This window comes from Strongylocentrotus purpuratus, unplaced genomic scaffold, assembly GCF_000002235.5.
Source record: "Strongylocentrotus purpuratus isolate Spur 01 unplaced genomic scaffold, Spur_5.0 spur5_scaffold_8, whole genome shotgun sequence".
Taxonomy (NCBI): Eukaryota; Metazoa; Echinodermata; class Echinoidea; order Camarodonta; family Strongylocentrotidae; genus Strongylocentrotus; species Strongylocentrotus purpuratus.
The window spans coordinates 27,693,536-27,837,714 of record NW_022145614.1 but is presented as its reverse complement, the minus strand read 5'-3'; the positions used below and the strand labels follow the sequence as shown (position 1 = coordinate 27,837,714).

Here is a 144,179-nt window from a genome sequence, read left to right as displayed (position 1 = left end):
GTAACACCGGGAAAGGTTCAAACGTTACAATCTAGATGGTTTGGAAAATCTATAGATATGACCCAAAATTGAGTTTTGTCTTTTACATGTTCCAGCGAAGGAAGTACCTGCAATAACTTGTAGACTAGCCGAAAATCCAAGGGTATTGATACATCTCTCTTTCTGCGATAACTTTATCCGAACTATATCAGTAAAAAATAATACATAGTAAAATAATAAAAAAGTTAATGAAACAAAATAAATCAATATATATAGGGCCAGAGGTGGATTAAATTTCCAATGAATAATCATTGTTTTTCTCTTGCAAACAGAACTTGGCCGGGATCTTTGGAGTGGCACCAACCTCTGTAGATGGAACGAACATTCTGGATGCTATCTCAGTAAAATTGGAGGAGATGAAATCTCTCACCTCTCAACTCAGATCCTCGCTACTTGTTGAGAAAGATCAGAACAGCAAAGCTCATGAAACCTTACAGGTACAAAGTTTTCTAAAGAGATCAATAATATCATTTTTGATAATATCTAATAATGAAACGTAACAATATGCAAATTATATGCAATTCGATCACCCTTGAGAGTGAATGATAATGTTTATAAAACCTTTTTAAAGATAATATACTCTCCTTTATGCAATTATACACCTGGTAGGAATTTATTCCTTGAAACGCAGCGCGCGTAACAGCTGCACTGCTAAAGCCAGGGTAATTATGCTGCATTATTGTAGAGCGCTTAGAGACTTCTGACAAAGTAAGTGTTAGGCGCTATATAAGCACTGTAATTATTATTATTATAAGGTGAACAATTTTATTCATTCATATTTTCATTAATTATTCATCTACTCATTTATGTGATTTTTTTTTTGGTATAGGGCGTGGCAAGTTTCATGGGTGTAGAAACATCTGGTTGTGGGTCTACCATTGTTGGCGGTATGAGGGACAGATGGACGGAGAACAGAAGAGAGGTCAATGAACTTCAAAGAGCCTTGATGGAAGAGAGAGAGAAGACCAAGCAGGCTCAAGAAGCTCTCATGGTAATTTTGATGCTAAAAATCGAGAAGCAAACGAAAAGATACAGCCAAAATAATAAGAAAAAGAAAAGAAACAAAGAAAAAGAAAAAGAGCGACTTAGAAAAATATTAACTTTGGTTTATATTGAGTTACTAATGAAGTATAACGAATGGCAAACAGTATATTGATACAAAAAGTAAAGTCAGCATCTCCCCCTCCCTCTATCTTTTAAAAAAAATCTCTCTGTCTCTCTCTCTTTCTCTCTGTTTTCTTGTCTCCGTACCCTTCTTTTTGTCTTGTAGAGTAGAGAGGAAGGGGAATAACCTTTGATTGTCAATAATAAAATAAACGCCCCTATTCAGTCTTGTTGTTTTTCCACACCACCCTTATTTTTTACAGGATCATCTATCCCGTCCTGGTCCAGTGCTTGCCTCAGTAGCCACTCAGACCGATGGCCACCAAGCCCAATCGGAAGGCCAACTTTGTCACAAGTCAGTCCAAACAGATCGGTAGGGGAATATGTTTTATATCATCGAATGTACAAAGTCGTAATTTCATCATTTAAAAGGTGAATAAGCTTATGATTTTAATTTTTCTGGTCTCTTTGTCAAATAAAAATGTAGACTCCATTTTGCCAAAAAGAGAGAAATGGTTAAAACAAAAACTTTGCAGGCTGTCCATATTTGCATGTGGTGTCTGCCCTTTTTCGGTCAAAATTGTGATTCAGTTAGAGTACTCTTGATTGAGATAAAAGGAGTGATTATTATACTGTTATTTTCTTCTAAATTTTCATTTCAAACAGAGATCCCTTGATCTTCGGTAAGGCCGAGCAGGAGCTACAGCAGATCAAAGAACACCTTTCTCTGAGCATCTCCTACCGAAGCCATAGCTTCACTTTATCTGCATCTCGCGATCTCATCCATCTTGGTCCTCGCTGCAGAAGCCTGAAGACACTTAGGGCAGGGGATGCCTTCAGACCACCAAGTAGGACATCTCTGCTCCGAGGTGTTTCTGCAATCGCCAGTACGATCAGCTGTTTGGAGCCACCATGTAACAGCAGCATGATGGTCTCCAAGATGTCCGACCTCACCCCTTGGGCCGAGACGAGGTGCAGCATTGAACTTGGAAGAGGTGTCGCAGGAACTGTCTTCCTCTTCCGTCACGCAGTCTCGAAGATCCCCGTCGCTGCCAAGCTCGTGGAATACCCAGGAGAGTGCTTCAGGAACGAGGTCAGGATTCATCAAGCAATCAGTGGCCTTCCATGGTTTCCTACTTTCTATGGAAGTTTTGACATCGAAGGTGACCAGGCAGTTTTGGCCATGGAGTTCATTGGGAGTGAGTCTGAGGATCGTAGCTACACCATCACCGACTGTCTCGAGAAGTCCATGTTAAAGACAGGACCGGATCTCACCAGAGATGAGTGGTTTGATGTCCTCAATGATGTTGCAGAAGGACTGAAAGCGCTCCATTCCAATGGATTCCTGTGTAATGATCTCAAAGAAGACAACGTACTGGTTGTCGAGGAGTCTGGACGCTGGCGAGCCAAGATCATCGATCTGGGATGGGCTTCTGAAATCGCCGCTCCTTTTGTAATGCCTCTGGATGAAGAGCAAATTGATTTTTACCGTAGCGGCCAAGGGTGTGGCCATATTGCTCCTGAATGCGTGTTGGACGCCAGTCCCTGCTCAACATCCAGCGATGTCTACTCCTTAGGTAGATTTCTAGCGATCGTTGGTCACGCCATGAGGTATGATGATTTCGAGTGTTTTGGTACGCAAATCTACCTGACTGATGAAGGCCAGAGGCCAACTGTGCAAGAAATCATCGACCAGCTTTACAATATGCAGCTGGTAGAAGGAGGTGAAGATGACCCCGAGTCATCCTCTTGTTAGTTTAATTCATCGGAAGGGGAATGGGGGAAGGGCAAAACCATATATAGCAAATACTGTAGCATATTTAACTTGAATGTAGAACTTATAGAACTGCAAAAGGAGGAGAAGGACTAGTGGATAAGACGATTAAGATGGAAAGTTTGATAACATCAATGAAGACTGTTTCGGAGCAGAGAAGATGTTGGAGGGAAAGGAGGAGATGAAGGTGGAGGAGGATGAGTTGACAATGGCGCAGGCCGAAGAAAAGCTGCAGGCCGAGGATTGACAGATCAGTAGAAAGAACAACAGTGGGGTGATTTAAATCGGGGCAAACCGATACAACTGTAATTGTTAACGTATATACTACTGCTGATTTTCCATGAACAATCTGCTTTAGAAAGTAGTCACTGTGTAATGTATTGCACCATTATATAACTAAGGTTTCTGGGCAATAGACACAGAGTTATTCGATCTTGTAGAGCGCATTTCATGACCAAAGCAAATTCCAATGCGTTTCACATTAATATTACATAATCTGGATAATGGTAACATTTCAATCCTAAAATGTCAAATCTGAACTACGAATTGAATCGACAAGTGTATGATTGTTATTTGATATCAAGGTGGAACAAGTATAATCACCCATGAACAAAAATGCTACAGAATTTGGGCCAATGCCATATGAGCAAAGGTTGGATTATATAGAATCCACTCTCATATACTTCCGTGTATTTTTCAGTATCAACATAATATCTCTACGAAAACTTGAAAGAAGAAAATATTATTTATTGAAAAATACCGAAATATATGCTTCTTAGACATGTACATAATATTTTGTGATGCACTCCACAAGTGCATTTGAATACGCATTTTGATAGAAACAAAAATTGAAAACATAAAGAATTTATTATGCTGTAAATATTGTACATATTATAATTACCTATATTTAATCAGCGCTTGTTACTGTTTGTTTTTATTCTTACATTTAAAAAGTGAAAGCAATATGCGGTAACAGAGAAGGAAAGGAGAGAGAGAGATGGTGGTTATTTTTTTTACCTGACTGCTAAGATTGTAAGTAAGCAACCAGACGGTCGACGGCTTTAGGTCCTCTCCGAGGGATCTGGTAATGAGGATTAATGCCTTACCAAATACCACTAGCGCATCGACTTGGTTTCGAACCCGGGTCACCGGATTACGAGACCACTGCTCTACCGACTGAGATATCGCGCCTCCTCAGGGAGAGAGAGAGAGAGAAAGAGAGAGAGAGAGAGAAGAGAAGAGAGAGAAAAGAGAGAGAGAGAGGGGGGGGGGCGGGGTGAGCTGTTTTATGATTGTTTTATTTTATAGAAATTAGGCGCTTACATGATACGTGACACCTTAACAGCGACCTGAAACCAATGCGGTTACATAAAAACTGACCAAACTTAAACACATTCAAGATTACATTTTAGTACAAAATCTGTTTCACTTTTGATTAACAATAGTAATACCTCGAGTAGCTTTGAAGAGACATAAAGTCAGTGACCAAAGAATATAAAAAGGAGGATAATTTATGTTTATATTTGAATGATGAATATCTCGTCTGGTCGATTGTTTCTCCATCACACTAGGTTTCAAAAGGGAAGTCACAAGATTAATCAATAATTTGTAATCAATGGTGTTTACCCTTCAAGTTTCGTTGGAAAACAAATACATTTCTTATCGAGTTTCGATAGAGCTAATAATATTAAACTCCCTGTCTATCAAAAATATATCTGTTTCGATCATGCCAGTCTTGATTCATAAAGTAAACATGTAATTTTTGTAATTGAATTGATAATTGTAAGTGATAAACGGTGAAAGCTCAATATTTTCCATGTCTTTCCTTTTTTTTTCTCTCTCTCTCTCTCTCTCTCTCTCTCTCTCTCTCTCTCTCTCTCTCTCTCTCCCTCTCCTGCCCCCCCTTTCTCTCTCTCTTATCTAAGTGTATAGATATAATGATGTAATATGCGCTATATAAGAATTGAACAATATTAGTCTAGTAATTAGTAGTACACGCCCCCTCCCCCGGGCCTCCCCCTCTTGAAAAAAGGTCTTGATTTCTTTGATGTTTGATGATCATTAAAAATCACATTATTCAGCTGAAATCACCCCTCTCTCCCTTTCTCTCTTTCTCTCCCTATCTCTCTCTCTCTCTCTCCCCCTCTCTCTCTCTCTTCTATATCAAAATTATCGTATTTTGTGTGATTCAGTTCATATCCCGACGCAGGAAGAGAGGGGTAAAGAGAGAGAGAGAGAGAGAGAGAGAGAGAAAAAGAGAGAGAGAGAGAATGGGAGTGAGAATGAGAGTGGGAGCACAAATGAGAGAAATAGACAGAGAGGGAGAGGGAGAGAGAGAGAGAGAGAGAGAAAAAAAAAATTATTGAAAAGAAGAAAGAAATCAAGGAAGTGGAACTTACGGATGTAAATGTAAACAAACTCGCGTGATACGATTTTCAGCCTGAAAGACACAAGACACATGAAACTATCAATATTCTCTTTTTCTTGCCACTACTTCCTCAAAAGCTATTTTTGCATAAGTCACGAAGTTAACTCACGTCTGTAACCATTTGGTATTCTATTCATGGTTCGGAGCGGAGTCGGATCCAACATGTTCAGTGGAAGTTCAATGTCTCCCATTTTGGCGGGATTTCTCGTCGTGTGCTGCGTTTTGGGGTCGTCTGCTAATCGGAATGTGTACCGCAAGGTCGGGCCTTACAAGTGGAAGCTGAACGGGTGGAACAAGGAGCCGGGGTTCAAAGCTAGAATTTCGCAGAAAGGCCTCGACTTTTGTGAGTTTTTACCTAAAATATTTCTCAACATTTTGATATAATCCCCCCCCCCCCAATATTTTACTAGTCTATAATCAAGCGACTTTTTTCAAATAGTTGATTGACACGTTTCGTATTTGATTCACCGATTATAATTATTTTATTTATTGAAAAAAATGTATTGTTTGCTTGATTTATTGCGTGATAGAGGAATTAAGAAGGAAAAGAGCGAGAGAAAGAAAGAGAAGGGGACAGAGACAGACAGACAGATAGACAGAACAGGATGCAATGTGCATGTAGAACATGTTTTTTATGCATGTTTATAAGAAAGAGGGAAGGAGAAAACAGTAACAGGAACTGAATCCTACATTTTCTCTCCATTCTCTCATGCATGTGGTTTGAACTTTGGAACCCTTTGTATTTACGATTCAAAGAACAAACATCACAGGTTATATAATTATGAAACCAGAAAAGAGCCTACATGGACCAATAGGATTAACTAGTTGGATTTATATCTTTGTCTAGACTTATCAATACGTGCCTGCTTCTAAGCTGATCCAAAAACAACCTTTATTAAGGGCGGATCCAGGTCTTTTCAAGGGGTGGGGGGGGGGGTGAAAAGTACGAAATTGCAAGCGCGAGGCGCAAAGCCTATACGGCGTAAGGTCCGGTACTCACTTCAATAGGGCTCGGAAAATTCTGAACCTTAAGATGTTTTATGTACATTCTGAGGCATATCTGAACAGTGAGTAAACTGATCATTTATGTGAATATTTTTTTGGGAGAAAGGGGAGGGGTGACGTGCGCCCCCACCCTCCCGCTGAATACGCCCCTGTTCATTAGAATTGCACTTCTCAATGAAATTAGAACTTAGAAGTGATATGCATTGATTAAATTTACTATATCTTCATTTTCCTTCTAATAACAAAAAAAAAGAGGAAAATGAATGCATATTTCTATTTCTTATACATACATACATACATACAATTGTCTTTTATATAGCGCAACATCCAACGAATTGCTCGAAGCGCTTTACAGAAATAATGACATAGTAAACACAAGATAGTACATGTATAAAAGAGTAATTATAATAACAAACAAAAATATTAGAATTACAATTTACTTATTGAAGAGGTACGTTTTTAGTTTTTTCTTGCACCATGTGAGAGGGGGGGGGGGGGGGGGACCTGGGAGGCCTGCATTCATGTCTCGGTGTTTCAAAATAATGCAGGCTACGGGTCTAAACTTAATCCGAGATATATATTCAATGCAAAACAGATTTATTGTGCAATTGCTTCAAACAACATGATTACTCTACATTTTCTGATTTTGGCTTTCTGTTCCTGCCTGTGATTGACTAAACTCCAATGGGTGCAAGACGAAATGCTTTAGTATGTCTGTACTCGTTGTTATTATTCGATTTTGTAGTACCAATCATCTCTCTTACGTAATTTGGGACAAATGTTCAGAGTTTGACAATAGGCCCAATGTTGCATGAGTCAAACGTCTGCAGGATTTATTGTTTTGCGCAATACGTGCGGGTTTTTCTGTGTGGGAATCCCCTCTCTTATTTTCTTTTGTTTGACTTCCTCGGGGGCATATCCCTTATGAATAGAATGTTTGAATAGTTTGTGGGGATCCTTTCAGACATAAAAACAGCAACAATAGATATCATAAAACTGATATTCCATAGATTACATCAATACACATATAGAATACAATAGCAGCATGTGTGTCGAATAGAATGCTTTTTGTTTGAAGAGTGTCTGTATCAGGGAGTTGGATTCCAACTCTCTGTCTATAAACATCGCTTAGGATACGGCACATTATGTACAAAATGAGCCTAAGATATCCACAGTTCGACCCACTGTGTGCATTCTAGGTGCTTTATGAATAAATTTTGTTTGATCTCTTGGAAAGAATACGCATATCTGTGTATGTACCGTCGGTGCATTAATGGATATTGAGTACATAACTTTAATGATCATGTTTTCGTCTCAGTGGGTATTGCAACTTCGGTATACGAAATATGATCGTTATTTCCCTATCCGCAAATACTAACTACGAATTGGCTTATTGGAATTCTTCCAAATATATAACAGGGGAAAAGATATCATAAAACTGATATCAAAAAATCTTTCAATAGATTTCATTATTTTTAAAACATTTTTTACCCCATAAAAAAGGTATAAACATGTATATACTGTCTTGTATTCAGTCGCATGCATATTGATTATTACTGTTGCTTGATAATTCTATGTGTCTTTTAAGTATACGGCATCCTTTTGTTTGTTTATTGGGGTGCTTTTCTTGCAAGTTGTATTTACATTTCACTAGATTTTACTTCTCTAACTGCAGCATTTGTGTCAATCGATCCTACCTACGGTCAAGTTTTGAGAATCTTTTCTAGCGGGAGGGGGAAATCGCAGCTCCCCCACCCCTCCCGTAACGCCGCCCCTGTTACTATAATAAAGGTGACCTTTAACCTTTCATTCATTACAGTGAGAGATGTCGGGATTCAGATGCTACAAAAACAGATTCAGCAGCTCACTATTCCTGACATCCACGGCAGTGCTGACATTGGTATCGGTGACGTCAAATATGACGTCACGAAGTAAGCAAATCAACCATTTTTACCTTGTTTTCGTAGTTTGCATTTACCACGTTTAGGTTTTGGTACCAATGCTCTTTGGTATCCTATGCATCAGTAGGCCCATGATGAATGAGAATAAGCCATTTTGGTAATTTAATCAAATTGAATGCATGCATACGTCTTTGTGAAGTGCCTCAATACGAATTAACTCATGCACCTGCTTTGAATGAGTGTATCTCAATATTAAAGATATTGACCAGTTTTGGAAACGCCCGCCTCTCAACAAATGGAATGGAAGCTCTTATTACCAATCATGTGAAAGAATATGTTTTGACTAATACGTAATTATACAGATTATGCCGGCGGGAAACCGCCTACTAATTGATAAATTTGGTGACCCGGCATTGATAGATATCGCGAATGCACTTCAACATTGAACATTTGGGCATATATTTCTGCTTTTTTGAGAATTTAGGTTAAAGTATTGCCATCTAAACCTCTGGGGGCAATATTTTAACAATATTGAATGGATATTTTGCACCCAAAACTATTGAACCGCAATTTTACCACTATGGGTCTAAATCTTAAAGGATGCAAAGCACATAATAGTTGGTCTTAGGTCAGATAAACATGGCTTGCATTATCTTACAACACGTAAAAAGTATGCACTTTGCATTCTGACTATTTAAATACTTTAAAATACAGGTGAAATTGAATTTAAAAAAACGAGGCACTTTACAAGAGCGTATGCATTCAATTAGGTTACATTACGAAAGTGCAATATTCATAGGCCTACAACATCGCTATTCCTTTCAATGAGCAATATAACTTGAATGTAGCAAGGACGCCGCGGACTCTACGATCTGGCTACGATTTGACTACGATTCGATTTCAGAAGAACATGAGACCTAAATTTCTCTGGAGAAGGAAAAGGTAAATCGGCTCAGAACCGTTGTGACGTCAGACCATTCGTGCGATTATCTACGATTTGAAGCCGATTCGACTTTTATTCTGACTAGAAAGCTTAAATTCAATAATATTCTGGCTGTTGATACTCTTATTGTCATTCAGAAACTAAAACGGGAATATTATGTTTGTTGGTTTGATTTCCATATAACACGAGCGCGTCCATTTCGAAAAAAAAATCAACTCAACGGCAATTTCAATACCCTATTGTATGTCCCATAGAAATCGTGTTTGGACTACGTAATACATCATTGCAATATTGTTCGCATATTTCGATAGGTGACTCACAAGGCTATTGAAATTGCCTTTAGATGATAATTCCAAAGTAGTTGCTTGCGATCATGTTTTATCTAATGTAATAGAACTTCTTCGAAAATCAGAACGCATGTGGATCGTGTAGTGTGTGCTGTATGGGCATACGTTGGATGAGCGGGAGAGAAGGAGGGGGAGGAGTGAGTGTGTGTGTGTGTGTGTGGGGGGGGGGACCTATACATGCACATCAGCAATAGGTCACATTTTACTGGGGGGGGGGGGCATCGTCTGACAAAATTCAGACAATTTATCCAAAAGATATCCCAGGAGTCTTCAAATTTTCAAAATTGCCAACATCATATGAGCGGGAGATCCCTCGATCGACATTTTCATTTTTTTCTCTCTACAATTATAGTCTATGTAAATATTTAAATGTTTTGTTTTTATAATGTGTTATTATGTTTGTATTTCCAAGGAGTTATCCTTGGTATTTCATACTTAATGATAAAAAATAAAACCAAACCAAGCCAAACCATGATCAAGGATGAAAACTGGTCGTAATTCTTGATCTTGTTTTGTTTTCAGTATTCGCATAACGACGTTCTCCATCCCGACCGCTTCACTGACTCCCGACCCGGCAGCTGGGGGCCTGACTCTCAAGACGAGTGGGATAAACCTCAAGGTGCATGGGGACTGGCACTACAAAATAGGTGGCTTGTGAGTGTGGTATATATTTCAATATTTATGGACTTGTGATACATTACATACAATGTATACCCCCCCCCCCTTGTTCTTTTTAGTTGTTAATGATTCCGCCTTCTCACATTTTCCATCCATTTATGGATAAGTGAGAGCTATACATGGATGAATTGTGGTATAGTGGTTCATTCACATGACTCTCAAACCAAGGGTTGAGGGTTCGAATCCGAGCCTGGCACTCGCGTCTTTTGGCAAAATTTAAACAACATTTGCCACTCTCCATCCGGGTGTTATATGGGTACCAGGCACGATTTATTCCTTGAAATGCTGCCAGAGCTATAAAGCCAGGGTAATACTATCCAAACTTCGTTGGAAGCGCATAGGGGCGTTGTATCACACTGTGATTATGTGCTATACAAGAACGGTTTATACAGTAGGCTTGCGGGTGCACCATGTGAGAGAGAGGGAGGATTGAGGAGTCTGAAAAGGACTCTCGGTAATCTTTCTTGAGGGTTTGTTAGTCCTGAAAAGGACTGTTGGTATAGTCTTGAAAAAGACTTTGTTTATCTTTCTTAGCTTATAGATCTAAGGAGAACTATAGCACTTGGAGAGGATGGTTTGCGGGAGTGGCTCGACGTTTCAAGCAGGTTGACTATCCGTCGTCAGGAGTGGAAAATAGCTGGCGTGCGTGAGCTTAAGTTACCGGGGTGCGGACGTCGGGGAAAAATACATGACCGTGTGGGCTTGAGTCATCGGGGAGTGGATATGGATGATCTGCTAGTCCGTCTGGCTGTCCGTCTGGACTGGAGTCTCCGGGTTGCGGACGTCGAGAGTTTCGAATCCATTTTTTCCCCGACGTCCGCACCCCGGTTACTTAAGCTGCACGCACGCCAGTTATTATTTTTATCATTATTTCTTTCATTTTCATTATCATCATTAGTAGTAGTAGTAGTAATATGATTAGTAGTAGTATTATTAATAATAATATTACTATCATCATCGTTATTTTCATCAGCATTATTGTCATCAGCATTATCATAATCATGAATACATTAAAAAAAATGTATTATTATTTTCATCATCAGTACAGCTTATATCGAAAGAATAGTAAAGATACAGAAACTAATATCGATACATTATTATGGACCTTTACAGCAAAGGGTGAATTTTTCAATCTGGTTCCTTTTCTCTTCTCCCAAATCTTAGTATCCCAATATCTGACTCTGGGAACTTTGACGCGAGTGCCTCGTCTATCTCCCTCGCTGTGACGCTGAGGATAGGTGAGTCCTTACCAATATGAAAACTTTTAAAAGCATTTTTTAAAAACATAAACAGCTTACTTTTATGTGAAAAAATCACAGATTTCAAAGGAAATCAGGCCGTTCATTTTGAGACGGCGATCTGAGCGAGAGCATTACAATGAAAACTTTGAGGTACTTTATTACGGAACATTTTGGATTTAAATGCAAATTCAATCAACTTGGAAAAGTAGCTTGATTAATTATTGTCCAAACGGTCTGAAATAAAAGGGCCGTGATTTTTCTCTATCAATAAAATTGTATATTTACTGCAGAGTTGTACAATATTTTAAGAGGTAGAACTAGAGCTGGTCCTGCCTCGACAAAATTTTCTGTCACCATATCCTTTTTCATTTCATCTCTCTCTCTCTCTCTCTCTCTTTCTCTCTACTTTCCTTACCCCCTAACTCCTTTCCCTTCTCTTCCTCTTCCTTCTCTCTCTCTCTCTCTCTTCGTACACTCTCCTTTTCTCTCCTCCTCCTCCTCTCTCTTTGTTTCCCCTCTTTCTCTCCCGCCCTCTTCCTTCCTCCCTCATAGATCGATCGATCCCTCATCCCCCGTCCCTCCATCCCTTCCGCCCTCCCACTCTCTTTCTCTATCTCTCTTCTTGCTCAAATTCACCACTATTTACTTCTTGCCATTGCAGGAGTTGATGCCACTGGTCGACCTAACATCTCGTCCAAGGCTTTGGACTGTTCCTTCAACATCGGCGGTCTTGATGTTGATCTACACGGTGGAGCAAGGTATGGGCGGCGTTATGGAGGGAGGTGGGGGAAGGGGCGGCGTTATGGAGGGTGGTGGGGGAAGGGGCGGCGTTATGGAGGGAGGTGGGGGAAGGGGCGGCGTTATGGAGGGAGGTGGGGGAAGGGGCGGCGTTATGGAGGGAGGTGGTGGAAGGGGCGGCGTTATGGAGGGAGGTGGGGAAGGGACGGCGTTATGGAGGGAGGTGGGGGGAGGGCGTTATAGAGGGAGGTGGGGAAGGGGTGGTCGATTTCAAACATGCTCTCTCTCCAAAAAAACATAATACGCCTCAGAAAAATATGAGAATCTCTTCTTAAGTCGGGGGGGGGGGGAGCGCTTGTCTAATTGATTGGCTGATGCAAAAATCTTCGCGAAGCAAAATGAACTCATAATGCTCCCACTCTCTTTGCCCCCCCCCCCTTACAATACATATCACCTCTTCCCATCATATGAATATTTTCTCCTCCGTATATCAGACGCGTATGAAGGATGAGCCAACAATGATAATACAGTACGTCTCAGAAAAAACGAAACCGAGAATTAGTTTTCACTGGCTGCCTGCCGTTGCAACAGACAGAGTTGACAATTGCATCAAGTCTTTCGTCTTCTTTGTGCATGGCTGATCATTAACGAAACGGAGTTAAGTCTTTTGTCAACTCTGTTTGTTGCTACGGTAGGCAGCCAGTGAAAACGAATTCGTTTTTAAAATCAAATTATGGAAATGCAAGCATTACTTGAATCTAACAGAACTTTGTTATTCATGGCTCATTTTTCCTGATTGAGGTGTCATACGAAAGGGCGGAAAATGAACTATCTAGAAATGTGATTTTCTCTTTGAAATTCAGATACTGCCCACCAAATGACTTTTTGGTTTCCTCTCTTCAAATTGTGTTTAATCACTCATGCATGATATATGCATCATAATGAGTATCACAGGAAAGAGGAGGATCTAAGCTTTACAAATATGTGTCAAATATTACTTATAAATGTGACTAAGTTATGATGAAACATCGCCAATTCTCGGTTTTGTTTTTTTCTGGGACGCACTGTATAAATGCATATTATAATTTCAAATAACATTTACTTTGTACATTCATATTATTACAGCTGGCTATACAACCTGTTTGACGACAAAATAGGAGACGCCATCAAAGATTCTCTCAATGGCCAGGTATAGACATCTTTATATCTAAACTCCAGAGAGTGAAAAGGTGGATTGGGGATGCCCATAAAATTAAAGGAAGTGGAAAGAATATGGAGGGGTAGAAAAATTGTAGAATTGTAAGAGATAAAAAATCAACGAGAAAAAAGAAGGAATCCACAATATGACATTAAAGCATTTAAAGCCAGGTTAAATCGTATGGTGTGTAACTGGAAGCTACTGGGTTGCAGCAGCACGCTCTGTTTTCTATTCATCGGTTAATATGTACACTTGACTTGACAGCAATAAATATTTACTTTTTAATGTTTTGTGGTTGCCGCTATATACATTCTTTTAAAAGAATGGTAGGATCGACCTATACCAAAACTGTTCTCCGCAATATTTTTGTTTAATTATCAGAAGAGTTTTCAGTTCTGCCTTATTTTACCAAGCATGCGATATACTGGGAATGGCACCTTCTATTTTCACCATTCCCGCCAAGTTCGTGAATATAAAAACAGCTAGTAGGTCAGAAGCCTGTCCCGAAATAGTCACCCCCATTTTATCCAACAGATTTTACCCTCAAAGACTATCTCACTATTTTTTTTGAGGGGTCAAATTTTACGAATCGAATAAGTTGACTATTTCGGGATAGGCTAAGACTATGATGGGGTTTGTAACACCATCGGTTATTTGGGATATCGTACAAAACGGTGTTAAATGGTTATCCAACTCGGATATTATTTGGTTGCTTACTCAGATCTGTGATACAGTTATCGATGAAGTCAATGGCAGTTTGGAAGACGAACTAAAGGACTTGCAAGGTAGGATTTTACTAGGTCCAGACAACCACTTCCAAACTGTCCTTCCCAGCTAGACCATTACTCATCTTTGATGCATTTTTTTTTATTAATTCATTCAAAATGGTACTACATGTATTTTAAAAAGAAGAACCATGCGTCGCAAATATTGTTGAATCAAAATGGTAAAAATAAACAAGAAACAAACTTACACGTTTAGAAGATAACTTGCATGAGTGATGGTTGAAAATAATATTAAACAGGGTACCATGATGTAATGTAGAAACGAAAGAAAAATGCATTGCGAAGAAAAAGTTCTTAACACAATAACATTATATTTCCACAATACTACAAAAAGGAACAGACAGAAACTAATATTGTAATGAGGGGGAGTGGGGGTTAATTAGAAGGGGAAAGTTTAATACTCTGATGGACAACTCATTGATGTATAATTATGTTTACAAATGTATTATAGAGAAGAACAAGCTAAACATGAGATTTATTTAAAAAATGATTTAATGAACTGATGAAATTCATAAAGGTTTAGATAGAAATGTATTAGTTTTGAAAGGTAATTGATAGTTTGGTGTTAACAAATATCATAATAAATTTTGTTCTTACTCTTTATCTATATGGTAGTGATTGCCCCGGTAGGAGATGTCGTCGAAATTGACTATTCCTTGGTAGAGAGTCCTTCCTTCAATGGTTCCATCAACACTGCTCACAAGGTATGCTCATTCATATGCCGGTTACGCACGAGGCGTTAGTTTCCTGACGTACGATTGCGTCAGTGACTTGTGCGGCCATTGACGTAAGCGCTAGATGAGAGTCATATCGTATATAAAGTGAATACAACAACAACACCAACAACCAGGGGCGGCGATCCCGGGGGGACGGGGGGACACGTCCCCCCTCAATTTTTTTAGGGGGGATCGTCCCCCCCCCCCTGGAAATTTGAAAAAGTGCAAAACAAATTATATAGCATATACCGAATAATGACTGCAACACACTTTTAGGCTCTGGAAGGCCCAAGAGTGCAGCGTTTAGACTAATAAAATTGCAAAAAAAATCTCGCTCGGCCATAGCTCCCTCGCATAACATCCTCGTAAAAAAAATTCGCATTTCGTCCCCCTCGGTCATTAACAGAAATCGCCGCCCCTGCCAACAACTCCCAAACATCGCGTCGCATTGCTGGCGTATGCACTGTATGCGCTGGATTGCATAGCGTAAGCGTTGGAGAACCGCTATCTGTATGCCAGACTGTAACTGATCGCTCTGCTAGCCGGTCATCGAGTTTTTATGATATTACATAGTGATTCATTCAATGATGAAAACACCCTGGTCTGATCTTGTTCCTCATTATTTTTGTTTTTGTTGATGTTTCCAGGGTGAGGTGTACCCGATAGGAAACACGACCGAATGTCCACTGCCGGTTCCACAGATTCCACCCGACTCGGATATTTCTCGAATGGTGTTCATCTGGATAACCGAATATCTGCCCAACTCAGCCGGTTACGCGCTTCAGAACGTCGGTTTCCTACAGTACAACGTGACCCCTGAAAATGTGAGTGAACTCTATGGCTTGTTTATCTTGACTATTGACGTCATCATATATACCATTATGACGTGTGAATCGCATTTTTGGGTTATTTCCCTTTCCTCATCGTCATCATGTTTCCATCCCGTTACCCCTTCTCTTTTCCTCCCTCCCTCCTCACTCGTTCCCCCTCCCTGCTTCGCCGCCTCTCTTCCTCCCTCCCCTTTCTCTCCATCTATAAAGCTCTCCCTCTTCCTTCATCTCTCTCTCACTCTCTCTTTCCGGAGTGTTGGCTCAGTCAGTAGAGCGTCCGCCTCACAACCAGGAGGTCGTGGGTTCGAACCCCGGCCGCGTCATACCAAAAGACGTTAAAAGATGGGAGTTGCTGTTACCTTGTTTGGCGTTCAACAATAAGGGATAGAGCAACGTCGATCTGGCGCTGCTCAGTAGCTGCCGGGCTCACGATCAATTGGGCAAAAAGAATTTCCGTTTCGGTTTAATAAAATTTGGAGTGGACTATTAGGCTATTATTATTATAATTATTATATTCTCTCTCTCTCTCTCTCTCTCTCCCTCTTTCTATATCTTTATCTCTCCATCTTCCTCCGCCTACCCCCCCCCCCCCGCCCTAATCACTCTCTCTTTCTCATATACACATTTTGTTACAGCCTTTAACCCCTCTTCTTCTATAGTACTTTTCTGCGCACCAATCTCCTGAATCCCTGTTACAAATAGGGCAACAACAATAATTAAACCATGGAACTTGTGGGACTTTACTTCATTTAGGCCTAGATGTAGGATGGCTTTCATTTCACTTTTTAAAACTTTGTTTTTCTTATCGTCATCCAGGTCCCTGCTGAAGAGAAGAATTACTTGAACACATCCAACTTTGCCTTGGACCTCCTCATCCCACAGGTATGAAGCTATACACAGGGGCGTTTCCATGGGAGGGGAGGGTGGGGACTTTTTAATCTGATTATTCTGGGGGCGTCTCCATAGTGCATTTAATTTTTATCGATTTTTTTTTTCTCGCTAAATAATGATTCCAAGATCCATTGATGTGACATGACCTTAGATAGACAGTCGAAGAAAATGTGGACATCATTTATTGGGTGAGAGGGGGTCGGGGAGAGAGGCGGAAAGGGGAAGGGGGTCAGGGAGGTGAAAATCGGAAAGGGAGAAGGAAGAGGAAGGGAGAAAGAGAGGAAGGTAACGAGGCCATACCAAATGAGGGGGCTAGCGACGGAGAGTTGAGTTCAAAAGAAGAAGTAGAAGAAGAAGAATAATGAAGAAGAAGAAGAAGGAGGAGGAGGAGGAGAAGGAGAAGAAAAAGTAGAAAAAAGAAGAAGTAGAAGAAAAGGTAGAAAAAGAAGAAGAGTACAGAAGAAGAAGAATAAAGAGAAGAGGAGACAAAGAGAGAGGGGAGGGAGGGAGAGAGAGAGAGAGAGAGAGAGAGAGAGGGGGAGGGAGAGAGGGGGAGAAAGAGAGAAAGGGGGAACAAAACTAACCCATCATCATCTCTTCTGTAATGGTTGTTGAGTTGAAGATGTATAGGCTTTGACAGACCCTACCAAAGTTTAAAGATATATCACCGCTGCCGTATCATCGTTCGTTGTTTTGTTTTGTTTTCGTTTTTGTTTCGATTTTAGATCAACAAGATGTACCCGAACATGGCAATGCAGATCAATGTGAACAGCACTAAGGCTCCCGTTGTCAAAGTAGCGTCTACCGGGGTTCAGGCCGTCTTGGTCGGGGACTTCATCCCGTACGCAATCTTACCCAACAAGACCCTGGCCTACCTGTTCACACTCAGCGTGGTAATTTTTGTCTGATATGATTTTCTTCTTCTAAACATAATCGTTTCACATTCTCTAAAATGTAAAGCACTGGAAGTCCATGCTAAAAGTATAGTGGAATATACTAACAAAACAGGAATTCAACCACTACTTTTGGAATGGCATCTACAGTAATGTATAGTGAATTAAACGCTAGACTAAAGGAAGTGACTCCTGAAAGATAGGTTTCTACCACCCTGCATTACAAAGGAAAATATGTTGCCTTACAAAGTAAAAAATTAAACCCTCATATGACTGGGTAAAGATTTATATACATGTATTACATTCAGAAATATCAAAGTCGAGTATAATATTGGCGGTTTGGCCAGAGACTTGAAGGGTATTGGTCGCAGGAGGCTGAAGGGGGGGGGGGGTGCAGGCAGAGGCGCAGTGCACTATTCCAATCTTTGCTACCTATATAGAGTTTTGTCATTGTGTGGTAATATTTTTCTTAAATCAGAATATTTTTTCCATCATGTGTTATGTCATTGTTATGAATTGCGACCTTCAACGAAGCACATTTTCATTCCTGTTTTACCTCTCCTATGTTTCCTGCAGACCATATCGGCCAAGGTGTCTGTGAACTTCACCGGGAACAACATAACATGGAACATATCGTCATTCAGGTAACAGAGTCATCCTAGTAGACAAATAGCCCATGAGACCGACCAACAAAGAGAATATAATTTTTTTGTTTTAAAGAGAAAAGAATTCCAAGAGGTCGCACGCGATACCACACATAATCGCCAAAATGAGGAAAAGGGGGAGCTACAGAAAAAAAAATGTGTATGCTTATGTATGTAAATATATTTAAATATATAACATATAAGTGATGTAAATATTATTACACCCCCCCCCCCTCCTTCCGGAAGGGGTTCCACCCCATATTTATCAATTTCTGTATACGCCACTGTAATGTAATAGAAACCCAATTCATCATGGTTATAGATTTTCCCCAAAGGCAGGCGCTTTATAACCAGAATGATGATAACTAAGAAATGTACATTATTTACATTTATTTTTACAGCACCACCATGAAAGCAGTCCACTCAGCAGTGGGACCATTTTTTGTAAGTACAATATTATGATACTTCGTCATGATATTCATTCATATCATGTTTTTCATTTGTGTTATATACTTTTCATTTAAACTATTGTGTACATTTACTTTGAGATAATTGATGTGAACATGCTTTATAATAAAGGAATTACAAATTTGATTTTCAACAAACATACTCAAAATCCTACCATTGAACTACAGTAAAGTTATTGATATACATTGAGCGTGAAGGTGAGGCACCTTCACGCTCAATGTATATCAATAACTTTACTTTAGTTCAATGGTAGGATTTTGAGTATGTTTGTTGAAAATCAAATTTGTAATTCCCTAATTATAATGCATGTTCACATCAATTATCTCGAGGTAAAACATTTTAAGAAAATGTTTGTAATTTTAAATATTACTTAACTAAGTAATATTTAAAATTACAAACATTTTCTTAAAATGTTTTTTTCTTTTCAATAATTCATATTGCCTTTCAGACATCTGCCCTTCAGCTTGCAGTCAACACAGCAATCAAAGTTGACCTGATCCCCGATCTTAACAGTGAGTAGCACTTTTAATTTTTTTGTGCTGGTTTGGTTGGTTGTTATGTTTGTTTACCTGACTGCTGAGAAAACATGTGTTTGCTTGTAAGTAAGCAAGCATGGGGACCAGCGGCTTTTAGTCCTTTTCCAAGGGACTAGGTAATGAGGATTGATGCCTTTCCAAAGGGCACCTGCGCATTGACTTTGCTTCGAACCCGGAACCTCCCGGTTACAAGACCACTGCTCTACCATTGAGCCATCATGCCTCATTTGTGATAACTGTGGTCTTTTCTCGAGTGATTGTATAGATGAAATTTAATAACGAGTACATTTGTGGCGCATTTTATGATATAATACTCAGATAATACGGAGAAATTGTTAATGGAATATTTATGTGCAATTCCTATACTATTAGAAATGGATATACCTTTAAAATGCTACGCTGAATGATGCCAAACATCAACAGTGATCAAAGGAATTTCTCATAATTAAATGAACATGTCATACGATGATAGCGCACGATTTTGCGTAAATAAACCAGACGCCTGTTTCTCATAATTTTCTGTACCATCTCTCTCTCCTACATATTTTATTTTTCGTTTTCCATGTTCCCCACTTCCCTCCCCTCATCCCCTCTCTTTCTCTCTGATCTATCTCCAATGCCTCTCATCAGCAACTTATAACTGTAATACCTCATAATTGTTGTGTATACAAGATTTTAATACTCTGCACCAAAGTTGTCGCCGAATGCAAGACAATTAGGTGCTCAGATAACAGGGGTAATACTTTAAGCCGTTCATTTTTTTTACTTTAAAAGTGCCCCTTTTACACTTTTGAATGTGCCCCGCCGACGGTGCTAGAGCGATGGAATGGGTGCAGTATTGGTGCCCTACTCACTGGAACGCGATCTCAAAGACTTATTGAATAGACCCCATTGAATATCCTACAGAAATAATGTTCTGATGATGTCATTGAAATTTTGGCACATATCGACAGGCGGTGGACATGCCACAGGCGATTGAAAGTTTTTACTGAAGTTGATTTTTCGAAAGTCTTTGCGCTCGATTCATGGTGCGTCTGGTACATGTTTATGATACTGAGTTCAACCTTTCATCTCTTATCGGATAAAACACAATTATAATGAATATTCATTTCGATTTCATTCATTATCTTCATCTTTAGAGCTTGGTGCTGTGGGAGCTCCCCTGCCGCAGCTTGATGGTTTTAACTTCACCAAGCCTGTCGTCTCCCTGGGAGAGGTAAGAAATAACCATCCGTGGGACACGAAAAATATGAATAGGGCAGTTGCGTATCCAGCGTCAGGGGTGTATCCACAAGACAGGGGTGTATCCAGTATAGTTTAAAGCTGACGTACCCCCATCCCCTCAAGTTTAACGCCCCTCCCGAAAAAAAGTGCACGAAGTTTGCCGCCCGAGTGGTATTCCGATTTACAGGAGTGAAAATTCACTCTTTCAGGATTCATGTTTAAAATATGTAACTTTTTGTTTAAAATAAATATTTGCATGAGGTATAACTTTACTTTGGCGTGGAATTCAAGCTCAAAATAGAAAACGCCACTCTCAATAAATTAATTCAAACCACAACATTCGAGTGGATTTCACTATGATTTGGAATCGATATCAGCATGAGGGGGTAGGGGTCACCATACTTAGGTCAGCGAATGGGGGAGGGGTGAAAGGAGGTCGTATCGTCTTTCTTTGTTGTTTTTATATACCTATTTTATTATCATTATTATCCTTACCATTATTATTTTATTTAATTTAATTTTTTCTTTTTCAATTTTTCATTTTATCCCCGATTTTTTTTTTAGAATGGGGGGGGGGGGGGGGGGGGGGTTACAAAACAAAACTCTCTGCTACTGGGTTTATTTCAAATCATGACAGAATAACCTCTTTTTATTACAACAATATATTTTTTTATTCCCTAAATACTACTTTAAATACCACGTATCCCATGAATTCCTCATAAATTAATTGCACTGGTTATTTGCAGGGAGGTATCCCTGTTATTTGTCACGTGAACTATCAAAAACATATTAATAAAATACATAAACCAAATTCCTCTGACTTAATTTATTTACAAGCTTATATGGAGCATTGAATTTTATTCAAAACTTTTACAGATACACAATGTAACTTTTTTTTTAAACAATCTTATAGATCTTCATTTTAATATGCGGAATTCACTTACGATCATTTACTCATCAACGTTTTAGTTTGTGTAAACCTTTCAAAATCTTTTGATTTCATTTTGGTATTTTACAGGGATTTTTGAAGATCGGGACGGACCTGACCTATACACCATGACGCTCCAGTCAGTATCCCGACCTGTGCAACTTGCATCTAAAAGTCGTACATGTATAGTGTACTTATGGCTTCTGGTAACAGGCGGGTTAAACACGGCAAACGAGAGTCGATTGACGAATGAAGCTTTACATCAAAGAACAGAACATTCAATCCTCACAATTATCACACATTTAATCACCTTCTAAGTAGTGCATTTAGTTCCTATTTCAAGAACATTGCTTTAAACTAGAAGTCGACGACGCAGATTCATTCTCACTCGAAGGCTAATTAATAATGATATTAATAATAATAATAATAGTTCGTCCTTATATAGCGCATTTCAGGACCACAGGCCCTCTCAATGCGCTTTACAGATCTATATTATTTATACATATTATTAAACTTTATTATGTCTTTCAAGTTTGAATTCTCAAACTCCTTTTGTCTTTTTTCTCTTTGATTATTGAACCGAATACATGTAAATGCATTTAAACAACTTCTTCATTTTATCATGTTTGATCGTACCATTTTATCTTGTTGGCTCTGATTTGTTTGAATTTTGAGATTAAACGCATATTATTGGCATTGTCAAAAAAACAAAAAAAAAAGCAAAACTGATCAAAACTTTGACTTTCAAACTACGAGCAGGATGTAGTATATTGTGTATCGTTATGTTTATAATTAAAAAGATATTGACACAGAAGAGAGTGTTTTGTTCATTGTTTGGTGTTTGGACTATGAAAAGGTGCGTCAGAGAAGTGAGATCATGTACAGAATAACTTATTATACAGTGTAACTGCTATGATCAGTTTTTAACTAAATCTTTAAGAGACCAACTCAATTAAGCGACTCTATTTTAATAATAATAGATTAATGTTCATTCATATCACATGTATGTATACATGTAGTTCAGCTACTTACATATCGGGTAGACCTATACACCTTTACTTTACCTGGGTGGAGAGTGGTAAATGTAGATAATTGTCTTTCCGAAGGACATTATTATTTTGTTTAATAAATAAAAGATGCTAAGGTTCATCTTAAAGATAAACTTGAGTTCTGGTAAAAAAAAAAAAAAAAATGAATTCTTACAGAATCTAACGAAACTTACACTGAATGTTCAAGATTACAAATAAATGTCATGTGCCAAACAATTTTGGAAGAAAATGTATACTGGCTGAGTAATGAGCATATTAAGGAAATCAGGGTAGTACTAGCCCCGACACCATGTGTGTTGTCCCATATAAATCTATCTGTGTAAGTAATTGTTACTTTACCAAGACTGTGCCAAATTTATGATGATTTTGATGACTCTAGAACCTTGCATTACACACCATTACTTACATGCTATATGATCAACTTTTCTGATTCATTCCACACCTTTTCTTTCACAGTGCAATCGCATTACCAGTACTCAAGTTCATCTTAAACAAAGCACACTTGGACGCCCTCAAGTTTTAGCGATTCAAAAACCTTCAAGATAGCCGTCGTGAGCGAAATAAATACACAATCTGCCCTTGGGACAATTGTGTACAACAAATGGTTGTCTTGGGAACCCCGTCTATCTTTCGGATAGGGTCCGTAGCTAAATCATTGTTGTGTATTGTAATAATAATAATAATAATAGTTCAGTTCTTGTATGGCGCATAAAACGTCATGAAATAACATCTCTATGCGCTTCCAAAAAGTTTTGAAAATCATTACCCTAGCTTTAGCTCCGGCAGCCGTTATCAGCGCACAGTGCATTTCAAGGAATAATCCTACCAGGTACCCATTTACCTCACCTGGGTTGAGTGTGGCAAATGTACATCAATGTCTTGCCAAATGACATTAATGCCGCGGCGGGACTCGAACCGCGGGCCTTGTGATCGACAGTCCGGTGACGTATCCACTCGACCACAACACCCCTGAAAGCCGAGCTTTTAGGCCCGAATTCACAAAGGAGGTTTGTCGACAAACCTACTAATGTGCTTCATTATTATGACGCGTTTCGACGCGTTTTTTCAAACCTTGGTCTGTAAAAAAGCGTCGAAACGCGTCATATGACGCACATAAACATAGGTTTGTCGACAAACCTCCTTTGTAAATTCGGGCCCTTGTGTTTATATAGCCTTGGTTGTGGGCTGTACAATGAAGAAAGTGAACCAAAATAGTACTCACTATTGGAAATTTATATAAAATGTAGAGTATTAGGAATCAATATTATAATCGTCGGTACAACATAATTATATTTCATGCAATCTTTCGGTGGAGTTCTTCTGCTGTGATGTTGAGGGCGCTTTCTGTTGTGATATATAACGTGATGTGATCTTGTTTATTGAGGTGTATCGTGGTGGCGCCCCCAACTATCGTGACACTACACATCCATGAGCGAGAGTAGAGTCACTGCACAGAACTACTTTTGGTTATAGACATTTGAACGGAACCGTGCAAGTAAATATGCAATGTTATTGAAATGGTACATAATGATAGGCTTATATTCCTAGTAGGCCTAATAGTACATGACAACTGGCCAGACGAGATCTCCACTTATTCGCATCGAAGGCACTTCTCCTACTGACTTCGACGCAGCGGCGAATAAGATCAACAACTTCTTCGTGAACATTGCAAACGACATTCCTAGATTGGACCCTTCTAGTTTGCCGTCATATCTACCGGCTGACCAACCACTTCCCCTTGTTCAACCATGGGAAGTTTATAGCGAGTTGAAAGCCATTAAACAACGGAAAGCTCCTGGACCAGACGGCATTTCGGCCAGACTTATCAAGAAATTCGCTTATGAGCTTTGCTGTCCGCTTACTGATATTCTAAACGCATCTTTTAGTCAGTCCATTGTACCAGAGTGTTGGAAGAGAGCGCATGTTGTTCCCATTCCCAAGACATCTCAAGCGTCTATCGATAACCTCAGACCAGTATCTTTGACTGATCATTTTGCCAAGATAGCCGAAAAGTTCATTGCTAAGTGGACTTTCAGCGACATGGAGAACACCATAGACCCAGCACAATTCGGGAACATGAGGGCTATATCTACCTCTCACTACTTGATTAATCTCCTACAAATGATTCACAGCAACGCTGACAAGCCCAAAATCATTACAACAATGGTGACAACGGACTTCAGTAAAGCGTTCGACAGGATAGACCACAATATAGCTGTCCTCAAACTGCTCCAGATGAACGTCCGTCCGAGTGCTGTAGCATGGATAGCGAACTTTCTCACCAAACGACAGCAGAGCGTGAAATATCGAACGACGCTCTCTGATTGGCTGGAAGTTTCTGCAGGGGCTCCACAAGGGACTAGACTCGGTCCCATTATCTTCCTGGCTATCATCAACGAGGCATGCCGGAGGTCACCGTCGTCTTACTGGAAATATGTGGACGACCTAACAATGCTAGAATGCAGGAAATCCCCATCGCCATCGAATATCCAGTCTACAAGAATGGACTGTAGACAACAACATGAAACTGAACCACAAAAAGTGTTCTGAGATGACAGTAACTTTCATGCGTGAACCACCCCCACCGCCTGTCATCCAAATTGATGGACATGACATTAGTCAAGTAGATTGTGTCAAATTACTAGGGGTTTTCATCCAAAAAGATCTAAAATGGACTTCTCATGTCAATGCAATTGTTAAGAAGGCAAACATGAGGCTGCATATGCTGAGAGTTCTCACTAAATTTCGATTGCCCTTAGATGATCTAGTGCTCATTTACTGTTCATACATAAGGCCAGTGTTGGAATATTGTGCGCCCGTTTGGAACTCCGGCTTGTCTGCCAAACAAAATGAACAAATAGAGAGAATTCAAAAGCGAGCGTGCCGCCTCATGTTAGGGCCACATTTTGTCTCGTATCAAAACGCTCTTCAACTGTGTAAGGTGTCCTCTTTAAGTGACCGCAGAGAATGTCTGTGCCTCAAATTTGCAAAGAAGCTGCTCGAGCCTGGGTCAAAGTTTAGTCATTGGCTGCCCCAAACACGTGGGGACTCCCATTCTCGAAATCTGAGAAATAAAAGCAAGCTCACTGAAATGTCATGCAAAACGACACGGTATAGAAACAGTCCGTTGCCATATCTAGTCAGATTGTTAAACGCTCATAGTACTGAATAATTACCAGTTTTACCTTCGACGAACACATTCATTGTTCTCTACTACTTTCACTCTCTCAATATCCCTATTTTCTCCTCTCTGTCAGTGCTGTGCTGCGGAGCGGGGAGACCCTCTTCATGGCTTCCAACTGTTCTCTAGCTCTCTGTCTTGTTACTCTCACTCTTTGTCCCCCCCCCCCCCAGGCGCGGATCCAGGATTTCTTAGGGGGGGGGGGCCCAAATTTGAAATTTTGCGAGCCAAATATTGGTACGTAATGGTGACCAACAGTGACATGATGCGGGGGGGGGGGGTAGGTGCAGGGAGGGGCGAATTTCCCCCTCCCTCCTCCGCGAAACGCGGAAGCTTTGACGTTTCATTTAATTATTAGAAAAAGGAGACGGTTCGTTGTACCGTTCTCAAAAATAAATCTCGTTTGAATTTAGTTTTTCCTCTCTCGCGCGAAGCGCGACATTTTTTAGGATTTATTAAATTACTAGAGAAAGAAGACGATTCGTTGTAGAGTTCTCGACTCTAAATTCTCGTCTGAATTCAGGTTCCCCCCCCCCCTACCGCGCGAAGCGCGGAAGCTTTTAAGTTTTCTTAAATCATTAGAGAAAAAAGACGATTCGTTGTACCGTTTTAGAAAATAATCCTCGTCTGAATTTAGATTCTCCCCCCCCCTCCCGCGCGAAGCGCGGAAGCTTTTACGTTTCATTAAATCATTATAGAAACAAGACGATTCGTTGTACAGTTCTCGACTCTTAATCCTCGTCATAATTTAGTTTACCCCCTTCCCCTCCTGCGCGAAGCGTGGAAGCTTTTAAGTTTCCTTAAATCATCATAAAAAAAAGACGATTCGTTGTACCGTTTTAGAAAATAATCCTCGTCTGAATTTAGATTCTCCCCCCCCCCCTCTCGCGCGAAGCGCGGAAGCTTTTACGTTTCATTAAATCATTATAGAAACAAGACGATTCGTTGTACAGTTCTCGACTCTTAATCCTCGTCATAATTTAGTTTACCCCCTTCCCCTCCTGCGCGAAGCGTGGAAGCTTTTAAGTTTCCTTAAATCATCATTAAAAAAAGACGATTCGTTGTACCGTTTTAGAAAATAATCCTCCTCTGAATTTAGATTCTCCCCCCCCCCCCCCCTCCCGCGCGAAGCGCGGAAGCTTTTACGTTTCATTAAATCATGAGTGAAACAAAACGATTCGTTGTACAGTTCTCGAAAATAATTCTCGTCTGAATTTAGTTTTCCCCTCTCGCGCGAAGCGCGAAAAATTTTAGGATTTATTAAATTATTAGAGAAAGAAGTCGATTCGTTGTAGAGTTCTCGACTCTAAATTCTCGTCTGAATTCAGGTTCCCCCCTTTTAAGTTTCCTTAAATCATTAGAGAAAAAAGACGATTCGTTGTACCGTTTTCGAAAATAATCCTCGTCTGAATTTAGATTCTGCCCCCTCCCGCGCGAAGCGCGGAAGCTTTTACGTTTCATTAAATCATTAGAGAAACAAAACGATTCGTCGTACAGTTCTCGACTCTTAATCCTCCTCTGAATTCAGGTTCCCCCCTCCCGTGCAAAGCGCGGAAGCTTTTAATTTTCATTAAATCATTAGAGAAAGAAGACGATTCGTTGTACCGCTCTCGAAAATAATCCTTGTCGGAATTAAGTCCCCCCCCCCCCCCCTCCATCCCGCACGAAGTGCGGAAGCTGTTACGTTTTATTAAATCATAAAAGATTGGTATTACCGTTCTCGCCTCTGAATCCTTGTCTGAATTCAGGTTCCCCCTCCCGCGCAATGCGCGGAAGCTTCACGTTTCATAAGATTATGAGAGAAAGAAGACGATTCGCTGTACCGTTCTCGATTGTTAATCCTTGTCTGGGGCGGCGGCGAAGCCGGCCCCGGAAGCTCAGAGGTTTTAGGCGTTTAATTAAGGTCATATGAGCATATTTTTTATTGTATACCTTATTATTTCGTGACACTGGCAGGTAACTATTTGGCGTTGGGTCCAAGGGGCGGAGCCCCCCAAAATCAGGGGTTTTAGGCATTAAATTACCGTCAGATGAGCATCTAAGGGCCCGTCGTAGGGCCTTTGGTGGGATCCAGGGGGCAGAGCCCACGGAAGCTTGGGGGTTTTAGGCATTTAATCACGGTCAGATGAGCATATTTTGATGCCTCATTATTTGTTAACACTGGCAGTTAACTATTCCTATCTTTCGTGCTCTCATTCTATTTTATTTCTCTTTAATACAATTTTTCAAAAAAAGTGTGGGGGGGGGGGGGAGAGCTCGGGGCTCCCGATCCCCGCCGTACCTCGGGCCCTGACATGTAGGAATCTCAAGAATCATATTTCTTGCCTGGCTGCAAATTTAGGAATTTGTCATTTTCCAACAAACACATACAAACGTATAATTTACTAAAAAGTGAGGAAAAATCTCGGAAATGATGTAATTTTAGCATTATTTATAATCCACCGTTATGGAATTAGAAATAAACCACGTTTGAATTTGATTTCCACTTAGCCCCCCCCCCCCTATCAGTACGCCAGTATCTCCTCTTTTCCTTTCCCTTTCCTTCCTTCTCTCTTATTTGTTATATGGGGGGGGGGGGGGGGGGGGGTCAACAGCCTGGGAGGCAAAGCCCTTACGGCCCCCGATCTCCTTCTTCCCCCTTTTCTTTTCTTCTTCCTCTTCTTTCTTTCCCTTTCTCTCCTCTTTCCCTTTCGCTTTTTTTCCTTTTTTCTCTTTTTTTTTTTTTTTTTTTTTTTTTTTTGCGGGGGGGGGGGGGGCCAAGGCCCGCTCGGCCCCCCCCTGGATCCGCGCCTGCCCCCCCTCCCTCTCTTTCTCTCTCTCTCCTCTCTCTCTATCCCCTCTCTCTCTCTCTCTCTCTCTCTTCTCTCTCTCTATCTCTCTTTCTCTCCCTATCTCTCCCTATCTCTCTCCCACCCTCACCCTCTCTCTCCCTTTTCTCACTCTCCTTCTTTCTCTCTTTCTCTATCTCTCTCTCTCTCTATTTCTCTGATATAACTTCCTTAATAAAAGGATGACATGTGAATGCTTTTTTGAATAATGTTATAGAATTTTACTTTTTTTTAACTAAATCAGATTTAATTGTACAAAATCCTGTTTGACTTTTTAACGATTGCCAAGATGATACACATTATATCGAATATTACAATGGCAACCTTTTACCCATGTTTGCATGCGAAACTTATCTTATCATATTTTTATGCAATATTCTACATGTACCTTTTACTAAATTGGCCCAAATACAAAATGTTCTGCATTTTACCTACAATGTATAATTTGTATAATCTGTTTAAATCATTGGAGCATCTATTTGACTTTATAATTCCTGGATTTGATTTCTGTTGTTGTCCCTGTTATTGAAGAAAACACCACAACTATACCTTACCCATCTGGCTATGCATTTTCCAACCAAAACATTTAATTCTTTTGAATATCAAAAATGTATTGCTATTCATGTATTGTATAAGTTTAATATATCATCTTATTGCAAATATGGTAATACAATTCGAATTTCTGTATATGTACCAAGCAATTTGCCAAGGTCGTTGGAAACCAAAAACAAAAGAATTCCAATTTTACTACCATGCATAATGTTTTACGTGTAATTTTACTTTGTCACTGATGTATACCTTGTAAAAGAAACTGTAATTCGGCTCTCGGGCCGCGAATGTTTTTTAATGAAATAAACCATTTTAAATAAATAAAAAAAATAAAAATATTCACAAATTAAGTTCACAGTATAAGTTTACTACATATTATACAGGTAATTATAAGCACAATATGCATCTTTGTGGTGTAACTTATGACAAAGATGAGATGCTAGTAAATTAATCCAAGTACATGTAACGATCGAGGAGATGATGTAAATATATAAGCCAGTTCAATATACATATATTTTTTTGTTGGCATATCTACAAACCATTGTACGAATCAATACGTGGTTTACCGATATTAAACGTAAGAGGGCTACATGCTATTGTATATATATACATATATCGGGGGGACATTTGTCATATGGTTATCCTGTAATTTATTTGTTTATTTATTAAGTTTTATTTCAGAAAGGTAGTTCCATTCAAGCCAAAAAATAAATATAATGGCCTGCTTTCCAAGGAAGCCCTACATGATACAGGTACATACAATAACATCACATTTAATACATAACAACACAAATTTAACACAGAACTACTTAATAGTATAATAATTATTTAATAAATGGATGCTCTAAACGAATACATTACAAAATTATTTACAAAATTATCTTAAATAACAACAATAACCAGTGCCTACAGCCCATTTATTCATTATATTTATTTTAAAAAATCTAGCACAAAAACATATGAATACTAGATTTGGGGGAGAAAAAAACAATTAAATATTAAGAAGAAGAAGAAGAAGAAGGGAAAACAAATAATAGGAGATTAAACTAACCCCCCCCCCCTCCCAATGAACAAAATCAATAAGGCAGCTAAAACTTAACAACATTTTAAAGAGTGTGGGATAAAGATCGGCAACATATTTGAAATAAAGGCAATGAACTACTTGATTAAATATTTAAAGGGAGTTTGTTGAAAAGATATGGACCTTGGTTTATAAAACTGTGTTTACGGTATTCGGTAAATACCTGGGGAACAATTAATTTACTAATACTTTTCTTTAACAAAAAAAAATCTGAAACAAAAACAAATGAATACGTTGTATCAATGTCGATCTTGGTATTGGTCGACACCCCGGTCGACACCATGTTGAAAATATACAAATATACACTCTCTCGAGGCTCTGGTGAAAACTATTGGCAAAATGTGACCTGCAACAGTGCTATTTTTGATCATGTGACACACTTTTAACCTATCAATGAACAAGAATATATGAATGACGTATATTATCTACTGTAGATAATATACATCATTCATATATTCTCGTTCATTGATTGGTTAAAAGTGTGTCACAAACATATTAATGAAATGAATGCAGAGTAATTCAGGATCTATATAATGAACAATATTTTACAATGTAACATTATATTGTTGATTATGTAGATCCTGAATTACTCTGCATTCATTTCATTTATATTTTTCATTATTTCATTCATTCAGTATATATGAATAATTTTTTCCTTTCGTTTTTCCAATGGAAACGTCAAAAGGAAATTTGCCTTGTGCACACGATCTCATTATATAGACATTTCTAAAACGTTTACTATCCATAAAGAAATGATCATACCTGAACAAGGTTTTAGGCATAAATCACAGGAAGACGAACCGACAACCCCCACCCCGGTCTGGACATGACCGACAAAAAAGGCAATACAAATTTTTCTAGTTGTTAAGTGGCTGCCCATAATAACTTTCAGTCATCTCAGCTTACCTGCACTCCTGTATAAATTTATCCATTTCCTGGTATTTTCGTAATATTATTTCCTTTCAAATTTTCATGTGATTTCGTATCTGAATCTTGTTGTCTTTCATTGTGTCGTTTATCCACAGAGTAATTCCATAAAAAAGGGACCCACTTTGTGACATTTTTGGTGGCCCACCTACATAAGGAAACCACACATATTTGTGGCTTTGAGTAAAGACTTAAATAGTTGAGTGAGATTGTAACGTGATTTCCAAGCATAATATTGCACCCTCATACCTAGAATCACTTAACAATCTCAATCCACTATAGTTAAGCCTTTACTTCGAGCCACCAAACACCAAACATAAAAGTGGGTCCCTAGTTTATGAAATTACCCATATTATTGTTATTAACAAATTGATTTGATTTGATTCATCGACATGATTAGATTATAGCACCAAGCCTTAAATTTATAAGCTGTAAATGGAAGGTACTTCACGCTAACACAAATATTTCGCAAAATAAAGTATACCCATATGCCGACGATCTTTTTTATATAATTCGTACGAACAAAAACATTTAACATGTTATTGTTATTCTGCCGGTGAGGGAGACAGTGAGCGTAGGCGTATGCATGTGTGTATTTGGGGTGTGTGTGTGTGCGTGTGTGTATATATGTGTGTTTGTGTGATAGAGAGTTCCAGAGAGAAAGGGCAAACACAGAAAAAGGGGGTAGAGAGAGAGAGAGAGAGAGTGAGTGTGTGTGTGTGTGTGTGTGCGTGTGTGTGTGCGTGCGTGTGTGTGCGTGTGTGTATGTGTGTGTGTGGGGGGGGGGGAGGGGGTGAGGTAAACTCCATAAACAGCTGCCACCTTCTTCTCTTTTTTTTTCCTGCACCTAGATCGATGCACAATTTAATTATTTTGTACTTACAAAAAATAAAACAAAAGATATGTCGAATCATATAAGATAAATGACCTTTCTTTCTTTTTTAATATAAAACGATTTAATTCTACTTGCGTAGTATCCTGATATTCATCATTGTCAAATGTTTTCTAAACCAAGATAGATATTTCTGACTCCATAATTATTAAGAACTCCTTGATTGTATTGAAGTAAATGCAAGTATCACTTCAATGTATAGTGAGCGATATCTGTGATAAAGTGCTCCGCGATAATTTGCTGCACTGGCCGAATTCCTAACTTTAGCTCTGAACCAAACACTAAAAATAACCCTAACCCTTACCCTAAACCTAGCCTAAAACCCCAAAGCATGCCTAATTGTTACCCTATACCTTTGATGAATGAAATTCCGGAGAATTTGTCGCCCGAGCTAGGGCCGTAGCCAGAGTTTGATGTTGGGGGGGGGGGGGGGGGGCGGCACATACATGTAATTGATCGACGTCCTGGGGAGGGGTCTAAAAGTTTAACCGGTGTTGTAAATTGGGGGAGGCACGTGCCCCCCCCCCCCCCCCCGTGGTTACGTGCCTGGTCCGAGCAAATGTCAGTACACAGAAAGACACTATGAACGTGACTGACAAAGGGACAAAATATACAGTTTCTCAGGTAGACAAAGGGACATCCCTCACTGCTATTATGTAAAAATGTGTAGAACAGGTGAATATGCATGTGGCACCTGTTCTACACATTTTTACATAATAGCAGTGGAGGGATGTTCTTTTGTCTACCTGAGGAACTGTATATTTTGTCCGCTTTCTTTGTCAGTCACGTTCATAGTGAGAAGACGTTGAAGGTTAGACGTGTGTAAATTAAATACATTAGAATGTTGAAGTGAAACAATATTATGGGAAACGCCTCTATAGAGTGTAAATATAAATGCCTAATAATAAACTCAAGTTAGGTTCGGTTCTGTTTAAATCTTATCAAGATCTATTATTTTCTCGAAAGCTTTGATGGAGATAAATTAGAAAACACATGGTCATATTTGCTCGTTTGCAGCTTTCGATTCGATTATTGCCAATGACGCAGTTTGTTTTTGTTCAAGAGGAACCGCTCTTATTCTGCCCACTCACCCCCTCTCTGTCTGTCTCTCTCTCTCTGCTCTCTTTTTTCTCTCCCTCTCTCTCTCTCACTCTCTCTCTCTCTCTCTCTCTCTCACACACACACACACACACACACACACACTTTCTCTCTCTATATCTCTCTTTCTCTTTGAATTTTTTTCTCTCTCTATCTTTGATTTTATATGTGCCCCTTGCCACCATCTATTATAGCTACAACTGTCGTAATTGCTAACTTTGAGCACTATATATAATTATTATTATTAAGCGCTACGACAAAATCATGGCGTAAAATCCATAACTGTTAGGAGAAAACTTTATCAATATGGAATACCTTCGATGAATTAAATTTGTGTTTGTATTTGTGGTCATTAGCAAAATGTTGCTTTCCTGTTGACAAAGATTTCCTTTACCCCCCCCCCCCCCTCCCATCATGAATGAAGTTTCTAGCGACGCCCCTGTCAGTTATGTTGATCAGTGATTAAAATGATTTTATAAACGAATCTAATGTCTTTCTATTTACACAAACCATGATGATTAATATCTCAGTTGCGACACCTGATTATATTAAAAGTCGAGTGCAGATTTCTTCCTTCCTCATTCGGCGCTAGAAGCAGAGAGAGCTAGAAGGGCGATTTTTCTCCAGCGCAGTTTACAAACAGATTTTCGTTCGAAATGGCGACGCTGAAAAAAATAAGTTCCCAGATTCTGGTGGGCTTTCTGGTCGGATGCGCCCTGCTCCAACTGACGCGAGGCTTCACCGTGGGGGACTATCCTAAGTGGAAGCTGGCTGGCTGGAACAAACTACCAGGCTTCAAGGCGAGGATCACTCAAAAGGGTCTTGACTTCTGTGAGTATATACAGAGAAACTGAGTTTTGTTTGAGTCAATTCAGGGTTTTTTTTTTATTGATTTCATGTGTGTAGTTGTTTTACCGGGGTCAATTATAAGTTTGTTGGATATTTTGATGAGTAGAGAGATTAAATGTAAATTTGTCTTATCCTGTTTGGGAGAAAATTATAGTATGATTTTAATAGTTTGTCAATTTCTTTGTTTTATTCATTCATGAGGTCCCAAACGTAAAAGAAAATCAAATCCTCTAATATAACAACGTTACGACTTATCATCATCACTATCATCATCATACTGTTACAAACATCGGCGGTCATATGGCTCTCCATTTCTGTCTATTATCTGCTATTCTTAAAAAGCTGGTAGGCAAATTGCTGATTTCTTTTTCGGTTGCCCATTATTTTGTCCAGGCTGTTCAAAGAATGTCAGGCGGTGCCTTCCATTGCTTCTCTTTCCAGCAATCCTGCCCGTTGATATCGTTTTTATCTAGATGATCCTTTCCGTATTAATTATGTGACTAAGAAATTGCATTGTCTCTTTCTTGTTCTACTGAACACTTCTTCATTTGTTATCCTTCTGTCCATGATATAGTCATACTCTTTCTCAAGAACCAGGTCTCAGTGGCATCTAATATTCTACCAAGCTGTTTGTTTATTGGCCAACACTCACACCCACAGAAAAGCACTGACCAGACATGATTTTGAGACACGAATTTTGGTTTTCATAGTAAAGTTCCTATTTTTCATTACGGATTTCATCTTGTTAAATGTATCCCTTTCGACTACTAAACCTATAATAATCTAAATATTAGTGAACCGATTGAGTTCAAACATTCATGTCTATCTCTCAACTCAAGAATTCAAATCTGTTTAACTTTCAAATATCACGATATGACCTTAAAGGTGCTATGTCCCATTTGTAAGCCAAAAAAATGGAAAGATTAAATTCCAACGGCATTTGAAAGACAATACTAATTTAGAACTTCCCTCAAAACGAAAGGGCTTGAAAATGTTTTTTAGTGGGAAAATGACGACCATTAGTTGTCGAATAGACTTAAGTGGTTGCAAACACCTAAATAATAGTCTGAGGTTTGTCTGTTTTGTCTGCAAACCTCCTTTGTGAATTCAGGCCTTAAACTTGTTGATGCTTAAAAGCGTTATGACCTAAAAATGTTACAATTGAAGAACCTTTTGAGACCTTAAACTTCTAACGAATCCTGAATGATTCTGACCCTGATTAATGTTTCTGTATTCGATATTCTTACAGTCAGAGATATCGGCATGGAGACGATTCAAAAACACATCCGAGAAATGCATATTCCTAGTCAGCACGGCTCAGCTGGTCCCATCGACTACGACGCAACAAAGTAAGCTTTAAAAAAAACTTTTTGGTCAGTACATTCAACTGATTCAGTTAAACCTTGAAAAAAAAATGGATTCTAAGATCATGTTTAACGAAGGAAAACGTAAATTATACAAATTTATTAAGCCCGACCCTGGACTCTATTAAAGATCATGACTGTTTAACGAAGAAAAACTTAGACCTCGATCTACTGACTTCCTTTGTTAAAATTTAATGGCAAAATTTCACTTAAATTGTATAATACATGTGAAAGAGGATGTCATTTAACACACATTTATGCAGGTATTTCAAACAGATATGTTTGAAGTCGAATATTGATGAAAGAATACAAAATTTAGGTTTTCTGCGTACAATGACATCCTTTTCCACATTATGGTACAATTAAGTGAAATTTTGCCATAAAATTTTTGGCGAAATTTGGGCTCCCAACACTTTAGAGGGTTTTAAACCGAGCGGCGGGCTTGAATTTTAGTAGAATGCGCGGGTCGTTATGACTGAAATTCATTTTCTACATTTTAACATGAGCTTTAGGTCAAAGAGACTAGTAGCCTAGTTTTTCACAATTACCTTAACACATGAGAAAAAATATTGGGTAAAAGAGCAAAAGCTCAAATTGACTCCATTTGCTTCATACAAGATGTGAAGACGTATCTGAAGAAATCGTAAAAATAATTTCCTTTTTTTAAATACTGTGTTTTAGACAGTAATGGGTTGTTTATAAAAGAGTTGCTGAAAACCAATTTCCCGAAAATCACACCTCACTGTGGCTGTAGAAAACGCATTTAAACAGTGCAATGCACGGAGTCGGGACTAGTCCCTTCATTTCCTCACTTCTGTTGTTCTTCTTTCTCAGTCAGACATTATACATTTTCTTCAACAACAAAGAAAGAAAAGTGTTTGCCAAATCAATATACTCATGATCATGAATTATCAATACAAGATTAGTTTGATTCTGGGAGAATGCCATGTTCCCTCGTCACACTCTAGAACTCGATACTTCCTTTAAAAGAAGAGGAAACAAGCAGCTTCAGAGAAATCAAGGTAAACTTTGAAACTTATAAAGAGCATGCATGCTTGCATGGTATCGACTTTGCTTAAGGGGCAATCCAACCTTCTTTAATAACGAATTCATTCATTGTGTATGAAAGCAGGAACATAAGAGAAACAGAATGGCGAGAGTTTGAATGAACTGGACCATTAAGAAGAAGGTTGTGTGAGTGTTTGAAATGTGCATCATTAACTCTATGCGAGTCTCAAATTTGCAAATTCGTCAGTAAAGAGTGATGTAGTCGTTGATATTCGCTATACCGTTTGTCGTGTATTTAAACAAAATCCTTTTCCCGTTTTTCTACAGAGCGCCTTATTTACTCAAAACATTGTGTGGATAGATAGGTCCTCTCAAATGAAAAGAACCTCCTGTCTGAGTAATACATTTTGATGAATTGAAATTTGATGTGTTGGAACACATGAGAAATTTGTTATAGTGATATTATCGATTCAGCCAATTGAAATTCTCATAGTTACGCAGAGTTATGACAACTTTAAAAAATGAGTTACTTTCTTATCGCTTATTGTTTCTTTGGTTTCGGTCAAACTGTTATTAGTCAGCTGATCTGATTATTTTGCTCTCTTTTAAATTACTTGGAGGTATTATGTGCAGCCAACATTAAATTATGTAGAACTTTGCAGGAAGTATATGTATGAACATGTCACGTATGTCCTATCTGTGAAGTTTAATCGTTAGCAGTGCCCTAATATTCAAATTATGCAAGAAAACCTGTTTACTTTCTAGAATTCACTGTCAGTGACTGACTGACTTTTTTGTTGTTGGTAATAACATACATAAAATGAGCTGTAAAGGGTACATGAGCATTTTATTTGCCTACATCAATAACCCAATTCTTGTAATGGCCAACGTTAAACTGATTGAATCTTTGCGCAGCACAAAACGTACGACCATTCTGTACAAGGGTCTGAATATCAGACTATTACTTTAGTGATTGCAATCACCAAAGTCGATTCGACAACTAATGGTCGTTATTTTGCCACTTAATGACATTTTCAAGCCCTTTCGTTTTGAGGGATATTCTAAATTAGTTTTATCTATCAAAAGCCGTGGGAATTTAACCATTTCATTTTTGGCTTGCAAAACATTTTACATTTTAAGTACCTTTAAGTTTTGATTTTCCTTTAAGTGGATGCCTTTTGTCTCAGCTGGCAACAAGGATGTGGGCATCATCAAAGAGGGTTGTTTCATTTCCTCGTATCAGCTGGAAATAAAAAGTACGACAATTGAAAGGGAAAGGAAAAGGGAGAGAAGAGAGCCATAGCGGTTCTAAAGAGAGCTCGGGGAAATAAAAATATCCTAGCCTGCCCCCACCCCTCTCAATATTTGTTCTTGAATTTAATCGATCCACATGTAGACAATTACAACAGAACCCCCAAGCCTCCTCCAAGCCAACCCCCCCCCCCCCCCCCCCAAAAAAAAAGAAGGGCTTGATCATTAATGACAAACGTCGATGGGAAACATAACCGAGCTATCACTTCCCTGTAGCTGTTTCCAATGTTGCTTGATGATGGCAAAATAGTAGTGTAGAAGAGACCGCGTACCCCCCCCCCCCCCATTGTTTAATTGTATATGAGAAGATCCCCCCCCCCCTGGAAATTGGAAATTGATAGAGAGAGAGAGAGAGAGAGAGAGAGAAAGAGAGAGAGAGAGAGAGAGAGAGAGAGAAAGAGAAGGGGGAGTGAAAGAGAAAGTTCTGGGAAAGAAACATGAAAAAAGAAGATGATGCAACCGGTACCAATCATGGTTGAGCTCAAGCTTCACCAATGACCGCACGGTTAATGTTTAAGTTATTAGGTTACCCTTCACTTTTGTATCATGTTTTTAATTTCATTTTGTATCTTCACTTCCCTAAGACACTTTAATGTTTATGCAGAGGCTAACAGGAAATGAAAAAAGTTCATTGATGTACTATTACTTCGCAGATGTACGATGAGGAACTTAAGGTGCTTAGTTTTTGTTGTAGAATATAATAAGTATAATTGTGTCTTTTCCTGATGTAAGTATATAAAGGTTAATTGATAAATGTCAGGTTTTATATAGTACAATAAATAAAATAGTAAAATAGTAAAATAAAACAAGGAAATAAACTTTGAATATTATCGATAACATCTAGAGCTCTTTCTCTGTTTGTAGAATATAGAAAGTAGAAAGTATAATTGCATCTTTTCTCGATGTATATGATATATGTAAGTATATAAAGGTTAATTGAAAAAATTAATGTCAGTCTTTGTGCAGTAATCGCTAAAATGAAACAAGGAAATAAACTTTAATATTTAATATATTATCGATAACATCTAGAGCTCTTAGTTTGGAATCGGTTTAGAATCCCATGGCTATATGGAATAGATCGGATAGATTACTGCTAATATTGATCTTGATGAGTAGTCTTGTGCCCCAACTATCCAGATTACGATGTTTATTTTCATGTTTTAGTGAGCAGTTTATATTTTATTTAATTGAATAAATACCATATTTTTATGGATGCTTCCTCCCCAGGTGTGTGTGGCGATGGAGCATCTCATTCACCTGCTATCATCCTTTGTTCTACAATCATATAGACCGATTTACTAACATATTCAAATATATGGATGTTTATTTCCTGGGGACCTAGTGACGAGTTATCCATTAACCTGTTATTAAAGAATAAACTACTGTATAGTTGGAATCCAGTTTGCATACATTACTTGTTGCTATGTCGGGCAAGCTTTCAGGTTGTCAAGAACAACAGTTTGTTTAAAATGTATCAATAAAATGTAAATGTTTTAGTAAACCGGTCTATTGCCAGAACGCAAATTGCATGATTAAGTTGGTGCTCTACTGGGGTGAAGGTTTGGCATAAATAAAAATGATTTGTCAACTACTATAATGTTAGTATTTTTAAATAAATGAGTAACAATTGTTCCTTTGTTATATATTTTTCACAAGATAAAGATTTTACCTTATCAGCTTTAATTTTCCCCCATTGAAAAGTAATGGTTTTGTTATTAAAATAAAAAGTCTTTCCAATGAAAGCTTGATGCATACTACATGTACAAGCTCGCCTAGTTCGTCACATCATCAAGAAAATGGCTGCCTTGGCCGATGTCATGCTATAAGAGGCATTACATCATGCCAAGAATATCTTCATTTATATATATTGTACATCAAATGGCAGGAATAAGTTTCATTTTTCAGAATACCTACACTCATTCTTTGGGGTGAGGTTTCTTTACCGACTCTAAAGCTTGCCAGACATAGCAACAGCTACTGTATGCTAAGTTGATTCCATCAGTGCATAGCGCAACTGCAATACTAAGCAGGCGAAGGAAATACAAATGTAGTATCGACGATTTCTTGGAAGATTCACTTTAGAATACCCCACCAATAGGGTTAATGTACATAAACGTCAAAGACCTAGGTTTAGGGTTAGGGTTAGAGTTAGGGTTAGGATTAGGTTAAGTGTTATTTAAAAAGCTTAATACTCAAAGATTTAGCTTCATTGGTGAAGTTTTTGGTACCCTACGAACGTTTTGTCAATTTTAGTGGTGGGTATTCTAAAGTTGTTCTTTGGAAATACTTTAGTAAACATGTCTATTATTTTATGTGTGTAGTATCAGGATCGTCTCCTTTGGGCTACCGGCCTCCGTCGACCCTAACATCCCGTCCAAGGATGGCCTGGCGCTTCATGTGAGAAAGGGTTCGTTCTCCCTACATGGGGATCTCAGATACAAGTTTGTGTAAGTATGTACATACAGCGGCGTAGACACGGGGGTACGACCCCAATCACATATGCCCCCTAAAATATTTGTTTTAATAATGTTCTTCCGTTATGTTGAAATTGATTTGATGTCAAGTATATTTTTTTCATTAAATGTAGTTCTGAATATATATGTTACTATCTTCTGTGCATTAGTCATATGATTTTTAGCTACACGTAAATGCGGCTCTACATGATACAGATTAGTGTTTGAGACGACGTTTCAGTTTCTAGATGGCTTTCAGCTGTCGATAAAGAAGATTAGAAAATGGACGCTTGGTAATCAATTGCACATTAACCCTGTCTTTCCGACGGATAGGTATGCCGTGTATAAAATCATTTACATCTCCGGTGTAGGGTGATAAAAAAAAATTATGGAAAAATAATCTGTTGAGATAATTCAAGGAAGAAAAAAAAACCTTTAAAAAAAATATTGAGAAAAAAAAAAAAAAAAAAAAAATTACCCAAATAAGCATTTTTCGAGGAAAAAAAAAATTAGAAAAAATAAAATTTACTCAAAAAAGTATTTTTCGGGAAAAAAAGAGATAGTGGAAAAATAAATTTCAAGGGGAAAAAAATTCATTAAAAAAAAATTGAAAAAACAATGACCCTCTGTAATGGTGTAATGTGTGTAATAAGCGAGTTCACGGTTGCAGTCTGAGCATGAGCAGATAAAGGTCATTGCAGAACAAATTTTGAAATACACGGAGGCGATATTCTCACCTGTGTATCATGAAGTGCACTGAATGTGCATGAATGCATAATGTTACATAACTTTCATGAGCACGTATCCAGACTGGATACGTGCTCATGAAAGTTATGTAACATTATGCATTCATGCACATTCAGTGCACTTCATGATACACAGGTGGAAGTATTCTTTGAAAAGAGGAAACAAATGCTATTTATATAGCCCCTCCATCGCTGTAGGAGTGATTATTTCAAAATGTACAAAGTGGGACCTCTTCATGTTTTGAAGATCTGTGGATATTTGTGGGTCATTGCAGTAATGTGCTAACCGTGAACTGGTCTATTGGTGACATACAGTCCTCAAGAGGGCGACATGCATTGATTAAAAATATATTCATTTCACCGGCCGGTAAAATATAACCAACCAGGAAAATATAACAATTTGGATCCTCGCAATTGATATCATGTGACGAGCTCTGGACCAATCACATCTCGGTATCTGTCTAAGCTATTGATAGATATTCTATATAATGTTTCTCCTTTGCGCCATAAAATATTGTATCGCTAATGCATTAGTGCAGCCAAATGAGGTAGGTAGGTAGGGACGGAGGGAGGGAGGGAGGGAGGGGGTGGGGTGGAATACCCCCTTAGATAATGATTCTTCAGAATGATAAAATCGGTCATTCAACATTCTTCAAGCATATTTGGCAATATATTGGCAAAAACTAGGCAATATTTTGTTACATATTGTCGGTACATGCTACACCCTCCCCTGCCTTAGTTAGTTCTTTAACCCTAATAGGGCCGGGGACACAATGCCCCCCCCCCCCCCCCCCCGTCGAATTTCTGCCGCTGCATCAAAACCCCTGAACCTTTGGCGCTGACATTTCATGAGTTATTTTCCTCATGTCTTCCGCACATTGCGATACCAAATTTGTTATGGGCTGACCTATGGTGCGGGTGTTAGGTGACAAAATATCATCACATGTCAATCAAAATATGTAATTTTCATAAATGTGCGTGTGTAAGTATATTGCAGTTATATGATCTTTAATCACAATAACTATCTTTAATTCTTAGGTTGACTCATCATGGACACTTCGATGCCAAACTTGCAGATATCTCGCTCGATGCTAACATACGAATCGGTATGCAGTTCTATCCGGAGTTCTATATTCTAATTCTCAAACTCGCAGAAGAAGAAAATAATTTTGCTTTAATATCACAAAAGGCAATGCTATATTCTTAGTACTACATCATTGTGTTCTATGTAGAGGTAGCGTGGTCTAGTGGATATGTTTTCGGACTGTAAATCATATGGTTTGCAGATCGAGTCCAGCCGCGGGGCTAGTGTCCTTGGGCAAGATATTAATCTACATTTGCCACTCTCCACTCAGGTGTTCAATGGGTATGTGGGAAGACGGGTGTTTGATCGTCTTATCATGGTAGTTCAGCTAAAGCTAAGGTAATAATATGATTATGGTATTCATAATGATAAGGCTACTCTGGGTAAACAAGACATATCATTATCATTATAACTATTTTAAGGCTGAGTATCCTTGAATAGCGTATTTGCAATGACGCCTCGTGTGCACCGGGTCCGACACTACTCGCATTATTTTCTCCCCCCCCCCCCCCCAGGAGTGGACTCTACCGGCAGACCTACAGCAAGTGCTGAAAGCTGTTATTTCCATGTCGGATATGTTCATGTCGATCTTCATGGCACGGCTCGGTACGTATTAACTTAGCTCTTTTTTTTTCATCCTCGGACAAATACAACGTGAAAAATCACTCCGGGCGACTAAACTACCCCAGACAATTGTTCCCTCGGGCAAAAACCGCTGTAACATTCCCCGAACAACTGCCTCTTAGCAAACGGAACGATTCACTTTTTTGTGTAATAAGGGCTTTACCCCAAAATGCTTAAATTGCAAGTCAATGTTGGTATGGGGACGATACGAACCAGAGGGTAAAGTTGTGACCCCCCCCCCCTCCTCAGCACACACACAGTCATTTGCATTGCGAGATTTTAATCTCGTTGTCGAATAATCAGACATTTTAAAGACCTTTTGAGGGGTGATTTTCTTTGACAATTCTTGGCAAATTTACATCAGAAATGAGCGAAATCCCTCTATTATAGCCTATTATATTTCCCTCTTGTTACGAATCTAGTTATTATTAATGATTATACATAATATTCACGATGATTATGAAAATGTATGCGCACGGGCAAATGAGTTAGTTACATGGAAGACTTTAATAAAGCACCGGTCATGGATAAAAGTAAGCTAATTTTCGTGATTATTAAGGACTTTTAGATTGAGTTGACGAGAACGGCGTGAATTACGTCCACTGATCATGCGTGTCTATGGCAAGACGTTTTAACATTTATTCCTATTTCTTGATATCAAGAATTACCATTGCTTTATAACAGAAAATCATTTCAAGAAATAAGAATAAATGTTAAAACGGCTTGCCATGGACACGCATGATCAGTGGACCAGGATTTTTTTAGGGGTGGGGGCCCAAATTTGAAATCAATTTGAAATTTAGTGTGCTGAAATATGAAAATCGTGCCGGCCGAAAATTCTCTCAGTTGGGGGGGGGGGGGTGGTAGTGAGCATTTTTTTTTTGGCTCTCGAAAATTTGAAAAATTGCACCCCCCCCCCCTTGAGCGCCATTCTCCAAAAAAAGGTAAAATTAACGTTAAAAAATGTAAAAATACACATTTTTTCCCAGGGGGGGGGGGGGACCTGGGCCACCCGCCCCCCCCCCCCCTGTATCCGCCACTGCAGTGGACGTTCACGCCGTTCTTGACCACTCAATCTAAAAGTTTCTTATGATTTAGTGTCTGGTGAGAATACGATGCTGAAAAAGTATTCTAACATGATGGTCTTTATTGCAATCGTTTCAGGATGTTTGAGGATAAGGTCGCCGATAAGTTGAAACAGACCTTGAATCAACAGGTAAATTCGGAGCCAGCGTCATTTTTTCTCTCTCTTGGGGTGGGGGGGGGGGCAGAGGGTACGATCGTTGAACACAAATATGAAAAATCAGGAACAAAGGGGAAAAAAATGTAAAGAGAAGTATTAAATCGAGAGAGGTCTCACGAAAGGGGGAAGGGCATGGGTAAACAAAAATCAGTCATAACAAATTGAGAGGGGGGAGGCGGGGGGAGGGTCTAAATTTAAACTTTCCAATGGGGGGGGGGGGCAAGAGAAACTAATGACGACACTTCTCTTAAAAGGTGATCATGAATATTCAGTTGCATTTACTAGTAGCAAATGAATGCTTTACAATGAGAGCCCTTCTTGCATGTCTACTTTTAAATAAAAATTAAATTTACATAATACAGAATAATACAGAATCTGTGATTTTCATTTACAAATGTTTTTTAAGAGCATTTCCATCATTTTGTCGAAACCACTATAATTGTTTCTTTTTACATATAGAGTAAGATTACTGTGTTTATTGATGTTAATACACCAGTTTACAGTTGTATCAGTGCGCATGAGCAGACAGTTGACCTCGGGTCATTGGCCCCGGAACAGGGCCAATTTGGCCCTGTTCCGGGGCCAATAACCTCTGACCTCTGGTATTTATGCGTAAATTAAGATTGCGCCCATGCAAATGATGATATGCGCGCACAACGCAGCGCGCAGGCAGTGATATCATCATAATTTGCATGGGCGCAATCTTAATTTACGCATAAATACATGACCTCTAGGTCATTGGCTTTGTTTAATCGCCAATTAAAATGGCGCACACAACTGTAAACTGGGGGGTGTTTCACAAAGATCCTAAGTAGAACTTAACACTAAGTTGGACTTAAAAATTATGGACAGCCATTGGAGTCTTGAAATTAAATGTATTCAAAAGCAGATATTTAAGTATTTTAGACTTTTTATAAATTCCACATCCAGAACATGAAATCTCCTTGAGGATAGAAAATATGAATGATTTGAATCAACATTTTATGCCTTTCAAAATAACTTTTACAAAATATTTTCAAAGATGCTAATGGCTTTCCATAATTTTTAAGTCCAACTTAGAGATAAGTTCAACTTAAGATCTTTGTGAAACACCCCCCTGGTGTATTATATTCCTTTCTAATTCAGGTCTGCAGCAGTGTTAACAAAGCTATCAATCAGGATCTGGAGAACAAATTGAGAGCGCTAAACGGTAAAACAGTTATGTCAGCTAAAGCATGTGTAGACAAATTGTTGGGCTTACTAAATGATTAAACTCTCATCGAAAAATAATTCATAGGACTGTATATTGGACTACTTTACAATTTAATCCGTATTTTACGAAAGGGGAACTTATAGACCTTACACTAACTTCCTGATTTTGAACTGAAGCCTATATAAACCCTGCGTCGATTTTAAATTTAGTAAAATACGGGCTTCTTATAAAGGACAGCATTTCAATAATTTTCAAATACTGTAATTATATTTCTAGCTTATTAATGAGATGTCTAAGTAATTGTTTGTAAGCTTTGTATAAGGCATTTGTTGAATAACCGATGGATCGAAACAAACGAGAAATCCAGTTCTAGCAGATCAATAGATGAGGTTGAAACACGATAATTCCTGCGAAATCTACTCCAATTTCTCTAAATGAATAGTAATTATGCATGTTTGACACTGACAATATTATTTGAAACTTTCAAAATTCTGACTCACTACAAGGCAAAGAAGAATTTCACGGCAGCAAATATTATTATCATTTTTTTATTAGGAAATTATGATGCAACATTGCTCAATATACATGATCTTTTCTCATCATGCAGGGTGCATGTATGTAGATTCCCTTTGAATAGAATGTAAGGTGCACTTGCTATACATGCAGGGGTCTATTACGATCATGAAAAGTTGTCATTTTTTCTCTGACAGTGACCATTCCCTACAAAGACATGTTCAAGTTTGACTACTCTCTCGTCCAAAGTCCATCTTTCAATGGCTCTGTCGATACTGCTCACAAGGTATGCCTTTTCAGAGGCGGATCTAGCTTTTTGCTAAGGGGGGGGGGGGGGGGGGGGGGTAAGGGGGGGGGAGGGGGGGTTGACGAAATTTGAAAATCGCGCCGACCAATATTTCGCTCGGTGGGGGGGGGGGGGGGTAGAAAGCAGTAAAAAAACAAAAAAAACTTATGTTTTACTTTTTGTAATACTTTTTTGTTGCCAGCCCGAGGGGAGGGGGTGTTAAACCCCCTAACCCCCTCCTAGATCCGCCCCTGCTGTTTTTAATGTTTTAAATCATAAATAGCCCTTTCAGGATATGGTTTATCTTTAGGGCTATAAATTGATCACATTAAATTCTCCAAATTGACAACAATCATATATTTTTTTTAATTGCTACATTGTTCTAATAAAATTTAATATTTCTGAAAACACCAAAAAATGTGTACGTTATCAAAAATTTTAAACAGTGGACAATTTTGATCGAAAAATAATGATTTTTAACCTGTCAACGAGTCGCCTACATCTCCACAATTGGGACCACCGTGTTTACCACTTTAAATGACTTTGGCCTTTTGCTCCTTAATCCAGTTCCTAATCCCAGGAGACCGTTGATTATAATCCTAGGTCTGAGCAATATTTGTCTTAAATATCTTGTCAGGGCGAAGTGTACCCGATTGGGAGTAAGGCCGAATGCCCGATACCAATACCCGGGATACCACAAGACTCGGATCGGACTTCGAAGATGCTGTTCTTGTGGGTAACCGACTACCTGCCCAACTCTGCCGGTTACGTCTTACAGGAAACCGGACATCTGCAGCATACTGTGACTCCCGAAAACGTGAGATAATACAATACTTAATTAACTTTTCAAAGTAAACTTCATTATCGAATCTGACAAGTCACTATTTCTGTTTCAATTTCACTCTTCAAAAATATGTCGTTTCTCCCGGCTTACAAAAAACAGAAGTATGTACAAATTTAATTTGATTTAACAATTTAACAAACAAAGTAAACATTGAAATATCTGTATTCGTTTTCATGGTAAATGTTCGATTTTATTTAAAACAGAGAATACGCTTTCACAGGCCTATGGGCCATAATACTCGCTACAAAATAGATATAAAATAGACGGTGAAGAAAGAAGAGAAATTGGTTTTTCAAAGTCAGTTAAAAAAGGCCACATTATTTGCAACAATAGGTGTGCTTATTGCATTATTTACACAATGCAGTATTACTGATTAGTTAGACTCACATAATAATGATACCATTCAATTTACGCGTTATAGTGATCATTTTGTTGGTATTGTTGTTGTTTATTCTTTGAAGGTGCCACCAGAATATAACAAATACCTCAACACCTCAAGCATGGCCCTAAAGATGCTCATCCCGCAGGTAAAAAATGCACCATTCCTTCAGCGGGAATGTAAATTGTGATCCCAATACGATGTTCCACAGTTTATCACAGTGTTTTGATTAGTATTAACACATTTATACTGTACAGTATGTTAAACATAGTCACTGCGGTTACGCTGTGGTGAACCAGACACAAGTGTACAACATAATGCATGCTGTGGTTACACTGCAATGTTTCCACGGTACATTACACTGTTTCGAATAGTGTGAACAAAGTCACTGTCACAGCATGAACACAATCACTACCATATTTTGTAAATGAAGAAAGTTAATGTTGTGACCTCCCTGAGATGTTTCCACATTGTTTCACCATGTTGAGCATAGTGCGACGACAAGGTGAACAAATTCATTGTCACACTATAGGCAGTGTGAACAAAGTCATTTCCATGTACACTATAGGCAGTGTGAACAAAGTCATTTTCATTTACACTATGGGCAGTGTGAACGAAGTAATTTTCACACTATGGGCAGTGTAAACAAAGTCATTTTCATGTACACTATGGGCAGTGTGAACAAAGTCATTTTCATGTACACTATAGGCAGTGTGAACGAAGTCATTTTCATGTACACTATGGGCAGTGTGAACAAAGTAATTATCATGTACACTATGGGCAGTGTGAACGAAGTCATCGTCACACTATGGGCAGTGTGAACAAAGTCATTGTCATGTACAATATGGGCAGTGTGAACAAAGTCATTGTCACACTATGGGCAGTGTGAACAAAGTCATTGTCATGTACACTATGGGCAGTGTGAACAAAGTCATTGTCATGTACACTATGGGCAGTGTGAACAAAGTCATTGTCATGTACACTATGGGCAGTGTGAACAAAGTTACTGCCACGTTATGTACAGTGTGAATACAGCCACCGTGTGAATACAGAGATATATTGAAATATGAATCAAATGCCCCTATCTCTCACACGGCTTAGCATATTGTGGAGACAGTTTGTAGAAATTCATTGTCACCGAGGAGTTCGAACACTGCACTGTCACACTTTAAACTGTTCCAAATCGTCTTTGTGGTGGTACTCCGTTTTTTTTTCTTTCGTTTTTAAAATATATTTTGACCGTGTTCACATTGTAACTTAAAGTGTGAAAATAGTGTTAACACAGTCTGATCTGGTCATATGTTGATCACATTATGAATATGTTGTTATACCACTGTGAATATGGGATACAAGTTGTCTTCACAATATCAACACAGTGATAAAACTATGAATCCATTTAAAGATGTGTGAATACTGACAGTAAATAAACTGTAAAGGCAGTAATTTACACACTGCTTTCATGCACACATTTACATTGTCAATCTGATCAATGACATTGTTGGGGGGGGGGGGGTGGTATTATCATGTTTAAACAAAAAAAATCATTAAAGACCTCCTGCAAATTCATTAATATTTCCTTTTATCTTTACACCTCTACGATCACAAATATCCAAAGTATTAGCCTTCACATCAAAGAGTATTCACTCGATAATTCTGTTTTGTCCCTTTTTAAACACCGAAACTTTCAGATCAACAAGATGTACCCGAACATGGCGATGTGGATTAGTCTGAACAGCACCAAGGCTCCCGCGGTCAAGATCGCTCCGGGCTGCATCCAAGCCGTCTTGACTGCCGACTGCTCCCCATACGCAGTTCAGCAGAACAAGACCAAGACCTTCCTGTTCACACTCGGCGTGGTATGTACTTTTTAGTTGGTAACAAAAGTGACAGGAATCAACGCATTGCATTATTTACGGTAACCGATTTATTAGAATTATGGGATTTATAATTTAGTTTCATTTAACATCAAGATAACCTTTTTTGTTACTTTCTAATATTTTGTGCTTTCTTGCGCAGCCATACCTATAGGTAATATATATAGTTGATATTAGAAAACAAAATATCGGAGAGAAAGAGAGAGAGAGAGAGACAGAGACCAGGAAAGAGTTTGTGTTAGAGAGTGATAGATATTTGAAAGTATTTGTCTTAGGCCTTCACCTCAAAATATGATTTAAAAAACATGTAGTTTCTTTCTGGTATGGTTGTGAGTTTTAGAAATATATAAGGATCTATTGAATTTGTGGTCCCAAAGATTTATCCAGGGACTTTATGGCATGTCTCTGATTTATCTATCGATATTAATTAACAGACCATTACTGTGGAATTGACTGTCGGGACGAAGGGCAACAACATCACGTGGGTCGTGTCCTCTTTCAGGTAATTCCATTAAAACTGAGATCATATTAAGTGCATCAAATATAAAAGTGTTGATGCGATCTGAACACCCCTTTCAGAAATGGAGAATTTATTCAGTTGTTGGTATATCGTTTATGAATATGATGAGCCCTTATTATCCTCATTTTTGTGTATGCATTTTTATCCTAAGTTGATAGTCTTGTTTTGAGGGTCCTTTCCTGTTTCATTATTTGTATAGCCTTGATCATGATTAAAATATTTGGACTAAGTCTCAATATATTGAATTAATTTTATTTGAATAGAATCATTTACTTAGTATCTTTCTCTTGTATGTAATTTGACAGCCCCTACCCCAAAATTTGATGAGAGATGCATACGTGGGTTCAAATTAAATACTTTGATTCGATTCCAAATCGATTAAAATGTGTTTTTTTCTTAAATCTATGCGAAAACTTGAACTTGGTTACTCTGTAATATGTGTAGAGGTGTAAAAGTATGGCATTGTGATTTAATTTCATAGCAAACCACTTATCGAGTCCAGGGGGAAACAACGGGTGATGGCTTTTAATTTAGTGGAGAATTAAATCGTAGAATTAAAAAATTAATAATTCTAACGGAAATCTTAGAAGAGCTGTCGTCATTTTCTTTCGCACATAGAACCACTTTGAAGGAGGGTCACTCTGAAGTGGGACCTATTCCGGTGAGTTGACCATTACATTGAATTTAATTTCACTTATTAACCATATATACATGTAAAAGCAAAACATACAATAGAAAACAGAATACATACAAAATACAAAGCAAATATGGACCACAAAGAAGCAAATTGCTTATAAATAGGGCCCCCACAAAAAGAAAATTAAATTAAATATAATTCAGTCACCATACCCACACATGCACACAGTCACACACACATACACACATACCTACATGAATACTGTCGTTACAAACTTTTAAATAGGAATTTTCGACAAAGCTTTTAAAAAAGGATAAAGTTGAACTTAATTTTTATAGAAGTGGGTAATTGGTTCCACTTCTTCAAGCCTACAACATTTAATGAATTACTTTGGGTTGATGAAAATGGTCTTTTTGATGAGTGGCATGTGAATGGATTTTTGAATTTTGAATAAACATATTATATATTTCACATGAAAAATGTTATGTCTTACAGAGTACATAAAAATTAGAGTATTGAATGTATTCAAATCGTATGAAGGCAATGTTTGCATCTGTTTAAAGAGTGGTATACTTCGACTTTGCATTTGCATTCATAAATTCATGCTGATCACTGTTATCACTCTTTATTCAGTCTCTTTAAAGATAAGTAATGGTAAAAGGGACAGTAATAAGTCCATACAAAAATGTTGTCACAATATTGCGATGCTCGCGATCGCAACTACTTTCGAAAAATCATCCTAAGGCAATTCCATAGGGCTTTCACGAAAGGGCGCAAGACGTGAACGTGATACGTGATACGTGACTGTTCGTTGCAAGCCATTCCATAGCATTGTGCGTCACCTATTGAAAGGTGCGAGCATGGCAATGACGTATTATGTAATCCGAACATGATCTTTACGGGACCTAACATACATTTATTCTTTCTTCTTTGTCTCGCAGGTCTCTAGCATTCAGCAAAAAGTCGACATGGCGATCAAGTTGTTCATACTCCCAAAGATAAATCGTAAGATCTACTTGCCAGTATTTTCATGATATAACAACCCAGTATGCTCTGTTTCAGAGTGGTTTCTCCCGTTATTTTGTAACATTCTGAAAGAATTTCAGCGTAGCGTATGTATACGAAGGATGCGAATAAGCTAAATTATCAACTTTCATGTGTTATACTTTCAAATATAATTTTTATAAATCAATCTATCTATAAACGTACCCTTCAACCAGCACATAGCAATATGTGATATAATTAATATACTGGATTAATAGTACTAATACTGGGCCTAGTGATTACGACCCGGTGACCCGGGTTCGAAACCAAGGCGATGCGATAGTGCCCTTTGGTAAGGCATAAATCCTCATTACCAGGTCCCTCGGAGAGGAACTAAAGTCGTCGGCCGTCTGGTTGCTTACTTACAAGCATTTATGCTTTCTTAACAGTCAGGTAAAATTACCAAATTAAAATTATCAACAACAAATTATCAAAAAAGTTATGGTTCTTCTTTGTACTTACTTATTAACTCTAACTGTTTTTGTTTGGTTTTTTATGTGCACTTTTTGCTTACTGATTATAACACGGACGTAAAGATCTATAAAAAAAAATCAACCTAAGAAATGCCAATATCCCTGCGGTCACCCTTTGAAATATATGAACATTACACAAAGTGAAAAGAGGGAGTTTTTAGTACATATTTTGCCCGCCCCCCCCCCCCGACTCAGGGTGGGAATGACCGCATGCGTGTTGCCAAACACTTACTGTCCGGTAAAGGGGTACTTTTCGTGCGACAAAGTCCGGCCCGAGAATTGTAAAAAAAAGGGGTGTATTTGACTTTTCACCCGGAGATTTCTTTAAAAAGGGGGTGTTTTTCCTTTTTTTCTCTTATCTCTTTGGACTCCTGAGAAGTTATTCCGAATCTAGGGGGGTACATTGAGCATTTTCCTGATTTAGGGGGTCTCCAAGGCAGGAAAAGCCCGCGAAAGGGGGGTCCGGAAATGTTGGCAGTCCTCAGATAGGGGTGCTTTCAAAAAGAGGGAACGAGCATATGCGTACCCTTAATAACACTGAGTGGGGGGGGGGGGGGGCCGGGATATTTTGTTAGAAAATAAACACATTATGATTTTAATCATGCCGTTGTTTTTGATTAACAGGAATGGGCGTGGCTGGAGTTCCTCTGCCCAAAATGGATGGGTTTGAGATGACAAATACATCCATCACACCAGGACTGGTAATACTAAATGTTTTTTCTTTTAATTTAATATTTTTATATATCATTTCTTAAGGTTCAAGTATTTTAACTTGTTTGTATTAGGTCACAATGTGTTTTTTTTTGTGTGTGTTGGCTCTTATTAATGATTGATATATTTAACAACTAAATTAATGTGCAACTTTAGATTTATTTCTCTACTTAGTAATGAATGAAGCAACTTCCGATATCTAGGCATTTTTAATAAATGGCCCAAATATCTGACATCCCACCCACATACTGTTTTACCGAGAGGGCCTAAATATGTTCAAATTATGATAATCTAAGAAAAAAAGTCTGAATACCTCCCGGGAAACGATTTTTTGTTTTGTTTGGGGGGGGGGGGGGTGTTCGTATGCCCTATACCCCCCCCCCCCCCTCCTGGTATCTGAAACTGATTGTCAATGCTTACATTTACTATAACACACTGTACATTGTATAGGGCTGTTGCTTATCTTGGAGCTAGGAGTTCGGTTTCTATATAATTATCACGTAAACTGAAATTAAACTCACTACATTACTTCAACACAGAACTGAATAATTAATATTACAAATGAACATAAAGTTAAAGACCAATCCTTTTATTTACTTTTCTGGTCTTATACAGGGATTCCTGAAGATTGGAACCGATCTCGTTCACACGCACCAATCGGCCAATGCCGCCTAACGACTTTGTTGGTCCGTCTTGCTGGTCATAATAGTATAGGTCTTTACATTCACGATATGTGGCTTCTACCACGGACCTACTATATACATGCTTCTATCGAGCTAGGATATGTTGTTGTTGTTGGTAGTGGTGCTTTAATATGTCGATTGTCCATCGATTATTGGATGATTTTCGCCAGAGAATAACTTAAGGGTGTGGTCCATGCATGTAAATATAAAATATATCCTATAACACTTTCAATTTCACAAAGGACGTGTCGAGCTGTAAAGTTCACTACTTATATCATCACTTTCACACTATGGCCTAGGCCTACTACCGGAAAAGCATATCTACAATAAGAATTCGAGTTTCACTTATAATTATGTACTAATTTTTCTTAAAGAAATACATGTATTAGGTTAGTATTTTCACATGCTTGATAAAATGTTATCATCATTGGTATGCTCAAGATGTAGTGTAAAATCTGAACAAAGTAGATCAGTCGTATTAAAATAATGCTGTTTTTGAAGCTGTGACTGCAATGTAAATATTTCGCCATAGGCAGTGGTAACTACAATGGAAATTAAATTGCGTTAACATGGTCAAACAATGAATGTGGCTATAATTGCAGTAACATATTTTCATTGATAATGAGTAATAATAGTGTTGTAAAAGTACTTAATAACATATGACCATTTTTTTGTCATTTTCAAACAAGCTTGAGAATTTAGTAAATTTTAGTTTATTTTTTATGAGTATGAATACAAAATACAATGGGAGGAAACTCAGGAAAGTACTCGATTGTTAAACTTTGAATAGACAAATATATGTTACAACAATATTAAGCCCTACATCACTGAAGGCGATCCTTTCCTTCTCATTTAGTTTTAAAAATGTTTTATTAAGCGGGTGTATAGGACCTATATTAGAAACTTTCAATCGACTATTGTTGGTGAAAAGGGTGAAATTGAAATTTTAAATATAATTGCTCTTAAAGTATGCCTATATTTTGTCAAGATAATGAAATTTGAATAAAATGCTCCTTATGGCTCTGCCAAAAGCAAAACTCACTTTAATTTTGATTTTTAGTTTTACTTTAAAGACAGAATACGGAAAGCAAAACACAAATGTAACAATAAGGAATAAGATGATGAGGGGGGGGGGGGTTGCAGAGAATGGGAGAGAGGCAGATATCAATAGGCAGACAAATATGGGATGGTGGAGCGAGGAAGAGAGAGAGAGAGCTCCGAGGAAGAGAGAGAGAGAGAGAGAGAGAGAGAGAGAGAGAGAGAGATTTATTTAACAAAAATTGGAGCAGAGCTTCATTAATGCTCCGCGATAATTTTCTGCACTAACCGAATTCCTAACTTCATCCCTGAACCCAACACTAAACCTAACCCTTACCCTAAACATAACCTAAAGCCCAATAGCATCCCTCAGACGCATACGCAGGGTGGGTGGGGGGGTTAACCCCCTCATTTTTTTTAATGTGTGTAGTTTGAAGGGAAAAAAATTCCTCTTACCCCCCCCCCCCACCCCCCCGCTTATTCAACGGCTGGCTGAGTAGTTGCGATTTTGGGGGGACCCAAAAAACAGTGTTCTTTACCCCCCCCCCCTCCCCGCTTATTCAGCGGCTGGCTGAGTCGTTGCGAAATTTTCGGCCCGATTTAAAAATGTTAACCCCCCCCCCCCCCCCTTGAAAAAAAATCCTGAGTACGCTACTGGCATCCCTAATCATCACCCTATACCTTTAACGAATGTAAGTACACAGAAAGAAGACGTCTTAATAAAGGTTAGACGTGTGTATATTAAATAAACTTTGAATTTGAAGTGAAAAAACATTATGGGCAACGCCTCTATAAAGCGTAAATATGAAAAACTAATAATAAACTCAAGTTAGGTTCGGTTCAGTTTAAATCTTATCAAGATCTATTATGTTCTCGAAAGCTTTGATGGAGATAAATTAGAAAACATTTTGACATATTTGCTTGTTTCAGCTTTCGATTCAATAATTGCCAATGACGCAGTTGGTGTTTGTCCAGGAGGAACCGCTCTTATTCTGCACAATCATTCACCTCTCTCTTTCTTTCTCTATCTCTGCTCTCTTTCTCTCTCCCTCTCTCTCACTCTCTCTCTCTCTGTCTCTCTCTCTCTCTCTTACACACACACACACACACACACACTTTCTCTCAATGTATCTCAGTATCTCTCTTTCTCTTTGAATTTTGTTCTCTCTCTATCTTTGATTTTATATGTGCCCCTTGCCACCATCTATTATAGCTACAACTGTCGTAATTGCTAACTTTGAGCACTATATATAATTATTATTATGAAGCGCTACGACAAAATCATGGCGTAAAATCCATAACTGTTGGGGGAAAACTTTATCAATATGTAATATCTTCGATCTTCGATGAATTAAATTTGTGTTTGTATTTGTGGTCATTAGCAAAATGTTGCTTTCCTGTTGACAAAAATGGTCTTTACCCCCCCCACCCCCCCCCCCCCCCCCCCCCCCCCCCATCGTGAATGAAGTTTCTAGCGACGCCCCTGTCAGTTATGTTGATCAATGATTAACATGAATTACAAACGAATCTAATGTCTTTCTACTTACACAAACCATGATAATTAATGTATCTCAGTTGCGACACTTGATTATATTAAAAGTCGAGTGCAGATCTTTTCCTTCCTCATTCGGCGCTAGAAGCAAGGAGAGCTAGAAGGGCGATTTTCTTCCAGCGCAGTTTACAAACAAATTTTCGTTCGAAATGGCGACGCTGAAGAAAATAAGTTCCCATATTTTGGTGGGCCTTGTGGTCGGATGCGCCCTGCTCCAACTGACACAAGGTTTCACGATCGGGGACTACCCTAAGTGGAAGCTGGCTGGCTGGAACAAACTACCAGGCTTCAAGGCGAGGATCACTCAAAAGGGTCTGGACTTCTGTGAGTATAATACCAAGAAACTGAGTTTTGTTTGAGTCAATTCAGGCTTTTTATGTATTTCATTATGTAATAGTTTGACCGGGGTCAATTTTAAGTTTGTTGGAGATTTTGGTGAGTACAGAGATTAAATGTGTTTGTCTTCATCACCTTGAAGCAGCACTTACACTGGAAGAAGAAGAAGAAGAAGGAGAAGACGAAGAAGAAGAAGAAGAAGAAGAAGAAGAAGAAGAAGAAGAAGAAGAAGAAGAAGAACACTCATACCCGTAGAGATGCACTGACCAGGCATTTGACTTTGAGACACGAAATTTGGATTTCATAGTAAAGTTCCTATTTTTCATTACGGATTTCATCTTGTTAAATGTATCCCTTTCGACTACTGAACCTATAATGATCTAAATATTAGTGAACCGATTGAGTTCAAACATTCATGTCTATCTCTCACCTCAAGAATTCAAATCTGTTTAACTTTCAAATATCCCGATATGACCTTAAAGGTACTTTGTCCCATTTGCAAGCCAAAAAGGAAAAGATTAAATTCCAACGGCATTTGAAAGACAATACTAATTTAGAACTTCCCTCAAAACGAAAGGGCTTGAAAATGTTTTTTAGTGGGAAAATGACGACCATTAGTTGTCGAATAGACGTGGTTGCAATCCCCTAAGTAATAGTCTGAGGTTTGTCTACAACCTCCTTTGTTAATTCGGGCCATAAAAACTTGTTGATGCTTAAAAGCGTTATAACCTAAAAATGTTACAATTGAAGAACCTTTTGAGACCTTAACCCTATTTAGCCCGGGCTATTTTGAAACTGCATAGCCCAGGGGGGGGGGGGGGCTTCTAAGGCCCCCCGCCCTATGATCTCGGCCGTGAAACGCCCGATCGCCGCGAAAATTTGCATACATGTCAAGTGAAGTGTATAGAATACTATGGTAATTTCAGTTTTTTGAAAAATTCACTCATTTGCATATTTATGGTAATTTATGCAAATATCATACAATTCACATTTTTGCCCATAAATCAGACATTATTCATATTTAAGCATTCTTTCTCACTACATACATTTGTTAGACCATTTGGAATAATAATACAACGCAACAAATTGAAAAACCAGGGTTATTTCTTATGTTATCTATTGTTTTGATAACTTCTTATGTATTTCTTCGTTTGTTTAACTCATGTATTTTATTGTTTTTGTTGTTTTATTTCATTTCCAACTATAATTCAACTATTTTGACCCCAAAATAAACACCTCAACTATAAAAAAAGACCAAATAACCAATGCTTTATCTCTTTATTTGAAAAATGAGATTTCCATATGTTTTGTACACAAATCACAAAAATGAGCGATTTTCGGGCTGACATGCAAAGACAAAAGGATACGTGACTTTGTAATGGTAGGTCCGATTTTCGAAAAATTTCTTTCAAAAGATGCGCAAGACTCGAAAGAAAAAAGTCACAAAATTTCAGTGCAAGATTTTCTTGCGTTAAAAAATTATCGCGAAAAATGTCGAGGGGGAGGGCTTCTAAAGCCCCCCCCCCCCCCGGGCTAAATAGGGTTAAACTACTATCGAATCCTGAGTGATTCTGACCCTGATTAATGTTTCTGTTTTCAATTTTCTTACAGTCAGAGATATCGGCATGGAGACGATTCAGAAACACATCCGAGAAATGCATATTCCTAGTCAGCACGGCTCAGCTGGTCCCATCGACTACGCCGCAACAAAGTAAGCTTTTTAGAAGAACAAAATTGGTCAGTACATTCCACTTTCTAATTCAGTTAAACCTGAAAAAAAAAATGGATTCTATGATCATGTTTAACGAAGGAAAACTTATATTCTACAAATTCATTAAGTCCGACCCTGCCTGGACTCTTTTAAAGATCATTTATTTATTTATTCCGTTTTATTTAAACAGGGTATAGCCCCGTCATGACTGTTTAACAAGGAAAACTTAGACCTCGATCTACTGCCTTCCTTTGTTAAACCCGCTTAAGGCCCCTCTAAAGTGTTGGGAGCCCAACAAAATTTGATGGCAAAATTTCACTTAAGTTGTATCATACATGTACTACTAGTACTACTAGTACTACTAGTAACCTAGTTTTTCACAATTACCTGAACACATGAGAAAAAAATATTGGGTAAAAGAGCAAAAACTCAACTGCACAGTGAAATTGACTCCATTTGCTTCATGGAAGATGTGAGGACGTATCTGAAGAAATTGTAATAAAACATAAGCTTAAAATAATTTCCTTTTTTTTTAAATACTGTTTTTTAGACAGTAATGGGTTGTTTATAAAAGAGTTGCTGGAAACCAATTCCCCGAAAATCACTCTACACTGTGGCTGTAGAAAACGCATTTAAACGGTGCAATGCACGGAGTCGGGACTATTCCCTTTATTTCCTCATTTTTGTTGTTCTTCTTTCTCAGTCAGACATTATACATTTTCTTCAACAACAAAGAAAGAAAAGGCGTTTGCCTAATTATTTTACTCACTATTATGAACAATCAATGCAATGTTAGTGCGTCACACTCTAGAACTTGATACTTCCTTTGAAAGATGAGGAAACAAGCAACTTCAGAGAAATCAAGGTAAAGTTAGTAACTTCTAAAGAGCATGCATGCTTGCATGGTATCGTCTTTGCTTAAAGGCCAACCCAACTTTCTTTAATAACGAGTTCATTCATTGTGTATGAAAAGCAGCGAAATAAGAGAAACAGAATGGCGAGAGTTTGAATAAACTGGACCATAAGAAGAAGGTTGTATGAGTGTTTGAAATATGCGTCATTATATCTATAAGAGTTGTTGGAACACATGAGAAATTTGTCACATTGACATTACCGATTCAGCCAATTGAAATTCTCATAGTTACGCAGAGTTATGACAACTTTAAAAAATGAGTTACTTTCTTATCGCTTATTGTTTCCTTGGTTTCGGTCAAACTGTTATTAGTCAGCTGATCTGATCATTTTGCTTTCTTTTTAGATTATTTCTTTAAGTGGATGCCTTTTGTCTCAGCTGTCAAGACTGTGGGCATGATCAAAGAGGGTTGTTTCATTTCCTCGTATCAGCTGGAAATAAAGAGTATGACAATTGAAAGGGAAAGAAAAGTGGAAGGGGAAGAGAGCCATAGTGGTTCTAGAGGGGGATCGGGTCTCAAGCACCCCTACGTCCAAAAAATAGAAAATATCGAAGTCCAAGTTAATAATAATAATAACGTGCTAGAACCAAGTCTGGAAGAGAGAAAGAGAAAGAAATCCCCACTGCAATTACAATTTATTTGGACGAATAATTGAAATTTGATTTCTTTAAGGACTTTTAAAGTGAGTCGTTTTCGAATTGGATAAAGCGATGTAGTGTACTTAGTACGTCTTCTTCTTGGGTGTCAGTTCCAAAGTGGAGGAAATACCAAATAATGTATAGTGGAGCTTGGTCATTAATGACAAATGTAGATGGGGGAAACACAATCAAGCTATCACTTCCCTGTTGCTGTTTCTACTGCTACAATGAAACCAAGTTTGCTTGATGATTGAAAAATAGTGGCGTAGAAAAAAAGGCGTGCCCCCACCCCAATCATTGTTTAATTGTAAGGCGAAAAAAATATCCTAGAAAAGGAGAGAGAGAGAGAGAGAGAGAGAGAGAGAGGTGAGGGAGGAGGAGGAGGAGGGGAGAGAGAGAGAGAGGGAGGGGGGAGAGAAAAGGGGGAGAGAGAGAGAGAGAGAGAGAGGGGGGGAGGGAGGGGGAGAGAGAAAAGGGGGGGGGGGGGGGGGAGAGAGGCTGAGAAAGCAACCGATGTCAATCATGGTTGAGCCCAAACTTTACCGATGACCGCACGGTTAATGTTAAACTTAGGTAACCCGACACATGCTCCGCCGACGATTACTCCGCCGACATTTACTCCGCAAAACGCGACAATTGCTCCGCGACATTTGCTCCGCGACATTTGCTCCGACGTCAAATGCTCCGCCGACAGTTGCTCCGCCGACAGTTGCTCCGCCGACAGTTGCTCCGCCGACAATTGCTCCGCCGACAGATGCTCCGCCGACAATTGCTCCGCCGACAATTGCTCCGCCGACAATTGCTCCGCCGTCAATTGCTCCGCAAAACGCGACAACTGCTCCGCCGACATTTGCTCCGCCGACATTTGCTCCGCCTGAAGCGACACTTGCTCCGCCTGAAGCGACACTTGCTCCGCCGACATTTGCTCCGCCGACAATTGCTCCGCCTGAAGCGACAACTGCTCCGCCGACATTTGCTTCGCCGTCAATTGCTCCGCAAAACGCGACAACTGCTCCGCCGACATTTGCTCCGCCGACATTTGCTCCGCCGACAATTGCTCCGCCGTCAATTGCTCCGCCTGAAGCGACAATTGCTCCGGTGACAATTGCTCCGCCCAAAAAGTGTCCCATAAACTACAAATGCTACTAGTACTACGACAAATGCTTCGCCGACAATATTTTTTTTACACGGGTTATTTTCGTTTCTTTTTTTTTCTTCTTCATTTTCTGAATGCATTTCATGAAATAATGTAGATGAAATGAAATGAATGAATGTTGATGAAGTGGGAGGAAAAAGGAGTTACCTAAAAGTCATTTCGAATATACTGAAATAATTTTCCATCTATCACTGTACGTCCCATATAATGTACACTAAACACTCATTACATGTCGTGGGAAGTTTTTAAAAAAAAAGTAGAGCAGCAAGCCACATTCCCCAATACGCGCATACCTCCTAGTTAATTTCAAACAGCTCATCAATATGTAAGACCTGAAATAACCTCAATCCAAGCAAGCACATGCATCTTACTACAATGTACTAGTTCATCATGGAAGTTCTAGAAAACAACAGGGGAGGGATCAAAATAAGCTTTGAAGGGCACTTATACGCAGAGAAGAGAACCCATTCAGACGGGAAAATTAGATGGTAGCCTTTCTGCTTATTCCCATTTATACAAATCATTCTGTTGCAGTTTGATGTTAGTTCTTCATAATAAGCCAATTGCTCTTCTTCCGGTGGCTCCGTGAGTCCCTTAAAGTCAGTGAAAACAAAGTACTCGAATGAGACGGGGTGTTTTACACACTAATATTATAGTAAAGCTACATACACTTAACTGAAGGAAAGAAACCTATAGAAAACGGACTGGATATTATTGAAAATACTATTCTAAACAAGAATGTACTACATTACGTTTCAATTTCACGAGAGAAATAGAACTCGAGAGGGGGAGAAGAGAAGAAGTGATGAAATTGAAAAAAGACTAATAGCATGAGAGGAAAGAAAAGAGCCAAGAAGACAAGAAAAGGGTGTAAAAAGGGAAAGGAGGAGCAAGAGAGAAAGAGAGAGAGATAGCCTTGAGCTTTGGATCAGCTAATGAGTAATACATGAAACAGATTTTGAGCGGAGTAATTATCTTTCGCCGGAGAACTTGCATAAGGAGCTATAACTTGATTTTCTCTTTTTAATCAAACATGGGGAATAGCAAAAAACGGCTGAGCATTTATTGCACTAATTACCAGAGGAGCATTCATATCTTCCAAGAGGCCGCACATTTGGATCGGAGAGCAATTTTATTGTTGGCGGAGCATTGTCTTTTAAGGGGTACTTTTGGGGAGGAGCAACAATTGTCGTAGTAGCCTTTGTATTTTACGGGGCAATTTTTGAGCGGAGCAAGTGTCGGCGGAGCAATTGTCGGCGGAGCAATTGTCGGCGGAGCAAATGTCACCGGAGCAATTGTCGCTTCAGGCGGAGCAATTGTCGGCGGAGCAATTGTCGGCGGAGCAAATGTCACCGGAGCAATTGTCGCTTCAGGCGGAGCAATTGTCGGCGGAGCAAATGTCACCGGAGCAATTGTCGCTTCAGGCGGAGCAATTGTCGGCGGAGCAAATGTCGGCGGAGCAAATGTCGGCGGAGCAAGTGTCGCTTCAGGCGGAGCAAATGTCGGCGGAGCAAATGTCGGCGGAGCAATTGTCGCGTTTTGCGGAGCAATTGTCGGCGGAGCAATTGTCGGCGGAGCATCTGTCGGCGGAGCAATTGTCGGCGGAGCAATTGTCGGCGGAGCAACTGTCGGCGGAGCAATTGTCGGCGGAGCAACTGTCGGCGGAGCACCTGTCGGCGGAGCATTTGACGTCGGAGCAAATGTCGCGGAGCAAATGTCGCGGAGCAATTGTCGCGTTTTGCGGAGCAAATGTCGGCGGAGCAATCGTCGGCGGAGCATGTGTCATGGAACCTAAACTTAAGGTGACCCTTCATTTTTTTATCTTATTTTAAATTTCATTTTGTATCTTCACTTCCCTAAGACATTTTGATGTTGATGCATAGGCCAACAGGATATGAACAAGTTCATTGATGTGGTATTACTTCACAGATGTACGATGAGGAACTTAAGATGCTTTCTCTTTTTGTAGAATATAGAAAGTAGAAAGTATAATTGCATCTTTTCCCGATGTATATGATACATGTAAGTATAGAAAGGTTAATTGATAAAATTAATGTCAGTCTTTGTGTAGTAATCGCTAAAATGAAACAAGGAAATAAACTTAAAATATTATCGATAACATCTAGAGCTCTTAGTTTGCAATCAGTTTAGAATCTCATGGCTGTATAGAATAGATCGTATAGATTACTGCTGATATTGATGTTGATGAGTTTTATTGTGCCCCAACTATCCAGACTACGATGTTTGTTTTCATTCACTGAGCAGTTTATATTAAATTTATTTTAAACAATGTCATATAGCCCGTTGTAGACCTGTATCTTTACATCATGCATACTTCTTGGACAAAATTTGTTCATAACTAAAGGAGACCTCATCCCAAGAAAAACTGTTATTATTCTGAGAGATATATTATATTCTTGCCCAATAATCTACAAGATTCCCCGACAAAGTGTATGAGCGAGATAAAAAGCAAGAAGAACGTACAGTTTCTCAGCGCGACATATCAAGTAATGTATTTAAAATAATTTTATGGATGCCTCCTTCCGAGGTGTCACTATGAATATGACTAACAAAGAAAGCGGACAAAATATACAGTTCCTCAGGTAGACAAAGGGACATCCCTTCCCTGCTTTTATGTAAAAAGGTGAATATGCATGTGACACCTGTTCTACACATTTGTACATAATAGCAGTGAAGGGATGTTCCTTTGTCTACCTGAGGAACTGTATATTTTGTCCGCTTTCTTTGTCAGTGATGTTCATAGTGTGTACTGTGGTGATGGCGCATTTCATTCACCTGCATTTATCCTTTGTTCTACAATAGACTGGTTTACTAACACATTCAAATATATAGATGTTTCTTTCCTGGGGGCCTAGTGACGAGTTATCCATTAACCTGTTATTAATGAATGAACTACTGTATAGTTGGAATCCAGTTTGCATACATTACTTGTTGCTATGTCGGGCAAGCTTTCAGGTTGTCAAGAACAACATTTTGTTTAAGCTACAGTCCCATATACGTCCCGGACCGTCCCGGACCATCCCGGACCCCATCCGGGGTGATCCGGGATTCGGTCCGTGTTGACACCGTGTTGGCACCGGGGTGGTCCTGGATGGTCCTGGATGGTCCTGGATGGTCCTGGATGGTCCTGGATGGTCCTGGGCGGTCCGGGAGTCGACCCCGGATGTTTTTGACGGTCAAAAACTGCCGGGGTGGTCCGGGACGGTCCGGGACAATAGTTTGATCCGGGGTGATCCGTGTAGCCACCGTGCTGGGTCCGGGGTCATCCGTAGTGGCGCCGGGGCGGTCCGTGTTGATCCGTGGCAGTCCGGGAGTGAGTTATTGACCGCCCAGGACCATCCAGGACCATCCAGGACCACCCCGGTGCCAACACGGTGTCAACACGGATCGAATCCCGGATCACCCCGGATGGGGTCCGGGATGGTCCGGGACGGTCCGGGACGTATATGGGACTGTAGCTTAAAAGCATCACACTTTTTTGAACAAAACATCCCGGACCATCCCGGATCACCCCAGACCATGGTCTGGGATGGCCGAAAAGTCGCTCAGTGGGGGGGGGGGGGGGGGGGGGGGGGGGGGGGGGGGTAAGCGGACACTTTTTTTTTTTTGGGGGGGTCTCAAAATTTCAAAATTTGACATTTTTTTACGTATGGGGGGGGGGGGGTAAGGTCACCTTATTTAGGTTAGCCGTGGGTATAATTTTTTTTTTTTTTTTTTTTTAATAAAAAAAAAAAAAAAAAAAAAAAGCCAAAGGGGGGGGGGGGGGGTTTTAGGTTTTTTTAGGGGGGTTTACATACATTAAAATACCAAAGGGGGGGGGGTTTGAACCCCCAAAACACCCCCCTGCGTACGCCCCTGTTCCTCTGTTATGTATTCTTTATATAGATTTTACCTTATCAGCTATAATTTTCCCCATTGAAAAGTAAAGGTTTTGCTATTGAAATAAAAAGTCTTTCCAATTAAAGCTTGATGTATACTACATGTACAAGTTTGCCTAGTTCGTCACATCATCAAGAAATGGCTGGGCCCATGTCATGATTTCAGAGGCATTACATCATGCCAAGAATATCTTCATTTATATATCTCTTGTACACTGTCGTAAGAAGTATTGTACATCAAAGGGCAGGAATAGGTTTCATTTTTCAAAATACCTACACTCATTCTTTGGGGTGAGGTTTCTTTAACGACTCTAAAATTTGCCAGAGCCTTGTTAGACATAGCAACAACTACTGTATGCAGAGTGGATTCCATCAGTGCATAGAACAACTGTAATACAAAGCAGGTGAAGGAAATACAAATGTAGAAACGAAGATTTCTTGTAAGAATCATGCATATTTGAAAATACATTAGTAAACATTTTTATTCTCCTATGTGTGTAGTATCAGGATCGTCTCCTTTGGGCTACCTGCCTCCATCAATCCTAACACCCCGTCCAGTGATGGCATGTCGCTTCATGTGAGAAAGGGTTCGTTCTTCCTGCGTGGGGATCTCAGTTACGACTTTGTGTAAGTATGTACATCCAGGGGCGTAGCCACGGGGGTACGACCCCAATCATATATGCTCCCTAAAATATTTGTTTTAATAATGTTCTTCCGTTGTATTAGAATTGATTTGATATCGAAGGCTACAATGGACAACGACAGAGAGAGTGGAAGTGAGAGAGTGACAGAGAGAAGGAATCAGCGTGAAAGAGATTTGATAGAAAGAAGACAACAAGAACATTTTTTTTTTGTAATCATTTTCTTTTAATATTTCATTTTCTTTTATGATACCCCAACAAATTACTACACCCCTTTTTTACTCAACCCTTTTTTTACTCAACCCCCATCAACAAAAAAATCGCCCTCTTTTAGAATGATCGGCTTAAGAGCTAAATAACGCAATTTCGTGGGGGGGGGGGGGGGGTACAAAAGGAACTCTTACCCATCAGTCATATGATATTTAGCTACACGTACGTGCGGCTCTCCATGATACAAATTAGTGTTGAGACGTTGTTTCAGTTTCTAGATGGCTCTCAGTTGTCGATAAAGAAGAATAGAAAGTGGCCGCTTGGTAATCAATTGCACAATTAACCCTGTCATTCGCACGGATAGGTATGCCGTGTATAAAATCATTTACATCTCCGGTGTTAAGGGTGATAGTTTGACTGTAAGATCGAAAGCCTTTTTAACAAGCCCACTCGAAACGATGATTAAATACAATCACGCTGTGAATATATTAGTACTTTTATAACCCCAATGATCATTATAATACGCCATAAAATATTGTATCGCGCCATAAAAATATTGCATCGCTAATTCATTAGTGCAGCCCACGGAGGGTAGGGAAGGGGGGGGGGGTGGAATACCCCTTAAGATCATGATTATTCAGAATGATAAAATCGACTCATTCAACATTCTTCAAGCATATTTGGCAATCTATTGGCAAAAAATTAGGCAATAATTTTCTGTTACCCTACCCTGCCATAATCGGTTCCTTAAGTTTAGGAAAATGACCAGGAGGAATTGATGCAGAAGAAAAAAGAGGTAGTTTGTAGTCATCGCCGCTCGCAGCCGTCGTTGTCGTTGTAGCAAGTTTATCATAGTACTAGCATGAGTGGTGGTAGTAGTAGTAGTAGTAGTAGTAGTAGTAGTAGTAGTATAGTAGTATAAGTAGTAGTAGTAGTAGTAGTAGTAGTAGTAGTAGTAGCAGTAGTAGTAGTAGTAGTAGTAGTAGTAGTAGAAGTAGTAACAGCAGCAGCAGTAGAAACAGTAATGGTATTAATAGTTATTGAAGCCTAGTTGTAAAACTGGAATAGTCACGGAATAACATTAAATAATTATCTTAAATTCTTAGGTTTACTCATCATGGAGACTTCGATGCCAAACTTGCAGATATCTCCCTCGATGCTACCATACGAATCGGTAAGCAGTTCTATTCTCATTCTCAAACTCGCAGAAGGAGAAAATAATGTTGCTTTAATATCACAAAAGGCAATGACATATTTGTGTACTAACTTCTACATGTATGTAGAGCTGTCGTGGTCTAGTGAATACGTCCTTTGGCAATACATTAATCTACGATTGCCACTCTCCACCCATGTGTTCAATGGGTACCGGTAGAAAGAAAGTCCTCGGTTGCTTGAGCTCAGCTAATAAAAGCTGAGATAATAATACTGATTGCAGTGCCTCCAGGGAGAACAGTATTGATACTGATGCTACTCTGGTTAAACAACACATATCATTATTATTATTACTATTTTATGGCTGAATGTCCTTGAATAGCGTATTTGCAATAACGCCTCGTGTGCACTGGGTCCGACACTACTCGCATTATTTTCTCCCCCCCCCCCCCCAGGAGTGGACTCTACCGGCAGACCTACGGCAAGTGCTGAATACTGTTATTTCTATGTCGGATATGTCCATGTCAATCTTGACGCGGGCATGGCTTGGTACGTATTAACTTAGCTTCTTTTTTTGTAAATCCTCGGACAACTACCACGTGAATAATCAGTCCGGACGACTAAACTTCCCAGATAATTTTTTCCCTAGGACAATAACCGCTGTAACATTCCCGGGAAAACTTTTTGTGTAATAAGGGCTTGATACCCAAACATGCTTAAGTTGCAAGTCAATGTTACAAAAAAATTTAAAAAAAATAAAAAAAATGTTGGGTCGGGATGGGGGCCGATATTAACCGGAGGGTTTACTTGTGAGCCACCCCCCCCCACACACACACACACACACACACACATTTGCATCGCGATTTTTTAATCTCGTTGTCGAATAATCAGACATTTTAAAGACCTATAGAGGGGTGTACTTTTGGAAAAATCATGGCAAATTTATACAGGGGCGGATCCACGTAGCGATTATTCCGGCCCGGCCCCCCCCCCCTAGCCCCCCAAACGGTAAAAAAATAGGATAATAACGTAAAGTTAACCTTTATAAAACAAAAAACAAAAGCGCCCCCCCCCCCCCCCCCGCTTTTCGCCGGCCGGCTGAGTCGGCACTAAATTTTGTATTAAGATTTGGCTACCCCACCCCCGCCCTTGACGCCGGTGGCTGAGTCGCAACTAATATTTTCTCACGGATTGGGCCCCCCCCCCTCTTCCCGCCAGCTGGATCCGCCACTGAATTTATATCAGAAATGTGGTTCACACCCCCCTCCTACTTTCAAAAGTTTGACCGAAATCCCTCTATAAGCCTATCATATTTCCTCTTGTTACGAATCAAGTTATTATTATTGATTATACATATTCACGTTGGTTATGGATATGTATACGCACGGGCATTAAAGGAGTGGGTGAATGGGAAACTTTAATAAAGCACCGGTCATGGATAAAACTAAGCTAACTTTCGTGATTATTATTGTAGTTATTTTAGTTTCTCTTATGAGATGATGTCGGGTGAGAGTGTGCTGTTGAATCTTCTCGATATAGTATTCTAACAATATGATCGTTATGGTAATCGTTTCAGGATGTTTGAGGATAAGGTCGCCGATCAGTTGAAACAGACCTTGAATCAACAGGTAAATTCAGGGCCGGCGTCATTTTTTCTCTCTCTCTTGGGGAGGGGGGGGGGGGGGGTAGAGTGTACGAAAGTTGCACACAAATATGAAAATCAGGAAGAAAAGAAGACTATTAAATCGAGAGAGGTCTCACAAGGGAGGGAATTGCAGGTAGTAAACAAAAATCAGTCATATCAAATTGAGAGGGGGGGGGGGCTTAATTTAAACTTCCTTGTGGGAGGGGGGAGATAAATCATGACGAACCTGCTCTTAAAAGGTGAGTTTATGATTGAAAAATGTGTTCATGAATATTCAGCTGCATTTAGCAAATGAATGCTTTACAATGAGGGCCCTTCTTGCATGTCTACTTTTAAATAAAAATTAAATTTACATGATACAGAATAATACAGAATCTGTGATTTTCATTAACAAATGTTTTTTAAGAGCGTTTCCATCATATTGTCGACATCACTATAATTTTTTCTTTCTACCTAGAGTAAGATTAATGTGGTTATTTATATTAATTATATTTCTTTTTATCAGGTCTGCAGCAGTGTTAACAAAGCTATCAATCAGGATCTGGAGAACAAATTGAGAGCGCTAAAGGGTAAAACAGTTATATCAGCTAAAGCATGTATAGACAAATATTTGGGCTTACTAAATGATTAAACTCTCATCGAAAAATAATTCATAGGACTGTATATTGGACCACTTTACAATTTAATCCGTCTTTTACGAAAGGGGAACTTATAGACCTTACACTAACTTCCTGATTTTGAACTGAAGCCTATATAGACCCTGCGTCGATTTTAAATTTTAGTAAAATACGGGCTTCTTATATAGGACAGCATTTCAATAATTTTCAAATACTGTAATTATATTTCTAGCTTATCAATGAGATGGCTAAGTAATTGTTTGTAAGCTTTGTATAAGGCATTTGTTGAATAACTGATGGATCTAAACAAACGAGAAATCTAGTTCTAGCAGATCAATAGATGAGGTTGAAACATGATGATACCTGCGAAATCTACAACAATTTCTCTAAATGAATTGTAATTATGTTTGACACTGACAATATTATCTGAAACTTTCACAATTCTGACTGAAGTCACTGAACACAAGGCAAAGATGAATCTCTCTGCAGCAAATATTATTATGATTTTCTGTCTGGAAATCATGATGTAACATTGCTCAATATCCATGATCTTTTCTCATCATGCAGTGTACATATAGATTCCCTTTGCATAAATTTGAGATGCGCTTGCTGTTCATAATGTAGGCGTTTCCTTATTACGGTCCTGAAAAGTTTTCTTCTTTTTTTCTCTAACAGTGACTATGCCCTACAAAGACATGTTCAAGTTTGACTACTCTCTCGTCCAAAGTCCATCTTTCAATGGCTCTGTCGACACCGCTCACAAGGTATGGGCCTTTAAATATCTTTAGGGCTATATCATAGAGCTATTATTAATATATATATCTATGGGCTATATTGATCACATTTGGTTCTCCAGATTGGCAACAATCATATTCTTATACAGTAGGCTTGCGGGCGCACCATATGTGAGAGAGAGAGGATTGAGGAGTCCTGACAAAAGGACCCTCGGTAATCTTTCTTGAGGATGTGTAGTCCTGAAAAGGACTGTTTGTGTAGTTACTCCTGACGACGGATAGTCAACCTGTTCGACACTTCGAGTCACTCCCTCCACTCATCCTCTCCAAGCGCTATAGTTCTCCTTAGGACTATAAGCCAAGAAAGATAACCAACAGTCTTTTTCAAGACTACACAAACAGTCCTTTTCAGGACTACACATCCTCAAGAAAGATTACCGAGAGTCCTTTTTCAGGACTCCTCAATCCCCTCTCTCTCTTTCTCTCTCTCTCTCTCTCTCTAACACATACATGGTGCACCCGCAAGCCTACCGTATATCTACATCACCATGCAAGCCGACACTTACAAGCACCACCCAATCATATAATTATTTCATTGATACATTGTTCTAATAACATGTATTATATCCTGCATCAAAAATTTGTTGGCTTTTGATTGGTTGAGAGCTTGTCACATGACCAAAAATATTTGAGCTATTTTTAGAAAGTACTATATGAGAGTACTATTTTGGTTTACTATTTGGGAGTTGGAAAAAAAAAAGTGAATTTTTTTTTTAATTGAATCAATTTTTTTTCTTCAAATCTTAATTTAATGAAAACAAAATATTTTAAATCTTTTTAGATCAAAATTGACATTTTTTTGTTCTAATTTTTTTTTTTTTTTTTTTTTTACAATAAATTTTTGATGCAGGATATAAAACAAATATACCATGCCTTCTATTCGAGGTACTGGTTAAACTATGGGCCTCGGTGACTCCAAAAGTACCATTTGCTTCGGGGCTGCGCCCCTCAGCAAATAGTACTATTGGAGTCACCTCTTGCGCATAGTTTTAACCAGAACCTCTCAAGGCAGTGTATATTTGTATAATATCTCTGAAAACGGTAAACATGTGTACGTTATCAAAGAGTTCAAACAGTGGAAATTTTTGATCGAAAAATAATGATTTTTAACCTGTCAACGAGTCGCCTACATCTCCACAATATGGACGACCGTGTTTACCACTTTAAATGACTTTGGTTGGCTCCTTATTCCTAATCCCAGGAGACCGTTGATTATATTCCTAGGTCTGAGCAATATTTTTCTTAAATATCTTGTCAGGGCGAAGTGTATCCGATTGGGAGTAAGGCCGAATGCCCGATACCAATACCCGGGATACCACAAGACTCGGATCGGACTTCGAAGATGCTGTTCTTGTGGGTAACCGACTACCTGCCCAACTCTGCCGGTTACGTCTTACAGGAAACCGGACATCTGCAGCATACTGTGACTCCCGAAAACGTGAGATAATACAATACTTAATTAACTTTTTTTAAAGTAAACTTCATTATCGAATTTGACAAGTAACTATTTCTTTGTCAATCTCTCTCTTTAAAAATATGCCATTTCTCTCTACTTACAAATACCAGAAGTATGTAAACATTTAATTTGATTTAACAATTTAACAACAAACATTGAAATATCTGTATTCATTTTCATGTAAATCTTCTATTTTTTTAAAGAAAATACGCTTTCTTACGCCTATGCGTCATAATAATCGCTACAAAATAGATGTAAAGTATAAACGGTGAAGAGAGCAGAGCATTTGGTTTTTCAAAGTCAGTTCAATAAGGTCACTTTATTTGCAATAATAGGTGTGATTATTCTATTATTTACAGTGCAGTAATACTGATTAGGTAGACTCACATAATTATGTATTCATTCAATTCACGCGTTCTATTGATTCTTGTGTCGTTATTGTTGTTGTTTATTCTTTGAAGGTGCCACCAGAACAGAAGAAATACCTCAACACCTCAAGCATGGCTATAAAGATGCTCATCCCGCAGGTAAAAACGCACCATTCCTTTAACAGGAATGTAAATTGTGATCCTAATACGATGATCCACATTTTATCACAGTGTTTTGATTAGTATAAACAGATTTATACTGTACAGTATGGAAAACACAGTCACTGCGGCTACACTGTGGTATACCAAACACAAATGTACAACGTAATGCGTGCTGTGGTTACAATGCAATGTTTCCATGGTACATTACACTGTTTCGAATAGTGTGAACAAAGTCACTGTCACAGCATGAACACAGTCACTACCACACTTTGTAAACGAAGAAAATTAAATGTTGTGACCTCCCTGAGATGTTTCCACTGGGTATCACTATGTTGAGCATAGTGCGACGACAGTTTGAACAAAATTCATTGTTACACTATTGGGAGTGTGAACAAAGTAATTTTTATGTACACTATGGGCAGTGTAAACAAAGTCATTGCCATGTACACTATGGGCAGTATAAACAAAGTTATTGTTACAATATGGACAATGTGAACAAAGTCATTGTCACAATATGGGCAGTGTGAACAAATTCATTGTCATGTACACTATGGGCAGTGTGAACAAAGTTATTGTTACAATATGGACAATGTGAACAAAGTCATTGTCACAATATGGGCAGTGTGAACAAATTCATTGTCATGTACACGCTGGGCAGTGTGAACAAATTCATTGTCATGTACTATGGGCAGTGTGAACAAATTCATTGTCATGTACACTATGGGCAGTGTGAACAAAGTCATTGTCACAATATGGGCAGTGTGAACAAAGTTATTGTTACAATATGGACAGTGTGGACAAATTCATTGTCATGTACACTATGGGCAGTGTGAACAAAGTTATTGTCATGTACACTTTGGGCAGTGTGAACAAAGTTATTGTTACAATATGGGCAGTGTAAACAAAGTCATTGCCATGTACACTTTGGGCAGTGTGAACAAAGTTATTGTTACAATATGGACAGTGTGAACAAATTCATTGTCATGTACACTATGGGCAGTGTGAACAAAGTTATTGTCATGTACACGCTGGGCAGTGTGAACAAATTCATTGTCATGTACTATGGGCAGTGTGAACAAATTCATTGTCATGTACACTATGGGCAGTGTGAACAAAGTCATTGTCACAATATGGGCAGTGTGAACAAAGTCATTGTCACAATATGGGCAGTGTGAACAAAGTCATTGTCACAATATGGGCAGTGTGAACAAAGTCATTGTCACAATATGGGCAGTGTGAACAAAGTCATTGTCACAATATGGGCAGTGTGAACAAAGTTATTGTCACAATATGGGCAATGTGAACAAAGTAATCGTCACACTATGGGCAGTGTGAAATAAATTAATTGTCATGTATACTATGGGCAGTGTAAACTAGTCATTGTCACACTATGTCACTGTGGGCACTGTAAACAAAGTCATTGTCATGTATACTATTGGCAGTGTGAACAAAGTTACTGCCACGTTATGTACAGTGTGAATACAGCCACCGTGTAAATACAGAGATATATTGAAATATGAATCAAATGCACTTTTGGTCCCCTATTTCTCACACGACTTAGCATATTGTGGAAACAGTTTGTGGAAAGTCAATGTCACCGAGGAGTTTGAACACAGCACTGTCACACTTCTAAACTGTTCCAAATCGTCTTTGTGGTGGTACTCCGTTTTTTTTGTTTTTTCGTTTAAAAAAATATATTTTGACCGTGTTCACATTGTAACTTAAGGTGTAAAAATAGTGTTAACACAGTCTGACCATATGTTGATCACATTATGACTAAGCTGTCATACCACTGTGAATATGGGATACAAGTTGTCTTCACAATATCAACACAGTGATAAAACTATAAATCCATTTTAAGATGTGATGTGCACACAATACTTTTTGTGTCCTTGGTATATATCACACTGTCTCACAAAGTGTGAATACAGTAAACAAACTGTAAAGGCAGCAATTTACACACTGCTTTCAGGCACACATTTACATTGTCAATCTGTCAATTGTCAATCTGTTTTGTCCTTTTTTAAACGAGGAAACTTTCAGATCGGCAAGCTGTACCCGAACATGGCGATGTGGATTAGTCTGAACAGCACAAAGACTCCCTCGGTCAAGATCACTCCGAACGGCATCCAAGCCGTCTTGACCGCCGATTGCTCCCCATACGCAGTACAGCCGAACATGACCAAGACCTTCCTGTTTACACTCGGCGTGGTATGTTATTTTAGTTGGTAACAAAAGTGACAGGAATTATTAGGCACTGTATGATTTAGGATAATCGGTTTATTAGAATTATGAGATTTATAATTCAGTTTCATTTAAAATCAAGATAACATTTCATGTTACTTTCTAATATTTTTAGCTTTCTTACGTGATATTAGAAAACAAAATATCGGAGAGAAAGAGAGAGAGAGAGAGAGAGAGAGAGAGAAACCAAGAAAGAGTTTATGTGAGAGAGTGATAGATATTTGAAAGTATTTGTCTTAGGCCTACACCTCAAAATATGATTAAAAAACATGTAGTTTCTTTCTGGTATGGTTCTGAGTTTTAAAAAATATATAAAGATCTATTGAATTTGTGGTCCCAAAGATTTATCCAGGGACTTTATGGCATGTCTCTGATTTATCTTTCGATATTAATTAACAGACCATTACTGTGGACTTGACTGTCGGGACGAAGGGCAACAACATGATACATCACGTGGGTCGTGTCCTCTTTCAGGTAATTTCCATTAAAACTGAGATTAATTATTTGCATCAAATATAAAAGAGTTGATGTGATCTGAACACCCCTTTCAGAAATGGAGAATTTATTCAGTTGTTGGTATTTCGTTTATGAATATGATGAGCCCTTATTATCCTCATTTTTGTGTATGCATTTTTATCCTGAGTTTAAATAGTCTTATTTTGAGGTTCCTTTCCTGTTTCATTATTTGTATAGCCTTGATCTTGATTAAAATATTTGGACCAAGTGTCAATATATTGATTTAGTTTTATTTCAATTAAATCAATTATCTTTCTCTTGTCAGTACATTTTTCAGCCCCCGCTCCCCGAAATTCGATGAGAGATGTATATGTGGGTTCAAATTAAATACTTTATTTAGATTCCAAACCGAGTAAACCTGTCTAAAATATAGATCTTCAAATCTCACGAAAACTCGAACTTAGTTACTGTGTAATATGTGTAGAGGTGTATAAGTATAGCATTGTGATTTTATCTCATTGCAAACCACTCAGCGATCGAGTCCAGGAGGAAACAACGAGTGGTGACTTTTAATTTAGTGGAGAAATAAATTGTAGAATTTAAAAATGAATCTTTCTAACGGAAATCTTAGAATAGCTGTCATCATTTTCTTTCGCACATAGAACCACTTTGAAGGAGGGGCGCTCTGAAGTGGGACCTATTAAGGTGAGTTGACCATTCATAAATTCATGCTGATCATGATATCGCTCTTTACTCTCTTAAAAGATAAGTTATGGTGAAAAGGACAGTAATAAGTACCTAATTTTTTTTGTCCCAAGTGCGATGTACGCGATGGCAACTACTTTCGATAAATCAACCTATAGTAAGGCAATTCTGCGTCAATTCTGCGTCACCTGCGTCGCCTTGTGCGTCACTTATAGAGTGGTGAAGTGTGACGTCATCAAAAATCTATTTTTAGAATTTCTCAATTTGTTCTTCATTTTCCAAAAGAGCATCAAAAATAATGTCTGAATGTCGAAAACCAATTGAATATGTTAAGTATTGGCTGAGATATGACCATCTGAATAAATAGATGTCCTAAGGGAACTCAGTGTTATAGTGCTCTGGTTCATAACATTAGGAACCATAGCACTATATAAACACTGAGTTCCCATAGGACATCTATTTATTCAGATGGTCATACCTCAGCCAATACTTAACATATTCAATTGATGGACATTATTTTTGATGCTCTTTTGGAAAATGAAGAAAAAAAATTGAGAAATTCTAAAAATAGATTTGTATGATGTCACAGCTTCGGTACTCTATTGAAAGGTGTGAACTTGACAATGGCGTATTATGTAATCCGAACATTATTTTCACGGGACATAACATACATTTATTCTTTCTTCTTTGTTTTGCAGATCTCTAGCATTCAGAAAAAAGTCGACATGGCGATCAAGTTGTTCATACTCCCAAAGATAAATCGTAAGACCTACTTACCAGTATTTTCAGGATCTAACAACCCAGTATGATTTGTTTCAGAGTGGTTTCTCCCGTCATTTTGTAACATTTTGAAAGAATTTCAGCGTAGCGTTTGCGAAGGATGGAAATAAGCTAAAGTATCAGCTTTCATGTGTTATACTGTCAAATATATCAATCAATCAATCAACTGATTAATTTATCTATAAAATATCCTTCATCCTAGCACAAATAGCAATATGTGATATTAATAAGTAATATAAGTAACATACCGGAATTAATGAATAGTAGGCCTAGTGATTACTATATGGTTCTTCTTTGTACTTATTAATTCTAAAGGTGTATTTGTATTACCACTGTTTACTTACTGGTAATAACACGAACGTATAAAGCCCTAAACAAAAATCAACCTAAGAAATTGCAATATCCCTGTTGGCACCCTTTGAAATATTATTATGTGAACATGACACTTGTGATGACGTGACCATGATCAACCAAATAATGGAGGGAACTTTTTAGTACATCATTTTTTGTAGAGAATGAGCGTAATGATTTTAATCATGCCGTTGTTTTTGGTTAACAGGAATGGGCGTGGCTGGAGTTCCTCTGCCCAAAATGGATGGGTTTGAGATGGCAAATACATCCATCACACCGGGATTGGTAAGACTAAATGTGTTTTTTTATTTAATTTAATATTTGTATATATCTTTTTTAGGTTCAAGTCTTTAAAAAAAATTGGTATTAGGTCATAATGTTTTTTGTTGTTGTGTTGTCTCTTATTAATGGTTGATATATTCAACTAAATTGATGTGCAACTTTAGATTTAATTCTCTTCTTATTAATGAATGAAGCAACTTCCGATATCTAGGCATTATTAATAAATGCCCCAAATAGCTGACATCCCACCCGCATTCTAATTTATCGAGAGGACTTAGGTATTTTTAAATTATGATAATGTAGGAAAAAAGGTCTGAATGCCTTTAGGGAAACGATTTTTTTGGTTATATTTTGGTTGTGGGGGGGGGGGGGGGGTCCGTATGCCCTATGCCCCCCCCCCCGCCCACCTCCCTGCTAGGATCTGAAACCTGCTGTCAATGCTTACATTACATTGCAAGGACTGTTGTTTATCTTGGAGCTAGGAGTTAGGTTTCTATAATATTCACGTAAACTGAAATTAAACTCATCACATTACTACAACACGGAGCTGAATACTAAATAGAATGAACATAAAATTAAAGACCAATCCTTTTATTTTCTTGTTTGGGTCTTACAGGGATTCCTGAAGATTGGAACTGATCTCGTTCACACGCACCAATCGGCCAATGCCGCCTAACGACTTTGTTGGTCTGTCTCGCTGGCCATATGTATACATGTAGGCCTTTAAATTCACGTTACGTGGCTTCTATCGTGGACTTACTACACGATTCTATAAATTAAGCTAGGATACGTTGTTGTTGTTGGTAGTGGTGGTGGTTTAATGGCGATTGTCTGTCAATGATTTTCGCCAGAGAATAACTTAAGGGTGTGGTCCATGCATGTAAATATAAAAGATATCCTATAACATTTTCAATTTCACGAAGGGTTTCTCGAGCTGTAAAAGTCACGACTTATGTATCATCACTTTCACATTATGGCATAAGTAGGCCTAATACCGGAAAATGCATATTTACAATAAGAATTCGATTTTCACTTATATGTACCAATTTTCCTGCTAGAAATACATGTATTGGGTCAGTTTTTTGTATACTTAATAAACTTTATAATCATTCGTATGTTTAATAAACTATATAATCATTCGTATGCTTAATAAACTTTATAATCATTCATATGCTTAATAAACTATATAATCATTCGTATGCTTAATAAACCATATAATCATTCGTATGCTTAATAAAAAAAAAAATTCGTATGCTCAAGATATAGTGTAAAATCCGAATAAATTCAATGCTGTTCTTGAAGCTGCGATTGCAATGTAAATATTTCGCCATAATACAGTGACAGCACATTGTGGAAAGAACGTCGTATATTACCATCTAATGGAAATGAAATTGCGAAAGAGTTCAAAGAATGAATGTGACTACACTTGCACAACATATTTTCATTGATAATGAGCAATGATTGCAGAGCCCTCAGGGAGAACAGTATGAATACTGATGAGGCTACCCTGGGTAAACAAGACATATTATTATTATTATTATTATTATTATTATTATTATTATTATTATTATTATTATTATTATTATTATTATTATTATTAATAACAGTGTTGTTTACGTACTTCATATAGTTCGCTTCTGCATGACAATTATTTTGTCGATAAAAAAAAAACTTCCTGCATTGAAAAGCTTAAGAGTTTAGCCACTTTTATTTTTATTTTTGATGAGTATGAATACAAAATATATATGGAGGAAAGTATCCAATTGTTAACGTTGATTCGACTAAAAAAATAGCCCTATTTAATTTAAGGCGATTTTTTTGCTCTATAATTATGTTGATAAAAATGTGTTTTATTATTTTAAAGCTGGTGTATATATTCATTTGATTCATTTTGATTTCCAATCATAAAATAAAACAATACAACAGTTTTCAATAATTTATTGAAAACTATCAATCTGAATCTCGTGGAAAAAGTTAAGATTGAAATTTTAGATTACTGTATGTCCATATTTTGTTAAGATAATCACATTTGAATAAAATGCTCCTTATGGCTGTGCCAAAAGCAAACATCACTATAATTGTTATTTTTATTTTTATTTTAGAGACTGAATTGATAGAGGGGAAAGTAAAACACAAATGAAACAATAAGGAACAAGGTGATGGGGGGGGGGGGGGCATATAATGGGAGAGAGGTAGACAGCAATAGCAAGAAAAAGTTGGGAAGGCAGAGATAGAGAGAGCTAGAGAGAGAGAGAGGTTGGTTTATAACAAAACATTGCAGCAGAGCTTCTTTCAAAGAAAAAAATAACAAATATGTCCATTATATGGGCATACAGACACTAAACAAAACACACTGTATAATACAATAGTTTGCTCGTTTTTTTTTACCATCAAATTTAATTTCTTATATCTTTACCTGCTTAACAACAAGTAATATTTATGGTATTTCACAAAATATAGAATATAAAATAGTGTAACATTTTACAGCTTTTCAGTTTACGGTTCACCCGAACTAAAAAAAATAAAGTGTAAAATTCCCATTGAAAAGGGACAAGTAGTGAACACATTTTCATAATGGCAGATATGATGTTGTTTTAGATTTAACAACATTCAATTGTGCATATTTACGATAAATCTATTGTCATAAATTGTTCTTCTCCTCTACGCTGCATTATTTTTTGCACAATTTTGTGGAGATTCTTGGCAGGGTGTCCGCACAAATCATTGGCTATCTTTGTGCGGATACACGCTTAAAACTTTCAAGTGTTGCATCCAGCAGGTTGGAAGAGTGAATCCACTATTTGCAAATTATGCAATCACCACTTGGCCCTTTTCAATTTGAATTACAATACAACCCTTTAGTTTTTGGAGTCTTGGATGTACAATTCCAAAGATTATCTTTTGATTTGATATTACCTTTGAAAACGTACAAAAATTCAAAGATTATACCCTGCAACTACATGCTATTGTATCTGAAATGTTTTTTGTCTCTGCATCTGCTGTATCAATACTAACAAACATATTTACTGGTTACTACATGTACTTAGTTTGTTATATTGAACCCCTAAAACGGTAATAATCAAATCAAATGAAAAGCAGACTTTGGTTTAAAGTTCAAATATGAAGGACTGAAAAATTGTGTTAAAATCAACAAGAGTTTTTGAATGACCTCTGGCCATTTCATTTTTCGAAAATAAAAGATAAGAAGTCAGGGTAGTGGACTTGTACATGGCTACGATGTATTAAAGCTTATCTGCCATAGTTTACAGGAGGGATTAGACCGCCCTACAAGGTCACTGGACAGGTGGTTATCTCATCAACTCAGCTCTCAGTTAACATAAGAAAAAGAGGATCATGGGGGACCGATGGTCACCGATTAGGCATTGTTTGTTATATAGAGGGCGCAAGTAGCTACAAGTAGTGCAGTGGGCCTTTAATCAAAAGCTTTTAAAAAGTCAGTTTCGTGCCTGATATGTCAGGTTTCTTTCAGAAGACTCTACGATTGATGATCACAAAAGCAGTGTTATTTATACCTCAACTTTAGAAAGAGGGAAACTGTTGTGCGCTTCATTGCAGTGGCCGAGTATTCTTGGTACAACTTTACAGCACAAAGAAGAAAACCATATTGGTTTTCCTTCCTCTAGAAGAGATTAAAATAATTCATGCTGATAATACAAATCAATTTCTTGCACGTAATTCATCCCATAGTTATTGTCCGCACATGTTTATGACTACCTGTACATGTAGTTTATTATGGTTCACAAGCACACAGTAAACATACGTCTTCAATGTAAATTAAACAATCTTCTACTGTATCTTTTTCATTAACTATTTTCATTAACAATGAATGGCAAAATCCCTGAAATCATGTAATAGATATGACAATTGCTGAGTGCCTGGCAGAAGGGTTCGTACAACATTTAAAGTCATGCTTTTTAAATGTTTAGCCTTTTCTTCCATTTCTCCTATTTATTTCACCATTCACTAGATAATTACAAAATGTAAACATTCTGTCCAAATTTGTGTTCACTCCCCTTTTGCCAGACACACAGCATACTGTCTCGATAAACCCTGTAATGCATCGAAATCAAACCATTAATTATCCTTTGCCCTCATAATATATCACTTGTCCATAGCCAGAAAGGCATTAACACACACCAAAGTCTAGTATAACAAACACTAAATGCCCTTCTGGCTCCCAGCTGTATATCCTATGTACATAGACATGCAGAATAGAGCGATGGATTATACAAAATTTTGAAAATCATCGACCTTCATTTTGTGCTCAACGACTCTACGGAACTTTCTTTGACGTTAGCTTTTCCTTCATCAATGTCTTCCTGAAATGATACCTAGTTGAAAACTAATGTCATTTCATTAAAAGATATACATGTATTATTGATTGCTTAATAGTCAATCCATACTGTCAACGTTATTTCGTAAGTGAAATTTCAGTGCTTCTGTCTACCAGTAGGCTTTGCCTGGAAAGGAAAGTAACAAGTAAGCAGGGCTTAGCATCAACAATTCTGTCAAAGAATACATGGTATTGACCATTAAACTACACTTGTTAAACATATATTTGTTAAGAAAATGATGTCAGAAATTATGAATTTGTTCCTTGGTGCCTGTTACATACCAATTTTTATCTAAACCAACAAACCAAGAAACAAAACCTCAACTGATAAATGTATGTGATAGAATATGCACATGATACATGTACATGTAAATACACATGACCTTACCAACATGCACACATCAGACTTTAAATTCTTGCAATGTTCCTCTCATTCCTCTCCTCCAGAGTTCCAGAGATGCATTTAAACTTCCGTTGAGTATCCTCCTCCTCCTCGGCTTAAGGGGAATTCAGACTAAATTCCTAGTCCAAAAGAAACAGTTCACCTATGAGAGTCCATCACAATCACCCCTAAATCCTCACTGATTGTCACTTCCATCTCTGCCGTTATTGCATAGGAAACTGTTCACATGACTAGACTTCTTTTGGCTAGCTTTTCTTCGCAGTATCGCTTTCAATAACCAGCTTCGGTTCCGTGTACAGTTGGCTAATGGTGGCCTGTAAGAACAAGTGATATATACAGCTATGAGCCAAAACATCAGATACTTCATAATCATCTTACTGTATTACTACCACTCCTACTACTCCTACTACTCCTACTACTACTACTACTACTACTACTCACCACCACTACCACCCACCACCACCACCACCACCACCACCACCACCACCACCACTACTACTACTACTACATGTATTATTACTACTATTACTATTACTATCGTTACTACTACTACTACTATTACTACTAAAGCTACTACTAAGTAGTAGTACTACTAAAGCTACTACTACTACTATCACCAGTTCACCACCATGACTGCTACTACATGTACTACAACTACTACTTCTACTACTCCTACTGTTGATGCTGCTATACTATTTGTCCAACAGGTTGCAAAAATTTGAGGCAGTTCAGAAAACTAAGCAACAATACATTAATAATCATGCTGGCTACGCGACTACAAGCTTGAGAAGGTACGTGCCTACCGGTAGATAAAAAATAATGATGTAAATTTGTTTCATACCTGTCTTCTGATTATGGGCAAATTATCCTGTGCCTTCTTGATGTATCCCTCGATAAGCTCTGGATTTGTTTCTGATTTGTTTTCTCGAAAAGCATCTTGTATTCTCCTCACCGCATACATCCTGATGAGAAAAAAAAATTGAACAAATATTACACAACTGTTGTTACATCTGCCTAGCTGTCAGATCTTTTGTGGTTTTCAAAACTTTCCACTTTGTTTTGTATAATAATTAATATAAAATGAAAGAAAGACATTTATTTCCAAAAAGAAGAAGACCAAAGTAACTGCATTCACACTTTCAATCTTTTCATCATTAAACACTAGCCTAAACAAACAAATTTCTTACTACTACTACTACTACTACTACTACTACTACTACTACTACTACTTCTTTTTCTTCTTCTTCTTCTTCTTCTTCTTCTTCTTCTTCTTCTTCTTCTTCTCCTTCTCCTCCTCCTTCTTCTTCTTCTTCGTCGTCTCTAGACTGCAGCTGCACTGTCTACTTCTGACGTATGTCTTATGCTTCTCTATTTTCTTATCCACATCCTGACATGGCGTAGTATCCTCCATATAATTTGCTTCTTTCCCATCCTCCTTATTCATTCAACATTAAAACATAAGCCACAACAATCACTTCCACCACCAGAATATTTTAATGACCTCAACTAAAGGCTCAAAGCATGAGAAACACAAATCATTGCTTTAGATACGTCGTTTCGAGTAGATGGGACTGAACAAAATCAAAGGCAACATAGCTCGTAATGAATGCATGAATTTCAATCTAACCTGTAATTATATCCAGTAAACTTCTGAGCTTCCCGTAGCATCTCCCTGTACAAACTTAACATCTTCATCCTGTGAACTTGAGCAGCCGCCATTTATTCGAAAAGATGATTCCACTGGAGGTTTCACGGTGTGGAAGCCTCATGCATTACACAAGAAAAATAAATTACGCAATGCGTATACGAATTAGAAAATAATTCGATTGCTTAGTGTGACAACTGTGCACTTATTTTGTGTGATATTATATGCGTCGGACTTTCATTAGTGGCATTTTAGTGCATTTTAATATTTCAGATTGTATTCGATTTTGTATAGAGGCAGAACTGGGGAGAGATAAGGACCTGCATTCGGCAGTGCCATGTCTAGAATTTGGCTTTATAAAAACAGGGCAAATCCCACAAGTAATGATTTGTTAGAGTATTTCCAAAATTAGTCACGGTTGGCTGTATATAGCCTGATTTCCTAACCTGCTGGAAATGTGGCTGCATTTTTTTTGTGGGGGGGGGGGGGGGGTGGAAATTTGTCAGGAATAATTTATTTTTTTCTTAAATAAAAAAATTACTGTCTGAATTGTCCCTCCTTCGAATGCGCCGTATATAGTATCACCTCCTTAATTAATTAGCATATCTTTTTTTTTTGATACTTTATCATTGTGGTGGTTCTGGTCAGAAGTCGTGGTCATATCGATATTGAGGGTTGCATATGGAATAGACTATAACAAAAAATAAATTTAAAAAAGGGCAGCGCGGTCAGGAGAAATTCCCCCCCCCCCTCTCTCTCTCTCTCTCTCACTACTTCGATCTTCTTCTCTAAATCTTTCTTTCTTTTCAGTTCCTTTTTGTTGCATGGTCCTTCTAAATTCCGATGTTATTTCTTTCTTCTTTTTTCATTTATTCCTCATTCCATTCCCACTATTGTGTTTGTGTGTGGGGAGGGGGGGGGGGGGGTAGGTGGAGATGTGGAACCGTCGGGATGCAGTCCGCGTAATAAAGCCCCCCCCCCCCCCCCCCCCCCCCCCCCCCCCCAATTGCAAGCCCGGCCCCTTCAACAGATCATGAATACGTATGATATATGATTATCACAAAATCATGCCAGAAGGAAATAACAACGAACTGTAATGTGATGAAAATATCATTTAGTATCATCAGGGATACGTGAGTTTATTATCCTTGGTATCATTATCAGAGTCTATACCCTATACTTCGATGGCCCGATCGACCATTTTGCATTTTGAGGTTTGCAGCGGAGGAAATCTGACACCAATTGTCACTCTTGTATAGATGCTGTGTAAACAAAAATTTAGCACAATAACCATGGCGGACTTCAATCCGTTCTTCGAAGACGAGGTCGGGGGAATTGAGGACAGCATCGTTGCCGCAGTCGAAGAAGAAAAACCAAGACCGACCTCCAAATCTGAAGATTCCCCTAAAACAGTAGGGCCCAAAGAAGAACTGAGTTACGACTCCATTGCGGTGAAATTATTGAAAGACAACCTCTGGCTCTCGGCGTTGGAATTGCATACGGAGCTCACTGAAAATGGTCGGCAACTGCCCCGCCTCCGGGATTACTTCTCCAACCCGGGGAACTTTGAGAAACAGTCGACAGACGCCCGCGGTGGGTCGCCGCAAGTCGGAAATTTGTGTGAGTCAGTGTTGGGATAAATTCCAGGAAGTATATTGTTGTGATATTGATCACATTTAGGAAACTTAAATCTGATAGAATTAAAGAGTTGTAATGTAAACTAATGATATTAGATTATGATCATGATTATGATGATCAAAATTTGAAGTTCATGACCAGATGACATGAAAATGATGAAGTCTTTTTCATGTTTTTTTTTTAGTAGGTTCTAGATTCTAGGTCTATTTAAAATTATGTTGTTTATCAAGTATTTTTATGAGACTACTGTATGTTAACTGTAAGAATTACAGAAATGTTTAATTTAAGGCAACTTCATGCCCATGAAATCTTTGCAAATTGAGAAGTTTTTGGCTCAATTTGGCTCCACCGGCCACCTTGACTAGACCGAATTTTCCGTCTCTTTCGTTCGTTAGCCTCTTATTGGGGTAGGGTCGGCCGGCTCTCTCTTTAGAGACGGAAACCGTCTATACACATTCCCTTGATAACGCCACGGCCATTTCAGGTCGTAGCGTTTTGCCCCCAAAATCCCCCAAAATGTCATTTTACCTCGTGTAGAGTCTATATCCAAATGTAAATTAGGCCTAGGCTATAATACATCGTTTCCACTTACTAACTTGATTATGAAGGAAAAACTGTGCGCCATCTACACATTCGTAATGGCGTTATCACAGTTTTTCCTTCATAATCATTTTGCCTTCGGCGTAGACTAGAAGGGATGAGATTGATTTAGATGACTCCGGCAGCGAAAGTTTAACACGGCTTGCAAGATTTTCAACATGGATGTCAATTTTGACCCATAATTTCCTTAAAAGGGACCATTAAACGGATTATTTCAATCAAGTTAGTAAGTGGAACCGATGTATTATAGCCTAAGTCTAATTTAAAGTTGGATATACACGAGGTAAAATGACATTTTGGGGGATTTTGGGGGCAAAACGCCACAACCTGAAATGGCCTTGGCATTATCAAGGGAATGTGTATAGACGGTTTCCGTCTCTAAAGAGAGAGCCGGCTGACCCTACCCCAATAAGAGGCTAACGAACGAAAGAGACGGAAAATTCGGTCTAACCTTGACGTGCTTGGAGTAGAGATACCTACTAAAACATACCGGAAATCGACTAAATCGTCATCAATTGTTCAAATAATGGTCATGATTTAAAAGTCGTTATGTTTCTTACATGTACCTGTTTCATGTTAATTTTCTTATCTTTTTTTGACTATTTTTCCTAAAAACAAAGACTTATTATATACACTTTCTCACGGGATTCACGGCAAACTGCTGCACAATACAATTGCATACCATACGTACAGACGGTGGGGTGCGGGCGCGCATGTGTTGAGTTAGCGACCGTATTCTTAACAGTTAACACACATGCACGCCTGCATCCCACCGTCGATATGGTATGCAATTGTATACAATTGTAACGACTTTTTAATCATGACCATTTATTTTAACAATTAATGAAGATTTAGTCAATTTTTGGTATGTTTTAGTAGGGTATCTCCACGCCGGAGTTCCGGGTCAAAGTCTGGATAGACTTCTGTACTAGCGGCTAGCGCCCTCATTTTTATTGAATTTATTGGGATGTTCTGTCAATTTGTGCACTAGTAGAATATATAACTTCATTATGTACTAGCTGTAGATGAGAAGATAAGGCAAAGTTTACAATTTATAGAGGTTGGGAAGAAGAGCAGGTACAGAGGAATTCCAAGGGGGTATCATTGGCTCTGTAGTGCAAGGAGCCAAGGACTGGACCTGAAGAAAGATCTTTTAAAAGAACTTCAAAAGATTTGATGTCTACTTATGTCTATCTAGGATGGCTGCGGACATCTCCGCCATGTATCCCCCCTCCCCCCACGTCAGTTGTTTCCTTCAATTTTTAAGTTCTGTTCCTCTTGTTATGTAATGGTTAGTCAAATTTCAATGTACCAGTATTTTGTTTAAAAATAATTATTTTATGTAATTTTTTTAAAAAATATGAATATGTGAAATAAAATCTGTCATGATCAGTAAATCTATGAAATTCTTTTTATCCACAGACCGAACATCGAGCGAGACGACCTTTGATTCCCTGGACCTAGCCCGCTATTCAGATGATGGCAACAACCAGGTAGATGAGAGATTGACAGTGCTGGAGTTTGAGCTGCGGAAGGCCAGGGAAACCATCAAATCACTCAGGGCTAACCTCACTGAAGCTGCAGGTTAGTTGGTGCCGTTGTACCAATAGCCCAAATTCACAAAGGAGGTTTAAATTTAACCCATGGTTTAAAGATCTTCATTTACATAACCCATGGTCTAAAATTAGCGCAAAATAAGTGCAACACAGTTAGAGGTCTAATATTTGATGCGCTCAAGGCAAGGTATGCTTAATTTGCGCTAATTTTAAACAATGGGTTATGTTAAAGATAAACTTGAGTTCTGGTAAAAAAAGAAAATGAATTCTCACAGAATCTAACGAAACTTACACTGAATGTTCAAGATTACAAATAAATGTCATGTGCCAAACAATTTTGGAAGAAAATGTATACTGGCTGAGTAATGAGCATAGAAAGATAAGGAAATCAGGGTAGTACTAGCCCCGACACCATGTGTGTTGTCCCATATACATCTATCTGTGTAAGTGATTGTTACTTTACCAAGACTCTGCCAAATTTATGATGATTTTGATGACTCTAGAACCTTGCAGTACACACCATTACTTACGTGCTATATGATCAACTTTTCTGATCCATTCCACACCTTTTTTTTCACAATGCAATCGCATTACCAGTACTCAAGTTTATCTTTAATAAGGGTTTAAGCCAGGGGTTAAATTTAAACCTCCTTTTTGAATTCAGGCTATAGGGTCTACTTGTTTTTTGGACCTCGCTCTACAGCAGCGTGTATTATGTACATGTACCATGACTGTTAAACCAGTGGGAAAAAAAATTCCTGAAAGGAACAATAAATGGCAATTCAATTAAATCACAAGGGATGGTTGGAGTAGACTATTTAAAGCTGCCATTTGGCTATTTCTGCAGTGTTTTCCATACAACATATGAGTTTTTTCCACATATTCCATCCAAAAATGAAGAATCTCTTGAAATGACAACTGAATAATGGTGCTTTCTGCTATTATTACTATTAGCAATAATCATATAATGATATTTTCATTCAGGAATGTATAGATAATCACCCTTTTGCAGTATGAAAGAAACCTTTGAACACATGTAAATTTAATACACATGTTGTACACACTTTCTACAGTATATCGTCAGATATTAGTAGTATCACAATTTTTAACGACAGTTGTCTTTATGGAAAACGTCTTTAAGCATAAAAAATGATTCTACGCTTATGTTTTGCATCATGTTTATACTCTTCCTAATTTGGTATTAGTTTGTTGTTGTTATCGGGTGAGTTTCAATGCGACGTCATTCAAATTAGAAATGTAAATGTATACATGTACCTTCACTATACTAAAGTGTAGTGTTTTGGTCTGAATAGAATAATCTTTAACATTGCTAGCTATTTGCCTACTACATGTACATTGTTTGTTCCATACATTGGCAATTATGGCTCTCTAACCTCTATATCAGGTTATTTCTAATGTGTTTGCATTTTATTTTTTACCAATCTGCATATTGAACGGATCCATTTTATCTACGTACATGTATGCTATCTCCCTCTGCATCTATTTCCCTTTACTCCCACCCCCCCCCCAAAAAAAAGAGACCAGGAGTAAAAAATCGTACATTCTATTGATAAATTGATTAATTTCAGTGTATACACTGTACATGTATGCCATCATATTTGAGATGGTTGCATGAAGGTGTTACAAAGGTCCAGTTTCATAAAACGTGTTGCCTTGTTACCAACTTAACAATACCAACAAATAGCAGTAACCGTTAAAGCTACTGAATTGATTTCATTTGATTGGCTGAGAGCAAAATTCTCATAAATTTCTAGCATATGTTATTGTGTCCAGATCTGATAACTCCTTGGATCCATTTGACATGCATTTTGATAGGAGTCATAAACCCCATATACTTTTATCTCAGCCACGTGTGAAAGTTCATTATAATCACAGTCGTCATTCATCCGATTGAAAGGAACAGAAAATTTTATTGTCATTTTGCTTGTCTCACATCCATGTGTCCTGCATTTTGTAGTGTTTGCATGAATTTGCCCTCTTGACCTCTTGACTTTGCATGATCCCTATTCCACTAAAACAGATAGTTTGTGTCATGTGACCATTCTAAACTCATGGAAAAGGGGGTGTGTATTCAATCGTCTTGGGAAGTAGAGTTGTTTTCGATAATGAGTTCCTTGATGTACAGTGATTGGTGGAACTTATTTTTTAGCCTTCTTTTGAATTTGATAAGGAGCTTATAAAAGAGCCTGGTAGAAAATAGTGAACAAAAGTGTTTGCTTTGTTATTAGTTCTTGTTTTGATTTTTGGGGATAAATCATCCACATTTTCTTGCTTCTGTTTTAAACATCAATTTCATGAGATATGTTTACTCTCCCCCCCCCCCCTTTCTCTCTCTCTCTCTCTCTCTCTCTCTCTCTTTCATAATTGATAAATAAATAGATAAATAAGATATACATGTAAATATAATGCAGGATTCTGGAATGATTACATGTACATCAATGTCAGCACCTTGATTGATGAATCTACAGTGAACAATATTAAACATTCCTGGCTTGGGCCAAGCCAAAACACGTTTCCACTCTTGATAATCTTTTATCTTCTTTTTCCGTTTTGTTTCAGAGAGTGACATTCCCTCACCTGTGCATTCCAACACAGATATGGAAGGGGCTGTAGCAGAGGTAATATACTTTTTTTCCCCATTTTATTTCTTATACTTTCACTTTCTCCAGAGCAATGAATATTGCACATTGTACACTTTAGATATTGTATAGAAAATCTTACATACATGTGTCAAACATGTATATGTACATGGATGCATTATGTAGTTTATGTTGGTACGCTGCAATACATTAATGTGATACAATCTAGTTCAATAGATGATCTGTCATTTGCTCAGAATTATAATTGCTCTGAGCTGTACTTCGTGAAACGTATAGGGTTAGGGTTGCAATTAGGTTTTATGTTAGCTGTAGGGTTAGTGTTAGGGTCATGTTAGTGTCGGGTCCAGGGTTGAAGTTGAGAATTTGGTTAATGTAGGAAATTGATGTGGAGCAGTAGTGGCAGGAGTAGATGTACAACTGGTACAGATGGAACACCATACACAATGCATTAAATCGATAACAATATTCATAGATGCTACTTGTATTTCCACCAAAATATATTGTATATCGACTGAAAAGCATTGCTTACAAAATGGCTCTTGATGAATTGAAAATGTGTAGATGTTTACCAGTACACTATTTAGAAAAGAAGAGGCAGGAAAAGAACAAAAGGAATTAAAAAATGAAACAGGAACTATATGAGGGTACACGATTCTAAATTAGAATGGATAGTACCTATATTGTTCTTAATGAACAAAATAGTTCATCTCATCAATTGATGGCAGTCGTAGTTCTGAGAGAGAGAGAGAGAGAGAGAGAAATAACGGAGTGATAGAGAAAGAGAAAGAGAGAGAGAGAGAAACGGGGAGACTTCACTACATGGAACACAGGTAACAATGGTAGAAAAATGCAAACAAATTTGCCACAAATAACAATGATCGTTTTTCTCTGTAACATTAATGTACCAAATGTACCACAAAATACAACGTCACACTTTATATGTACATGTATGTACTGGTAGGTACTTGTAGCTGTCATTGATTATGATGGAGCAGTTTTTCTCTGCATCAATTTCTAGATTCTAACAGTCCGGAGAACATGTTGCTAGAAAAGGTCCTATATTTGTATGCGTGATGAATAGACAGGATATGAAAATGTACATTAATGATGTATTTCCATGTTGATGTTCAATATTCTGGGCCTTTTCTGGCCCTTTGCCAACTTGCTCCATTTGAGGAAAACACCCACTAGTGGAGATATTTTTGGATTTAGAATATTAGTTAGTCGCAGCCTAATTGTCAGAGGCATTTTGCAAAGTAATTACGGCAATAAATTAAATTTATGAGTTTGCATTTCTGAATCATTATAGTTCCATGAAGATGAAGAGTGAAAGAAAAAAAATTGTTTGTTCTTTGTATAAATTGTTTTGTTGAAATGATATAAGATGCAATTGTATATTTATACTAAATAGTTATCATATTTATGGGCAAATATCCGGTAAATGTAAACGTTTTTGTTTCACTGTTTGTTTTATTTTCAGGAGGCCACAAAGCCTCTTGAGAGAAGAGCAGTCAACTTCCTGGTTAATGAGTACCTCATGAACAATAGCTACAAGCTCACCTCCATCACATTCGCAGATGAAAATGAAGATCAGGTAAGGAGGATGATGATGATGATGATGATGATGATGATGATGATGATGATGATGATGATGATGATGATGATGGTGATAATGATGAGGATGATGATGATGATGGTGATGATGGTGATGGTGATGATGATGGTGATGATGGATGATGATGATGGTGATGATGATGATGATGATGATGTTGGCGATGATGATGAAGACGACAAAGGCTCTGATCATGATGATGTTGATGATGATGATTATAAAGGTGATGTTCGTGGAAATTTAATGATTATAAAAATGAAGATGATGATAGTGATGATTATGATGATAATGGGAAGTTATGCTATGCATGATACTGATTTATAAGGAAGATGATAGTAATGATGATGGTATGAAGATGAGGATTAGAGTGCTCATGATAATGGTGATTAGGAGTAAGGATGATGGGGATGATGAAGAGAGGGATGGTTAGGATCAATCATGATTAATGATGTTATTTACAATGATAATGATAGTAATAATGCTGACTTATTTTATTTTAAAAAAGTGATCAAGATGATGATAACTTCTGATACAAATGGAAGTCCATCGTAAAAAGTAATAATTAGGTGCTCAACTCAAGGGACAAAAGAACTGATATTCCCAAATGGTATTTTGCATTTCGACCATCTGTCTCCTTTCTGTACATGTTGTATGTAGCAGTCACTGGTAGCAGACACAGGTGTACATGCAGGACCATCTTTTGTTACGGGAGGGTGGGGGAAGGAGATCTAGTATTATCATCACCCCCTTCTGTATCAATAGATACATGTATTGTTTGATTTATACTCTAGTCATAAGAGGCATAACTCGTCATGCCACATCCATATTTGCAATCATAGCATCCAAATTGCTACTCAAGGCTCTCACTTATCTCCAAGCTCCACATGTCGCCGGCCGGGTGGCAGAAGGGCGTTAGCGAATGAGCCACTCGAAAACTACTTTTCAAATTATTCGCAGTTAAAGATTTGTTTTATATTTAAACTGCTTTCTGTCCCGAAAATAGGTTTAAAACATAAAAGACTAACAAAAATGTTGTAGTAGAACACAGCCACAATTTTTTTCTCGGAAATAAGTCAGTTTTATAAAAGTTTGAGGCGATTAAGTGCTAACGCCCTTCTGCTTAAAATTTCATTATTGACCATAAATTTGAGCTAACGCCCTTCTGCCAGCCAGACGACGATGTATCAGGTTTCAAATTCTCTGGCCTTGTCAGATGGCATTAATGCCGTGGCTTGGACATGAATCAGATCAAGTCTATTATATACCCCTGTCACATCAACGAGACTGGCCGACAGACCAACGACAGACCAAACAAACAATTGTCCCTACTGTAAAAAAGTACTGTTCAACACTAGACAGCGACCTTCCTCCCACACTGCTTCCACATAGAGAATGTACATCAGTGTCAACTGATTCCATATTTTACTAAACTATTATTCAGGTTTCATAAACTCCCCCGATGACTTGATTAGATCTTTGTAGGCACCATCATAATCTGTTACTTAGAGTTAATTGGTTCCAAAACTATGATTTCTATCGGACTCACCATTTCTCGACCCATTGTATTTGTATGGGAACCGGATGTGCCTTTGCCAAATTATACCCATAGCCGGAGCTGCCCTTTATGGCCAATTACCGTAGCTGCTGTAGCGAGAATTACAATGCCTTGCATGGCAAAGAATCGGTCAGTTTCAGTTTCGCCATTGAGTTTGTATAGAGTCAATTGAATGTTGTGACTGAGGTTTTAGCCCTATCGAGAGCAGGGATTTTCAAGGGTCACGTTAATCAGCTTAAATTGCTTTGCAGGAATACTACCAAAACTTTATGTACAAAGGCTACCAAATGGTAATATGACTGGGAAATAGTGAGTAAATAAACATTTGCCATCAAATACTCTGTACAGTACATGTACTGAGAACAATTAAGTGTTACTAGTAAATAAACAGTTTCAGAAGAATGAAAACAAAATGTACTTCTTCATGACTGATGCATTTTAAGTGATTACTTGAATGTGCTTTACAATGTTATATTATGATAATGTTATATTATGATGATGTTATGGATCCATGTACATGTACACACTGGCCATGCAGAAATGCAGGAAGTTCCCCCTTCTTGTTTCTTCCAAACTGCACACTGAAATATACCTACAGTCTGACATTCGAGTAGGTACATGTATTGTTCACATTGATGCATTAAATCTTATATTCATGCAGGACTTTGATGACTGGGATGATGTTGGTCTGAACACGCCCCATCCGCCAGACCTCCTCCACCTCTACCGAGACTTCAGCCGTCACGTGATCGTGAAGCCCGAGACGAAGGACGTGGGATGCGGGGAGGATACCATCGATGAGGAGGATGAGGAGGAGGAGCAGCCGGAAGCGGTGGAGGCGGACCTCAATATGAGCATCGAGCAACAGAGACAGCATTATGTGAGTAGTGTGGAACATGTTAGAGAGAAAAAGTTATTTAGGGAAGTCGATAAAACCTTTAATAAAAAGATGTTGTATTGCCCTTTGCGACCGACTCAAAAATCTTGAAATCTACGATCGGCTTTTTTAAAATGTTTTTATATTTTACCGTTTTTTAGAGAAAAAAAATATTAAAGAATTCAAAACCGAGATATAGAAAGAGAGAGGAGAAAAAAAATTTAACATCTTATATTTTTAGGCCTAATGATGGATGATTGTTGCATTTGAAGGGAAAATGCACTCGTCGCTTACTGGAACAGCGTTGTCCCTGTATTAAGCCAATGGGAATTTTGAGATGTACGTATGTACGTCAAAGGTCAAAGATCAAAGACCACAGCTCGTTAAATATGCAAATAATTGGTAAATATATGTCATTTGTACCCGGCAAGGGGATACTACTTTGGTTGACTTGTTCTTATTCTTCTTCTTGAACATGTATTATTCTTGAGTGCACTTTTATTCATAAACATGCATTTAATATTATCAATATGTCTACCGGTAATATACCTGTTTCCTAACATAATGTATTTCAATATATGTATGTTGTCTCCGGAATCATCTATTTACTAACTATCTACAATGTACTTCACCTACATGTACTTTGTATAGTAACCTCTCTTTAGATGGAATCCACTTTGCATACATTATTTGTTGCCGTCTAGAAATCCTCTGACAAGCTTTTGAGTTGTCAAGAAAAATGTTTCTTCAAGAAGCATGCGTTAAATTAGTAAACAGGTCTAGTAAGGTATTCCAGTACAATTCTTTATCTACATGTACTGATTGTACAGTGAATTCTGTCTATAAAGACCACTCAAGGGAGACAAGAAAATGGTCTCTATAAATAGGTGGTCTTTATGTACAGGTCGCTTTATTTCATGTTTCAATGAGAAACTATTTCAAAGGAGACAACAAAATATGGTCTTTATAGACAGGTACCCTTTATAGACAGGTGGTCTTTATAGCCAGTGGTGTTTATAGACAGGTGGTCTTTTTATACAGGTGGTCAATTTAGCAAGATGGACTGCGTGTAGCAGTGAAGAGGCCATGCTTTAATGTGTTTTCTTTCCACTTTTAGGAAGCTGAAATGGAAAATCTAGAGAGGCAAGTGTTTCAACTCAGAGGAGAGAAAGCTGAACTTGGTATGGTTGTGGAGAAAATGGAAAGGTAATTCATTATTAATTAATTGTTTACAATCTGGGACTGGAAGATTATTGTATTCCTTTAAACCCATTGTCTTCCTTTTTTTCTGGCCTTTTTTTAAAGGTTGATTTTATACATTCTACATATACATAAATTATTTTCTTCAGATGATTGGTACACTATATCTGTTGGTCCTTGGTTGCTTATCTACAAGCATGTACTTCCTTTCTCATAATCATCCTGCTTATTTTGTGAATTGAGAGATACAGAAAAGCAAATATATTGTGTTCTTGTGATATATTTATGTAAATACATTTCCAAACAATTATTTTTTTGCAGAGAAATCCAGTCCCTAAGAGCCCCCAAACAGTCGACGCCCATGGTCAGCCCCATCACATCGCCCATGAAGGACCCCGCCCTGCATCCCGACCACAGAGGAGAGAGGCGGGAGCCCATCGGCCAGGAGATGACCCAAGACACGCCCCCTTCATCCACGTCGTCCAATCAGGTGGAAGCGCTGAGGGACATACAGCCTGAGGAGGATGGGAGGGAGGAGGAAGGGGACGAGGTGGATGGGGTGGATGATATCGATGGGGTCGTCAACGGGGATGTGAGGGGTGGGGAAGGACAGGAGGAGTTCAGAGAGGTCGAAGGTCAGACGGAGGAGAAGATGGTGGATGGTTACCTGACAAGGAGGAAGTAAGAATTTTTTAATTCTCTACATGTATTTTCTATTCTACAGGGACCCCTCTGTAAAACAGCATTGTTACGCTTAGAACGCTGAGTAGGGCCATCCCTCCGTCTTCCTTTTATAAGTGTGTCTTTATGATTGTAAATGTATATTTGTTGATGTTTTTTTAATTAACGGAAAATAAATACAATACAATTTATATCTGTTATAGCAAAGAGCATACCACTTGCAAGAATTAAAATTTTGATCTCTTTATTGAACCTATAGTATACACACACACCGAAAGTGCAAAAGACAAAGGGCTAGGAAAATGGAAATCCATTGGGGTGCTTTCCTGATAAAAGGCGAGGACTGCATTACCACCTTTAAACATATTCTTTATCTCATTGTAGTTGTATTCAAGCTACTTTTCCAAGTTTTATTTTTGTAATGTTTGTAGTGTATAATCATGTGAGGTCAGAGATCATAAGCCCCCCCCCCCCTCCCCTCCCCACCTATTCTACATGCAGCTCTCAACTCTAATTTTATGGATCTCCAAGACATTTATGTTTATTCACAAAAGAGATTTCAATGCCGTTTGACTTCATATATGTCATATTCCTCATTGTAGAAACGTTTCTGAGGCATTCCAGAGGGCCTTACTTGGGACCATTGTGCATCCTGTCGAGACCACAGAGACTAGACTCCTAGAAGAGGTTTCTCACATAGCATCATCGGGTCAAGAGGTCGTAGAGATGCTCGCAAGGTGTCTACCACATATCATCCCTAATGTACTACTCGCGAAGAGAGAGGTAAAATGATTGACAAGAGAATATGTTTATCATGCTAAAGCCGGTAATAGTTGTGGAGTGCCAGGAGTGTCAAGTTTGACTGACATGAGCGCTATACAAGAACCCACTATTATTATTATTATTAATGTTTAAGACAACTGGAATCATTGATTGCATATGATATGTAAGATATGTTTACGCTTCTTTTTTTGCCAATGAATTTTGATATATTTGAAGAAGTAAACAGTAATAAGATACAAACTATATATTGGTAATAATGTCAAAAGCTCTTCAAGTTCAAGTACAACTTCAACTTCAATTTTATTGATCTTACATAATTACATGGCATAACAATTATATTCCAGCTGTTTCCCTATTTATATAACATCAATTAACATACATGTACTATCAATTTATACTTAAGAAGCATGTGAAGATGTATGTGACATATGCAAACAGAAACCAAATATAAAAATGATTATTGCCCTATATTTATTGTGGCTGAACTCCAACACAGCCTTTACATGCTTGTTAGCTTCAGCTACTTACGGCTTTTACTCCTATCCAAAGGACTATATAAATGTAACAGATTTTCATGTCGTCGCAAAAAAGAGATAAACCATTGTGAGGAGGTCTTTGCTCCACCCATTAAAACCATGCTGCGTTATCATTAAAAGGCAATTTATTTCTCTCTTGTGTACCCCCTTTATACATTGTATATGTAAATTCACCTTACTGTTTTTATTTATTTGCCATAGGAACTTGTCCCTTTAATCCTCTGCACTGCCAGCTCACATCCAGAGGCCAGAGAAAGAGACCAGCTTTTAAATCTTCTCTTCAATCTCATCAAAAAGCCAGATGAAGACCAAAGGTATGATACATGATAAATCGAACTGGTTCTATGCTACTCCAATGTTGCATGAATTACACTGGCTCCCAGTTGCTGATAGAATACAATACAGGATACTTGTTCAAACTTTCAAATCTATGTCGACCACCCTTCCTGTATATATTTCCTCACTCTTTCAGCAACAGAGAACATCATATTCTCTTAGGTCTTCATCAGCTCCTTCCCTTGTCATTCCCAAACCCGTAAACAGGGGTGTTTCAAATCCTTTCAGCCCTTAGCCCCACGTCTCTGGAACAAACTCCCCTCTTTCTTAAGAAACAGTACTTCACTAGATTTCTTCAAAAAACATCTGAAAACTTACCTGTACAACTCCTCTTAAATTTTTGAAAGTCTTGTAACCTTTGGAAAAGACGCTTTATAAATCTGAATTATTATTATTATTACATTTATTTCTTGAATCATTGGGCAATGATTTCATTTTAGGAAATCAGAAATTGGAATGTTCGATGACAGCACTTTTAGATAAAAGCATGGGCAAGTTTTTTCGTGAGATTCACAGCATATTTGCTGGTATAAACTACAAGAAAGTATGCATTCACTTTTGCATTGCCCTTGTCATTTGGCCCGAGTCGTAAATTTTTTCTGTGCGATTGTTGAAAACGGGTTGAGGCTCCGATTTCCAAATAAATTTCTTCATGTGGGGACATAGTATAAATTTTGCATTGACTTTGTACATTCCTAGAAACTTGGCTTGTACAGATCAAAAAGATTGCAGAAACTAACTTTGTTCACTAGTTGATGTGTAGAATACTAGTACATGCTTAATGTTTTATGCTTGATTATTGTTTTACCTGACTGTTATTTAAAGAAAGCATGCATATGCTTGTAAGTATAAAGCAACCAGGGGACTGATGGCTTTAAGTACTCTCCGAGGGACTTGGTAATGAGGATTAAATCCTTATTAAACGGCACAAGCAAATTGACTTGTTTGCGAACCCGGGACCTGCTGGTTACGCAACCACTGCTCAACCACTGAGCCCTCATGTCTCCTCTTAATATGAATATCAGTAAAGCTTGTTATTCATAAAGATTAATAAATTGCTTGAAAGTAACATATCAATCTCAATTTTTGACAGGCAAATTATTCTGAGTGGCTGCGTGGCATTTGCCAAACACGTAGGACCCACCAAGGCCGAGTCAGAGCTGCTTCCACAGTGCTGGGAGCAGATAACACACAAGTACCCGGAGAGGAGACTGCTTGTGGCCGAGTCGTGTGGAGCGTTGTCCCCGTACTTGCCAGTAGGTGACCTTCTAAAATCATGGTTAACCTCTTAGGAAATTGCAATTTTATAATGCCCAATATTTGTCTGTGAGGGAATGTTCCAAATTATGTATTGTTAAACCATTGGAAACCACTGGAGTTTCATGTTCATTTGCATTGAATGTATTGTTTGTTGGGTTTAAATATGTTAGTATTATGTTTTTGAAATTACTATTTTCAATGAAACTGCTTTATATTATGTACGTCCATGAAAGTTGCATGTATGCAGAATGGCTGCCACTCATAGGAATTGTTTATCTTTTCATGCTCTTGGATTTTTTATTACACATTTCTTTCTAAAGTGTTTCAAATTCTGATTAATTTGATTGGTATATTGCAGCCTGGAATTGTCTTTGATTTACTTTAGTCTCTTCATGACTTTTTTTAGATTTAAAGAAAATTTTAAGTAACTTATCTTAATTGTTAGCATTGAATTTTGTTATAATTCCCTCTCTGACTTTTTTCTTTCTGTCTCTGCTTCTCTCTCTCTCTCAACACCTATCTCTGCCTCTGTCATCCATTCTCTTGCGTATCATCTCTCTCTCTCTCTCTCTCTCTCTCTCCCCTCTCTCTTTTCCTTCTCCTTCACAGAAAGAAATCTGTAGTTCCCTAGTACTCTCCATGCTGCAACAGATGCTAGAGGACCGAGCGGAGGAGATACGAGGGTCGGCCGTTAAGAGCCTAGGTCTCGTCTTCTCTCTCATAGACGATACAGACAAATACAACCAAGTAAGGGATGTAGAGATGACATGAGAGACATAATATATTGTTGTTCTATAGGGCTTTTCAGGACCGTAAGCCCTCTCAATGCAATTTGTAATTAAACATTTACAATCAATGAACACACTTATCAAAAACACATGTATCAGATTTTCGGTTTAACTTAATAACATTTGGACTGGACTTTAAAATATTATTACTATTATTATAATTATAAGTTTTTAGTGCTTTCTTTAATAATTTAGATGTCTGTGATTGAGTGTAGCGATACTGGGAGAGCTTTTCAAAGTTTTGAGTCTCCACATGCTAGAGCTCTGTCACCATAAGTCTTTGTTGCCCCAGGATTGCTTGTGAGAATCTGTTGATGGATAAAAATGTTGGTCCTTTCTATATTCCATACTGTATTTTGTATTATTGTTTTTATGTTTTCATGGTTATGGTTAATTAAAAATACCGGTAGAGAATAAGACTTGAGTGAGAGTACATTATGGATTTAGAAATATTGGCTATGATGGAAACTTAAGTTGGTGTGGAGTATGAGGTAATATTCAAAAGTGTGTGCATACACAAATATTCAAGTCTGATGAGGAATCTTTCAACAATTATTTCCTTTGAGCTATCAAAAGATATACTAGAATAATCCAATATTTCTTGGTGTCCAATTGCTGCTACGATCAGACCAAGATATTCTCTTAGAACTTCCTTTATTTCATTTAGGTTCATGGTCTTGAATTGGGCAGCAGAGTAACCGTTCCTGTAATCGTACTTTTTAGGTGCCAGATGTTAGAAAGTAACCAATTAGGAATATGGCTCAGATTCATAGAAGAGTGTCTGTAAATACCAGGTCTGACTTATTGGTGATGATCACACAGTAAAACTTTAGACCTGGTGGGGGGGGGGGGGGGGGGTTGTTTAACAAAGATCCTAAGTTGAAATTATCTCTAAGTTGGACTTAGCAATTATGGAAAGCCGTAAGCCTCTTTGGAAATATTTTGTAAAAGTTATTTTAAAAGGCATAAAATGTTGATTAAAATCATTCATATTTTCTATTATCAAAATGATTTCATGTTCTTCATGTGGAATTCATTAAAAGTCTAAAATACTTGAAATTTTGCTTTTAAATATATTTTATCCTAAACTAATGCTACAAATGGCTCTCCGTAATTGTTTAAGTCCAACTTAGAGTTAAGCCCGACTAAGGATCTTTGTGAAACACCCCCCTGGAAAAATACATTTTAAGCTTTAAAATCACATTTTTCACACAACTTTTCGCCTCTTTTTTCTTTTTTAGGGCTTAGACCTGTTACTCAAGGCCCTGGGTGACAGCTCAGATAGTGTAGTCAATGCAACTCAACAAGTCTTTCTCTCAGCCTTCGCTGGCTGGGCTCAGGATCTGGACAGACTGGAAACCAACCTCATCTCAACTGTACTTAAACGCCTGGAAGTCACTGCCATTGTAAGTTGAGATGGGAAAACCATGCACCATTCTTTTTTTTTTTCTTTCTACACTGTTTCACAGTTCACACAGTATTAAAGTTTGCATACAAAAGTGGTACCTTTAAGGCTACAAATAGCTCTCCATAATGTTTAAGTCCAACTTTGTGAAACACCCCCCTGTTCTTACTTCTATCTGTTTTCATGTTTTTTCTTGATCAGGATCTTCAAAGGCCTAAGCCAGATCTCCTGCAGGGAGAGCGCCTGATAGAGCACTACGCTCACACGTTACAGTGCCTGGTTCCTGCCTTATACGCCAACATCCTGAAGACAGGACCATTCAAGGAGCAGATGCAGAATGGAGTGGAAGAGGACAATGAAGAAGTGGAAATTGAAGGTAGGCTAGATGATTAACATCAATTTGTTTGTAAATACGTATTAAGAACATGCCATCGTAGATTTGACATTACATAAATTGTGATTGAAAGTGATAAAGGTTTATTGATAACAATTCAAATTCACAGCTAAAAGCTGACATATTTTAGTTGAATTTGTACTTGACCAATATATTTTAGTTGAATTTGTACTTGACCAATATATTTTAGTTGAATTCGTACTTGACCAATAAATTTGAGTCAAATTCGTATTTGACCAATAAATTTGAGGTGAAGTCATACCTGACCAATAAATTTGAGTTGAATTTGTACTTGACCAAAAATTTTAGTCAAATTCGTAATTGACCAATAAATTTGAGTTGAATTCATACTTGGCCAATGAATTTGAGTTGAATTGATTTTGATAACAGCTGATGTACTTGTAAACCTTTAGTCATCATTTGCAGAGGAGGGGACCTCAAGCCATTGGTCTTCTGGTTGCTTACTAACAAGCATATATGCTTTCTTAGCAGTCAGGTAAAATAACCACCATTAAAACACTAAAACTAAAGTGATCTCTCTTTTTATTTTGACAGTCACAAGATTCCCTAAGCCTCTGTGTGCCCTTCATAACCTGACTGTCATCATGGGTGACAAGAGGCGACTCTTAAAACTCATGAAGGCATTCGATGCTTTCACCATTCAAGAAGGAGAAACAGAATCGTGGCCCAGTTACAACTGGCTCACAAATGATTAGTAAGTCGGCTTGATTGAATTGAATTCATTGATTCATCAGTTACGAAACAGAAATGATGTTGCCATTGGTTGAACAATAACAAAGATCGTGTCACAGCAGAATTATACATAGCAAAGAAATGTTCAAGGACAAATAAACATTATGTGATCACAAAATGGAAAAAATGACAAAAGGGGTTTTAAGGAAGTTACAAAACCAAAGTGTGTCAGAAAAATAATACATGAAAAGGAAATTCATCTCATGAACTCGTGTTGACCTCGATAATGTGTGAATAAAACGGAAGTTATGTTTGATCTCTGGTATATGCCTTAAATGTATCAGGGAAAATTTGTAATGTAATGCGATTGACACATATCGATTGCCAATGACAACTTTCTTCATTACAAATAAGGTGATGTGAAATTTTCTAGTGTAAATTCCTCTATTCTGTAGAGGACTTGCGATTGATTGAAATCCATCTTGACTCTAGAAGATTTCGTCCAAGAAGTTAAATCATCCTGGCCCTTGTTATTTGTATCTCATTAAAATGTACGATAAGGATCTCTTTTGACAGTTTATTCATTTACGTGATGGAATGAGCCTTAGAACATCTACACATATAATAATTTCCATTATGACCATTCGCATCTTCATTATCATCAATAATTATAAGAATTGTTTTTAACCAATTACCGCACAGAGTTAATGCCTTGTTGGCTCTAAAGATACAATATCATCGTAATTGCTGATTCTGGTTGTATTTTTGGCATCTCCTTCACAGCATTCCAAGGCTATTAGAAGTTGTTGGGCGGTTAGATGCTTCCCATACCAACTGTGTAAGAGCGCTCACCAAACTCTTTGTTCATATCTGCAAGACTTTTGGACCGGCATTCACAGATACCAAGGTAAGATGAAAGACCATACATTTATTATTTCAAGAGAAGTTTGAGTTCTGGGAAGAATAATGTGAAAATAATTTTTGAGTGTTATCATTGTTATTATGCTAGTGTGGAAGACCATCAGATAAAAACATGTTCCCTGAAAAGCATGGCTCTTCAAATGCCGTCATATTCTAAATATGTCACGTAACATCGTAAAAATCGGGACACAGTTTTACACCACATGTTTGTGTAGTTCCATATACATATTTCTGTGTACAGTGTTTGTAACTTTACCAAGACTTGGTAACATTTTGATGATTAAAACCTTGCAGTACACACAAACACACAAATACTTATATGCTAGATGATCAACCTTTTCTGGTCGATTCCACAACGTTTCTTTCACAATGCAATCCCATGACCAGAACTCAACTTCATCTTTAACCCATTGACTACTGGATTCTCTACATCCCATATGCTTATTACAGGGACCATATGGTTCCTTTCAACAATGGGTTATTGGAGCTTTGCGATGAAAGGAATTGAATTTTTTCATTATTTCTCTTCCTCAAAATTATGTTAGTTTCTACCTAATTACAAGCATTTGTGTAAATATACATTTTAATTTTTCATGAGATAAGATGTCAATAAAACAGAAATGGACATGGTTGTTAGCTTGGAGAAGGGCCATAAGGGAAATAAATGGATGATGATGATGATGATGATGATGATGATGATGATGATGATGATGATGATGATGACAATGGTGATGACGGTGATCATGATTATGATGTCTATAATAATGATGATGATGACAATGATGATGAAGAAAATCTATGTCATTAATATATTTTAAGTGTTTATATGGCGTTATGTACCGTAGTCATTTCTAAAACGCTAATGATTTAGGGGCATCATATCATGGTGAGACTCAAGACTATTCGATGTATCTCTTTTCTATTTTTGTGATTTCTAAAAAAAATTATTCTTATATCTCTCTAGGTTACACCAAAATTTCAAGCAGTACTAAATGTCCCCAAAGAACAATACCGTAAGTATAAATAAAAAGCAATCTTTGTTAAACATTTATTGTACGTTTCTAATATTCACTACATCCATATTTTATTTCTTCATATTATTATCTTTTTTTAATTTTGCGGTACTCTGTATTACAATGATGAAGGATTTTCATGTAAAATATGTTTTGAGAGAGAAAGAGATACATGTGAAGGGATTAGAAGTTTAAAGAGGTGATACAAAAATGCAAATGATACTTCCCTTGTGGTATAATGTTTATTTTAATTTTATAAATGACACTCCATTTCCTAATCTACTGCTTTTACATTTGAATGAGATTGTTATTGTGCTTCCGATGCTAAGTGGTCCTGTGTAAAAAAAAATATATAGTTCATATTTTAAAGCCTTTCTGGAGTGTTGGGAGCCAAGAGGGTGTCATTTAAGACTCATTTCTGCAAGGATTTAAAAAAAAATGTGTTTGGAGTCGAAATATTGATGAAAGAATACACAAATTAGATTTCTGCTACAACAAACAAAAACAAATTATGTATTCTTTTATCAATATTTGTCTTCAAATACATTTTTTGGGGGAAATGTTTGCAGAAGTGTGTCTGAAATGATATCCTCTTTTACAATATGATACAATTTAAGTGAAATTTTGCCATCAAAATTTTTGCGATTTAGGGGCTTCCAACACTTTAGAGGGGCTTTAATGTGTTATTTTTTAACTTTCAAAATTAGATACCCTTGTCCGCTCAGGCCAGAGCGCGATAGCCAAGGCCACGCTACCGGTGTTTCTCTGCGGAGTCTTGGGCAGCCATTATCGAGAGGATGATCGTCACCAGATCTCACATTACCTCCAGGAAGCCATCGTGATCCTGGGTCAGTGCCAGGCCCCACAGGATAGCATCCATCTAGCTTTCAATGATCTACAGTGAGTTTATTTCGATAGAAACTTCAGTGTAATATAGAACTGTCTTTCAGTCACCTTTAAATTTCCTTACATATACCAGTATGTAGTTTTGAGTTCATATGATGAAAATAGCATTTCACAGATTCTACAAATCCATCCTATACAGGTCAATGCATATGTACTACTCTGCCATCACATGTTTGTGTACATTTTACCAGTCAATAAAGTCCATTTACTGCTTGATAAACAGTTTTCATAACATACTCTAGTAATAAATGTCAATGGAATATTAATATTTTGATAACTGCCCATTCGAAAAGGAGTTTGTCATTAATGTTGATGATAATGGTATTATTAATCAAAAAGAAATTTGCTGTAAGGCTTCACATCATGACACCAAACTCTTTATTTAATAGATTAATGTGTTTTCATTCTTGCACTAGTGTGCCTTGAATATTTAATTTCAGATGGCTCTGGTGCCTAATAAATCTTGTATATCATTAATTTTCTCTTTTTCTTTTTGGCACTCAACTGTGATTGTAAATTAAGCAAAAACCCAGAGTAATTATAGATTTTCAAAAGCTCCTCTTACTATCTGATCCCCCCGCATTATAGTGCTAACCCTACGTACCATGAGCTCCTGCTTGCCGCCCTCTGGAGCTGCGTGGTCCACACATCTTCCTCCGTCCGTATCGTCACAGCCCGGCTCTTTGAGCTGCTTGCCAAGGGCATCAACGAGTCACTGGTCTCATCCAGAGTGGTACCTGCTCTCATCACTCTCTCAGGAGACTCGGATGTGTAAGTAAATGTGGGAGAAAGGAGGTCCAGTCTATGAAATTATTATATTATGGTAATGAATTCCTGGAATCATTAGTTGTATTGCCTGTACTTAAAACTTATTCTTTTTTGGTGGGGGGGGGGGGGGAGAGGTCATTCAGAAATTTGTTTGACTGTATTGATGCTATGCTACATTTTAATACCAAAGAAATGTATTGAAAATTGCTAAAAAATATTGTATGATGATTCATGTTGCTATTATATTGCATTATGTACCATCTGTTCCCATTGCTGACCCTCTCTTTCTCTCTATCTTTCCTCCATCTTTTTTTCTGCCACTTGTTTTGTTTTAAATTTCCTTACCCTACAACATTTCACTTTATTGTCCCTCTTCACTATCCTTGATCGTCATTCCGTCTTTCTCCCCTCCCCCTTCTCTCTTTCTTTTTGTCCCCTACTCTATCTCTCCCCCTCTCTCTCTCTCTCTCTCTCTCTCTCTCTCTTGCTCTCCCTTTCTCCCATCCCTACCCCCTCTCCCTCTCTCTCTCTCTCCCTCTCCCTTTCTCTCTCCCTTTCTTCCTCCAGTTCTGTCCGGGTAGCCACCATCCCTGCCTTTGGTACCATCCTGGAGAACACCAACCAGAAGGAGACGTTGGACCGGGTCTACACCCAGTTCCAGACCTTCCTCGACGACACCAACTACACGCAGGAGCATGCCCTCATGGTTCAGGTCATTCATACGTTGGGCAAGATCGGACCCAACTCAGAGCCAAAATTCAGGGATGAGTGTAAGTATACCATTCAAAAATCTTTTAAATGTTGACTCCAGGCCCCCATTTTACAAAGAGTTGATATCAATCGCAACTATGTACGTAAGAGATAGGAGACTGCAAACTTGCGATTGATTGTAGGACTTGCGACTGATTTGGATCACAAAATTTAATCTTTTTTTTTTTTTTTTTAACGATATCAAGAAGACTATTTTAAATACATGTGTAGGGAGTAGTTTGGGAAACCTGTTCTGACTGCACAATAAGGGTTCCTGAATGTAATTAGCCATACTTGTTGGCAAGTGTGTCATGTTCCTTAACAATTCCACCTAGCTGTTGCCATTTCTTCCATGTTGCAGCATCACCTGTAATGAAATGTGATGAGATCACTGAGATTTTAAAATTCCATGTAACATGATTTTATTGTCTTTTTTGTATGCTTCATTTGATTTAGATTGTGTAATTTGATACTGATGTTCAATTTCTAATTTAGTCGTGTTGAGTGTATGAAATGAGGAGGCGTGTTGGCTCAGTCGGTTAAAGCATCTGCCTGTTGGATGACTGAAGCCTGCGTTGTGTGTTTACGTGCCCCTCCCCTGTTTCTGTTTCATAGACACAGGCTATGTTTAGTGGAAAACAAACCTTCCCTCGGATAGGATGTTAAATGGAGGCCATATGTAATTTAGTTTGTTTTTTGCCTCTCAGGCACAGGTAAGTGACGCCAATACTTAATAATTATAAATAGTATAAATGCAATTATTGATTTCTTGTTCATGTTGTTTCCTTACACCTATCCAGTCATTCTACCTCGCCTAGCAGCTATGGCCTACACCAACAGTCACTCCACCAACGATGCTAACAGGGCAGAGGTTGCGATGGCCCTCTTTGAAGCGTACAGTGCAATCTCATGCTGCTGTATCCTTTTACTCTTTATTTGCCACAATACTTGCACTTGGCTTGATATTCCATATCTGTGCACCTGCATAAAGTTCTGCACAAACAAACACACACATTCCTTTTTGAACGATAGAAATAGATGTTGTTTAATGAGGAGATTCAGAACAGCTAGTGTATCAAATGAATGAGATTTTAGACGTGTATTTCTGCAATGTTAATAATGTGACAATCAGTTTCTTCAATTAGAAATTGAAGGGCAAAATATAGAGTATCTATATGCATCGGTTGTTTTATTTTGGAAGTAAAAGTATATTTTTACATCTATTTAATAACATGTAATGACTTCAAATGTGTTTGGAGGGACATGGGCATACTACACGTACAGGTACATGTAGTTGTCTGTGCACTTTGGCATATGTTCACACTGTTGTCTCGGTGGAGAATACCTCTTGTGGTAATCTTGCATTCCATGACTATTTATTTCATCAAGTGACTGGACTCAAAGGTAATGAAGAGATCCTTTCTAGCGAACGACTCTACTTTTGCCATTTTTCGACATAATGGACATACCAGTTTCACACACACTGTTAATTGATAGAGGTTGGCATACCAGCTAGTTAGATCATAATCCTGTTACACCCACTATTGTGTCATTTTGAAGACAATCAGAAGCCATTTTCTTACAAACTGACTATGGGTGCCCTCTTGAATGGAACCAGGGTACAGCTTTTGTCCTGAGAGATTAGATTAGGATTAAGTAATCCCCTGCTCCTTTTGATCAGGGCTGCAGAGAGTAACAATACACTGTACATAGACCAACAGGAATCATTGCACATTGGGAATTAGTATAAACTAATCATGCTTTCACATGATAGGTTTCTAGGATGGCTAGACATTTATTTAAATATGACAAAGCCCAGTCTTCAATAATCAAGAGAAAGAGTACATTTTGTACAGGCTCACTGAGAGTTGCTCTTCTATCCCTTTACAAAAATAACATGGTACCCCAGATTTTTTTTGTAAGGATATACATGACCCTATCTATTCAACAATTGGAAATCCAACCTTAGTAGCAAATTGATCGAAAGGAAAGCAGGAGAATCAGAGATTGTATGGTATGGCATATAAAATGCTAAAAAGGCTGAACAAATGATGAGATGGGATGTATTCAAGCGATACAAGGAGGAGGGAAGTGCAGGGTCCTCATGGTCATGGAAAGTCATATAAAGTCAATGGCCTGATAAAAACCGATTTAAATTGGTTTCCCGATTTTTTAAAAATTTTCCCGATTTTTCCTGATTTTTTTCTTCTTCTTCCCTCTTTTATCCTGATTTTACAGATTTCCCTGTTATTTTCTCTAATCTTCCCTATTTTGCCCTATTTTTTTCCCAATTTCCTTACTCGAAAGGGGGGAATGTTGTTAGATGCCATTTTTTCCCCGCGAATCCTCTTCTCTTTTTTTTACTCGAGGGGGGCGTGGTTGAGGGGAAAACCTTTTTTTTTTAGTGTTCACTATCACCCCTGAGTCATATAAAGTCAAGGAAAATGAAAAGAAATCACCCAAAGTCATGGAAAGTCTTGGAAATAGTGAGGGGAGAAGAAGTAATCAAAGACTAGAAGTAACATATAATTATATATATATACATGTATCTCACTGCGTGGTATTCGTACGTCACTTGAATACCAAAATCTTATCATGGAAATGGGGAAAATGGGTCGTGTAAAGTGGTAGAATTTGGTTATCAAATTTCTGAAAGGCCTCTGCCAGTGAGACACCATTCACATTTTGTATTTGCAGTAACATGATACTTTCTAATCGAAATCAATTTTATTCCTTAATACTAATGCCATAATCAGTCCTGTCTGTAGATCTAATTCGAGACGCCATGCTCCCAGGACTCAGATGCTTGAGAAAAGACATGGAGACAGTACTTCCAGAACATGAGGTAAGATGCCATGAATTTGTGAACTGGTGCAGGAGTAAATCATTTGAGAACTGATCCCCTCTATCTGGAGATTACTCTCTTCCAATTTATCTGTCCTTATCCCCTTTCTTCTCTTTCACTCTCAGCCAGTGGTGAGATGGGAGCTAGAGGTTAGCCTTCTTGGATTTGAAGATTTTTGTTGTTGTTGAAAGAGTCTAGCTACTCCAAGAACAGTTGTCCCCTCTTTAATCCGAGCACTGTCACATCCCAAGCCAGTTTTCCTCCCCTTCTTTCTGTGACAAAAACTGAAAACTAAGAATCACTTCAGTCATGCTTTGTTTATCTTTAAAACAACATAAATATTCAGATATTATCTTTGGTTGATAGTCAAGAAGGTCACAAATAATATATGGTTCCGTTGAAAAATGTCCAATTTTGAGAAAGTGCAATTAAATAATTAGACTGGCAAAAGAATAGTTATCATTCATTGGTATTTAAAGATTATTGGTTTGATAGAAATGACTGATTTGGTTCAATATCATTGTTCAAAAAAGAATTAATCATCTCTTGCTAATAGGAAATGTATGTAGCCATAAAAAATGTTCCCTTCTATACCTCAGCTACTATTAAGTATTACCGGTAGCTAAGTAGTATTAGGGACTTTTAGATTTGCGTGGACTGATACGTGTGACGTCCATTCAAGGCAGTGCATTAAAAGGACGTCGATCGTAGCAATCCATGTTGTCGTTGTGCAAATCCAAAAGTCCCTATTGAATCATTAGTACAGCTTATTGTCATGGTTAAGGTCTAGAATAACAACTCCACCATGTGTGACCTTTGACCCCATCTCCGTCTTTTGTGCCTGTGTGTGTATGACGCTGTGCAGGAGCAGGTGAGGACTCAGATCCTGGATCGTGAATCTCAGTTGTACAAGGTTCACCAGCAGCCTATCCATATCCAAAAGGTTGTGCCATTTGTGGGTGCTCGTTCTCATACGCAAACAGCTACCCCAAAAATCAAATTGACAATGCGATGACATCACAACCACCAGCCTATGTGTACCAATTTCTGTTGCATATTCGCTCATTCATACTTGATAAATGATTGTAAAAGTTGTGCCATTTGTTGGTGCTCGTTCTCATTTTCAAACAGCTACCCAAAATTCAAATTGGCAATGCGATCACATCCCACACCAACAGCCATCAGCATATGTGTACCGATTTCTGTTGCATCGCTCATTCATGCTTGATAAATGGTTGTTATTAAAGTCTAAAACAAATTTTGATATGCAGTAAAACCCTTCAGCTATATTCAGTTCTTATACACCTTTGCAGGACTTTACTTGCAGCCCCATTAGTAATGATTATTGCTGGTTTCGCAAATTGGTGTAAGCACAATACTCTAGCTTTTATTATGCATACATTACATGTATGAAAGGACATCAGAACATCAGTCTAAAGAATAATTTCCTTGAGAGATATGGCATTTTTACCATTTTATCAATTATTCAACACAACTAGGGGACTTTCTAGGTCTTATATTTTTACGTTTATAGTCAGTCATAGGGATTTTCCTGTCACAGATATGTGGACTAGATAATGATTAACATGCACGGTACATGTATGTACCCCCCCCCCCCAAAAAAAAAAAAAAAAATAATAATAATAATAATAATAAATAATAAATTAAAAAATTAAAAAATTAAAAAAAAAAAAAAAAAAAAAAATCATTTTAATAAATAACAATAAATACAAATAAATTAATCATTAAATATATAAATAAAAAAAATAAAAAATAGATATATATTTTATCTGTTCAGAGCCAGAAGGGCATTAACCGTGTGTTTATTAGTATATAAGCCATTAAATGGCTCCAAGCAGAAGATATTCTCTATTAAAACCATTGGTTTAAATAACAATTTTGAATATTGGGCATATAGGATCAGTATGTCTTATGTTAAGAAACTTGTGCCTGTTTGCAATATATTATTTTGTATAATGTGTATATCACCATTCCACCATCAATCATGCCATAAACGTGAAAGTATTTTACCCAAAACTACCTCTGCTATTTCAAGTAGCTTTACCGTACACTGATTTACATGTAATTTTTTGAGGAGGCTGTGCAAACCTTCAATTTTGTTTAAAAATTGTGACGTGCTTTGCAAATTCACCGACAAAAGGCCTCTCAGTCTTTTGTGATATTATTTAAGCATCTTTTGTAAAAAAAATGTGATATGTTGATCTTTTGCATGAATGTTGAATTATGTGTACAGGTTAAGAGTGGATAGCTTACACCACAACTTTACATTTGTCCTGTCTGGTTTTTTATTTGCTTTGTACATTAAACATTACATTTGCAATAAAGAATGTCACAAGTTTGCCTTGAATACGTTGACAGAATAAGAAAATGAATGTGATTAAAAAAGAAAGATTTCATGTCAATTGTCTTCATGATTTTCTTACATCATGCTATAATAAAAAATCTCAATATCACATCGTTATCATCACAATATTATGCCCTTGTAACATACCATTGAAAGAATATTACCCTAATGTTCATATTGATTGACGCCGTCTGAAATATGAAAACAATAATTTACGTGAAATCCAAATTGCCAATATATTTAATACCGTTCATTTATGGGTCTGATTTTAGTTGTTAATTATTTAGGTATAACAAATATGATAAAAATAATAACAATAATAATAATAATGATAATAATAATAATAACAATATTAATAATAATAATAATAATTATTATGATAATGATAAAAATAGTGGAGTCTTGTGTAACGCTCATGATGTCTGGCATTGCCACTCCTGGTGCTCCAATATTATTTCCCTGGTTTTAACATGGCTGCCACATTTGTGTCTCTATTGTTGGTGTTGTTTTGTTTTATTTTAATGAGGAGGGGGATTTTTGTATTCCTTATTATTCTCTTTTGATAAAAATGTGACGCTTGGATCTCTTGTTTCAGTGGCTTATAAATATGATTGTTGTTGCATTGCCAGGCAAACAGACAATAATAGATAACTTATTTATCAAAGTTGGTTAATCTCTTTGTACAGATGGCTCTGTCCTTTGCTGTTGCCTGAACTGCCCACTCTCTGTGAAAACGTTCCAACGAACTAAATGCAGGAATTTTGTTATTGTCATTAGCTGGGTTCAAACTTTTGTATACCGGTAGCTAATTCTGTCAAGTTATTAACATCTCTCTCTCTCTCTCTCTCTCTCTTTCTCTCTCACTCTCTCTCTCTCTCACACTCTCTCTTTCACTCTCTCACTCTCTCTCTCTTTCTCTCTCTCTGTCTCTCTCTCTTGTTATCTTGCTTAATGCTCTCTCTCGCCATCTCTCTGTCTCCCTACCTCGTTTTGTCTTTGTGCAGGGTGTGGTTTCTTCGATGATCAAAGATTTCGAGTCTAAAATCCAAGGAAAAGAGAGGTGAGATATTACTATTCATTAACTTTTCAGAGTATCTTTTAATATTGTGAATTGCTACTTGGGTACTTATAACATGTACGTAGATTTGAGGGAAAACCATTACAAATCACATTTCATTGTAACCTTTTATCACAAATGTTGCGTTTTGTCGTGTTGTAGGTTAAGTCTCCTAATAGGATCAGAATTATATCCACATTCCAAGTTACTTGCACAAACTGTTTTTTTGTGTGGGAAGCTAAGATGAAACTAACATTATGGTGTGTAACTAAACCAAGTCAGAAGTACAAGGTATCTATCTTATATCGATTGCTGTGACCTCTTCTTTTAATGTGTGTATATATGTACGTAATCAGGGTGATGTTTCACAAAGGCTAAGAATGACTAAGTTGGACTTAACTATGGCAGGCCATTCATGCCAATGGTTGCTCTCACCATTATGATCTTTAGATAATATTTTTTCCTTCCATAATGAACTATAACAAGTTAAGTTGGACTTAACCATTATGGAAAGCCTTTAGCATCTATGAAAATATTTTGTACGCTTATTTTAAAAGGCATACAATGTTGATTCAAATCGTTCATATTTTCTATTATCAAGGAGATTTCATGTTCTTGATGTGGAATTTATAAAAAGTCTAAAATACTTGAATTTCTACTTTAAATATATTATAGTTTTATTTACAAATGGCTCTCCATTATTTTTAAGTCCAACTTAGAGTTAAGTTTGGCTTAGGATCTTTGTGAAACACTCCCCCCCCCCCCCCCAGTAGTCATTGATAATAATAATGCAACAATAAATCTTGATAGGAAAAAAGGATATTTTTAAAGCTAGTTTTACTTGTAAATGAAGAAAAAAAGGGATCTTAAAACAAGATGTATAAAGACTCATTTATTGAGAGGAGAGACCCGAGGGTCACAAATGACACAAATGACAACAAGTACTTATACCATTATGCATGTATATATGTGATAGTGTGGCTCACAACAGTAACATACTCTTTTTAAATGTCGGGTGTTATACAACCATAGATCCTAAATAGTTAATCATAATCTTTAGATGGAGCAGTATAGTCATATGCAAAATAATTATTGGAATTAGAAAATATGGATTGTGATTATGTATTGACAAATCATTGTATTCAAGTGAACTTGATAACCTGTTCTCTTTTATTGGCAATCCAATTTGAACAGTTTTCATCCCCACTTTTTTGTCGTTTTTCTGTTGCATGTTTTGACTTTTATTGGGAATTGTGCAGGGCTGCTCCAAACCAGTTGCTATCCGGGAAGATTTTTTTTTTCTTGCAATTTGAAACTATACATTTATTGCCCTCCCTTATTTATAATCATTAATTAATTACTCATTCTTTTCAAAGATTCCTTGGTACTTCTGAGATAAATCGTACTCATAGGTAATAATGTCATAATTTACATGTATAAATGTCCTCTAATTGGTTTCTAATTTCCTGTTTCCCTGTTTCTTTTTCTCTCTTTCTCGCCCCTCCCTCCATCTACACCCCTCCCTCCATCTACACCCCAACTCATTATGTTGACCTTTGTCTTGTCTTCTTTTGGTCCACTCACTTCCTGTCCCATATATTTCCCGTATGACCCCTATATGACCCCTTTGCTTTTTTATGGTCACCCTATAATATGTTTAATATGGCCTTCCTATGATGCTTATGCTTGTTTATGATATAAAACTGTAATTTTGCCCTCTAATACCTTTATCTTATACTTCCATATTAATATTTTCTTTTTGAAACCCATATTCATTGTTTATTCTTCTATCACAACCTTTACAAATTACTCCCTATGTCTTTCCTCTCTCACTCTGTTCTCTCTCACTCTGTCTGTCTGTCTGTCTGTCTTTCTGTCTCTCTCTCTCTCTCATTCTCTGTCTTTCTCTCTTGACTCTCTCTCTCTCTCTCTCTCTCTCTCTCTCTCTTCCTCCTTCCCTCCTCATGCCTGTGTTGCTTTATTTCTCTTTCACTCTGTCTTTTTATTCTCTTTCTCTTCATATGTCAATCTGTTACCATTTTTTTCTGTTTCAATGCTAATATTTTATTTTTAAACTTTTCATTTGATGATGCTTATTAATCTCCCTTTCGTGATCGTAACACATTTAATTTTTTTATTTGTTTTCATCTACTAATTCAACTGTTCTTTATTTCTATTGTCCCTGATGCATCTTGATCTTGATTATGATTTCCTGTGTCTTTATTTCATTCTGCTAACAAAATCATAAAATGCATTCTTTGAACTGTACATAACTTTGATGTTTCATTTTCATCATTATACGATTTGTACTATTTTATGCTTTTTGACATAACGCTGTAAATAAAACCACACACATGCTTTTTAACTGCATGTCTATACTCTATGGCCATGCATATCTTCTTCATCACCATCCCTTCCTATCTATGAAAAAAAAAATCCATGCATAATACTTCTTGCATCCCCCTTCCCTATACTATATTTAAAAATATGAATGAATCTGCACCTGCTTTAATAACACCAACTGCAAACTTGAATATTGGCCTGTATAAACCCCATTTTGAAACTGCCCTTCGCCCCTGGCATCTCCCCGACCCCTCTCTCCATTCTTCAACCCTATTATTGAAACCATACAAAATAACTCCCCCCCCCCCCCCCCTCCCACCGCATTGGCCCTTGCCCTTGCCCCCATCAGATCTTCGTCGTTCAACAACATGGCCCACAACATCCAAGGGCACGTGGCCCACTTGGGCGAGGACGCCCGAAAGAAGATGGCCAGCAAGATAGGTGCCCAAAAGACGAAGATGGGCAACGTCTTCTCTCGCAAGAAACCATAAATGAAAAGGCTAGCAAGATAGGTGCCCAGAAAGCTTAGGTGGGAAACGTCTTCTCCCTCGAGAAATAGCTGGGACAAAATGTCTTTAAACGTGATTCTTTTACAAGTGTGAAGTCCATGTACTTTCATTTGAGTAGCCATTTTAGATGAAATAATTGGATATTGGGTAGGACGCCAGAAGAAGAAAGGCAAACAAGATAGTTGCCTAGAGGACTGAGGTGGGAAACGTCTTCTCCCGCAAGAAATAGCTGGGACAAAAGGTCTTTGAACGTGATTCTTTTTAAGTTTAAAGATCATCTTATTTATATTACAGTGAAGTCGATATCCACCTTTTTTGTGTCTTTTAGCTTCCCCCAACACCAAAGCACTACTCACATTTGTTTTCTGATGTAAGGGAATACTTTCCAGGATTATGGTTTTAACACTGTTTCTATTTGTCCTCTACCCCTCTTTCCTGGGGGGTGTTTCACAAAGATCCTAAGTTGAACTTAACATTTATGGAAAGCCGTTGCCATCTATGAAAATATTTTGTACAAGTTTTTTTTTAACAAGGCATAAAATGTTGATTCAAATCATTTATATTTTCTATTATCAAGGAGATTTCATGTTCTTGATGTGGAATTTATAAAAATTCTAAAATACTTGAATTTTCGTTTTTTAATATATTTTATTTTAAGGCTACAAATGGCTCTCCATAATTTTAAAGTCCAACTTAGAGTTAAGTTCGACTTAGGATCTTTGTGAAACTTCCCCCAGGTTGGGTGTCTTAATGTTGGTATCTGTTTACCCCTTTTGCAGCTTGGTCCATAAGTGGTGATTATATAAGAAATTGTGTGCATTCTTTGCTTTTAATGGACCTTGCCTTATTTGATTTAAAAATTGCATGCATTCTTTTATGGGTTTTTATTATACTCCCTGAAGTTGTTTCATGGTTATCATTCCTATTTTATTGTAACAAGTGTACTTTCCACCTCTGGTAAATATGTCTGAAAGAAAACTTTAGTTATCAATCATGCAACAAAATTAGATATTCCCATGACCAGTGACCCTTGACCCCTTAATGACCCTTGCACGGACCTCTTCTTTCCATCAACAGTGAGGACACATCAACCAGGAGCAGCGATCCTTTCTACCAGCCCTATATGGTCAGCGTCAACCCCAACGACAGCAAGGCGTCGGCCGGTAACAAGACGGCGCCCGCAAGGACCATGATGGGTGGAATATGGGGAAAATGGGGAAAGTGAAAAATGGGAGTTGTGTTCAGTGAAGCATCGTCCAGAACGATCGTAGACAGTGTCAAGTTCGGTGCTGCTCACCGACAGAAGCAAGAGAGTGCCACTCTGGGCCATGGTGGGTTGCATATTCTAGCGGAGGAAAGGACACAGGAGATGTTCTGTTGCAATATCGTCTGGAACGATTGTAGATATGGTCCAGTTTGGTCTAGTTCACCAGTAATAACTAGACAGCACCCCCACAGGACCATAGTGAGTAGCATGTTGTCCTGGAGCAAATAAGGGGTTCTATAATGATGCTACATTCAGAACAATGTTAAATACAGTTAAACCTGTCTACAGTTACTGCCCTAGGGAAATACAAAAAGTGGTCTTTGTAGACAGGTTCCTTTATTCAGTTTGACCTTGTCCTGCATTTGTAACAAGTCGGTGCCCTCAAAAACTTTGATGGGGGACTATGTTCTCTTGGAGGAAGCCAGAGAAATTCTGTAGGTGATTTGTCTGGAAAGATTCTAGGTTTATCATCAAGATTGTTCCTGCTCATCATCAAAGAAGACAGTGCCCCCTATGACGATTTATCTCTCTTGGAGGAAATGAGAGATTCGTACACTGTCTTGAAGAATCAGAGAAATCAAGTTTGGTCCTGCCCACCACCAATACGACAGTGGCTCCTGGCACCATGATTCTGTGGACAAAGTGAGAGATTTTGGTGTCATCTGGGGGGTGTTTCACAAAACTTGTCGTCAGTGACAAATGACAGTTTTTGTTATAAGCTACTAAAATCCTTGCTTCTGATTGGTTATCAGCAGATTTGTCACTGATTTTAGTCATTTGTCATTGAAAAAAGGTTTTGTGAAACGGGTCCATGGAAGGATTGAAGATATCATCAAGGTTGAACCTGACAGACACCAATGCCAACTCCTAGGATCGTGATGGGGAAACATATTCTCCTTGAAAAAGTGAGAGAGGTAAGCTGCAGGAAGTATGAAATAAGGTGTGCTTCCTTCATTAAAAGATTGTCATGGTATTCCAATGGGCGCATTCAAAATTTAAAGATTACAAGCACTCCAGCAAAAATAGATGCAAATAACATATTTTGGGATACATGCTGTTGAATTGTGTGACTTAATCCTAAATCCACAGAAGCCCTTCTATTGAACTAGTCAATGCCTTATTGGTTGAGATGGACAGTTAAAAGTGTTTTTTGCCAAACTTTGCGGAAGCAACCCACTGAATTTAGTAAGGTAAATTGTACGTACCGGTATAGGCCTAGATTTTAGTCAAACTTGTCCTCTCATTCACATATATATGCGATGCATTTTTGAAACGTTTAAAAGAATGGCAACTAGGTATAAAAAAGATCCTACATTTATGCACCGAACGTTGTGTTACAAGATACAGAATCGTTACGCCTATTCCACTTACGTTACAGGGGGGGGGGGGGGTGTTCTCCAAATGTTGCAATTTTCCGTGGCATATCTGAAGGAGGCTGTAGGGACCACCTCCCTATAAAGGGCACCTGTCTATAGCAATCAAGTACATGGCTATGCTTTCGTTCTTGAATGGAATGTGTGTTTTGCATGTACTTGTAGAACCTGCCTAGAAAGGCCATATATATGGTAAGGACTGTGGCCACTTCTTTTCCCTTTGCAGTGGGTGGCCTTAATAGACAGGTTTGACTGTAATAATAATAATAATAATAGGCATTTCTATAGCGCCATCTATCTAGAAATTCTATTCCGAGGCGCATTTATTATTACCCGGCTTTAGCCTAGCTGCCATTACAGCGCTCCAGCATTTCAAGGAATTAATTCCTGCCAGGTACCCATTTACCTCACCTGGGTTGAGTGTGGCAAATGAAGATTAATGCCTTGCCAAAGGACATTAGTGCCGTGTCGGGGATCGATAAAAGTCCTTGTTCTTGCTGTGAATTACCGGTAAAGAAGTGTAAAGGTGATGAGACGGTCTTATGAAAAGAGATAAGTTACTATTAATAACTAATGAAAATTGCTTGCAGTACTGTAATGAGTTACCGGTATATATTCCATTGTACTACTAGCAGATGGTCCTCTATTTTGAAATATTTGTGATTTCCATGGAAAGCATTTCCAAGCATTTAGAAAAAAATATAATGTGATCAGGAATCAGTGTGTACATAGTATATTACCCAATTATTCACATTCCTGTACAGTGTATGACTCTGTTATGCCCATAAATGTACTACTATTGTATCATTGAAATATACTATGTCGCATACTACCTAAGTAATTTACTCAGAATGTGATGTGCTTAGTAATTCATTTGTTATTTCACAATCTTATTTATATTATTAGTTATAAATTTATTTGTAAATCATTGAGTTCCAGATAGTTTAGGAATTAGGTCAAAGATTATTGTAAGTTTTATGCATATTTAAGTTAATTTCAAATTAATTGTCAATCAAAGTTTAGAATTTTCACATGTTGTATAGAATTTATTCCTTGAGTAAATGAATTCACATATTGACTATATGATCAAAAAGGAAAAAAAGAAGAAAATTATTTTTGTTGCAAGTCCATTGAGGTATTGTGCTATCATTGCTTTTTAGTTATTGCTCGTCAAGTTTTGTAAATCACCTCAAAAGCATTACCAAGTTCAATGAAAGTATAGAAAATGTGTGCTTTTTGCTACCGGTATTTTGGGGGTTTTACTTTATTTGAACTATTTCACTGTATTTGAATAATTTGTGGGGATCGAAACATGCTTACTCATTGATTGTTATAAGGGCATAGAAACAAGAGTACGTGTATGCCCGTTTCGGTCCCGATACAGTTTTTCATTTTCAAGAAAGAGGACCCACCAGACTTTGAAAATCTGGACAATAGCATGAATTAAAAGTATATATTTTGAACCTAATAATGAATTGTAAAAATCCAGTAAATTGTTTGAAGTTGCCTATAAATTGTTATTTATTATCGTTTGAAACTCAAAAGGGGCGCAAAGTTCATCTATACAATGAACTTGCGAGTCACAAAGTCTTAATATGTGCTCGTTAGCTGGGTAGATGAAATATAAGTATTACAACATGATTATGTTGATGGACATTTCACTAGTTTTCTCAAGTCCTTTGATTTGAAATATTTGCAAGGAAATAATGTAATGGTGAAATAAGGACTCCATTTACTTCCTACTATAGTTGTTGCTTCCCATGTTTAATAGTGCTAATTGTATATAGTCTTTTTCTGATATTTTGTAATCAAATATTTGTTTTTGTACATAGATACATGTAAGACTTAATTTCCATTTTGCCTCACCACCTCGAAGTTGCCCAATCATGTGTCTTTTGACTTTAATATATGGTCATTTTGTAGGAGCGGTGAAGTAGTCATTCTTTGTATCATTTCCATGTTATATTCAATTTTATATTATGTCTGTATATGTTTAGAGACTCGTATCTGTAAATTTTGGTTGATTCAGAGAGCATTTCTTGTGCAAAATGATTTAAAAGTCTTTCTTCAGAGATCTATTACAAACATAATTCTGTTTTTATATCCTATTCAGCTTTAATTTCTGCCATTTATACTGTATTTCATTCCTGTAGTTTTCGTTTTCATTTTCCTATCCCGTTTCAGCTTGTTGTATATGCAGTAAATGTAGCACTATTCTTGTAATTTTTAGGAAATGTATGTGAAATCGGTTTCAAGTAAACTGATCTGTAATAAATCAGTTTTACACCATCTGTTAAAAAGCCAGGACATTAACTCAGTAATCATCTTAATACATAGAGCTATCACCCTTCTGGCTCTTGGCACATGATATATCAGATATATTTCACCAGATTTGAGAGATCTACCAGGTAAATGGAACGTGCATGCAAGAAGCAATTGAGATTCATCTTTAGTATTAATACTTTACAATTGTACAGTCAAATAAAGCTAGTCAGTATCTGTAATATCACATATGATTTTATAGTCACAGGGAATCAGCAATGAAATCATGTTTTTGGAAGTTAAATGGTATAATTTCTTTAAATGTGTGATTGATTGATTTTAATAGAGTTGGAATTTTGCAGGGTGCTTATATAGTGAATGTCAGCAGTTTGTTTTACATACTGAGCTGAATAAGCTCACATATGACCATTATCAGGGTGTTGAAGTGAGAAACAAAATTAGAGGTACAATCACTAATTTGAAATTAGATATCTGTACTACACATTTATACACAATGCCTTTATGTTCCGTTTTTCACTTTCATGATTTGAATACGTTTCAGGGTCGTTTTTCTAATTAGTCTCACAATAAATAACTGCCTAAAATGAACAATTCAAGATGTTCCATGCTATGTAGTACAAATATGTCTTGCGCAGAATCAAATAAACCAATTGGCAATAGGTTTATATTTAATAGTGTTTTTTTTTTTTACTTTCATACTAATTTCATAGAGGAGAAGAAAAAGCATGCTGATTTTCAAAGCTGTAATTTGTTATTCTGAAACTGTTACAGTACAACTATTATTTTGTCAGAAGTTGTGTGTACTTTGCCTTTTGATTTTTTATGGTACTTCCTAGGTGGTTCAGATCCAAAAAACCTATTTGAATTTGAGCCTCAATCTATCTCCATGAACTGGATTGAAAATGTAATTTACTAAAAGATGCACCTAGGCAAATCTCCTGGTGATGTTGCTTCATATTAACTGTGAATTAGCATTATAATTTTTGTATATAGGGGTAAATTGGGGAATGTTCATCAACGTGTTTACAGATTTGAAGACAAAAAAAATGAAAGGAAAAGATTGGTACAGAGAAAGGGACATACACTTTTTAAATTGGTTTCCACAAACAAATGAATGCATGATATACCTGTTAATATGAAAATAGGAAACACTTTGTGAATGTGTAATTGATAATCCAAAATCACTAAAATAGGGTGTATAAAGAGCCCATTTTGTGCCTACTTTTACACAAAAGGGGTTATATTTTTGTGGAAAACATATTTGTAAGTACATGTTTTCTAAATAAGGGGGTCATTTTCGATTCGACCAAAGATCATGTGTTACGTGTACAGTGGGCACCTTTGAATATAAAACGACACCGCCGAGGCAAATAAAAAAACAGGAAGATAATTGTTATTCACAATCCATCCTCTTAAATTATGAAACGAACGTGAAAAAATGTAGCATAGAAAAAATATAACCAGCATGTTGAAAGCATTATCTGTATCATTATGTTTTTAGACATTTTATTCATACTATCATGCAATAGACGGACCTAACATGTTTATGTCGATCTGTGATGTAGATATTTGAATATTAAGAAGAAATCCTTTCTTTTGATGTCTCAATAAGCTATTATTTGAATTCAGTGCACTTATGAATGTCAACTGCCAAAGTCACAGAAAAACACCTTTCTATTCACTTACTCAAGCTGTAAATCATAGAAACACTATATATATATATTTCATAATCTTCAACTACCAAACCATTCCGTATGCCTTTATAATCACAGTTACTCACGTATTCTATTATTTGTTTACTATGTTTATTCCAGTAGTCTAAACTCCATACAGTCATGTACTATGTATTTTTACAGCCTTGTCAATGAGTGCACATTTCTAACTTATCAGGCATTAGACAACAGAATACTTATTTAGCACTGAAAATGTGAGGATACATTTTCCTGGATATATAGCACTTTTCTCTCAGATTTTCTAAGTACGTATATGTAATGGAGCTGCCTGTAAATTGCTAAGAATTGGGGTAGTTTTGCAAATTTGTCGTCACTTTCTTCTCTAAAACTATAATATTTTTATAGCCCACCGCATACACTTCGATTTTTAAAGAAATGGCAATTATATTAGATATAGAAATCTAAGCAAACCAAATCTTCCAGACGTAGGTTCTGAACTATGGGGAAAAATGCAAAGAATTGGAATTTTAGTGCATATATTTAAGCTTTTTAGTCAGAATAAAAGCCGAATCCGCTGCAAATCGAAGACAAATCACACTTCTGATTACGTCACTACGATTCTGGGCCGATTTAGCTATTCCTCCTCCTCCAAAGAAGCGCAAAATCCATTGAAATTTAAATTGTATTAATCATACATGTATGATTATTCAAATCGATAATAATGATAATAATATTTCGTATTTATAAAGCGCTTAATACGTCGACGATGTCTCTAAACGCTTTGACAGATATAAATTTAGAAGTTTGAATGCCTCATATCAAATGTCATAAGATTGCAAATTCTTCTAAGATTGGATCGTAGTAAAGATCGTATAGCGTGCGGTGGGCTTTAGACTCTCTAGATCTAGACTCGAGAGAGATGTTGATATATATAATCACCGGTTTATTGTATTTTGTATAGCAATGGTGTGCAATAATTGTCTGCATAACTCAGTGAAATATTCAAAGGTATATTGTTTATGTTGTGTGTCGATCAGCCTATGATTTGTTAATCTTTTTTTTTGGCATACCTCCTTTATTTTGTTATTTTTGTTAATTGCCATGCCCCCTAAATTGGTTATTTTTTGTTACACATAAATTATATTATGATACATGTATGGGAAGAGTTCCGATGTCTGCGTAGCGCCCTTGTATGCCCCCTTAATTAATTGTACTGCGCTAGTTACGCGAAACTGCGCGATTCTAGTAAAACAGAACACCGAACGAACAAAAAATCCTCGTATCTGTTTTAGCGATATGTGCAAAACACGCGTAAAAAAAAATGTTGAGAAACGTCTCAAGTTTTAGTAATTTTATTCACAAGCTTCTAAACGCCATCTTTCACGTTAAAAATTCCAAACTGCGTGAAAAGTGAATGTCGAGTGAAGCTCATGAATTTTTTTTTTGTTGCAATGTCAAATTGACACCGCCGCCTTTTCTTTGTAAAAATTGACATGCATTTTTCTTACTCGAATTTAGATCAGTTTTTCGGCACTATACGCTCCACCGTGCAAGGAATAAGATTAGACCAAGTATTAGGGGGTATATAATAGAAAATCCTTGTCAATTCCAAGTGAAATGTTAGGTGCGCAGACATCGGACTTCCCTAGTAGGTAGGCAAGTCAAAGATACATGTACGATAGAAACTGTGGACACTGGGATCATGAAAATAATTTTGTTATACATGTATTACGGTTTTAAAAAATAAACATTAATAGCGGTTACCAGCAAAATTAATCAACTTGGTAAAATTGGTGTCTCATGATATCAGATGAGTTTGCATTGTATTTGGTGTACCCTACGAAGGCTACGATCATACCAAGTGTATCCAAGATGTTATGAGTAAAATTGACATTGAAAATATCATTTTGCTTGATCTTTAATTTTGTCTCGTCTATTAAAGCTCCAGCAGGGCATACACATTTAATACAATTATGCTAAAATATTAGATGTTATCGGTACAATTAAGGCTCGTTCAGATATGGCGCGGGAAATTAACCGCCGTAAACAAAACAAAACAAAAATCCACCGCGTTTTTATTTTACATGTTTGAATGGTAACTGCGCGTAAAAAAGGTCTCATATAAAAATTTAATTAAAATTTAAAAAAAACGCCGCGGTTTAACCGCGTAATATCTGAACAATACAGTGATTGCAGCCGCACAGTCCACCCATTCGCAGATAATTGAAGGTATTATTTAACATTTGAAAAAGTTATTATAGAATAGGGAAAGAAAAAAAGTGTCCGATGGGTTTCGTCCTGTGGAGGACTACACGAAGTGATAACAAACCGTGAACTTGTTCAGAAGCCCCCCCCCCCCTTTCTCTTCAGTCTCTCTCTCTCTCTCTCTCTCTTTTTCTCTTTCACTATTTTCCCTTTGATTTGCCAAGCACATGTTGGAAACATTTATGCAGTAAGATAGTTAGGGCTGTAGATTTGTAAATATTATGTTAATCGCATCGTACTGAAGGGTTAAAATACTTTGTTCTGGCATTTAAATATCTAGTTCTTTTAATACGTAAAAAACCCTTCAGAACAGAAAGATGTGGAGGTAGGTGTCATTGAGGTAAAAATGAGAAAGAAATAGAAAGAGATCGAGAGAGAGAGATCAGAGTGTGTTTGTGGAATATATATATATATAGAGAGAGAGAGAGAGAGAGTTGATGCTTTCGTAAGTTAAAAGCTCTGGTATCGGAGCACGCACTATGGTTCGATTAGATATTGACAGTCCATTGTTTTTTTGCTGCATTTACATTAAAAAATTAAATCAAGATACTTAATGCCTCAATTATATAAAATTAAGTACATGCATATATTATTTACAAAATTGTAACAATTCTTCAAGGGATCGAACTTGGGCCACCGCGTTCAGAAACTTCACAATAAGGCAAGTTGCCATCAGGCCTCCAGAAAACGTATGGTCAGATAGTTCTTATAGCCTCAACTTTCTTCAGCAACAGAAAGCGAAAGGTTCAATATCAGTGGCGGCTCCAGGCTTTTGTTTTTAAAACAAGGGCGGCTCATGGAATCCCCCTCCCCCTCCCGAAAAAAGAAAAAATATGACAAGAAAATGCGGGGGCGGACCCGGCCCTTTGACCCGTTTTTTCTGCCCCTAGAAGATTGCAATAACTTTCCAAAGAATCGAACCTGGACCACCGTGGTCAGAAACTTAACGTTAGTGTCAGTTACTATCTGGGCCCTCCTGGTGACAGCAGGCCCAGATAGCTCTTAACCCTAATTTGGCTGGGTGACGAAAAGCAACAAAATTTTAGGCGTTAAGCATGTTTGGATCAGCGGTAGAGCATTTGTCTCGTGTACCCGCGGTTCAAGGTTCGATATCAATTTTTTTCTTCATTCTTATCCTTTTTTGCAAAATTGAAGAAAGAACTAGATACAAGTTATGGTCATGATCGAGTCAGAGAATGAATTACTTGTCAGGTATATACATGTACTTGTATTTTCAATAGAAAACAAATTCTGAATGATTCATATCTGTTCTATTTGGGGAAGAAAAAAGAAAAAAAGGACTAATCTGAGCACTATCGGGGAAAGTCTTTTGAGATCTTGATGTGTCGTACAATTTTTAAACGAATGAAGAGATTAGACTCTTTCCAGATCATCACCATTTGCATTTAATCTTAAACATCTTAACAGCCTCGACCCCCCCCCCCCCAAAAAAAAAAAAAAAAAAAAAAAATCAAATCAAATCACACCATCCTATCATTTTTTACATGGAGCTCTTCTCTCCCTCTCTCTCCCATTTTTGTAATAATGAAATGATTAAATTAGTGTCTACATGTTATTGTATGAATATGTTGGAAAGCATTTTATTATTGTGTATTCATAATTTGCTCTATAAAAGCGGCTGTATTGGACATCTTGTTTTCTCCTTTTAATTACTGGACTATGTATCATTGTGGTCTATTTTTTTTAGACCAGGAAGATATATGTTGCCTATATTATTGTCAAATGAATTGTGAAGGGATTTATGTTATCTTTATTAAAATTGACATTGGTATAGAAAGCTAAAAACAAACAGAAAAGTATATTTTGAAGGGGGGTGGTGAATGGGAGGGTCAATGTATGGGGGCAGAATTGTTTCTGAGGGGTGGGGTTGGTGCAGGACGGTAGAGAGATATGGGAGCAAAAATAATTGCATAGATTGTTGAGGGCATCATGTGGGGATGTAAGCCAAGAGAGCGTGTATGGTACAAGAGAAGGTGAGAGAAAGGATGGGGAGTGAAAAATCGTGAAAATGTGAGGTATTGACGATTTTGCTACAGACTAGCGAGGTCTGGGGATATATAAAGTAATAAGTCTGATAAGTGATACAATACATAATTTTCATACACAAATTAAAGGGATAGTTGAGTACTGTTGCAGAGGGCGCTACACTAAACAATTTTTTGTGTGATAATGAAAAACAGAGTGTCAAATATGAAAGAACATACAATTTAAATGACAAAATCATCTTTGTTTGATCAAAATCGATTCAGAGACAACTGAAATATCCATAAATATTACCATTCCTAATGATTGTGTACCGGCCACCACAAGTATAAGATAATTTGAAAAAGCTGTTGAAAAACAAAAATTGCACCTTATACATTTTATTCCAGCCAATGCCGATGTTGGCTTTTTGTTGGCTTTTTGTTGGCTTTTCCCCCCCATGTATTGTTATTATTTATTAATTAATTAATTAACGGTCACCATTTTTTTTTTAAAGTAGAGCTGAATTGGTATGATCGTATTGGCTAAATTCCACACATTTTGGGGGCTAAAATTACCTTCGCAGCAATTTTAGGACCTAAAAGGACACTAGAAATGTCATAAATAAGAATAAGTGCAATAACCATGCACTTTGAAGACATTTGCGGTCTGAAACAAGAACTCAACTATCCCTTTAATAATCATGAATTTTCCTGCTTCTTGACACACATAATCAAACAAATTTCAAAAATTATCCACAAATGGTTATTTTTACTAGATAATTAACAGATGTTAAATAAATGTTTATATACATCATAAACATGACATGTACATGTATCATTCAAATAAAATTGACAATATTTGACAGAAAATTGTTTATATCTACAAAGATCATAAGTTGCATCCCCTGTATACCATAAATTTCATCATTTAATGTGCAATGAGTTAAAATATAATACACTATGCGATACTTTTTGCCTAATCATTCAAAGAGGCAAGATAATTCAGAATCTACCATCGATTGATGTTTAATACTAAGATATAATGCTGTCTAAAGCAATGTTACTAATTCTAGGGATCTTGACTCCAACGTTGTCAATTTGGAGCTTAGCAATAAATCATAAGATTAATTATTGCATTTGATTGAATTGATAACTACGTATAAATATAAATATAAATTGCAAAAATCATTTGTACAATCAATTGCAAATCTGTGTCACAGGGCCCATGAGCTACTTTTAAAAGTACAATCATGATTTATCTTCTTGATGTTGTTGAGGAAGGGGGCAGGCTATGGCGATTTATCCATCTAAATTAAGAGTTTAAAACATCAAAGATAACCATTGAAGGGAGAGGGGTGGCAGTTTCCATATGTGCAAAAGATCATAATTCGCCGACACCAGACTCGGTGGAAATAACATTAATGGGTGAACATGTCTGCGCACAGCAAACCCGTAGGCTAATCAAGAAATACTTGGGGCGATGCAAATGTCAGATAATGAACTTACCATATGTGGAAAAGGCAGAGCATATATCATAAAGCCTGATGGTCATAAAACTGAAGGCTAATCCTTGAGACTGACAACACTTGTTAATATAGGGTTAAACACACTCAAACTGTGTCAAATTCCTCATGACAGCCCACTTCTATGTGTCTTTAAAGCCCATCTGTACTAGTTTACAGGAGGGATTAGACCACCCTGCAAGGTCACTGAAAAGTGGTTATCTCATCAAATCAGCTCTCACTTAACATAAGAAAAAGAGGATCATGGGGGGGGACCAATGGTCACCGATTAGGCATTGTTTGCTATATAGAGGGCGCAAGTAGCTGTAAGTAGTGCAGTCCCACTTTAAAACAAAAACTAAAAGTTCATCTATACAGGGTGCCTGCAGCTCCACTTACTCCACCACTCTGTCTGAATCCCTTGGAGGGTAAAATAAGCCCTCATCAATAATTAACTTTGTGAGATGCTTCCTTTACAAAGTACACACACACAGCATGAAAGAATGGAGGTCTAGGAATACATGTACCTCAGATACAGTATTCCAAAACAAATCATCAACAACTCAACACATTGCAATAGTTAAAGGGGAAGTCCACCCTGAAATTAAGTTAGTTTTAATAGGAGTAGAAAAATGAGAGAAACAAGTCAGTGAAAGTTTGAGCAAATTCCGATTAAAAATAAGGAAGTTAGGATTTTTGAAGTTGTGATCAATCAAACACAAATTGGCAACTCTATGACGTATCATGCGAGCTCAACTTCCATTTGCTCAGTACTAAAAAAATCTGAAATTTTCATTTTCCCTCAAGAAAAATTTCAACCATACATGCACCCTAAATATAATAATTGCAAATATGTTTCTATACTCCCCCTGCAAGGAACAAATATATATTCCGTCATCAATAACGAAGAAAACATGATTTTATGAAATATTATGCACAAAGCAAATGTAGGAGAGCTCGTATAATAAGTCACAGAGTTGCCAATTTGTATTTGATTGATCACAACTTCAATAATTCATAACTTTCTTATTTTCATTCAGAATTTTCTCAAACTTTCACTCACCTGATTTTCTTATTATTCTGCCTCTATCGAAACAAACTTATTTTGGGGGTGGACTTTCCCTTTAACATTGCAAATGTTGCTATCGAAGAGGAACCTTTTACTATCAAGATGTCATAGTAAGAAAAACTCACAAGTACAGTTTCCTACTCATGAGGGAAGAAAAAAACCACTGCTGACTATATGTACATACTGTATGTACGTACACTACTCGAAGGTTTACTTTCAGGATTATATTTTAAAAAGTAAAGCCATCTGCAATAGGCTAATGATAATTAGCAATGTAACATTTGTTGTTCATACAGATATGAAATCGCCCAGTTTAAGTGTTGCTTTGGAACATTAGACAGGAGTCCAGTGTCCCGTCTATGGTCCAGACCAGTGCTGAAGTTAAGTCCGGTGGTCTGAGACCTAGCCCAGGGAGGAACAACTTTATTTGACGTTCATTTAGCACTAAGACTCATGGTCCCGAAAGACACCAAGACCAAGACCAAGAAGACCTACGGTAGTCTCGCTACATCATTGGTCTAGATATAGTCCAGGTCTGTTTAATATAGACCAGGTCTAAGGCTCCCTCAGTCCAAAGTCTCCATTGAAGCTACTGTTGGGTCATACATAGTGACTGATGCTAGATGGTTATTGGGCATCACCTAGAGGAAGATGGAGAACGGAAAACGGATGATAACAAATAATCATCATTGGCAATCAATGGACAATTTTGATCTAAACTTTTTAATCATTCATGAATTTGAATGAAAGATATTGTCTACCGTATGTCATTCAAACTCTGCCACAGCACGTGCCTCGCTCCACCCAGAGAAGTAAATTGTTAAGAAATCAAGAAAATGAAAAAAATGATAACATTCCTTGAATGCTTAACACTTCGGTTGCTTTCCTCCCCTCTCGCCAAGGCTACTTGTTTTTCCACACACACCTAATTTTGCACAAAATAAGAGGCACTAACTGACGAAAGGATTGCTTTATGCAACACAACGACCTTTTAACACTGGTATAGATTAACCTTGTATGAAAAACATTTACCTGTACATAATCTTGAAGCTTTTGGTACATCTATCTTACGATAAATGCAATGTGGGACAGGGAGATTACTTGTGCGAAATATAAAGGGTTAAACACCTATCATCGTAGCTTGGCTAAATATAGAGTAATGATATGATTACAGGGGCCTCAAGGAGAACAGCATAATGAGGCTAACCTAGGTAAACAAGACATGATGATTATATCGAGGGGTCCGTGACACAAAGACGTAACTCCGTTTTGGCCATTTTGAGAAAAAGTGGTTTATGTGTCACTGAGCACTTGGGCTTAAGGAGTTAAGTCTATGTTTCACTAGCCATTGACTTCAATGGGGTGTTGAGTAGAGTAAAGTGTTTGTGTTTGAGGGAAAGCCCACATTTTTCTGAACATTTTGATATCAAATACTCCCTTTGGCAGAATATGGAGTAACGTCTTTGTGTCACTGACCCCTCGATATACACTTACCTCAAATATAAGGTTGAGTACTCCGTAGCAGAACGTTGATCCAAACGGATTGGTTGTATTCATGGCTGAGGCTCTGTTGAGAACCACTGGTTTCTGAGTGGAGCGTATTAGTCGATGGTTCAGTGTGTCCCACTGTAGGTGGATCATAACAAGAAAGACACCACAGGATGCAGTCAGAAAATAAAGTACATGTAACTATGTAGGGTATAGACCAGTTTTGGTCATGCGATTGCATTGTGAAAGAAACATTGTGGAATCGATCAAAAAAGGTTGATCATCTAGCATATAAATATTGGTGTGTACTGCAAGGTTCGGGAATCATCAAAATTATAAGAAATTTGTCCCAGCCTTGGTAAAGTTACAAGCACTGTAGAAAGATGTATATGGGACTACGCTATATCTATCCGGGCTGGGGGGGGGGGGGTGTTTCATACAGCTGTTGGTAAAGTTACGTATGACTTTACGAACGACTTATATATGAAAAGCCAAATGAGATGCTCAATCATTATTAAATATATCAAATAAAGTTGAACTGTGCAGATGTAGATTAACATTCTTATGATAACAAACATTTTTAATGCAAAGTATATTTTTTGCCATAATTTAATTGAGGTTATTAAAAATATCAGAAACAAATTTGGGCATCCTATCTGGCACTTCATATACAAGTCGTTCGTAAAGTCAAGCGTAACTTTACGAACAGCTTTATGAAACACCCCCCAGGATAGATACGATAATTTACCAAATATATCAATTAGTAGGCGGTTTCCGGCCAAATTTGTATCATCATGTATTAGTCAAAACATATTCTTTCACATGATTGGTAATGAGAGCTTCCATTTCATTTTTTGAGAGGGGGGCCTTTCAAATACTGGTCTATACCTCTGACTTCGTTCTGTGGTGCCATTTTAGAAGTTCAAATTTGATTTATAAAACCAAGGACATAAAAAAACAGAAACAAATACAACTGCATTTCTTCTATTAGACACTGGGAATGACCTTTGACCCACCTTGGTGAATGTTGTGATGGAGAGAGGGCTCTCGTTGTGCTCGTCTTCCCTGTTGAACCTCGTGTTGGGGAGGAGAATCTCAAAGTTACATCGATGATAGCTGGAAACAAAAGAATAACAAAATTCAACTCGATGTACAAAATGAATTTTGAATAATAATGTGATTTTAATATAGTGCGAGGGGGTAGGATATCAAAGTTCTGATTCTATTTGCTGGAAAGATAAGTACATGTACATTGTATGCATACAATAACATTAAATCTGCAAGAACATGTACTGCAGCACTGTATGAGCCAATATTTTTGAGGAAATTATATTTTCGCGGAAGATAGGTTCAAGGTCATTGTCATTGTCATCCTCAACATCATCAGAACTCATCATTATTTATCTTTAACATTTAATACATCTTCAGATTTCTTCCTCTCTGAAAAGGCATAAGGGAATAGTCATTACAATCGGCAACTTTAAACTTGTTTTGTTAAGTTGGAAACTATGATAAGATAAATGGAATGAAAGGTACTCAACGATATCTGAAATGAAAATTCCTTCAGAAATGTGAATGGCCCTATTTATTTTTTGTTAACATGCTTACACAATTATTCAAGATTTAATGATTCACAGTAAACTGGCCCAATGCAAGTTACAAAAATAGATATATCTTATCAGACAATTTTTGCAAGAGGTTCTTTATAGCAGATATACAGGTAAAACAAGAGAAATCATAATACAATGTAATAGTTCAATTATAATTCATTAATTATTGCCACACACACTATATTTAGTCTGATGATTCTAAGACAAACTTACATGTTGAAGTTGTAGTGACCAGGAAAGTTTGCATGCAAGATGAACTTCTTGACACAGTGAGTAGAAGCATCAAATAAGATGTCCTGTTTGTGAAAAGGAGAATATGTGATGCATGTTTTGAAATTTTTATATTCTAAAGTCTAGTGGAGAAAGAAACTATTCTTTGTTAAAATCTGAACTCGATTTCTTGAAATGACACTGTATTTTGTGAGAAAGTGTCTAAATTCATGTAGCAATCAGGACATCACGATCAAGATTAAAGATAAACTTGAGTACTGGTAATGCGATTGCATTGTGAAAGAAAAGGTGTGGAATGGATCAGAAAAGTTGATCATATAAGTAATGGTGTGTAATGCAAGGTTCTAGAGTCATCAAAATCATCATAAATTTGGCAGAGTCTTGGTAAAGTAACAATCACTTACACAGATAGAAGTATATGGGACAACACACATGGTGTCGGGGCTAGTACTACCCTGATTTCCTTATCTTTCTATGCTCATTACTCAGCCAGTATCCATTTTCTTCCAAAATTGTTTGGCACATGACATTTATTTGTAATCTTGAACATTCAGTGTAAGTTTCGTTAGATTCTGTGAGAATTCATTTTCTTTTTTTACCAGAACTCAAGTTTATCTTTAATATGTGCATCAGCAGTTCAGAGCCTAAAGTGCATTAACTCTGTGTTAATTGGACTAACATCCTTCTGGCTCCAACAGGAAATTGAAACTGAATATGTCTTAAAGGGTAACAAACCAAAGACCATTGCATGTGCATGTGTCTATTCTTAGCATGATGAAGTGGAAATGTAGTGTACTAACCTGGAGCCTAGTCAAACCAGGCATACAGCATAAAACAACTTTTTCCATAGGCCACATAGACCATTTGCAATTATTTCTAAAATATCATAGGTTAATGTTCTCTTGAAGTTGCTATCATACCTTGACTGAACACAGTACCACAGCAAGCACCTATCTGAGCTCTAGGAACACTGCAAGTTCACTGCGAAGACTAAAGGTTAATGGATTTTACATACGGGTAATTATATACACAATGTATAACAATATCCTTGTTGTAAAGCGATAAGAAATAACTCACGACTCCAATGGTGAAGTAGTTATAGAAGTAGTCCGAGGTCCGGGGTTGATCCTTGTGGAATGATCTAGAATGAATCCGCATCTAAAATGCAAGTTGGGAGAGATTTAGAATTAATGAATCTAAAGCTAAAAATGTTGCCAACATACCTTTTACAACAAACTGAGGTCACATTTACCTTGAAGATATGAAAGAACATGAAAATAGGCCCAATTTAACACTTTCTATTTTCTGCCGAAAATGCTGCAGTCAAGAACCCCTCTTTTTACAAACTGGGGTCACATTTCCATGAAAAAGGGCACAGTTGAATTTTTTTGATTTTTCGGCCCAAAATGCTAAACCATGAGCAGTTTTTGTGTTGGTCCTACAGTGGTCTTTTTGCCAATTCTCATGAAATTAGTCCAGATACCCTTTTTTGACAATATAGGGTTTCATTTACCCTGGGCATATTTCTTCTTTTTCAATTAAAAAGGCTTAGTGGGCCGAAAATGCTGAACTAACACTTGAAATTTTTATTTCAAAACATGGTGTTTTTCCAATTTTCATAAAATATGCCACATGCTTAGTGCTGCAGTGTCAACAAGACAGCGACACAAAATAGTGAGACAATTGAATGAAATAAACTCTGAACAGTTTATAGGTTGTATAATATGTAATATTTCTTACATGATTAGGCAAGCAACAACCTTTTTACAAAGTGCAATACATGTATATCCGGATGTTGATTTTCTAACTTTTGTTATCAAATTCTTGCCTCCTCCTTTACCCTTCTCATCCCCTCCCTTCTCTCCCATCTTCCTTTCATCTCACCTTATCTTCTGATTTGAAGAAGATCTTGTTTGGGGCTCCCAGACTGCTCATGACATCCTGACAGGAGTCTCCAAATGTCACTGTCCTCACTACAGCCTGCCGCTTGGCGTCTGGTGATCTGCTCTGGCCTGAGGCTACATCAAGGTAACAGAAAATTCTCACTTAGAACCAGTCTCCCCATACTCATTTCCTGCTACACTTGGTAGATATCAAATACAGTAATTTATGCCCATTTTTGATACACATTAACATATTTTCTAAAACTACATATGGTACTTAATAATTTTACAGGGAACATTCCATACAAATTCTGATTATTTTTTTCTTAGCCAGGTACCAATCAACCAAAATCACATATCTTGGATTATCATTATTATTATTATCAAGTATTTGGCTTTACCTGTGCCTGGAAGGCGAGAAGCGAATTAAATCACTGCAACTCTCGGTTCTCTCCTCCCTGTATAACTGATTGGGAGCGTGCAGGTGGACCACTACACAGGGGTTTTTTCCCCTAGTCTTATACGAATTGTGCTGTGGGTTCTTAAAGGTAAAGACCAGTTATGGTCATGCGATTGCATTGTGAAAGAAACGTTGTGGAATCGATCAGAAAAGGTTGATCATCTAGCATCTAGCATCTGCAAGGTTCTGGAATCATCAAAATGATAAGAAATTTGGCCCATTCTTCGTAAAGTTACAAGCACTATACACAGAAAGATGTATATTGGACTACCCTATATCTCTCACAGACCATGAGAGAAACAAATTTACCAAATATATGAATTAGTAGGCGGTTTCCCTGCAAATTTTTTATCATCATGTATTAGTCAAAACTTATTCTTTCACATGATTGGTAATGAGAGCTTCCATTTCATTTTTGAAATTGGGGCGTTTCCAATACTGGTCTTTACCTTTAACGTGCAAAGGTGGTGACTCTCCTCTACACAGTGCCTCCATTTCACGTCCTATCTGAAGGACGGAACATTCAAATTTATTGACCCTAATGAGAACATTAACTTACCATCGACCAAGAGATGAAATTTCAGACCGAGTGGAACGCCATCTTGCTCCAGTGTCTCTGTGTACTCACAGAACACATTCCCACAGAAGCAGCTGCTGGGTATGGGTGGCGCTCTGAAGAAGGAACAGAAACAATTATTTGTAAGTCCTGGGGAGGACCTATAATAATGTGCTATCTATAACATATTTTGAGTAGTGCAAAAAGGGAGAAGGAACTTCGAGAAAAACACAAATTAATGATATTTTTGTACACAAGAAATGGGAGAGTTACCCATGTCTTACGTCACAATCCACTGACCAAACAACTAATTTGAAATCCGCATGGACTTAGTGATCTCATATCTCAAACATTCATAACATTCTTACTATTGGTCCGATTCATTTCAAACTTTTGCTATTCTGTTTCTGTTATTTTTCTGCTTTCATACCAATTAACTTATTACAATGGTTGGATTGCACTTTAAAGGTAAAGACCAGTATTGGAATTGCCCAAATTTCAAAAAATGAAATGGAAGCTCTTATTACCAATCGTGTGAAAGAATATGTTTATCTATCATCATGTGAGAGATAAAAATGCATGTGTCGCGCACGTGTGCGTAGTCCCGTATACATCTTTCTGTGTACAGTGCTTGTAACTTTATGAAGACTGGGCCAAATTTCTTATCATTTTGATGATTCCAGAACCTTGCAGTACATCTATGATAGATGATCAACCTTTTCTGATCGATTTCACAACGTTTCTTTCACAATGCAATCGCATGACCATAACTGGTCTTTATCTTTAACCCCTAGACCACGACACCTCCACAGGTACTTACTTTGATTCCTGAGGATTGCTGCCACCGTAGATGTAGATGCGGCTGACTTGCACCGATGTCTTGCTGGGTAGCGGTATAGAGCCTAGACCATGCACGCTCGGTTGCTGTATGAAACGGGTGGAAACACATTGAATGAAGAATCACACTAATCACTGTAATGTATCCTTGTCACACCGACTACCCCAAAAATGGACAAAACAAAAGTAACAATGTCTTAATGGGTAGAGGTATAGACCAGCGAGAGAACATTTTGTTGCATCAAAAAATTATTTTGGAAACACCACATATTAGAAATCGCTAGGGTACCGTATGTATTCTTGGGCAAAATAACAATATATGATAAAAAGTGTATAGACCCTAGACCAAGCGCACTGGGTCAATTTAATTATCAGAGAGATGGAAACACATCAATCAAATCACTGATCAAATTATTCACTAAATCACTCAGAATCGCAAAGACATGTGAAGCTCATTATGTATGTTTTTTTTGTTGTTGAAGCTAATTGTATTCCCTTTCAATTGAGGTTAATAATAATAATATTCAGCTTTTATAAAGCGCAAATCACTATAAGTCCAATAGCTTCTATTGGTAAATCAATAATGATAAATCAAAATCGATTTTAGCAACTGTCCACCAAGATACTAGCTTATAATTATAAAGGTGGATTACAATCAAACCTGTTTTTATCATAGTATATTCATTGATGGAGCACCAAGTGTCAAACTTTTTATTCTGAATGAAACACTGTGACAGAATCAATTGTGTTTCAATCATGATTGTGTTTGGAAACATGTTTTTGCAAGTAGTTAACCGACCGGGAGTCCATGACAATAACACTGTGGGGGATACCAAAGTATATGACTTTGACCTTGCACATGATCCAGGCAAACAATAACAGAAGATCACCCAAGTAAATCTGACCCAAGTTAGGCTGCAAATGAAGCATTAGTAGGAAATCTATTTGGTCACAAAGGAATTTGCGGTAGCAAAGTAAATTGTGACAAGAAAAGTCTTGCTGGTGAACTTTAACATATATAATCTCATAGGCCATTGGACATTTAATAGCATGTGATGCCTGACAATACCAGGCCTATAACTAGAATGTTAATAAGGGGTGCAGACACTACATGAGGGGGGCCTCATTGAAGGAGCAGAATGACAGAGTGAAATTGAAAAGTGTAATTAACTATAATAGTATGTGCCAATTTGCGCACGGACATCAGGCCTAAAAAAAAAAGATGTTGTATTGCCCTTTAGGTGCCAAAACATGGGTCTGTCGGTCGGAAATCTTCTTTTTTTTAAACTTTTTTCTTCTTCTCCCTCTTTGGGCTGATATTTCTCAGTTTTGAATGCTTTAATACATTTGTTTTCTTTTTTTTCTTTTCATTTAACATTTTTTCTCCAAAAAACGGTTAAAAAAAAAGCCGACAGTAGATTTCAAGATTTTTGAGTCGGTCGCAAAGGGCAATACAACATCTTTCTTTTTTTTAGGCCTTGCTGCGGAACGTCCTTTAAGAATGTGAACGGTAAGGATGTCCACCCTTACCTCAAACTTGGCATCAGCCGGGATGGGGAATAGAAAGGACAGACCCCTGAAGTTGATGGTGAAGAGCTGCTGGGCTGCGTCGTAGACGGCCGGCTTGGTGGCACCAAAGGAGCCATCTATCTGCTCGATGGTCGGCAAGACGAGCGGAGAGTTGAAGTGCTTCCCACTAATAGATAAAGACAGATAAAAGAAGATACTCCTTAACCCCTACTGTGTGACCAAGCTTAGAAATGATTGTCATTAATTGACTTAAAAGTGTTGCATTTTAACTTAATCTGCCTGTGTCATACTTAGATTGGGCATCAACAACAAAAAATCAATGGGAATAAACTTCATAATGAACGTAACTGTTTCATTAAAAAAGTAATTCTAAGGCAAAAATATGTATATTCAACATTCACATTCTGGGAAGAAATAACCCCATGGCACAAAGTTAACATTTTAGCCAAAAAATCTCCTTTCCAAAGTATAAACCTTATTTTTTTTAAACATTAATCTTCTAGATGTAGATAAAGGTTCCATTGTATTTTAGTGTTATTTATACATGTGGCATGGTCGAGTGGACACGTCTCTGGACTATTGATCATAAGGTACAGGATTCAAATCCCTTCCATGGTACAAACGTAATTGGGCAGGCATTAATCAACACTTGTAACTCTCCATCTAATTGAAGTAAATGGGTGTATCTGGTAGGAACAAATTCCTTGAATGCTCGAGTGCCTCATCAGAGCAGCTTGTCTATAACTAGGGTAATAAAAGCTTTGTGCAATGCTTGGAAACATGAGTATTGATCACTACATAAGTGAAATGATTATCAATTATCAACTGCTAATGTTGTACAGTGAAATATAACAGACTTACATATACATTCATCATTCTTTTTTTAATCTACATTTACATCCACAATTCATTTCTCATTTACAATGTTAAAGGCATTCCATTTCAAATTTAATTTCTAAAAACTCAGAAACAGGGGGTGTTTCACAAAACTTGTCATCAGTGACAAATGACAATTTTTGTTTTAAGCTACCGAAATCCTTGCTTCTGATTGGTTATCAGCAGATTTGTCACTGAGTTTTGGCATTTGTCATTGGAAAAATGCTCTGTGAAACAACCCCAGGACTACTGCCCTCTGGACCATTAACAGCATGAAGAGCTATACCAAGGAGAAAATGTCTGTTGAGAGCCAGAAGGGCGTTAACTCTGTGTGAAACTAAATGAGGTTACATCTTTCTGGCTTTCAACAAACAAGTTGTAACTCTAACATGTAGTTTCTAAGGTTCTACCAACCTTAAATTTGTTATGAAAGCTATCATCCACTCCTGTGGACTTTCTCAAGCTAAGTCACATGTTTGCTTCGCTGCACTGCACAGGACACCAGGCAGTGCAGCGAAGCAAACGTGTGACTCAGACTGATCACTTAGCTTGAGAAAGTCCACAGGAGTGGATGAAAGCTTGCATAACAAATTTAAGGTTGGTAGAAGCTGAAAAAACTACCGGTTCATGTTATCATTATCCCCAACTGATGAAAGTTTTCTGTATCAAGTTGTAACTCTGCTGAGGCTTTGATGGGATGTGTTGCATGATAATACAATGCTGTTTGATAATAATTAAATCCTTTTGAAATTATAGCAACACTTACCAGTACTTTAGCTTGATCTTGTGAAGATCATATATCTCGATTATCTGAAAAAAATGACAGAAATGAATATCCATGATCCCCCTGTGCCATAAATGCAAATTTGTACCGACTGTGAACATGAATGTGAATCCCATACGACAGTATGTTGTAAGACATTCAAAGAGTTAAAAACAGAATTCTTTAAAGATAAAGACCAGTTATGGTCATGCCATTGCATTGTGAAAGAAATGATGTGGAATCGATCAGAAAAGGTTGATCATCTAGCATATAAGTATTGGTGTGTACTGCAAGGTTCTGGAATCATCAAAATGATAAGAAATTTGGCCCAGTCTTGGTAAAGTTACAAGCACTGTACACAGAAAGATGTATATGGGACTACCCGACATGTGCGCGACACGTGTGCGATATCTATTAGGTCCAAATAGATATAATAATTTACCAAATATATCAATTAGTAGTCGGTTTCTCTGCAAAATTTGTATCATCACGTATTAGTCAAAACATATTCATTCAACATGATTGGTAATAAGAGCTTCCATTTCATTTTTTGAGAGAGGGGCGTTTCCAAAACTGGTCTTTACCTTTAACTCATGCGGAAATTGCAACAAAGAAGTGATACAAGAAAGGAGTCTAGCCTGTATTGTGGTACAGACTGTAAACATTATCTTTAGTGTCCAGCACTTGTTTGTTTTGCAAACATTTGATATTGTTGGTATATTCTATTGCCAACCCTTACTCTATTTAGAAGAAAAAAAGTTACATTCATTATTATGTGTCTTATTCACTACACTATGACATTTAAATAATAATTTTGGTTGAATAACAAAGGCAGCTTACAATCCTTAATTGCACAGTGTTATACAAGCTATGATTTTTGTTCTTCTCATTTGCATTTATCATAACAAAAATATTGTGAGTTGGCACATTATTGCACCAAAATCTTCTAATATGTATAGGGATAGTTTCAGAAATGTAATTGGGTTGTAGCTTTTAGTATGGGGATGAGCTTTGGGGAACGGTATAGTTTTGGGTCCTGAGTGAAAGTTAGGAATTCGGTTAGGGCAGGAAAGAGATCCTGGAGCGATTGGCACTGATGCAGACGTTGTAGAATTGTGTAATTACCTTAAGCCTCTGGTTAAAGGAATCAAATATCAGTTTGATCCCGTCCTGTGTTAGATTCAGCACCAGATCCAGCGTGAGAGGAACCTACATGTACAGAATAAAAGTAAAGGATCGTACAGATTAAACCATCGGTAAATGGTTCACTACAACGCGAACCATAAAAAAAAAAACAATGTATTGATTGCCATACACTGTACATGCAGACAGTAATTATTCATTGTTCTAGGACAGACACATGTACATTGCACATGTAGATGGGATATACATGTGAATTGCACAAAATCAGTACCAGTACTTTAGGCAGCTGCTGCAGCTGTTATTTGTAAAGCACAGCATTGAGTTCCTAATGAATAAATATCATTCTTACAGAATGTAATAGAAAAATCATAGGGCCTGATAACAATTATGGGAAGAAAAATGCCATCTATTCGCAAAAATGACAACCTTCAAAGCTTTAGTCAGAACTCACATCTTCCTTCAGACATTTAAATGCTAACTTTTATTGGAGGAGCTCGCGCCTTTGAATGTTTCTTGAAACAGATATACGGCGCGATATAAATGCTGTGAATCATCATCATCATATGTGAGTTGACTATTTATTTATAATAATAATATTAATAATTATAATAGCCTAATAGTCCACTCCAAATTTTATTAAACCGAAACAGAAATTCTTTTTGCCCAATTGATCGTGAGCCCGGCAGCCACTGAGCAGCGCCAGATCGACGTTGCTCTATCCCTTATTGTTGAACGCCAAACAAGGTAGCAACAACTACCATCTTTTAACGTCTTTTGGTATGAGGCGGCCAGGGTTCGAACCCACGACCTCCCGGTTGTGAGGCGTAAGCTCTACTGACTGAGCCAACATTGTAGACATATCCACATTCATTTTGGTGGTTTGCAGTTCAACTCAGCATTTATTTTCAGCAAATTCCTAATTTTGTGTAGCTTTCATTCTTCTTAACTACTGCATGAAATTAATTTCATCATGAATAACTATAAACTTAGATTTAGACAATAGAAGATTTATCATGCGTACCGATTCACAATATATGACCTGGACATCTTTAATGATCCTGTACTGTCTCCGTAGAATATTCACCGCTTGCGTGAAAGTCATTCCTGAAAATCAGAAATTACATCAAAAGCAGGGGAACTTCATTAGTCAATCAATAATCATATTTATGAAAAGATATAATATGTGGTATTACTGGATGCTGAAGGTTTTTGACTCTCAAACGAGAGGTCCTGGGTTAATTTTAATCACATAATTTCAAGCCTTGATCATATAACTTCATAGTGATTGGGTCATTGGGGTGTATGCATGATAGTTAGAAATTTCTGTGATAAAAGGGTTAATTTTCAGGGATGCTTGCAGATTTGAACCAAAAAAAAATCAGGGGAGGTTTTGTTTTAAAAAGCAAGAAATTTCCTGAAATATGGTCATACATTTCAAAGAGGAACCAGGGACTCGCATCCACAACGCAAATGCAAATTCTGTAAAAATAGGGTACTTTTGTATGCTTTGTATGTTAAGTTATGAAGTAACTGTATCGATCACCACTGAGTTTCTAGCACACCATCAAATTTTGTGATAAAGGGGTAATTTTCATGGATTTGAACAAAATAAACATGGAATGTTTTCTTTTAAATAGCAAGAAATTTCCGGAAAAGGATGGATCATACATTTCAGAGAAGAACCTGCGACTCGTATTTATAACGCAAAAGCAACGTCTGTGAAAAATGGGGTATTTTTTTAGTTTAAGTACTATTTTATTTGTACTCTTTGAATATGAAGTGACACTGCTGACTTTCTAGCATGCAATCATAGGATACGGACTTACCCAGGACAAATTCCCATTGCTCGCTGCCAAGGGAACGACCAGGTACAACCTCCACATCTAACATGATTAATGCAGCCACAGTTACAGCTGCTTGAGATCCAGGTGACTTCAATCATCAGCAGGTCCAGGAGGTACTTTCAAAATCATAAGAGGGAATAATACATATTGATGATGAATGATGATAGATCTAGAGGTAAACTTGAAATCAACGGTCAGGAATTTAAGTCACTACAACAGCTTTATGCACAGCATCGCCCCCTCCAGGACAGCATCCGTGCTTGTACTAGTTGTAGGCCTTTGTGTTAGTATTGCCATATGCCCTCACAGTGACAATTTGGTAGGAATACTCCCAAGGGAGCCGAGATTGCGGGAATTAATCCAATGACCGGGGACCACGAGCGATGTGTACATTTAGTACTTGTTCAGGTATTGAAATGGTAAACCACTGTGGGTTTTTTACCTGTAAATCATTGGCAACTTTGCACAATAACAAATTGATGCTTTTTACTGAGCTCTGTGAGTCTGAGTTATCCGAATGACATAAAGAAATGTGAATTATATGACTTGCGTGATTAAAAAAAAAAAAAGAGCCGGGATAATAACATCACTATCACATTACATTAGATCAACAATCACACCATATAAATGAGTCAAGGCTTTGTGATTTAATCTCATACTCTCATACTCATAGTCATACAATTATCATACAGCCATAACTCAGTGGCGACCATTATGCGAGGAGCAAATATTGAAGAAAAATGAAACACTGAAATGACTGAATCAATATTTGAGCCAGAGAAAAAGAAACAGGTCATCTTATTCTTATCATCATTGTCTTTGATGAATAACTTGACTGGGTATATAGGGTCTAGTACTCACTAGTAGATCTAGGCCTATTATAAACCGAATTATTCTGTCTCTTTCGTTCGTTAGCCTCTGATTTGGGTAAGGTCGGCTCTCTCTTTAGAGACAGAACAGCCCTATACGCTTTAGTGTTCACGCGTTTGTGTAAAGAAACGTTACACAAAACTTGGCCAAACTTAATCCCTAATTTTGATATTTTACCGGATGCGTATCCGCGATGCATTTATAGTCCAAAATTAGCTACATGCTTAACTATTTCGGTTCCACTTACCAACTTCACTACTTGAATCCGTTTAATGGTCCCTTTTCAGGAAATTATGGAAAATTAAGGAAAAACTGTGCACGAGCTACAAGTTCGTAATGACATACACAATTTTCTGTTATTATCATTTTGCCTTTGGCGTAGACTAGAAGGGATGAGATTTAGATGACGTCATACGCAACCTGGCTGCAAATTTTTTTTCATGGATGTCGATCTTGACCCATACTTTCCTGAAAAGGGACCATTAAACGGATTCAAGTAGTCAAGTTGGTACGTGGAACCGAAGTAGTTAAGCATGTAGCTAATTTTGGACTATAAATGCATCAGATACGCATCCGGTAAAATATCAAAATTAGGGATTAAGTTTGGCCAAGTTTTGTGTAACGTTGCTTTACACAAACGCGTGAACACTAAAGCGTATAGACCTCTAGGGCTGTTCTGTCTCTAAAGAGAGAGCCGACCTTAAATCAGAGGCTAACGAACGAAAGAGACAGAAAAATTCGGTCAAGGCCTATTACTTTATATTACTAGGGTCTAGATCTAGTATAAGTAAAACCCAACAAGAAATTCAGCGAAGAATGAACAACAACAACTAGACTATAAATAAAGTAAAGTTGAACTGGATAAAAATGTAAGAATTTGGAATTATTTGATTCCATCAATTATCAATAAGTCATACACACACAAATGACGATCTAGTGCTATGGTTGATGCAATAACAGTTCCGCATATATGCACAGCACAGCTTCAGCAACTGTCCAAGGTTTGGTCTGATCGGAGCGCCGCGCCTTACCCATTGACTGTCTTCAATGAACGGTATAGTCCGCTGGATTCCGGGTTTGTGACCGTATAAATAATAAAGGCGCAGTCAGACCGACATTAGACAGTCAAGACTCTTTCAGTAATACGCTAAATTACCATAAATCTGCATCTATTTAACTCACTTCATCTGCTTGTTCTTGAATTGTGAAAATATTGCCCCGAAAGGTGCCTCTCCAAGATAAAATCGAAAGATTTCCCAAAGTGGAAGAGCCAATGTTTACAATCGGGTTTCGTTAAAAGATAATAATAATAAAGGTCGCGTAGGGTTTGTTGTTTGTTGTTGTTGTTGTTTTAATTTATAGGCGTTTTTCATTCAGAAGTGAATATTTACGCCTCTTCTCGGCAGGATTTTTATTCCTTTAAAATTAGATTTACTTTTTTTGATATATAGATTTGGATAAATTGGATTTTTAAAAGCTAAACTTTTATTTAATGATGAAAAATTCAGTGGCTGGCGAGCAAAAGGCTTATCGGCTATATAGCCCAGCTAACACATAACGTTATCATAACATTTTCATAAGGTCTTGAGAATGTCTTAAAGAGAACATTTCTTTAAAATGTCATTATAACATTTAAAAAACATTATTGCTATTATGTTAAACATTATAAAAACATTTTTTTAATGTACCAATTCCGATGATTTTCGGAAAATGTTTTTAAAACATCTTTTGAACATTATTGTAGAACGTTTAAAAAAGATCTTACAAACAGTCCACATGAAATGTTTTTATAATATCATAACAATGTTTTGAAGGAAGCAAAGAAACGTTTTCACAACATCTTTTAAATGTTATGAATATGATATAACAAAAACATTTTAAAAATGTTGTAAAAATATTGTAATCCTTACATTTAGACGTTGTACAAATGTCACAAAAAACATTTCAAAAATGTTTTTAACAAAACATTTAAAATAACATTTTTTGAATGTTTTTTAAAATGTTTAAAAAACATCTTACAAACAGTCAACATGAAATGTTTTTATAATATCATAACAATGTTTTGAAGGAAGCAAAGAAACGTTTTCACAACATCTTTTAAATGTTATCAATATGATATAACGAAAACATTTTAAAAATGTTGTAAAAATATTGTCATCCTTACATTTAGACGTCTTACAAATGTCACAAAAAACATTTCAAAAATGTTTTTAACAAAACATTTAAAATAACATTTTTTGAATGTTTTTCAAAATGTTTAAAAAACATCTTACAAACAGTCGACATGTAATGTTTTCGTGATATCATAATAATGTTTTCGAAAAAGAACAGAAACGTTTTTACAACATCTTTTAAATGTTATCAATATGATATAACGAAAACATTTTAAAAATGTT

General features: G+C 37.5%; 6 protein-coding genes and 1 long non-coding RNA gene across 11 annotated transcripts; 5 read left to right on the top strand and 2 right to left on the bottom strand.

Annotated features, from left to right (window-relative positions):
- Window positions 1-5,383: 5,383 nt before the first annotated feature.
- On the top strand, window positions 5,384-21,543 carry LOC100889771 (bactericidal permeability-increasing protein-like). Its single transcript, XM_030976189.1, has 16 exons — window positions 5,384-5,688; window positions 8,170-8,281; window positions 10,064-10,195; window positions 11,384-11,457; window positions 12,122-12,218; window positions 13,324-13,387; window positions 14,118-14,181; window positions 14,797-14,885; window positions 15,545-15,721; window positions 16,544-16,609; window positions 17,344-17,511; window positions 18,088-18,155; window positions 18,557-18,599; window positions 19,072-19,135; window positions 20,299-20,375; window positions 21,402-21,543. The coding sequence occupies exons 1-16, from the start codon at window positions 5,481-5,483 to the stop codon at window positions 21,441-21,443; spliced, it is 1,545 nt and encodes a 514-aa protein (XP_030832049.1). The 5' UTR covers window positions 5,384-5,480; the 3' UTR covers window positions 21,444-21,543.
- An 11,948-nt stretch (window positions 21,544-33,491) lies between these two features.
- Window positions 33,492-53,795, top strand: LOC100889613 (bactericidal permeability-increasing protein). The gene is made up of 16 exons (XM_030975989.1): window positions 33,492-33,747; window positions 35,015-35,114; window positions 39,770-39,895; window positions 41,686-41,753; window positions 42,247-42,337; window positions 43,520-43,571; window positions 44,724-44,787; window positions 45,501-45,589; window positions 46,227-46,406; window positions 46,895-46,960; window positions 48,501-48,668; window positions 49,121-49,188; window positions 49,825-49,867; window positions 50,785-50,848; window positions 51,985-52,061; window positions 52,687-53,795. Exons 1-16 carry the CDS (start codon window positions 33,573-33,575, stop codon window positions 52,744-52,746), a joined length of 1,491 nt encoding a protein of 496 aa, XP_030831849.1. The 5' UTR covers window positions 33,492-33,572; the 3' UTR covers window positions 52,747-53,795.
- Window positions 53,796-55,442: 1,647 nt separating this feature from the next.
- LOC586465 (bactericidal permeability-increasing protein) lies at window positions 55,443-74,309 on the top strand. Its single transcript, XM_030976133.1, has 13 exons — window positions 55,443-55,668; window positions 57,292-57,391; window positions 64,500-64,625; window positions 65,956-66,023; window positions 66,457-66,550; window positions 67,578-67,629; window positions 68,152-68,215; window positions 68,939-69,027; window positions 70,316-70,495; window positions 70,975-71,040; window positions 73,087-73,254; window positions 73,687-73,761; window positions 74,277-74,309. Exons 1-13 carry the CDS (start codon window positions 55,494-55,496, stop codon window positions 74,307-74,309), a joined length of 1,290 nt encoding a protein of 429 aa, XP_030831993.1. The 5' UTR covers window positions 55,443-55,493.
- Window positions 74,310-74,370: 61 nt separating this feature from the next.
- LOC115920313 lies at window positions 74,371-77,071 on the top strand. Its single transcript, XR_004062328.1, has 4 exons — window positions 74,371-74,448; window positions 75,147-75,210; window positions 75,788-75,864; window positions 76,478-77,071. It is a non-coding gene; the product is annotated as an uncharacterized LOC115920313 (long non-coding RNA).
- A 2,227-nt stretch (window positions 77,072-79,298) lies between these two features.
- LOC100889472 (LYR motif-containing protein 4) lies at window positions 79,299-82,426 on the bottom strand. The gene is made up of 3 exons (XM_003728247.3): window positions 82,246-82,426; window positions 81,460-81,580; window positions 79,299-80,932 (listed from the first exon to the last, which is right to left on the bottom strand). The coding sequence occupies exons 1-3, from the start codon at window positions 82,335-82,337 to the stop codon at window positions 80,864-80,866; spliced, it is 282 nt and encodes a 93-aa protein (XP_003728295.1). The 5' UTR covers window positions 82,338-82,426; the 3' UTR covers window positions 79,299-80,863.
- Window positions 82,427-83,521: 1,095 nt separating this feature from the next.
- On the top strand, window positions 83,522-116,871 carry LOC764755 (RAB11-binding protein RELCH homolog). Of its 3 annotated transcripts, none has more exons than XM_030975429.1 (24): window positions 83,522-83,883; window positions 85,924-86,085; window positions 88,638-88,696; window positions 90,159-90,272; window positions 92,507-92,725; window positions 93,840-93,928; window positions 94,244-94,603; window positions 95,206-95,386; window positions 96,124-96,236; window positions 97,352-97,514; window positions 98,128-98,265; window positions 99,548-99,712; window positions 99,913-100,087; window positions 100,661-100,820; window positions 101,582-101,705; window positions 102,684-102,732; window positions 103,440-103,632; window positions 104,227-104,409; window positions 104,974-105,176; window positions 105,957-106,073; window positions 107,913-108,001; window positions 111,371-111,426; window positions 112,800-112,835; window positions 115,353-116,871. In XM_030975429.1, exons 1-24 carry the CDS (start codon window positions 83,523-83,525, stop codon window positions 115,498-115,500), a joined length of 3,657 nt encoding a protein of 1,218 aa, XP_030831289.1. In that variant the 5' UTR covers window position 83,522; the 3' UTR covers window positions 115,501-116,871. The 3 variants fall into 3 exon arrangements, with proteins under 3 accessions (XP_030831289.1, XP_030831291.1, XP_030831290.1); XM_030975431.1 differs by lacking the exon at window positions 112,800-112,835 and adding an exon at window positions 114,116-114,295 and having other exon boundaries at window positions 115,353-115,463; XM_030975430.1 differs by lacking the exon at window positions 112,800-112,835 and having other exon boundaries at window positions 115,353-116,870.
- Window positions 116,872-128,230: 11,359 nt separating this feature from the next.
- On the bottom strand, window positions 128,231-143,088 carry LOC584118 (UPF0183 protein C16orf70 homolog). Of its 3 annotated transcripts, none has more exons than XM_030975511.1 (14): window positions 142,815-143,088; window positions 140,896-141,029; window positions 140,091-140,173; window positions 139,052-139,135; window positions 137,930-137,973; window positions 136,288-136,453; window positions 134,741-134,844; window positions 133,924-134,036; window positions 132,906-133,039; window positions 132,099-132,179; window positions 131,004-131,086; window positions 130,197-130,296; window positions 129,187-129,318; window positions 128,231-128,333 (listed from the first exon to the last, which is right to left on the bottom strand). In XM_030975511.1, exons 2-14 carry the CDS (start codon window positions 140,957-140,959, stop codon window positions 128,259-128,261), a joined length of 1,263 nt encoding a protein of 420 aa, XP_030831371.1. In that variant the 5' UTR covers window positions 140,960-141,029; window positions 142,815-143,088; the 3' UTR covers window positions 128,231-128,258. The 3 variants fall into 3 exon arrangements, with proteins under 3 accessions (XP_030831371.1, XP_030831370.1, XP_030831372.1); XM_030975510.1 differs by having other exon boundaries at window positions 142,966-143,088; XM_030975512.1 differs by lacking the exon at window positions 142,815-143,088 and adding an exon at window positions 142,031-142,139.
- Between the last annotated feature and the right edge of the window lie 1,091 nt (window positions 143,089-144,179).

Bases quoted from the DNA above. Each gene is read 5' to 3' on its own strand.
- LOC100889771 (XM_030976189.1), top strand. From the start codon at position 5,481: ATGGTTCGGAGCGGAGTCGGATCCAACATGTTCAGTGGAAGTTCAATG. The intron at 14,182-14,796 runs GTAGGATTTTAC...TCTATATGGTAG, and splicing joins CGAACTAAAGGACTTGCAAG to TGATTGCCCCGGTAGGAGAT. The intron at 16,610-17,343 runs GTATGAAGCTAT...TTTCGATTTTAG, and splicing joins TGGACCTCCTCATCCCACAG to ATCAACAAGATGTACCCGAA.
- LOC100889613 (XM_030975989.1), top strand. From the start codon at position 33,573: ATGGCGACGCTGAAAAAAATAAGTTCCCAGATTCTGGTGGGCTTTCTG. The intron at 39,896-41,685 runs GTAAGTATGTAC...TTTAATTCTTAG, and splicing joins GATCTCAGATACAAGTTTGT to GTTGACTCATCATGGACACT. The intron at 46,407-46,894 runs GTGAGATAATAC...TATTCTTTGAAG, and splicing joins ATACTGTGACTCCCGAAAAC to GTGCCACCAGAATATAACAA.
- LOC586465 (XM_030976133.1), top strand. From the start codon at position 55,494: ATGGCGACGCTGAAGAAAATAAGTTCCCATATTTTGGTGGGCCTTGTG. The intron at 55,669-57,291 runs GTGAGTATAATA...ATTTTCTTACAG, and splicing joins TCAAAAGGGTCTGGACTTCT to TCAGAGATATCGGCATGGAG. The intron at 64,626-65,955 runs GTAAGTATGTAC...TTAAATTCTTAG, and splicing joins GATCTCAGTTACGACTTTGT to GTTTACTCATCATGGAGACT.
- LOC100889472 (XM_003728247.3), bottom strand. From the start codon at position 82,337: ATGGCGGCTGCTCAAGTTCACAGGATGAAGATGTTAAGTTTGTACAGG. The intron at 81,581-82,245 runs GTTAGATTGAAA...TTTTCTCATCAG, and splicing joins TTTACTGGATATAATTACAG to GATGTATGCGGTGAGGAGAA. The intron at 80,933-81,459 runs GTATGAAACAAA...TTGTTCTTACAG, and splicing joins TGCCCATAATCAGAAGACAG to GCCACCATTAGCCAACTGTA.
- LOC764755 (XM_030975429.1), top strand. From the start codon at position 83,523: ATGCTGTGTAAACAAAAATTTAGCACAATAACCATGGCGGACTTCAAT. The intron at 93,929-94,243 runs GTAATTCATTAT...ATTTTTTTGCAG, and splicing joins GTTGTGGAGAAAATGGAAAG to AGAAATCCAGTCCCTAAGAG. The intron at 100,088-100,660 runs GTAGGCTAGATG...TTATTTTGACAG, and splicing joins TGAAGAAGTGGAAATTGAAG to TCACAAGATTCCCTAAGCCT.
- LOC584118 (XM_030975511.1), bottom strand. From the start codon at position 140,959: ATGTTAGATGTGGAGGTTGTACCTGGTCGTTCCCTTGGCAGCGAGCAA. The intron at 139,136-140,090 runs GTACGCATGATA...CTGTACATGTAG, and splicing joins AGGTCATATATTGTGAATCG to GTTCCTCTCACGCTGGATCT. The intron at 128,334-129,186 runs GTAAGTGTATAT...ATCTTCCTCTAG, and splicing joins TACTCAACCTTATATTTGAG to GTGATGCCCAATAACCATCT.